This window comes from Blennius ocellaris (genome assembly GCF_963422515.1).
Source record: "Blennius ocellaris genome assembly, chromosome: 10".
NCBI lineage: Eukaryota > Metazoa > Chordata > Actinopteri > Blenniiformes > Blenniidae > Blennius > Blennius ocellaris.
This window is the reverse complement of record NC_137659.1, coordinates 8,707,211-8,838,539: the sequence shown is the minus strand read 5'-3', so window position 1 is coordinate 8,838,539 and position 131,329 is coordinate 8,707,211. Positions and strand designations below refer to the sequence as shown.

The 131,329-nt window shown below is 41.4% G+C and overlaps 3 protein-coding genes across 5 annotated transcripts; 2 read left to right on the top strand and 1 right to left on the bottom strand.

The window, feature by feature from the left end:
- The first annotated feature begins 12,483 nt into the window (after positions 1-12,483).
- egfra (epidermal growth factor receptor a (erythroblastic leukemia viral (v-erb-b) oncogene homolog, avian)) lies at positions 12,484-67,186 on the top strand. Its single transcript, XM_080503357.1, has 28 exons — positions 12,484-12,640; positions 41,337-41,488; positions 42,125-42,311; positions 42,384-42,515; positions 42,606-42,674; positions 42,790-42,908; positions 44,527-44,668; positions 45,661-45,777; positions 45,870-45,996; positions 46,712-46,785; positions 46,874-46,961; positions 47,088-47,287; positions 47,609-47,741; positions 48,038-48,128; positions 49,504-49,661; positions 51,057-51,095; positions 51,202-51,346; positions 51,614-51,736; positions 52,247-52,345; positions 54,021-54,206; positions 55,000-55,155; positions 55,765-55,840; positions 57,434-57,580; positions 58,553-58,650; positions 58,744-58,905; positions 63,528-63,575; positions 63,683-63,776; positions 64,507-67,186. Exons 1-28 carry the CDS (start codon positions 12,562-12,564, stop codon positions 64,842-64,844), a joined length of 3,579 nt encoding a protein of 1,192 aa, XP_080359483.1. The 5' UTR covers positions 12,484-12,561; the 3' UTR covers positions 64,845-67,186.
- A 1,265-nt stretch (positions 67,187-68,451) lies between these two features.
- On the top strand, positions 68,452-87,525 carry npc1 (Niemann-Pick disease, type C1). 2 transcript variants are annotated; one of them, XM_080503356.1, is made up of 26 exons: positions 68,452-68,591; positions 72,432-72,560; positions 72,644-72,750; positions 73,202-73,347; positions 73,914-74,081; positions 75,166-75,415; positions 75,502-75,584; positions 75,677-76,047; positions 76,683-76,909; positions 77,488-77,588; positions 78,409-78,511; positions 78,594-78,783; positions 78,888-79,070; positions 79,833-79,947; positions 80,107-80,234; positions 80,949-81,083; positions 81,162-81,251; positions 81,906-82,096; positions 82,187-82,302; positions 82,383-82,512; positions 82,623-82,808; positions 84,455-84,686; positions 84,791-84,904; positions 85,653-85,815; positions 85,917-86,005; positions 86,107-87,525. In XM_080503356.1, the coding sequence occupies exons 1-25, from the start codon at positions 68,514-68,516 to the stop codon at positions 85,997-85,999; spliced, it is 3,819 nt and encodes a 1,272-aa protein (XP_080359482.1). In that variant the 5' UTR covers positions 68,452-68,513; the 3' UTR covers positions 86,000-86,005; positions 86,107-87,525. The 2 variants fall into 2 exon arrangements, with proteins under 2 accessions (XP_080359482.1, XP_080359481.1); XM_080503355.1 differs by having other exon boundaries at positions 85,917-87,525.
- Positions 87,526-91,484: 3,959 nt separating this feature from the next.
- cables1 (Cdk5 and Abl enzyme substrate 1) lies at positions 91,485-118,285 on the bottom strand (the record flags this gene model as incomplete). 2 transcript variants are annotated; one of them, XM_080503358.1, is made up of 10 exons in its annotated part: positions 91,485-93,907; positions 94,911-95,118; positions 95,211-95,317; positions 98,788-98,891; positions 99,222-99,378; positions 100,098-100,203; positions 105,231-105,308; positions 107,049-107,141; positions 107,261-107,332; positions 117,699-118,285. In XM_080503358.1, the coding sequence occupies 10 exons, from the start codon at positions 118,283-118,285 to the stop codon at positions 93,767-93,769; spliced, it is 1,653 nt and encodes a 550-aa protein (XP_080359484.1). In that variant the 3' UTR covers positions 91,485-93,766. The 2 variants fall into 2 exon arrangements, with proteins under 2 accessions (XP_080359484.1, XP_080359485.1); XM_080503359.1 differs by lacking the exon at positions 105,231-105,308.
- Between the last annotated feature and the right edge of the window lie 13,044 nt (positions 118,286-131,329).

The following is a 131,329-nucleotide window of genomic DNA, read 5'->3' as shown; positions in this document are numbered from 1 at the left end:
AGAGAGAGAGAGAGAGAGAGAGAGAGAGAGAGAGAGAGAGAGAGCGCACACTCCGCAATACTTCACCCACACTGCCCGGACAGCTGTTTTTTATAGCGCAAAAAGATTTCCTGCCGCTTTCTGCTATTTCAGTCGCGCATGTATAGACCGACGGTTTAAGATTTGAATACTATTTGGACAAATGATGCATTAAACTGGAATAAAACTGTTCTCTGATCTAAATTTAAAGAGAGAAAAAAAATGAATCATTATAATTTGATGGGACTCAGTTCGTTACAGTCTGTTCTTGGTCTGAATATTAAAAATTGGGCAATTGTTGTAGTTGATTCCACACTGATTCTGCAGTTTTTGTTTTGTTTTTTCAAATTGAGGAACCTCAGATAGTGGTGAAGGCATTTTTTTGTGTAAGATCAGACATTTAAACATTAAAACCTTATGGAAAGCAGATCGATTTGAAGGTTTGGCAAATTTGATCATGAATGCCTCTGCTGCTCATCCCACAAATGCACATTCCTTACCAATGTGGCTCATATTAAAAGGAGGATTATTTTAACAGACGAGTGCTTCTGCTCTGTTCCCTTGAAATCATAAATAATAAACAAGCATTCAAGGGGAAATTAAATTTAAGGAATCTAATTTAAAAAAATACAGAAAAACACAGCCACATTCAACTTTTTACGTAAAAGAATACTTAAAAATGCTTGATACTGTTGGAAAAAGGAACACTTCTGAAGCATGAGAACAAAACCTGACAGGCTGTGTAACAAATCCAGATTTGGAGTTTTTACAGACTGAAGCACTTGAAGCTCACTTAAACAATAGTCGAGTTATGTTTATAATAAATCTTTTTTTCTGTTCCCATGTGGTTATAGTTCCTTTCCTTCTCATCTGTGCCAAACCATTGCCAAAAGCTTCATTCTCGAGTACATTTTTACACAGATTTCTCTTTTATTCTCCTCCTGGAATGACTCATCCTGCACTTTGAGGCTTTAAATAATTTTCCAGTCATAAAGGCTGTTTCAATCAGTCTCTTGCATTCACACACTTACATGAAATTTAATAGCGGTTAGATGAGTGAATGAAATAAAACACAAAACAGTATCACTATTGCAACAACACATCATCAGTAGGATAAAAAATAACCTGTCTCACAATGGTCTAATACAGTGCTATAAAATAAAATAAAATAAAATAAAATAAAATAAAATAAAATAAAAATTCTATTTTACCTCCTAACTGCAGTGTTTGTTGAACTCAAACTAATTCCTTATATGTGCAAACGTGATTCTGTAAAGAGACAAAAGTCCCTATTTCTGGTATTTTCCACCTAAACTATTAACTACTATTTATTATTTTTTTACTGTTGTGATAGTGTTGTAGTACTCAAGACAAGTCGCCAGACCACAATTTCAGGATCTTGGTTGTGAGTCAGTCTTGGGATGCTCTGGTCTTGGCCTTGACTCAGTCTCGGTCCGTTAAAGTCATGTTCATGTCTTTGTCTTGGCTTGATATGGTCTAGGAACCTTCAAGTCTTGGTTTTGTCTTGGATTTGGATTGTTTTGGTCGCTGTCTTGACTTGGTCTTGGCCCCTTATTGTCGTGTTCTTGGTGTCGACTTGGTCTTGAAACCTTAAAGTCTTTGGTCTTTGGATGCCCTCGTCTTGGTCTGACTCACTCTTCGCCTCGTAAAGTCTTGGTCTTGGGATGCTCTGGTCTTGGTTTTGACTCAGTCGTGGTCTTGATAATTTGCCATATTTCGACTCCTATCACAATATTTCACCTCGAAACTGTGTGGCCCGAAGACCCATGAGGCAGAGCAGCTCCCTGAGACATTTATAGAGGCTTGAACAGTGATCAACAACCCGCCCGCAGCCGAGGCAGGACGTGACACACCACGGCCACACGGGGGGAGTGTTTCACTGAAGAACGGCTTCTCCAGCTCCAGTAAACTGAGGACAAACCGGAACCTGAATCCACCCTGCTTTAATGAGCTGATGGATTCATTCATGGCACTGTTCTGATGTGACAGTGAAGAAAGCGCTCAGGGCTATTTATACACACAGAGAGAGGGTGATTGGAACATAAAGGGTAATGAAACGCTTTGAAAAAATAAAAAGTCATATTTTCACTGTCAATTTAAGAAAAACTAATGATTCTAGTCAATATTTAAAGGCTTCGGTGTATTAGATGTACAGCCTGTTATGAAACTTTGAGCTTTCTCATTTACTAAGCACCAACATTTTTAAGTAATTTCATTTTTAAGTTATATCTGCCAAAAATCCTCATTAAGACTTAACCCTGTGAGCTAACTTGCAAACTTCAATCGATTTTACAACGAAGACATCTTAAAATAAACATTTTGTTGATTACTTCAGGTCTCTTTCTGTTGTATATTGGAATGGAAAGATCAATCAAAGTTTTTTTTTTGCATGCAATCATGAACTGGAAATACTGTATATTTAAGAAAAGTGACATCAATCTCACCAATTAGGTGCTGGAGCTTCGGGGTACATAGAAGAGAATCCGGTGGTCATGTGGATGCCCTTTTTAGTGGATAATGAAACTTTTAACTTGATTATTAAAACTGTCAATTCTGTCAAAAACTGTCTTTTCATCTGAACTCATCAAAAGTGCTATGGACACAAATTATGTCAATAAAATAAGCTTCCACCCTTTATAAAGCACTCATTTAAATATTCAGAAATTGGAAATTTCCTGTTGAAGGATACTTCAACTGATTTTTGTATGAGTCAGATATTGACTAAAATTACATAATATTCTAGTCAAAAGGAGTCTAAATAGACAAAAAAAATCAATAGTAGTCTGGCAAAACAAGTGTTTTTAAGTTGATAATGGTTATATTAGCTTTGGAGTTTTAAAGAAAGTAAAGTACATATTCTTGTTTTATACAGTTAACATGTACCTTCAGCCTGGTGGGACACATCTGTAAATTGACTATAAGTAGATAAATATGTCTTTCAAAAAAATTCAATGAAATATTAAAAAACATATATATCCATGCTGATATTAAGTGTGTGCGGGGCCTTTCTTTGTGCAGTATGAATCCCCTCGTACAGCTCAAGGGTGACTCAGTGTTTCCTGTAGTTAGGTAACTGAACCACTGATTGGAACCTAAGTTACGTGAGGGAAACAACAGATTTACTGGAAGAGAGGCTCAAGAAAAAAACCAAAAAAAAAACCCTCTACCCGAACCAGCTGATGTCTCCTGTCACAACATTATTTTCAACGAGGAGAAATGTGCAATACTTATCACGAATTCATCTTTTTTAACACTGTAATTTATCTCACTGTGGGTGAAAACAACTGCACATATACGTACATTCAATCACAATGAAACTGTAGGAAATTGATGAATGCACAGGGAGAACATGCAGACTGCACCGCTGTGTGAGGCCCCGTCGACACAACAATGTTTTCTCATGAAAACGCCAAACGTAGCATTTTGGAATCTGTTTGCCACTGCCTCGGAACACTTTTTCAAAATAACTCCTGAGATGGGAACTTTTTCAAACAGTTCAACCTCTGTTGTGGTATAAACAGAAGAAAACATAACTTTCTCAGTGCAGACGTCAGAAACACTACGACTGCACATGATCATCATGGGCATAGTAAATGATTCTACTGCACATATGCAGAAGTAAATGACAGTAACAACAATGGTGGCCTCCAAAGTGTTATGACTGCTAGTCTATAGCCTCCTGGGACTTGTAGTTATATATTTGACAACACAACTTCATTGTCTGTTTATACCAGGGATTTGCAACCCGTGTTTACTCACACATTGTTATTTTCAAATGGACTTTTAAAGAAGGCAAAACAATATTGGTTCAAACTGGGAAGAATATAGCTAAAACTGTAAGAAGTGGGGGGGGGGGGACTGGTAAAACAGCAATAAAACAAACAAAAAGGACTAGAATTTTTCAAAGAGAAAAAGATTAAAAATGGGGAGAAAAATGCACAAACCTGCATCAAAAAAGACCTTAACTGGTTAAAACAGCTAAAATGCAAAAAAGAAGGTTGAAACCTTTAAAAGCACGTACAGAAACAGTTGAAAATGTCCTGAAATATTTACCATCCTGAATTGTAATTGAAAGTTCATGAACTTTATTGTAGTTGAAAGTTCGTGAATGCAATTGACACAGTTTATGTTCATATATATGAACTGTATCCCGGGTATATAACTTTATAAGCTGTGTTAGCCTCTTTTTAAAGGTTCATCATGTTTTGCAGCGCCAGTCAAATTTGATTTGGTGGAAATAAACAACAGAATCCACGAGGAGCCCTACAGGAAAACATCATTTTCAGAACAAATCTTCTCTAAAATGAAAATGCAACAAATGATGCATTTACACTTGAAACGTTTGCCAAGTGAAAATGGCCCGAATAATGCCGGATTAAAAGCTAAAACTAAAAGCTGTTGTAGGCATGATAGACACAGTGGTTTTCAAACTCCTGTATAATCCACAATGGTGTCCATATCTATAGGCTTTGCTGCTTGAGCAGCATGAGAAAGAACAGAGGCTCACTGAAGCGTGAGCAGACAATGAAGCTACAGGAGATCATTGACGCTCCCCTGAAGTGTGAACGAGGTGTGCGGAGCGTGGAAACAGGATGTGACTGGTGGAGGATGTTGTGAAAACGATTCCTATTGGATTCATTTATTCATTGACTCGGAGGTGTTTACTGGGTAACTCAGCGGGACGCCATAGAGACGGCGTGCTCCGACAAGTCAACGTGGCCCAGATCCGGATCCAGAGGCGGTGGGATCGGGCCGCACAGACTTCATGATGGATGTGTGAAACCCCAATTACAAAACAAGCTAATCCCACATTCAATTTCAAATATTTTCCTTCACTTTTGTGCTTATACGAAGGAAAACTGCCCGGGGGGGATTGGGGCAGATGGTGCAATATGAATTAAACCTCATTAATTGGTACTTTACAGTATGTTCCCAATGCCTCGGGCTTTTGCAGCCACATCACTAAAGAAAAGGGAAAAAAAAACAACAACAAAAAACAGCGTTCGGGATGCTATTAATACAACTTTCATGGATTCATTCAAGTCTTATCTCACATGGCAGAGATGTGGCATAAATGTCAAGAGCCTCAAATAGTGCAGAGATTCACAGAGAGCAGTGAGAGGGGTGAAATGACTAATTAAATCTGTACCTTTTTGTTGGAGATTTCTGCCCAATTCATTCAAGCATGAAGATGAAATCATTCCAAACTTCCAGTTAAAGCATATTGTGAGTCACATTAAGCTCAGTTTTAGTGATTCCTGATGCTAATAATTCATCTTCGGAAGATGAACATGAGACACTCAACACTGGAAATATGAGTGAATTGGTTGAATGTTTGGAGACAAAACAGCTCCCATAGAGCTGAGGTTTTCAAAGCCCTGTCAAAACGCTCATGCACTCAGTAAGAACGTGCAAACTCCACAGAGAAAAGGCCTCAAACGAAAATCCTCTCACTTAAAAGCTCGAGCCATTACGGTTCTATGCGGCTCCACGCGAGACATGAAACCATTAAAAACCTTTCAGTTTGACAGCAAGACAAGACGAAACAACACATATAACAACGCTAATCTGTTTTCATATCAGTAAATCCGATTTTTTTTTTATGCACATTTTTGTGTGTAATAGAAGTTAAATGAAGCAAAACTATACATATAAAAGGTGTGCTGGGATGTTTATGGATAATTAGACTTAAGACAACCAAAGCCTTTAATGATGTCAATTAATCTAATCATTTGAATTATTTGTTTTGACAAATACAAACACGTATTTCACACTAAAGGTGTGACAGTTGGCAACCCTGCCAAGAGCAACAAATTAAAGTTTCCTCTCCAGTGTGTCTCACAAAAACTGCAATGTTGTGCTTACCTGTCTGTTATTGTAACACCAGAAGTTTAGTAGTAAGTAACTTACTATTCAGTAGTAAGCAATTACTATTACCATTGTTTTGTGTTTTCATTTCAGAAGCAACCAACAGCTCATGGCCTGGCATGCTTTTCTGCCATTTCTGTGGAAACGGACATCATTTTCAAAACGTTGCTGTGTAAACTTTTCTGAAAGGAAAATGCAAAGATTATGTATTTTTACCTTAAACGTTGTGTAAAAGGGGCCAAAAACGTGTAGCATTATTGGATGCTGAAGTGTCGCTTTGAATACCATACTTTTTGGACTATACGTCATAATTCAGGAATATACGGATACGCCGGAAAACCTGGTGCAAACCACTGAAATCCCAGGATTGTATTGTCGTCATGTGGGTTTGATCGGTATCAAATAAAGTCACGCCATGAGAGACAACAGAAGTTAAAAGATATTCATAAGACTGTAAAATCTGCATGGTCAATGCATTTCTGCAACTGCAGTATATTGCAGGTCTGACAAAGAGATATAGACACACACACAACAAACCTACATGTAATTTACAGACGAGCTCCTTTGCATTGTGGGAAACTTGTAGAGTACTTGCATAGAAGTGTAATCGTAATGGGAGATGACTGTAGTGAGACAAGGGTGTTTAACCACTGATCCACAACACTGTTATATATGAAACTTAAAGCCGAAAAAAAAGTTTGTAGAAGGATGGATCTGGAAATAAAGCCTCCAATCAGCCCTCGACCCATCATGCACCTGTTCCCCACGTCCTCCTGAAACCGTGTGCATCTTGCAGCATGTAGCATGCGGTGCCTTCAGGTGACAGCGGGTCCTATAGGATCCCATATGTTCTTTCATTCAGCTCAAGTTCATCTCCGCCTCATGTACCAGGAAAAGATAATGATAACAGCAGGAGGGGGGGTGCTGAAGGAGTTGTTACATTCCTGCATCTATTTTCAAAAACACGGAGACATTGCTGGTCCATCTGGGCCCTGTCATGCACGCCAGACATCAGACCTGCAGGATAACAAGTCATCTCCCCTCACAGAGCTGCTCTGCCTCACCGAACCGCTTTAATAAGCCTCCCTATGTAAACAGGAGTTACACGGATGTAAATAGCGGTTAGATCTCATGACTGTTTCTTTTATTGTACTTAATAATGGCTCGTTAATCAATTCATTTATAACTTAAAGCATAAAACTAGCAGCTGATTGAACATAAAAGATGGAAAATGTGTGTTGCTCATTTGGGTTTGTATTCAGAGAGCCGTCATCATGGTCTGTTTAGTGTATCTGAAAGTACAAAACCTCCAAACAGCAATGAACGGAGAAACAAAGCGGCACAACAAACGCTTTCTTTCCCGCTGGCGGCGAAACGGTATTATAATCAAGGAGTTGGCTTGCGACGCAGACAAGGTGATTTCTTTTCCCGCTCCTTCTTGGCTTTGTCTCTTATAACAAGTCTCCACTGTGGCATCATGTGTCAAGAAGCTTAGTATTAAAACATACCTCAGACTAAAATACAACCCCGAAGGGAAGCAGTGATTTGAATTCTTAAAAACCCCCAAAACAAAACAGTAGTTTAAAAAACAAACAAAGCTTTTGGAGACGGTATATAACACCTTGAACTGACTTCCCAAAACCTCTTCCGTTGTGGCTCACCAGGGTCTGTAGTTTGTGAGAAAACAAGACGGTGGTCCTGAACTCCAATATGGAGTGTACAATATGGTGGATAGTCCTCTTCCTTCCTGCATCACTGTGTGGAGTTTTGTTTGCACAAAGCCAAAGATGAATCAATCTTAGGGCTTGTTAACACGACAATGGTTTCAAGTGAAAACATGAAACGTACGTTACATTTTGGGTGTCCGTTTCTGTGACAACGGTGCTCGTAAGCCTCTGAAAACACAACTTTGTGATGACGGCTCCCAAGGTGGAACTTTTTGGAAAAAGTCTGTGGAAACAGGGGGAAATGTTCTGACTCCGTCTCCATGGAAACGGGGGAAACAATTACACCAGTTTACAACCAAGATCAGACAACTGTATTCAGATTTGGTCACGTTTGCATGGCAGGTGCGACAATAACACTGGACCTCATTCTGATCGTTGACTTCCCACTTCATGTTGGTGGGTAAAAGTCTGAGACTTCCTTATCAGGGCTGTATGGCGGACGAGGTACGATAGATCACTCGGGGCTGAAATGAGGACTTGGTGGTTTTCGCATTATCATGATGGAGTAGAAAAGGATGAATGTCTTCATCTCTCTGATTGCCTCAGGAAGACTTCAAGCTATTAAGGAAATATCAAACCAAATGAGTTTTTTTTTTTTTTTTTTTTTTTTTTTTTTTAATCCCCTGAACAACAAAACTGAAAGCCATTCCATGTGATCATTTGAGAGGGCTAAAACACACTTTCAGTAGATTAGTTTTAACGTTTCACACTGTCACGCCGACTGTGACGTCCCAGAAAACAGCCTCATGTGAAACGTTAGCTCCGCATTATGTATTTCCTCCTGGAGGAGAAGGCTCATAATTTTTTCCCAGCACAATAACGTCTTCCTCCACCAGAACCACCGAAGACGATTTGCTGAGCCATTAGGCCGTGATAATGAAATAAACACCGGCGTGACAAATGATTTCTATCACTCCCACCCCCATGGAGTCGGATATGAGCACAACAACAAACACATTTAGGCAGCTCGACGTCCAATTAGACTCGCCGCCCATAAGACACGCGATCCCTCAACCGTCTAGACATTTTGGGCCATTCAACCCCTGTTTGACAGTGATACTGATGACTGTCTCTCATACCGCCGTAGCAGCGGCTGATGAATAAGGGTGAAATGGTGAAGAGATGTCAGAGCTTGACGGTTGGCCTTGTTCTTATGAGCTAAATTCAGTTATGGCTGTAAATTACCTGTGATATCCCGGATGAGGTGGGGAAATGGCGCACCCCCCCCCCCCCCAACCTGTCAGAGACGTCAAAGAACAACAAGGGATGTCTGAATAAAACCATCAAATGATTTTAGTGCTGTGAACTCAAAATATTTAAATTAAAGTCGTCTGAATGGAAGTTCTGAAAATTCAGAAAATATTTAAGAATGTCTTCATTGTATTAACTACATTGTACAGAGCACCACCTGACAATGGAAATAAAACTTTCAATTGGGAATTCATGTCCATGAAACTAATTTGCCATTATTGTTATTGTCCATTTACTTGTACATGTGCAGAAGAACTATTTACTATGGCCGTGGTGCGCAGGGGCGGTAGCAGCGTTTCAAAAAGTTAAGTCTCGATGGAGTCTGAGTGTTTTCTTTTTTTTTTTTACAAAAACGTGCGTTTTTTTAATTTCACTATGGAGATGGAGCATTTTCAAAAAGTTCCACCTTAGGAGTGGATTTCAAAAAGTGTCCTTCGGGTGAAACCCCTCACTGCCCATGTGTGTGTGTGTGTGTGATTGTGTGTGTGACCTTTCATGACAGCTCGCGCCATTAAGACACCTCAAGCTGTAAAATCAATTGCAGGTAATTTACCTTAGTTTGTTCTCGTTTGCTAATCTCCTGTATCTAGCTGCTGATATGGCACTGCTCCTCTCCCCATGTGCCGATTACACCTGCTGCACTTCCTGATGCTGCATCTATGTGGCTTTACCAAAAGTGGTTCATGCTAAAATATCCACTGTCAATGAAAAAAAAAAAAAAAAAATTGGTTTTGTATTTACGATTGTTTTTATCGTTTATGGTTATTGCACTTTTTTTGCTGTTTGGACAAAGGGATAAAATACAATTCTCCAAAGACACACAGCACTTCTAGCTATTATTGACTTTCATCCGGCAGGGAGGAAAACTCATCACATCATGCGAAAAACGTATTTTTGAAAACATTAGAGCTCACTGACTGTATATAGCAGCTGTAAATCAATCAGGTTTTGGTCGGTGAGCACACCTGAGGAGTGACTGTAGTGATGAATACCAGAGTAAAACAATGCTACAACTCATTCAGTATATGTTCCAATGCTGGTTTGTCAATATTTAATGAAGAATAAAGATTGCATATTTATGTAAAATGCATTATTTTTTTCAATTTCTTCCCAGCACAAAGCTCTAATACTGGAGCTGTAAAACAAATGGCTTGGCTTTTGTAAGGAAGCAGTATGTTGTTGGTCTTATTTTATCTTATCTTCATTGTTCTTCACTTCCTTTGCCCACCTCAGGAAACAGACCATAAAAGCCTGCTTTTCTGCTGCCACCCTTTAAGTGCATAAATGGACACTTTTTTCCCCACACTGAATTCTGCAGATAAAATGTATGCTGAATTAGTTTATAGAGTAGCAAACAGGTCAAGGTTGCAGCTATAAAAAATGTTTTGAAGGTTGTTTTTTTTTAATAACTATAATGTTGCTAATTGAGCACTCCAACCTTATTATTGAGCTCAATGTTAAATTAGTGAAGCTACCTTATTCAGAAATCTGATTTAGTTCATCAATGTATCCAAAAATCTATCCCGAACAATGATAAACACGGGTTGTGTGTCTGTTCCGATTGAATGCTTGCTTTTCTAAATTGTCTCTCGTCACAAAAAGGTTTGTTGGCCTTTCAGTGTGACGGCGCTGGATGAAATGGCAAAGGGGCTAAAGTGTAACTTCTCTTTAGTTAAAGAGTCTGCCAACTGTGTGCCAGTCTTGAAACAGCAGGTAAAGATGGATGAGCGGACGGACGGACAGATGGATTGAGGGATTACACATTACCAATCCAAGTCTCACATTTACATTAAATCACTATAAATCAAACCTACACCAGCAGGTTGATCAGGTTAATAGAACATGAATGGAAGTCGTCAAAAAAATTTTTTTTTTAACATTCTTTTCGTTTCCTAAACCAAATGATCTCATCACAAGCGTCGCCCTTTGACTCACAGACCCCCTCCTGCTGCTCTCTGGCATCCACCCACACTTTGGGAACTCCTGCATTAGTATCAGCACTACTTGAATGGAGAATGTGAGCCCTTCCAGCACCTCTGTTGAAACCGCAGAGCCCTACTGCAGTGTTACTCAGTGTTATGAAAGCTGTACAGTGAAGGACACGCTGTGAAGATCAGAAGCCTGCCAGTCAACACTGAGGGCAAAAAGACAATTACAGCTTTCTGAGGCAAGGAGGGGAGCAGCTTCTACTTCTAAGAAGAAGAAAAAGCTGACTGAGACATTTACAGGCTCTTCTAAGTCTGCACAAAAGGCAGTTTGCACCAAAGGTATTGCACATGCACAATGTCTGCACTGCACCACCCTTGTGTTTGACACCCTCGCTGTATTGGCTTACACTCAGTGGTTGAAGTCCAGGTTGCTGGTTTGATTTGTGATGACAAAGTTGTGTGTTTTTGATAAGGTTTCCACCAGCTGTTAAGGTGTGTGTGTGTGTGTGTGTGTGTGTGTGTGTGTGTGTGTGTGTGTGTGTGTGTGTGTGTGTGTGTGTGTGTGTGTGTGTGTGTGTGTGTGTGTGTGTGTGTGTGTGTGTGTGTGTGTGTGTGTGTGTGTGTTTAGACCAGAGCTCTGCAACCTCTATGTCCAAAAGAGACATTTTTGTGATTTTCTACCAAAAACAAAACCATTTAGCATAACATGTTTAACCTCTAAAATGATGCTAATACAGCTTGTAACGTTTCATATATGACGAAGGCACAAAAACTGCATCTTTATGTTGTATTTATGACATTTCAGTTATGTTTTAGGATTTGAGTGTCAGCTGTTTGTATATCTGATTTTAGCAGGTTCATCCTTTCTTTTTCAGCATTTTTTAAAGATAATTTTGACATTACAGACCACCCCCCCTCCCTTTTTAAAGCATGCTTTGTTTAAGAATTCTCTGCATTTTAGCTTTTTAAGTTGTTTTTGCACCCCCCCCCCCCCCCCCCCCCCACCATTTTCAACAGTTTTAGCTATTTTTTCCCCCATTCCGGGTGTTGTGCCTTCTTTCAAAGGCTTTATCGGAGAGATAAGAGTCCTTTTGAAAATGCCACTAATGTGTGAATAGAATAAAAAGGGCACATTTATTTACATGTAGAGTGAAATCTTCAGGGAGCCACCACAAAAGGGGCAAGTGCTCTGGAGCCACAGGCTGTGCCGTGTGCATGCTTTGTCTGCCTCTCCTGGGATAAAGGGGTATAGACGACGTATGGATGAGTTAAAGAAGGGGTTCTCAATACAGAGCCTTGGAGATCCTCCGCCCTGCAGGTTTTAGACGCCTTCCTGCTTTCACACCCCCTGAGTCACCTCTGAAAACGCTTTGGCTCAATCAGTGTTGCTGCGCAGTGAAGGAATGCTCTGACACATACATGTTGTGTGTGTTTCCATGCTGCAATCCAGAACTCTGTGCGTGTGTGTGCGTGTGTGTGTGTCCCGGTGCAGCCTGTACCTGTGCAACTCGAGGGGCGCATCCCTCCTCCCTCCTGCTGACGTCAGAGCAGATTCCGGAGCTGGAGGACGAGGAAGAGGAGGAGGAGGAGGAGGAGGAGGAGGAGCTGTCAAAGTTTGACTTTCCCTGCAGGAGAAAAAAAAAGTCTTCTTCTCAGCGAGGGGGCAAGAAGGCACTTTTTCAGCTCAGACTTAGCGGAATACCGCGTCTCCTTGGCATGGAATGACACACTGAGCGTCCAAACCCGCGATGGCAGCCCGTTTTCTCCGGTGGATGATCCTCAACTCGCTGTTCTGGTTCGGCTCGTGCGCGCTGGCGGAAAAGAAAGGTACGTTACGCACGGAGGCGCACGCGCCGGTGCCGCTCCGGCGTCGAGTCCCGACGAGCGCCGAGCAGGCTCCTTCATTTCCAGAAAGTCCCCAGGAAAAAAAGAAAAGAAAAGAAAAATCGTGAGGGGAAAGTTTTCTCACAGTCTGTCCGTGTGACCTGCTCCGAGCTCCCAGGAAACTTTCGCCCTATGTGTTTTTTACGGTGCGATTAAAGTGCGTAAAAGCGCATGTTTTTTTTTTTTTCTTCTAAAATGACGAGTTTGAAAATGTGCACCATGGTGATGATGATGATGATGATGCTGGGATGGGATGAGGATTGAGCAATATACAAGTTTTTTCCTTCAGTCAGAATACTTGCAGTTTCTCATGCTTTATGTATTTTTCATTTAAAGTGATCTCTTTATGTTGTGATTGTCTAACAACAGAAATCACTTCCTCCGTTCACGTCCTTTGTCTGACACACAATCTTCTGGAACATTGTACATTTTTACTTTCCTCTCTGTGGATTGTGGTCGTTACAAAAGTATATTTTCACATAAAAGAGAGCAAAACAAAGCCAAACAAAATATTAGTGCAGTGCAATACAATGCAGAGAGTGTGGAAAGTGTAAAGAACGGTGGGTTTTCTTCTCTTTTAGTCAGTTTATGTGATTTCTTTTGGCCCTGAAGTAAAGGTCGTGCAGACGGTATCTTTTTAAAGACATGGCAGTGTTTTGACTGCTGTCCCAGGATTTCTGATGAGCATTATCGTGTCTTTCTGCTTCAGTACATGCAATTGTTCACTTTTGACATAACTTTGTAGCACAAAATAATAATGTTGCATTGCAAAGATTGGGAGAGAGGGATGCAGCTTCTGGGCAGGAGGGGGCAGTCGTGAGCACCTGCAGCAACTAATCTGCAGTTTTCTGGCTGGTGGCTGTGTAGATCTTTGGCCATAGTTGCAGAACAGACTCGATGCCAAAGTGACTAATTTATATGAGATAATGCAATGAGAGGATGGGCTGTGGGTTGTTGATTAGCTTGCTAACGTAAGGTAGCATGATTCACAGATATTTTTGAGGTGATGTCATAAACATTCACTGATGGAAAAAAAACGTTGTACTCTTACAATAGATTCAAAGATGTCTCAATACACCATCTTGTGGTAGACATTGGTATTGCAAAACTTAGTATTTTTCTATCATATAACTATATCCCATGACTTTCTGCCACAATAGATAAATATCATCAGAATATTAAGCCCATTTGTAATTTCAGGTATTTTTGGAATGTTTTAAACAAAGTATATTATCCATGGTACGTGTAATTTAGTTTGTACATTATAGGAAAATAAATACAAATTGTTGCTATATTTACAGTTTTCTTGACTAGACAGACTGAGTCACCTTTGTTCTTGTGCAAATGTTAACTTCGTATTCAGTTTATTTAAGCTGCTTTTAGCTAAGTGATATAATTGATTGTAATTTTGTTTGTCTGTTTGGATTCTTTTAGGGTATTTTTAAGTTGTTCAAACAAAGACACATCTTATATTTCTCAGTATATAAAGATGAAAGGTAAATGTAAACATTAACATTTATAAATAAGTCGTTGAATTACATGTAACATTCTAGCTTGTGCACATTTCTGCACGTTGCTAAGCAACCAGAGCTATTTTTAGCCAGCTAATAACTTTGATTGTAAATTTTGAATTGAAGAGATTGCTCTGTAATTGTTTCGTGGTTTTATCACTTTCAAATGCTGATTTCTTGTTGATTTCGGAGGCTTTAAACGAAAAGCCATCACCTGACGTACCTTTAAATCCAAGGTGAGCGTTATTCTATGATTGCATCACACTGATCTGAGTGACTCAGGCCTCATAAAAGCCAGATGTCAGGAAAGAAAGTGACCACGAGTGTCCTTTTACTCCCTGATGGCTCAAGACTTCCTGATCTCGTGAATCATAATTATCTGCAATCGTTGCAGCATTGTTCCTCCCTCGCGGGAAGACTAACGGGAACGCCGAAAGCCAAGCGGCGCTCGCGTCGCCTCCATCTTTCCTGCGCGACCCATTCCCGGGTAACAGCGAGCGCCGCTTTTTGGGAGAACCATAACAAATCAAAAGTGTTTGTGGGACAAAAAAGACAGCGTCTCTAAATATTTCTAGGCTTCCAAACAAACTAGACAGTGCAGATTTCATGCAGCAGCAGGTCTCCCAGAGATTTTTATTAAGACCGGAGATTACTAATGAGCAGCTGTGATGATAGGTGAGGTATGAGGTATTATTTGGTTTAACCACTCTCCTTCTTTTTATAACCTCTCTTCAGATTTCCTTTCCCAGGGAAACATGAGCTCCACCATATGGCTTGACATTTTTACTTGTTGATGTTATTGTTGTTGTTGTTGTTTTTTTTAACTTTGCCCAGAGGCTGAGACAGATGTTTCAATGAGGTTCACATGATTTTCTTGTTCACAATGTCCGTCATAGTCCAATTTTATTTGAGACAAGATGTTATGTTCCTCTGTGTCAAAGTCCTTCGACTTTGAAAATAAAAGCTTGAATGCGACTATTGTTGCACATCAACCAACATGTGAATTAATTATTGTTACATGTTAAAGTAAAACTTAGGGGGGGAACCGCAATGTGTTCATTAAGTTCTGCCCGAGCTGAGCTATTAACTCCAAACAGAAAACCAGACATCGAAAACATCTTAGGTTTGAGTTATGTAACTTTTATGTGTCACTCTCCAACTGTTTTTTGTCCTTTAAATAAAATGAGTCTGGAGCAGCAAAACATATTTAACATTTAATATGAGGAAAACAAAGTCATTGTGTCGAATACAATTTTGCTAGACAATAAAGAAAACCAGACTTATGTTGGATTTAAGAAGCTTCATAATAATAATTATATTTTGTTAGCCACCTTAGCAGTTTATATGTAATTTTGTAGTTTTTTTTTTTATTATTTTATTTTTTAGTTAGGTTTTTCATATAGTAGTTTTTATCGTTTCACCTGTTTTCTTAGTCATTATTAGTTTTTTCCCCACATTTAATTTTTTCTAGTGGCATTAGATTGTAATTTTTAGTATATTTTGCTGCAGTATCTGTAGTTTTAGTTTTAGTGTTTTTGTGGGGGGGTTTTGGGAGACATTTTTTGTCATAGAAGTGTTTTTTTTCCATTTTACCCTTACTAGTGGGGGAAAAAACGTATTTGAACTTTTGTTAGCCATTATAGTGGATTCAACCACTTTAGAAATTTTAGCAGCATTTAGCATTTTTAGCTAATCTTATAGCTTTTGCAGTTTTAGCTGTTTTCTTAACCATCTACATCTACTTTTTTTTCCATTTCACCCTTTTTATTGATTTTGCCTCATTTAGCTTTTTGACTTTCCTGAACCATGATTATGGATTCAGCCATTTTTGTTTTGTTAATTATTTAAAAAAAATAATTGTACTTTTTTTTTTGTTCTAGCAGTTTTCTTGGTAATTGTTTTTTTTTTTTTTTAACCATTTGACTATTTGACTATTTTTAAGTTTTCATCTTCATTATAGTGCTTTTATTCACATATAAAAGCTTAAATATTGACTGAAATCATTGTTTTATTATTGGTGGCCTTCAAAAATGATTCACGTTCAGAAAGAAATCAAGATAAAAGTGTTTGAGAAATAAAACCCACCTCTAATCTGTTTGGATTAAATCTTCAGTCTCATCCTGCCTGGGAGTAGCAAGTTGTACAAATGTGTTTCCTTTTAGATTTTAAGTTGCATAATGAAACTGTTCCTGGAAGAAAAAAAGCCAGTGTTGCCAACTGGAAAAATATTTAAAAAAAAAATCCTGCCCAAACTTTAGAGGCAATGCAATTCTGAGATAATCACTGGGATTTAAAATGAATTCTACGACTTAAGACAGCGGATGACTTTATTAGTTCATAAAGGAGCGTGTAATCCTTTTGTTATTCAAAATCACTTAAGGAGAAGCCGTCTCTTCTTCACGCACGGTCGGCGGCGCCGTCTTAATTCACTCGTTTCTGTTTGACCTGTTTAAGAGTGTTTGTGTTGCCAGGAAGCTGGTGAACATCTGCTCACTGTTTACACGTGGCAGGAGCAGAAGATCTCAAAGAAAAGCCATAAATTTGATGATCATGAACGAAACACAAACATTTAATGGAAATTAGTCTGGTTTTTTTTTCTTTTTTTAACCAATGATGAAGATGACCTATTTTCTTTATGAAGTGAGTCGTCATCTGTTGTGTTGTGGTCGAACCTCTTAACTCGAGACCGAATGAAGACGAAGATCTTTAAATTGTTTCTTTTTTATTTTGTGTTGTTATTTTGTGTCTAATTTAAACAACACTCGTCATCTGCGGGAAGAGTGTGTCCAACATCATCGCCTGTCCAAATGAATGTCTGTACTCGCCATTGTTAATGTTTATAGTTTTTTGTGCTCTGCGCATGCGTGTGTGTGGTTTCATTACAAAAACACAACAGCACCCACTAGTGGCCCAACTTGAAAACTACATAATTTTCAGTGTTTGTGCCATTTCTGTGTAAATGGACATTGTTTTTAGAACTTTGTCAGTTTTGTCAACGGCGATGCATTGTCACTCGAAACACTGTGAAAACAGTGTCTGACAAGCTAAGTACATCTGAGTCCAGCATCATGTAGTGACTCACTTTAATGTCTAGTTTGTGTTCAGCCCACCAGCCAGAGAGGAAGAAGCAGCCGGTGATAAATGATGATGGATGACTGGATGCTAAAGTAACTTGAATGCAGCTCAACAACTTGTCTGGTTGAATTTAAAGAATGAAATCACATCTTTTACTCCCCCGGTCAGCCTGTCGTGGACTAAACATCACTGCGGTTGGAAGTGAATGTGAGATTTGATAATACACCTGGCAGCTAGTGTGGTCTCTCACAGGAAGGCGCCCCCCCCCCCCCCCCCATATGCCAGGGGTCCACCTGATTCTGTGCAAGTGTGACAAGATTCACTGAATAATAGAGAAGCCCTCCGTCGTGTGTGCCGGCACGCTGGCTTTATTAGCTGTCATCGTCTGTGGGGAGGCTGCAAATAATGCCCACAGCTTCACCCAGCAGCCAGCCACAAGTAATAACCAGGCTGATTTATTTCCCTGATGTAATGCTAAATGGTCGCAGGAATGAGTCCCGCGCTTCGTGCTCGGAGTTGTAGTTGAGAGGTGATTAGATTTTCCGCTGTAGGGAAAGTTTTAACCATATAATGCACCTGGTCTGACTGATCAAACTAATCACAGGCGCATGTCAAACAGCTCAAACCTTAATCCGCACTTCAAGGCTTCGCAGCGTGTTTTGGCCATATGTTGACTAGATTACGTCAATAGGATTTTCTTTTTTCTTTTTTCTTTTTTTTAATTACTAACCTGGGACTCTAGGTTGTTTTCTGAATGAGATTGAAAGATAATCCTTATAACAGAGGTCAGTCTGCATCGGTGCCTTCAAATTCACTTGCACACCTGCAAAAGTTGAGCGAGATCCTGATGAGATTTCAGCACCGGCAGTGAATCCTGACATCCCGAGTAAGTGCTTTTCCCCGAGCGTGGAGTGGGAATCTAATGAGCTAACCTCCCTCATCAGTCCAACCCACCCTCCCCCCATCACATTCAGATAAACATGCCTTTTCTTTTCATTAAAGCCCACTCTCCTGGACTGGAAGTGAAACGAACGCTGCGATCCAGTGTAACCCTAGAACCAGGAGTCTGCCTTTTCGGGGTGCAAAGTGGTCATGGTTCTACAACAACAGTCGCCACCGCCGGTCCTCTGATGACCCTAACAGACGTACATCTGCTGCAGGCATTGTTGGGAATGAGCGATGGGAGTCTGGTTCCTGGTCGCCGTTTCTGCTTGCTTTTGATAAACTGAATCTTCAGAGAGCGACGCTGACGAGGTGCCAGACTTTGGTTTCTCTCGGAGACAATGGCGCCTCTGTTGAGGGCAGGTTATCGGCGAGAAGAAACCGAGCTGCGCTCCGCCGGGGAGACGCAACCCAAGGCGAGACGCATATGTCATCGACCGAGAGACCCCAGAAGTGAAGCAGCTTTTGTTCTCCTCCTCACTTTTAACTGTACATACATTTCTTAGGACAGTCAAACGTTTGTGTGGCACAAAATGAAAAAAAAAAAAGTTAATTACTTGTCTGAGCTCACTTCAACCACAAGCACTAAACCGTTTATGAATTGTTGTTTAATGGGTATACGATACTATGTAAACCAGATTTTATTGTTTAATAACAGTAGCTGCTTGTATACATTCCGTGATGAATTAGTGAGTCGACGTGTGGTTACTCATTGAACGCATGTGCGTCCCTTTCTGGTTGCAACAAAGTCATTTATGGCCTTTCCATGATTCGCTGATCATGTGTGGAAGTGTCCAATGGAAAGACACGTGGGAATCTGGCCTGGAAAAAAAAAAAAAGGAAAATGTCTTGGTGCTATCTGCCCTCTCATCAGGTGCTGTGTTAAAAGAGAAACGAGGCCACGGCTGAGGGAGGAAGGGAGCGAGAGAAATGTCAGCTTTTTATATAATAGATAGAAATAATTATTTAGAGCAAGCCAGGGGATCATGAAAAATCTTACCGTGTTTCTATATTTGTATCCTTCTGTGCCATCTGTTTTCTGACAGTAAAGGGACTTCTGTAGTAACTACAGTTTAGGTTTAAGCACACGTTTTTTTTTTCCCCCTTCCCAAATTAATGCCAGAATTGAGGACTATTTTCAGGACGGTATTTAAGTAGGGAAGGTTCACCTAAATCAGACTGTCCCCAAAGATCAGGAACGTCTTGTCTGGTCTCGTGCGCATCCCCAATTCAAAAAACTTTGAGAGGATCTCTATAATGTCAAGTTAATGGGACCTCATAGACGTTTTAATAATTTCAAAACGGGGATTTCAAACATTTGATAATTTTCTGCCAATGGGGTAACCATTCAAAGTATAAAAATCACAAAGGATTTTTTTGCATTAAAGATATCTGCTGTCGAGACTTGAGATTTGAACAATGAAGTCATTTATCCTACAGTTACTTTTGTGCCAACTTATCAGCATTAGTGTGTAAGCAATACTGTGCAAGAGTTCAGCAGAGTAGTTAGTCAAACCACAAATGGATTGTTTTTGGACGTTTAAAACGTGTTAAAATTAGCATAATGTTGAAAATTTTACTTTTTCTTTAAAAACAGAGAAATCGTACCTGTTATACAAAAGGAAGCCGTTGGAGTTGTTGCCATGCTATTATTTTACTTGTCCAGCCTACTTAATAATGACCAAGTTTAAGTGATTCAAACTAATTCATAGGCGAATGATGAAGATTAAAACCTGAAATTTGATGACCTTTATTTTCTTCTCTCTGATGGTAGCCACACAAGGCAGTGCTGCAGCACAGGGAATGAAGTTTAATTAAATGAGAAGAGAGTGGAAGAACAAGCAGCGTTATTACCATCGCCATTGTCAGTGTGCAGGATTAGAGCGGTAAGAAGCAGCCAGGTATTATACATGCATGAGAAGCTTTCACTGAGGCCCAGATTCAATATCCACACGGTCCAAACCGCTACCTCGGGCCAGAGAAGCCAGCAGTCAGAGGCTTCACCGGTCCAAGAACTCGGAAGTAGAATAACAGGCATCGCCCAGGCATTAAAGGCAGATTCTGGGGGAACAGGACAAGAACCGTCATTCACTGGTTTCTAACAAGTCTGGAAGTGTTTGAGAACTGGAGACAAATTACCGTGGCTTCATTTAGGCCTCAGTTACACAATGATTTCAAGCCAAAACGTAAACCTTTTGTTGCGCTTTGGGTGCCTGGTTGCACAACAAGCGGTTCTCTGAGCCACTGAAAAGTTTTGAAAATGGCTCCCAAGGTAGATCTTTTTGATAATGCACCAACTCTGTCTCCATGGGAATGTAGGGAAGCAGCTCGTCTCTGTGTAATTTGGGGAAAACACAACTTTTTGAGAAAAAAAAACAAAAACAGGGGAAAAAAGCTTTTTTTTTAAAAACAAACAAACAAAACAAATACACTCCGACTCCATCTCTGTAAACAAGGAAGACAACTTTTTTGAAAATGCTGTCATTGTATATGTACACCATGGCTGTAGTAAATAGTTCTTCTGCCTATATGGTTTCATTACACACACACAAAAAAACCCCAAAAAACAGCAGCCACTAGTGGCCCAACATGAAATCTACATCGTTTTAGCTTTTTGGTCATTTCATGTAAACTGACATCGTAATAAAAAAAAAAAGTGATGCGTTTTCACTTGAAACATTGTGTGAACGGAGCCTTTGTCAGCAGTTTTGAGTCTGTTTGTCTCACTATGTATCAGCTCTTTTTATGAGTGGCGGTTATGGTCTGTAAGAACAATGTGGTTTAGCATAATCTTACTGAAATAAATAAAAAGCTTCCCTGAAACATGGACCATATCTTGCTCCAGCACCTGAAAATATAGTTCAGCAGCATCTGAAAGTTTTTTAAATGGTTTAAAAATTGTCTCCAGATGAATAATGTTTTAATGCCGCAATATTCTCAGTTCCCAGATGCCATATTTCGTCTTTGTCATGGTTTAAAATTAGTTCCACATCGTTGTTTCTCTCAACGTCCCATCTTCCCGTGCTTCTTCAGGTTGTGTCTAGTTTTCTTTTGGTGTCATTGAGCGAACGCTGCAAACTTCTAGAATATTGCAATTGGAGTAGCCTGGGAGAATGCTGGGCTTTGCATATCCCCTTGACTCCTTTCAGCTTTTTGAAACGTTAGCCTGAACTGCGGGTTGACTTCACAGTGAGGTTGTTCCCGCTCCACCAATGCCCGTGTGCATGCAACTCCTTCCAGGTAGTCTGAATCAATGGTGTATGATTTCTGTCGAAAATAAAGTTGCTATTCCAGCTTTGGCAGCAACAGAACTGCACACCTCCCTGCAGAGAAGTCAGGAACCCGGAGGCGCTCGTGAGGGGAGGTGGGGGTGCATTTTCTAAATAATGCGTGAACCGAGACGAACGTCTGGAAAACCTCAGCTATGTGACGGACAGTCATTTAAAGCAACAATAAAAAGAAAATCTTGGATGGTTTTGCAAGCCTCTTACCAGTTAATTTGTGCTTTCAGATTATTGAGCGTGCATTAAATCTGCTGACTCCACAGCTTTGAGGCTAAAGTGTGAAAGTGGGCACGGAACGCGTTTTCTTCAGTTTGCATTGAAGTCGAGGCTCTCGCACATTTTGTGGCCAGCTCTCGAAGATAGTTTGCAGACTTTGAAAGTTTTAGCCTGACAAGCAAATAGCCGGCTGTATTTGTATTCAGTAGCACGCTGTAAGGATCTTCATGTCAAATGCAAATGAATGAAACGTCGATGAGACAGACAGGGGTGGTGCGTGGATCAGAAGATCGGCTTTAGCGAAGAAAAACAGGATATGTCTGGCTACACAAACAAACCATCAGAAAGACGGTTTCGAGATCTTTTGACTGGGGATTTCGTGCCCTCGCTTACGTGTTGATCAAAGAGGCCTGGGTTAGGTTTTTGTTTCAGCTGCCCCTGCTTCTTTTTAGCATTCAAACTGCAGACAAACGCCTTCCCAGCCAATATCCTGCGTAGCTCCTGTTGGCGTGTCCGCTCCTCTGTGACCCGCAGGTCAGCCCGAGGAGCACTTCTTCAAACGGCGCTCACCCCACAAAAAGGAATCCCCTGCGCGGAGGAGAACAATAGCCTTGGCGAAAAACACGTCTTGATCCCACAATATTTCAGAGTGAAAAAGCATTGTTTGATGGGTGGTGGCTGACCTTCTTCCACTAAAGCATTTAGCCTCTTCCTGTGTGGTCTGTGTATCTATTACACTAAATGTGCACATTCAAAGCTGGGACTCGAGACTTCGAGACATCATGGTTTATTTTCTGTGCGTTTATTCCTCCATTTGTCACAAACTATTCAGGTAGATATCCAGGATGTCTCAGTGATAATCCCTGGTGTGAAGAAGGAGGGGGGGGGACTTTCCTGCTCCAACATCCTGAGTATCAGGAACCAACTTCATACTAAAGCACCAGGCATTTTCCCTGAGTTAGCATTGGCTCTGGTGTGGTCTCTTTCCGTAATCCTTGTATTTTCCACCTACAATGATTTATCGCTGTTCTGCTTGATTTCGTTTGACATGTGCGGACAGCAAACATCAAATCTTTATTGTCTCCGCTCAGTTTATAGAAAACACTTCAAGCATTCAAAGGAATCCTGAACAGACTTGTCAAGTCACCAAAATGTCATCACTCAGCGACCTATGAAAACTGTGTTTTCTTTGCAAGTGTTATTAAGGCATTACACGCTTCATTGCTGGGGTGTGGTGGGGTATCCGTCAGAGCCAACATGCACCATGTGACCTCCCTGCATCTACTGAAAAAGAAGCAGTGATGAGTGTTAACTAGTCAAACAGAAGGGGTTTTTTTTTACTCGCTGCAGATTGTCACACAGTAAAAAGTCAATAGGTGCCCTTGGAAGAATTGATTTTCTCGTCAGTGGATTTGCCTCACTGCAGCTCAAGTATTTGATGATGTTTAGTTGGTATTAAAGCTTGTGGTGTGTGAATATCGAGATCTTTTGAACTCTCAAATACCTTTCATGACTTTCATTAGGTTCAGGAAACTGAAATGCATTTCGAGAATTATGGCTGTAAAACGGTAAATTGGCAAAGAAGTGTTCCTGTCTCTGTTTTTAACACATATAATTTCCTAATTATTGCACTGTGTTTTTGGCTGTAATGACAAAATATATGATATACTGGTTATTTATTTATTTTTTTCTATGACTGGATAATCATGTTGTAAAAATACTGGGGATAATAATTGGGTGCAAATCTCTAAGTCTCTGCTTTCTGGTGGTTAGTTAATTTTCTATATCAGAGATGCCAAACACATTTTAGTTCAGGAGTCACATGCAGCCCAATGTCATCTTGAGTTGGTCAGACCGGGAAAATAGTGCTACAATGACCTTTTAAATGTAAACTTTTAAAGATATTGTTTGTTGTGGTGCGGAGTATACAGGATGAAAATATCTATATTTTTACAAAAAAAACCTAATCATTTCTACTGAAAATGCATACAAGTTCAACATAAACCCAATTTTAATGAAACCTTTCGGTGCTCGACACAGTGAAACATCCCACAAATAACTTTTCCTATGGCTGTGGCATTATCCATACATTTACAAACTTACCCTGACAGCATGGCTTATGTTTGACATCCCCGCTCTAGATATTCTCAAGGGTCTCTGACTTGTTTTGGGACACATGCCACATCCTGTCATCTCAAAATAGTTGAATCAGGCCATTGGACTTGGTCAAGTGTCCAAGAAGATGTTTTGGCAACTATCCAAGTGGCTTCATCGGTCACTAACCTAGCTGGTTCAGTTGACGGGATTCAACTGATGTATATGCATTCTACTTTATTGAATGAGAACGTATAATATAGTAATTAAAAATGTATACCTTTTGGATGTTCTGTCGATTCCTTACAGCTACTTACAATTCCAAAGAAAAGAAGGTTGGATGCAAAAAGTCTAAGGTTGGGAGTCTGCAAGACCTTGATCAGTACATATAAGGTGAAATCATTCATCTTTAAGGAGTTTAAGGAGTTCTTGTAGCTTCATGTCGGTGCATGTGTCTGAAAAAAAAAAGATTCTTTATCTTGCATTTGAGCCACGTTCTGGATGTCGTCCAACAAAGTGAATGATTGATGAAGTGTTCAGCACCTCTATGGTACAATAACAACAAAGATGGTTGCATTACAGATTGTGGTGTTTGGTTCAGGAATTTCTGTAGAAAAAAATTGGAAAACGTCAGCTTGGATTTGACATCTTTGTTAACATTCACTTATTCTAATGCCATGATCACAGAAGAAGAATACACAGTACTCTTCAGTAATACACATAAACCATAAATCAGTCACTTTGAACCATGATACTATAATTGGTCCTATTTTATAATTTCCTGTTTTTGAGTCGGTGAGAATTGACGAGCTTGCCAATGTCTGGCTTCACTGACATATTTTGGCAAATCAGAATCTCTCACAGTCAAACCATGGGGCCTCAGGGGGGAAAAAAACAGTTGTAGCCATACAAAGTGTTTTACACAAAAGATTTTCCCATAAAGTCAATGAAAACCTGCAGACTTGCAGAATCGACTGATCACATGTCATGTTCTGGCTTTTGCAAGTCGAGACGACGTCATGCCATTGTTGTAGAGTTGAAACAATTTTTGAACTATGCGTGCTTGTTGTGGTGAGCTGCACTTGTGCAAGACTCTCCCACAGCAAAGGTTCAAGCTTCAAATGAGCTGATGTACTCGGTGGGTTTGTGGCTGGTTTCCAAGTCAGATAATGAGAGATCATGAATGAATGAGAAAAAAAACCATAAAGACGTGGAAAAGTGAGCGAGACAAATCTGAATGTAGAAAGCCAGAGTCTCCAAAGAAAAGGTTCTTTGTTGTCTTCTTTGACACAGGCTTATCTGTCTTCCTTGACCTTAGCTTGCCATGTAGACATGACTTTACAACCCTGTGTCAACAGAAAGCAGAAAGACTTCCCTGTTGGCTGCAAGTTACAAGGAAGCGAGGGCAACTGAATCCCTTCAGCTGCTTTTAAATCGGGGCAATCATCCATTTGACATGGAAGGTATTAGAAGACAAACAATTAACGCCTTGAAATAGAAACAAAATTCAAAGATCTGAGAGTTTGTATCCATGCGGAGCAGAGAAACTCCGGAATTGGAAAGTTCAATGAGGCTGATGCGTCATTATGTTTGAGGGCAATTAGTCACAAACCTCATGGAGTTATATAAAACGTGAATAATTATCACAGTTTATAAACCCAGTAAGCTTTATGGGAGCGCTGTGCCAAAAGCTCCTGAGACCTTTTCCTCAACACAGCAGATCTCAGTTCATAGGGAGAGTCACTGGGTGGACAGTAATGGACCAGTATGTTGGAGGCAGCCAGCAAACCAATGCACTGGCTTTACCACCAGCAGAGTGGCACTGCTGCAGAAGTTAAAATAGTGGTTAATGTTTGATTATGTCATTGTGGACATGCCCGAAGGTTTCTCCTTAAAAGCTACTCCATCAACAACTTGTGTCCTTGTGGACATAAGCACTTCTTTTGAAGACCAAAGCTGTTGTCTGAATTATGACGGCAGTGATGGTCGCGCTGCTGGCAGCAGATTGTGGCAGGGTGTGTTTGAGAACAAAGAAGAAGACATCAGCTCCTCTCCTGCATTTGTTCCAGTATTTTACACGACAAGCATGGCCTCCCAGGGATTTTGTCAGCATCGTTTAAAAAAAAAAAAAAAAAAGTCATTTTGGACGTTTACAGACAAGCTGACAGCAATGCTCATAATTTTATACTGACAGTGTGGCTCGGGCGCAGGGGTGATCTGCGATTTGTTTAACTCCCGCGGCACTAAAGCATAATAGGCTCCACACCCCTTTGTGTCGTACCTTTTTTTTTTCTAATTGCCTTGTAAGCTTCAACAGCACTTGTGTTTTACTTGGGCTGAGAATTAATTTCCTGGTGGGACTTTGAGCGGAACATCTTCATTACTGCATGTTTTCATAATTTAAGCCAGAGGCTTGTAAAAAAAAAAAAAATGTATTGCTGCGGCGTTTCCTTCCATAAAACTACTGGAGTTGACCCGGTTATAGCGAGTTTCGTCCACTACGCTATTAGGGAGGGCCACATATTTTAAACATGTACCTCTGAACTGCAACATTTTACAGCTTTGTGGTACTTAAAGCTCCGGTGATCAATATCCAGTGCTCTTCTTTCATTTCTATAACAAAACTAAGGCAGTCTGCTGGCTGTGGTGCAGAGCGGGGAGGGTGGAAATGATCGGGAGTGCCTGGCTGGACCGGTGCCAGGAGGTAAGGATTAGCTCCCAGGACCTGCGGTGTAGCTGCTACATAAACAACCTCTTTCTAAGGTGATTAGGTGGCCCGTCTGAAAATTCCTAATATGAATCTACTTACTTGGTTTTTAATCTGAGTATTGTTGGGATAAACTGGCACCGAGACGATTTAGAGCATATTGAAAACACTGAAACCTAATTGGGTTTCTAGGTCAAAGGGATATGTCAACATCTAAATTAAATTCCATCCAAATAACAGCATGTTCAGTTTAAAGGTTGTTTGATTTGAAAGAACTTAAAATAATAACCCAAGAGAAGCCTGGCTGTTCAGTGGTTTAGCACTGGCAGGGCACAACAAAAGGATCTGGGTTAAATTCTAGGCTTGGACTTCGCATGTTCCATGTACAGTATGTCCTCCACCTCGTTACCTAAATCCAATGACATGCTTATTAGGGTTAGTTGGCGACTCCCACATGTCTGTATATGTTGCTTTGTCTGTGTGTTTCCAAAGTGACTGGCACCCTGTCCTGATGTAGCCTGCCTTTCACGGCTCCCAGTGTTGGCCTGGTATTGGCTTACACCCTAGAGGCTACTTCTGAGAAGAACAGAAGGGGGGGGGGGGTTACTTTAGTTGAAAAGAAGTGAGGTAAAATGGCAAATAAATAATTTAACTCTAGAAAAGGAAATACTTTACTGTTATTTTATGAGATTTTCAAAGTTCACTTGAAAGCGTTGGAGACGGGGCCCGAGATATCCACCATAGACAAACGAGTTTGCCTGAACTAATTTGATCTTACAATACCCATTTGCACCTCAAGGTGGCATCATGAGTCACTCCAGCATTTGGTTTGTTCTTAGAACTCCAAAAAAAAAAAAAGACTACGAAAATTCGTGGCAACCACAGTGTCAATGAAAATCTTTGATGATGATTCACCACAGCTCCTCAACATGCCTTTGACTTCGATTGCTTTCTTGTTTTGAGCTTAATATGCAGCATTTTATACTTCCTTGTCTCCCACATTTCCAGCAAGTGAAGTGATCTGTCCAACATTCATCCGGGGTAACAAATGGTTGGCACCTGTTTGTTGAAACTGTCAAAGAAACATGCCAGATGAGATCCAGGGTTGGAAGCTGGAAACATCATTACATTGGCCGTTTTGCTGTTTAAATCAGGTTTCCAGTCGAGATGACGATATCTCTCTCCACGCAGTCAACTGAAGGAACTGTACTGGAGCTTTTCATCACTTTTCACTATCTTTAAAGATTAATAATGATGGATGTTGCGGAATGTATTTGTTTTAAGCCATATCTCATTTAGTATGAGCCAATATTGGCTTTTAAAGTAGCATATCTGGTTGCATTTATAGATACTGTAAGTCTTTCTGAGTAAATGTGGTCATGTTGGAACATATAAAAAACAGGCTTGTAACAAAGTATGAGGAGGATTATGATATTACATTTAAAAAAGAGAGATTTTCTGCCATCTGTACAGATGTAGATCTAATAGTGACTATTATTATACATTCCTACAAGCACAACACTGACAAAAAGAAACCAATGTTTATTATATAAGAATTCTTGAGACTTCAGATTATATCAATAACTCTTGTCATTTACGGTTTCAATGCAAGGTTTCAAAGCCTAACATTAATTTATAATACTAGAAGCTGCAAAATCTATAAATACAGGAAGACTGACTGATGTAGCCAAGAAAAAATTCTGACTGTGCAATGTAGCGGTGTTCTGTGGAATTTCCCCCTGGGATTAATGATGTATTTCTATTTCAATATCTTTTGAAGTATCCCAGACCTCTATGTTGTATGTCAAAGCAGAAAGACATAATTCCCTTTAGTGTATGTATCACAAATTATATTTCAATACTTAACAAGATCACATGTTCACTCAATATCATGTGGCACGATTGAGCAACAGTACTTGTTGCTCAATAGTATTGCATGGCAATTCACACTGTGCATTTGAGCGATGAAAGCTGTCAATTCAGTGGTGTGCAATAAATGTAAAAGTATTACATTACATTAAATATGCTTGAATACGTCAAGCTGTTATATAGAAAGCCATTGCATTAAAGTTGGCTGTGTTATTCTGTCTAGAATGTAATGAGCTTGACGAAAGACAGCCAGTGATCAGAACAGGAACGTCTGTGTTGAAAAAGGTTTCTGTATCCTGGCTTGTGCTCTGTTTGTCCACTCTGAGGAGTCGTCATGGGAGTACGTACGGTATCACACAAAGCGTTCAGCAGTGTAGCAGATAATGAGAAAAGAGTCTCGTCTGCCAAGTCTCATGCCTTTGATGAGTGACGCAAAGCAGCCAGGCCTTTCGGTCGTGTTCAAGCCCCTGTGTTTCTGCGGAGTGAGGGGGTGGCCTTCAAACTACCATCCTCAGCCATAATCTTTTTTTAAGCAAGCGTCGGACACATTGTGGAGCTGTGCAAAGTGTGTGCATACGTGTGTGCTTTGTCAGGAACAGGATAACACCTCGCACATTAACAATGGATGAAATCTGAGCCGTGGGGCTTCGGGGAGAGGCGTCTGATGAGAGGCGAACGCCATTTTCTGTCAGTCCTCGCTATTCACACCACTATTATCGAGTCAGGCTTGTTTTGAAAGTACTCCCAAAGATCATAACCAAGTACTGTGAGTGTTTCGCAGTGACACATTCGGCATATTTTGCTTTTATGGGTCTAAAGTTCTCCAAACGAATTAACCTATTCATGCTTTTTGCATTAAGTGTCTGTACTTCTTTACGTCTTGATGGTTTGTAGCTATAGTGTTTAGTCTGTCCTCTGTCCAGCTCTGAGATTTGTTTGTTTTTGAGTTGTTGGTTTCCAAATACACCATCCTTAAATGTGCTACTGCTTACTCTCCTCTTGTTTGGTATGGACATGGATGGGCTTGTTCGGAAAATACTCAAGAGATTTCTCTATGTCAGGGGTGTCCAAGCTCGGTGCTGGAGGGCCGGCATCCTGCAGGGTTTAACTCTCTCCTAGTTGCAGCACACCTGATTGCAATGAAGGGCTTGTTATTGGGCTTTTTCACGACCTTAGTGATGACATCATCATTAAGTTCAGGTACGCTGAAGCAGGAAGAGAACTAAAACATGTGGGACACTGGCCCCCCAGGACCGAGTTTGGACATCCCCGCTCTTTGTAAATGGGGGGAAACCGCAACTTTACTGAAACGTTGCCACTGTGCATGTGCATCACAACTATAGTAAATAGGAATAGATGGACAATAACAACAATGTTTGCCTCCAGAGTGTCATGACTCTGAGGCCATATTCTGTTGGGACTTGGTAGTTTTATAGTTGAGAGTCACGGTAATAACAATCCAACCTGGTCTTCTATCCATACAAATGTCTGTGTACTCGCCCTTGTTGATTGATGTTTATAGCATATTGTTCTCTGCACGCATGTGTGCGCGATTTCATTACATAAACAAATGACAGAACCCACTCAGCATTTCTTTCATCTGTGTAAACATTGTTGTCTAAACACGAAACCTATCAGAGGTGAAAATGCGAAAATGATGCGTTTTCACTTGAAATGTTTCCGTGTAAATGGGGCCTTAAACTAGGGCCATGCAAAATATTGCAAAATCAACAATTAATGTAAAACAAAAGACTAAGTGAAATCCAATGGCGAGAAAAGTGCATTCAATTCACAAAAACGTGTGATTAAGTCATTGAAACATTTGGCATGTGACCACTACACTGCCAACTTCTTGGCAGCCTTTTGCATTTCGAACATTTCAGATGGAGGGGTCATCAGGAAGACACGGCTAAATCCCTCTGAGCTCTCCTGTGCAAATGAAATTGGTCATGCTTTTCGCGAGTACAACACAACACGTAACGTGACACCCTCTCACTGCGTTCAAGCTGATGAGAGTTCCTGTGCTTTGCAAACCTAATTCCGAGCTCTCCCTTCATCCCTGACTCCTCCTGCACGTACATATGAGGAAGAAACTAGTCATCGTCGGTGGGTTTAGGGGCCCCACTGATGTGTAAGAGCTGAGGTCGCAATGGTGAGTAAGGGCTGAGCAACCAAGTGAGCACAAACCCCAGGGCTTTCAGTCGAATATTCCTTTTATGGGGTCACTGTGTGTGAAGACTGCAGCGGGGAAGAGTTGCTGGAGCTGTGACTAAGGCGGCAACGGAGCTGTTGGCAGGCAACGCTGCGAAACAGCGGTTAGACCTGCACAAAAAGGAGTCCGTCAGCAGCTGGGCTAAAAATAAGAAGTCCGCAGGCACAAAGGGCGGCCTCAAAGAGCGCCTATCTCCTTTTGTCTGCATGAAGCGAGGACCTCAGTCAATGAGAGTTATCTGTCCTCTCTCTGTGTGTGTGTGTGTGTGTGTGTGTGTGTGTGTGTGTGTGTGTGTAGGAAGGTGCTCCGACCTGGGGCCGAACCATCTCCCCTCACCGGGAAAGCTTAAACCAACAGGGGATTCCCGTATCGCAGCTGCTGTCCTCTCGCTGGAATGATGTGTGAAATGTGTGGGTTTTATTGCTCGTGGTGGTTGTTGGTTTGTTTTCCTTGTTTGTTTGTTTGTTTCTTTCTTTCTTTCTCTCACTTCCCCTCTTCTGCTCTTCCAGGCATGGTTCAGTGATGGCTGGTGGGAAGAAGGGAGGGTTGGAGAAGGGTTTGGAGGAGGTTTGGGGGGGGGGGGGTTGAGCATTGAGTTAGCAGCAACGTGTTCACCGCCCACTCCCTCTCCCAGCCTTCCTCTCAGGCTTCCTGTGGGATTGAAGAGGAGTATGACTTTAACAGGGAAGGAGAAAGAGGGGGTGGGGGGTTGGGGGGGGTGGGGGGGTTGTCTTGGCTCTAAAAGGCTTCAATAAGGAGAATGTCTGGATGTTAAAGAGGAAGTGGGTTGAGTGTGGAACAGTCCAGAGGAATGGTGGGTACATTATTGGAATTTAAATGGGAATTGGGGGGGGTGGGGGGGGGGGGGGGGGGTAGTGTTGTGGGGTTATTTGGTGACTTTACAGAGCAGTAATGGACTTTGCAACAGTTCACGGAGGGGAATTTTTCTGATTAAAATTGTTGCTCGATTATTCTCTTGGACTCGTCACATGCATGTGCACACTGTGGCTCAGGAGTGAAAAGGAGCGCAGCTGTGTTTGACTAACTCCTCCTCTAGGTGCCCAGAATTTTATGGCCCTTTCAGTGCATCCTCTGTTTTTTTTTTCTCTTGTGTATTGCACATGCATAAAAGAGGGGAAAATGCTTGAATGGTTACTAACATGGATGAAGTGAAAGAGCTTCCTGTGAGTCAGTAACCACATCATGAAAGAATACTTTCTTATTAATGGATGTTCACTTTATCCTGCAGAATAAAATATGCAAGTACTGCAAGCTGTTCATCACAGATTGCCTTTTCAAACTATGATTTTTGTGAATTAATTGCACTTTTCTTTAATCTTTAAAGCTCATTTGAAATTTTCAAAGCATGAAAGCACGGCGCATGAAATGGCAATTCATCACAGTTTAGTCAGTTTCTTACAATCTGTGTAACGTGCAAAGTGATATTACGATATGATATTTATGATAATATATTTCTGATCCATAATGTTCCAAACTATATCAATATTTTAATCAACTGATGCATCCATCCAGTCTTGAAAAGCAACATTGTGCCTTCTTAACATCAGTTCAAGAAGAGAGTTGAAATCACAATGTCGACAGCGAGAGAGGATAGTGTAAACAGTGGCCCAGATTTTTGCAACTACTACTTTAGTGAGCTGCTAAACATTTGACAGAGCTGGATATACATGCCAATCCGTCGTATGTTAAATATTATGTAATTGATCCCCTTAAAGCTCATGGGAATTGATTAGATGAGCTGATCTTAATAATTTTTCTGTTTGACATGCAACTGCTCACAGCCCATTTTATTTATTATAGATGGTGGCTTAGTACATATTATTAAAATTACTGACTTTTGTAACTGTGTTTTAAGGAAGGGAGCAGGGTTTGTTTTTTTCCCTCTCTCCTTGATTCTGTTTCCATCGTCTGTATGGGTGTCAGCTTTTTAAAGCCTTCACAGCCCCTAAATGAGGCGTTATAGTGAACTGCCATACCGTCCGAGGGCTGCTGATCACAGTATGCAGCAGTGTGAGTATACATGCTGTTTTCCTGTGTTTGTACAGAACCTAAATCCACGGTTTCCTCACGCCGAGGTGCAGAGTAAACACCACGCTGGGTCCGGCTGCAGGTATCTGAAGTGTCTCACTGACTACTGGAGAGCACTCATCAGGAGCACAGAATAAACATCAGCCTGCTTTGGTCTTTTTTGGTCACTTTGACTCGATTTTCAACGGCCCGGACTCCAGAAAGTGTGCTGAGATTGGGGCAGGGCCTGCGAGTTAGTCACTCAGCTGCTGGTCGTGTAATGTGTTCAATCAGATGCTTCTGTATGGTTTTTTTTGGGTTGCGTTCCATGTTTTGTCCTTTTTGTTTGCCTCAAAATAAAGGTCATCCATGATCATTCGTCAAGCGCGAGGCTTTACACCCCCCCTTTTCCACAGTTTGACCCGTCGCCGACTGCTCTGTCATCTACTTCTTGCTCGGCTAAACCACAAACCACTTTTGGCTCCTTTTTTTTTTCAGTTTTTTTTTCTCGCTTTCTCATTTCAATTCCAGCATGTTTTCTTCTCCAATAGTACATTAAGTTTGATTTAGGTCTTGTGTCCTCCTCCTCCTCCTCCTCCTCCTCCTTCTATGGAGGTGACATCTGGTCCGGCATCGCAGGGAGGCGATCTGAATCGACCCTGTGCACAGATCGACTTCCTGACATGTCAGAGGGGCTTGTGCTGTTGCATTCACTAGGGACAAGGAGGAAAAATGTGTGAGTGTGTATGCCCCGATATGTAGTGGTGGTGGTGGTGGTGGGGAGTATCCTCCAGTCCTCAAAGGCCCCTCTTTTTTTTTTTTTTTTTTTTTTTTGAGGCCCCAAGATATTTTCCCAAAGGGATTGATGCATCTCCCACGCAAAGGAAGATTGCACTTCCCCTGAACAGAGAGCAGGATATAGGGATTTGTTTTTTCTCCTGAAGCTGTGGCTATGAAATGTGGCTGTGTTTTACAAACTGAAGATTAAGCCACTATTAGTACTAGGTAGTTTTGTGGCGTTTTCATGGTGTCATGTGGATGCAGCGATTTCCTGCATCAATGCCATGTGATTGGGAAAGTGTTTAAGAACAACGGGGAGGAAAACAAAGATCCTTTTGGCTGGTGTGGACACGGCTTTAAATTCAATACATGGTAAAGGGAGAACCTCTGGTCAGCGAACACACAGGGCGCTCCACAAGTGCGGTTAACGTCCCACTATGAAGAGCAGTACTTGGGTGCAGCTCTGTTTGCTTGTGCAGGAGCACAACAGCAAGGGTAAATGGCTTAAATCAATACACTGAGTAGACTCTGGATTTCACTTATTTCTTTGATGAATAAAGGGAAAACAAACTATGTGAGAGTTGTGGGTACATGTGCTTCTCTAATCGAGTAACTTCATTGTCATAGTAGTAAATGATTAACATACCTCACCTGTTTGGAGCATTTTCACCACATCTTCTATTCACAGAGCTGCCTTGCAACATCTTCGCTTGGATGAGTTTGGAGTTTAATTCGATTTTATTTTATTTTATTTTATTTTATTTTATTTATTTATTTTTTTAAATACTTTACAGTCATTCCAATTTGCTGTTATAGAGAAAATAGAAAAGCCCAACATATCCACATGAGCAAGCAGGTGTGTTTGCGACTGTGGAAAGGAAATATTTTATTTCTAAGGCGCCAAATGCAACACAGTCATTTCAAGGCTCTTTTACAGAAAACAACCAACATTTCCACACAAGTAAGCAGGGGAGGCTATGAAAAGGAAAAACCCTTAACAGGAAGAAACCTGCAAAACCTCTCAGATATGGAGACTTTCTGCAGAACCGGACTCAGATGGAGAGTTTTATGTGGTCCCGGTTGGGGTAAGGAGATAAAAGGACGAAAGCAGAAAGGACAGAAGTTCATATTATTGACAAGGATTCAAACCCTGGGTCAGGTAAGGGGTAGGGATTCTCATCCAAAGATTGTGTATTGAACATGTCTACCAACCATCTCAACTAGACGTTGTATTGATATTAAATTAATTTAAAGCTCTTCCTTGTGAGGCATTTCGGTGTTTTCACAATGCTGCTGCGGAAACATGAACATTTTCTAATACGAAAACTCAAAAAACAATGCATTTTAACTTAAAATGTGAAGTGAGGCCTTACTCACCCTGTATTATCAGTTTTCGCCACGTTCGATGACACACACGCACGCACACACACACACACACTGTTGTTGCACTTCTTATCGTAAAAGATGCTGCATGCAGTTTGTGCTATCAAATGCAGCCATTGTTTCTCTAAACTGGGCCCACCACCACGGGATTATTTTTCCTCCTGATTTCTTCTTGATGACATTTGCTCTCTCGTCTTCCAGAATCTCTGCCAGCTATAAGATATGAAGATAATATATGAGCTAAATGTACTGAAATAATCACGGAAGTGGGCCTCCACCCCCACACCCCCATTCATTCATCCATTCATTCAGAGCTGGATGATTTATGCTTCCTTGAAAACTGAAGGTTGGGAACTTGAAACTCCCTGACGTTAAGTCCAGGCCAATAAAAGCAGATTGTTTTATCTCATATCACCACCCTCCCTTTATATACAAAGACTTTAAGGGGTTTAAACATGATTGAAGTCTGAATAAACACATTCATTTCTTCATTGATTTGTGATTGGGAGTTTTCCATAATGCTGTTGTCTTAGCAGAGAGAAATAAACAAGGTCTGTTGTTGTGTGTTACTCGTTCACACGAGTCAAGTATTGGTTTTCACGTAATGTGATTATAAGACTGTGGACACGGCGTAATTGAATTGCAGGTAGTGAATGAGAGGAAGGAAATGTGGCTGTTTTCTGTAGAAATTTATGGAAAGATGATGGATTTTAATGTATGACATAAAGCTCGCTGTGCCAAAGGAAACCATTAGACGAGGCTCGAGGAGTTATTGTCCCTGGGAAGTTTGCTTTCCGTTTTATGAACTTCTTCTACTTCCCAAAGACTGAAAAAGTTTCATCCAAATGGCCAAATGAGACCTCAGAATGTGGATTTATGGCAGGCTTGGACTTTTTTCCCTTTAGCGAGCAGCGGTACCTTATTGTGCATTTCATCTGGCCACGTTTAACGGATGCGTTTCAAATATTTACTGACTTTAGTTTCATGCCGTGCAGGTTTTCTTTTTCATAAACTGTTACTAATGTTCAGAGGTTCTTGCCGGTCACAGCATGATAATAGAAAAGATGGACATGCCAACAGATTGGCAGGAATTGAAGCCAGTACAACACACAAGAAAATTCCACATTTGGAAACGTTTACAAGGGAATTTAAAGGTTTTTTTTAACTTACAGTATACATAAATCATTCATTCTATTAACAGATTCAGTGATAAAATAGAGTGATAAAACACTTGAATTGAGCTCCAAAAGTCTTTTGTATTTATTTCCACTCAGATCCCAGTCAACAGTTATTAAAGAAGGCTGATTTATCATTTATGAAGAAAGCTTTTTTGGTGGAAATTTTAAGTTGCGTGTTTGAATTGGCTCTATAAGAGATTATTGGGGCAAAAAAGGAAAAGAAAGAGAAAATTGATTCAAGAAGCAGCATTTTCATGCCAATTTTTCATTTTATTTTATATTTTTGAAGGAATGCCAGGGAGAGCTCATATTCATTTCAATCAATTAAAACCGTTTGCAAGAAATTTCAAGTGAAAATGCATCTTTTTGCATTTTGGGTTCAGAAAAAAATTCTGTTTCCATGGCAACGTTTTTGAAAACGATGTCCATCTATACAAAAATGGCAGAAATGCTGAAATCGATGGAGTTAATGTGCCAGGCCATGAGGTGGCTTTTTTTGGTCGTTTGTATAATGAAACCACACACAAATGCACGAAGAGAACAATCCTCTCGAAACATTAACAATGGCGAGTACATGGACATTCGAATGGACAGACGTTGAAATTAGATTATTACAGATGACTGTCGACTGTAAGACTACAAAGTCCCAGGAGAACATGCACTGGGAGTCATGACACTATGAAGGCTGCTGTTATTGTTATTGTAACTGAGCGTGTGCATAAATGCACAGGGGGGAAAAAATTACCAAATATTGTCACTTTCCCATTAAATGGTTAATGGTGGTGTTAGAATATTAAAATTCCCTACTAGCCATAAGGAATAAATTTGATACAGTACATGTATTGTGAGTAAATCCAACTTGGATCGGACTGGAAGGAAGAGCAGGTTGTATTTCTGAACCAGATCTCATAGCCTTAAGAAACGAATATCCAATTCCAGCTCTCGTCCCCAAATAAACACCAGGTAAACACCAAGCTTAGCTGGTTTACCGTGTCGTGTGTGTGGAGCGCCGGTCTTCCCGGGTTGGCAGTGTCACACGCCCCGTGCTCAGCGGTGGCGAGATACAGCAGACCTGCCACTCCCCGCTGCCAGTTACTTCCAGGACGCGTCGTGACGACAATACAGCTGGAGCCGGTGAAGCAATCAGCAATTAGTCTTTGTCACAGCATGGGTTGCGTCACTGAAAACCTCGCCCCCGACAGTAGCTTTCAGATTTGACTCAGGTTGTATGGGCAGACAGGGTTTCCAGTAATTTGCCCGTCTCGTAGCTCCAGTTTACCAGTTGTGGAAACCTCAGTGAGACATCTAGAGGGGGGGGGGACTTTTATGGGTTTGTGTGTTTTTACTCTCTGCTCTGACCTCTTTTCTCTTCGGCTGCAGCCTGAGGAGGAAGTGTCCATAAAGCCGGAGAATATCAGGTCATTTTACCACCTGCAGCAGAATTACGAAACCAACAACTGGACGGTGTTTAGTTTACTGTGGCTGCTTGAGCAATCAACAGCTTTTTTTTTTTTCTCAGTTTTTTTTTTTCTTTCCCCCTAAGCTTGGCAGTCAAAGTCTTCATTTAAAGGAAGTTTGAGTCACCTGCCTTGTTCGACCTTTTATTGCTCCTTACAACGATCGACCGACCAATCAGGCAGGATGGAGGCTTCATGTGTGCGTGGAGCAGATGCACATATTGGTGGGGATCGGGCGTTTTGTGCATGTGACTTATGATGTAATGATGAAATAATGAAGTGAAATATGAGCCGCCGTCAACAGGATCTGAGGCAGTAGGGCTCCATCTGATGGGCCAAATACGCTGATATAATACATGGAAACAAAATTCATTCGAGTTCAGTCAGTCTTTCGCTTTATATTGCAGATGTTGACATCACAAGAACAATAACATTTGTAATAACCACTGGTTTTCATTTTTGCCCCCAAATAACATGAATAACCTACCATGAGCTCATAGGTTCTGAGCATCTGATGTTCATTTGTGTGTGTATGCATATATGTATATGTATATGTATATGTATATGTATAATTGAATACTTGTTTTGAAAACAGATTATAATAATGATTTCCATGCTTCTGCCCCCCTGATCACTTTCTATAGCATTTCTCACCTTTCTTTACAAATCTACAACAACAATTAAATTAACCGCAACAATAATGCGTATTACCAAACCGTCACGCAGCGTACACAAGTCAGGCTCATTAACACTCACAGCTGCATGAAGCCACAACAACCTTTTGTTTGCTTTCGCAGTCTGAGTAATAATTCAGGAGGCTAATTGCGTCTCACGTGGCTCCTCTAATTAAAAGTGTCGGCTCGCCCGTGCCAGGCGGCATGACGCCGCCGGACGGCAGGGTTCATGTCGGGGAGATCCCTTCAGGGACGGACTAATGAGGAGGATCAGGAAGAGGAGGGGAGGGCTGCAGACAGCTGTTTGGGCCCGATTCTCCCTGATTGGGTTCCTCTCGCTGCTGGTGTAAGCGTGTGAAGTCAACGGGAGTGGAAGAGAGGGGGGAAAAAAACTGTCATCTGATGCAAGTGTGACCGACGGCCTTCGAACGAGACAGAGTCCTCATCACAGTCCATCCCTCTTCAATAATGATGCGAGACCGAGCACCTCCAGGGCTGAAAATAAATCGTTCCGCTATCTTCCTTTTGTGAGCTGACTTCATTTGTTTTTCTTCTTTTTCATTTCCAACACCAACATTAGGTTAAATACGTCCCCTTTATTACTTTGTTCTTTTCAACATCTGCGTGTTCAGTGCTGTGATTTTTAGCGATTCAGCAGAATTGCGAGCCGCTTCAAAGGTGGAATAACAAGAAGAGCAACATTTACAATAAACGAAAAAAACAACGATATGCAACAATACAGATGCAGCTTCTTTTTTTTTTTTTATTCCATTAATTTTTTTAAGCTGTTTTCCTGTAAGTAATCAGTAAAACTTATAGATATCTTGGATTTACTTCACAGTTACTGTAAGTGCCTGTTAACATGACAACTGTAGTCAAAAGTTTTTAAAAGAAAAACTGCACCCAAGGAGGAACTTTTCAAAAGTGCTCTGTCTCCATGGAAACGGGGGGGGGGGACTTTTCTAAAATGCTGCTGCATCCATAGCAAATAATTCTTCTGCACATATGCGTGTAGATGTACAATAACAATAATGACAGCCTCCAGAGTGGCATGACTCCCGGTCCATGTTCTACCGGGTCTTGGTAGTTTAATAGTTGAGTCATCCGGAGAAGTTATCCGAGTTCTTCACCCATACGACCATTTGATTGGCCATGTACTTGCCATTGTTAATGTTTCTCCCTGCCAAATGTTGCCCTGGCATGCTAATTAGATCGTTTTCAGTGTTTCTGCCATTTCCGTGAAAATAGACATTGGTATCAAAACGTAGTTTCTATTTCTTTAACTTGAAATTAATTTAATTGTTAAAAAAAACAAACTGCTTGAAACTCATGAAAGTAACTTTTCTATCATATTCTGATTTCATGAGCTGCACTTGTGAGTGTCGTCCTTCACTTCCTGTTCAAATAAAACTTTTTGTTTTACTTTATTTTATAACCCTTCACACAATGATTCATCACTCGTGGTGGACAATCAGATTACTTTAGTGGGACGCGGGCTTCCTTTGCAACCATGAAAGTGTGTGTGTGTGTGTGTGTGTGTGTGTGTGTGTGTGTGTGTGTGTGTGTGTGTGTGTGTGTGTGTGTGTGTGTGTGTGTGTGTGTGTGTGTGTGTGTGTGTGTGTGTGTGTGTGTGTGTGTGTGTGTGTGTGTGTGTGTGTGTGTGTGTGTGTGTGTGTGTGTGTGTGTGTGTGTGTGTGTGTACGCGCGCATGTGGAGGTGTGTCAACTTCGGCTTTCCGTCCAGTCAAGAGCAGACTTGTAGTGGAATTCGTCGCGACGGCTTCTCACAAGAAAAGGTGTTGATTTTCTGGAGTTGGAGCTCAAAAATGTGAAATAGGTTTGAGTGGTTCACAAAGCTGTCCTCCTCTTTCATTCCAGTCAGAACCTGTCAGACCAGGTTGGAACAAATGAACACATAAGAAAAGAGACCCTGTTTTTTTGCTTTGTTTTGGTTTTGTTTTGCAATGCATTCATGAGAAAAAGCTTCCTGTGTCTTTGACGGTGTTTCTCTTATGATGTTGTGTAACACGAAACATCCGCTCATAATCGTAGTGCTGTGAATCTCTTGATCTAGTCTCTCCAGGTTGTTTGTTTTGGGAACAGCAGCAACTTGTGATTTATGAGTTAAAAAAAATAACATAGAAATCCACACAATGTCCTCATAAGTGTCTTCTGTAGATATGGCATATCCACAAAAGTTGTAAAAGAAATAACAAGCCTTAGCCTGTCCAGGCTTGTAATACCACTTTCTATCACAAGATGGTGCATTTAGTCACTGATGTCTAGTTTACGCAACAACATTTCAAGTTAAAAGTACAAGTGCTGGCCGAGGAGGCAGAAAAAGGCAGCCTTTGGCTCTGGCTTAGGAGAAAATAACAACTCACCCCAACATCAGCCACACGGGTAACATTCATGAGCTGCAGGCAGTGACAGGAAGATGTCCCTGTCACAGTCTATTCCTTTTTAAATTGCTGTTTGTGGACTTTAATGTGGGAAATGGGGGAACATTTTCACCAAAAATCGGCTTTAGCCCGAGAACACAGACAGCTGGTGAGGAAGGTGAAGAAGTGGTGGTTTTAACTTGTGTGAGATTACACAAATAATTAAAATGATGCCTCAAGGGAACCTCGAGATATCTTTAAACCATATGCTGGATTTTAACATGCTGATTATTTGGCGTCGAGATAGAAAAAATAGACATGAAACTGCAGAGACCCGATAAACACATTCGATGTGGTAAAAAAAACTGCTCTGATTAAAGTTATTGTTACTGTCACTGGGAGATTTTTCGGACCTGGATGTTCACCAACAACAGCACTCATATTTGTCATTGAATCTGTGACAAACCACATTTTTCTCTGCGAAGCGTCACTTGGTCGCTGGGGTTGTTTTAACTTGCACACACAGCAGTGGAAAGACTGAGGCTTTTGCCAGTGTAAATACAGCCAGCATAGTTTGACTCATGAGCTCCGAGCTTTTGATTTCTATTGTTCGTGCAGCCCGGATCGGTTATATTTGCTTGAAAGGCGGCCAAGTCATGACTGCGCGCGGCGAATTCACGAAGAGAAGCAGACAAATAGTCATAAATGGAGACGCTGTAGGTTACATAAGCTGTGGATGTCTCTGTGTGATGGCGCTGCAGGCCTTTGGGTGAACACACTGCAACTGATCTGTAGCTTGTACATCATGCGTGAATCAAACTCAGATTGTTGGTTTTGTGTTTTTTACAGTATGCCAGGGCATCACCAACCACTTAAACCTTCTGGGGACCAGGGATGAACACTACCTGACCATGGTCAAGTCCTACAGCAACTGCACCATCGTGTTGGAGAACCTGGAGGTCACCTACATGGAGGAGCACCGGGACCTGTCCTTCCTCAAGGTAAACATGCAATCGGACTGCACACATACACAATCGCATAAAAGTGTGCAAAATACACAGTCGCCAGGAATTTTACGGTCTGGTAGAACTATTAATCTTCTTACAGCTAACTCGTGATTACAACTTTATGAAGAAATCTTGAATAATACACCAGCTGAAAGTTTGCAAGTGTTGACTCTTGTGTGACAAATGCATGTTGAAAGCTGTGAAATGCCACCAAGTTAAATCTTACCTAATTCTTATGTTGTGCTTCTCATTGGTTTTTATATTTTGATTTTGTAAATGTCATAAAATTTGAAGAAATGCATCACACATATAACCACAGTAACCGTGGACACATTGTGGATGTGTTTATCAACATTTGTAATTGCCTCATAAAATAGTGAGTAACTGTTTATAAGCTCTACGTAGTAAGGAGTAGTCCCGATTTTGAGCTGCAAATCAAGAAAATGGTGAAATATTGGTCAGTTTTTTTCTCCTCTTAATGTATTTATGAGATTTAAATGGCACATCATTATGTTAAATACTAAAACATTTGACCATTGAAATTCCTTCATAAAGCCATGAAACTGACATTGTATTCATAAGTAATGTCTTTTTATCTGTTTTTTTTTTTTTTTTTTCTCCCACCGACAGTCGATTGAAGAAGTGGGCGGCTACGTTCTCATCGCTCTCAACACGGCGTCGAGGATCTCTCTGGACAACCTGCGCATCATTCGGGGTCATTCCCTTATCGATGGGAAGTTTGCGCTTCATGTCATGGGCAATCACAACAAGAGCATCGGTCTGAGCACCAGGGAGGTTCTGCTGCCCAGCCTGACGGGTCAGTTGAACACCATCACGTACAAAAATGTGGATTTTGTGCAGTTTTATTGAAGTCGCCTCCTGTTTTCAGAGATTCTCAAAGGAGGCGTCAAGTTTGCAAACAACCAGTTGTGCAACGTCGAGACGATACAGTGGTACGACATCGTCAATGGCAACAGTAAGCCCAGCATGGAGCTTCCTATGGCGAGCAAGAACCGGCTGTGTGAGTGCTGCAGGGGGCGAAGAATGCCAAACCTCAGTGTTGAGCCTTTTTTTTTTTTATTTCAATGTTTCCTGTGACGTGTCCCAACAGGTAGAAAATGTGACTCGAGCTGCTTCAACGGCTCCTGCTGGGGACCGGGTCCTCAGAACTGTCAGACATGTGAGCTTTGATCACGGAACAATGGAAAACATTCCAAACGGTTGGGTGTTCTTTTAGCAGTTGAAATGAAAGTGAAGCTTTTTTTCTTTTTTTCTTTCTTCGTTGTTCTCTCCAGTAACGAAGCTGAACTGTGCACAGCAGTGCTCCAAGAGATGTAAAGGACCGTCACCCAGTGACTGCTGCAACGAGCACTGTGCTGCAGGCTGCACGGGACCCCGACCCACCGACTGCCTGGTGAGAGAGAGGCTGGCGGGGCACATTTTTCACAGATTCCCTGTGCTGTCTTGTTTTGGGGTTTTTTTTGGTTCAAAGCTTTTGAAAGTAACCTTAAATAATCACCTGGCTGTCATGAAATAACATATTTCATGCTGCAGAGCTGCATGCCAATTTCTGCCTGCCTGTATAGCTTTGTAATACCACAAGGGGTTGTGTAGTCAATGTGGCCTCACTGTAACACTATAGTCTTTGTACACTGAGATACATTTAAATTACTATCCATCTCAAAGGCTGCATTTGCACCGTCAGTGTAATGTGACCATTTCTGATTATTTGTTCTTCTGTGGCACAGATAAATGTGCTTTTGAACAACATAAGCAGGAAAAAGATGCATTCATTCTGATATTTTGAGATTGGATAGAGGCGTCAGTCATATGTGGAAATAAATCCATGATATGATATCAGATGTGAGCCCATGTGACCGTCCTTCAACCAGACTGATTGGACTGCCTTAACATTGAGTCTCTAACGTCATCAAATCCAGCACAGTGATCAGTTTAAGACGTCACATGACTTCTCAGTCTTTGAAGAGAGCAGGAAATATATGCGTCATCTGCATAAGATGCAATATGGCCCCCCTTTCTCCTTCTCTGCCTAAAAATCCTGGCAGTGTTTGCCGAACCTGCCAGGCGCGGCGACATCAGCATCTGACATGTGTCATCGTCCAGCGCTTACTTCAGAAGTATGGTGAACACTACAAGTGCGCATGCGTGATGTTTGTGACGTTCTCGGCAAGTCTTATCACATGAATCTCGATATGATGTATGATAACATACATGTAACCGCACGGTCAAAACTAGAGCGGGCACTTGGTAGAGCGCATGTCTTCGCCAGCAGGCGGCCAATGACAGCTGCAGCCCTCCAGTGCATCTCCATGGCAACAGATCAGCGATTCATTCTGAAACGATTGATGACAAATGATCCCTAAAGATTTCATGCAATTTGCGCAAAAATCAGATTCAGGCAGCAAATTTGATCTGTGCAGCAAGACCTGGAGTGTAAATGTGACCAAAAAGACTCACAGTTGAGTCTTTTTGGTTCAGATTAGATTAGACTAGATCAGATGAGATTAGATCTAATATTTGTTAATCCCATATGGGGAAATTCCTTATCAGAGCAGTAGTTTGACATTGCAAAAAATAGTTAGACAGTGTATTTGCACACAGAAACCTCATATTGAGCCATCCAAGCCGTGCTAAACTCAACATATCTTCAAGAAGACTTCTGTACAGTATTCTTTATTCTCAGAACAGCTCGCTGCATAACTTACTGCATTTTATACCCTTCGCCTTTTTTTATCAAATCTGCATGAGAACCCTTCAGTAAGAAAAACAAAGCCGTCACTCAGCAGCATCTGTTTTTCCCGTCACAAATCTTGTTGTTGCTTTCAGTCCCGGAGACGTGTGGCTTATGATTGATTGTTCGCCATCAGCATCTGCTCCTCCCCTCCCTCCCTCTCCGCGCAGCTCGGGAGGACCGAGGCCGCGGCCAGAGACGGAGGAATGCAGTGTTATCGTTAGCGCCGGGCTCTGTTTTGGTGGCGGTGTGCCTGATGACTGCTGTTTGTGCTTTGCAGGCCTGCCGGGACTTCCAGGATGACGGGGTGTGTAAGGACTCCTGCCCGGGCCTCATGCGCTACGACCCCAACCTGCACCAGCTGGTCACTAACCCGCACGGGAAGTACAACTTCGGGGCCACGTGTGTGAAAAGCTGCCCACGTAAGAGCAGACAAACTTATTTTTTTGAACTTGAAACCCATCAGATTGTGACTCTGAACACGTGCCCCGAGTGTCCTTGGAGGCCGTTACATATCCAGTGGTTACACTTTGTCCGAGTTTAATGATAAACTGTATAAACTGGGGGAGAAAATGATTGAGTTTCAGGGTGGGTTAATGCGAAAACTGTTCTGCCGACACTGTTTAGTCTGAACTGTGTGGCCTACTTCTGTATGTCGAAATCTGACCGAGCTGAAGGAGACAATTACTTAGACCAGGTGTGTCAAACTCATTTTGGTTTCACACAAAATGACAATTTCATCTTGAGTGGTCCAGACTGGTAAACCATAATAGCCTTTGAATTTAAACTTTAAAGTTTTTCTTTGTTGTGACACAGGTGATGAAAATGTCAGTATTCTTCTCAAGCAATTGCAAACAGAAATGACTTCAATCTCACCATAAAACCAAAATACAATGAAACGTCCATAAAAACTTCTTCTATAGTTGTTTATATGATATTTTTACAGTCACCTCGCTAGTTTGATAGCAAGGTACGTACAGTAGCTGTCATGGCAGTATCAGTGATATCTCTCCTCTGGTCTCAGTGTTGTGTTGTGTTGCTCTGAGGAATCTTTTTTTGTTTTTAAGTCAATGATTTCTTTGAAATGTCTATATTTTTCTTAGTGGTTTGGCTGGATGGCAGCCTGTTGCTGGCCTTTTTTAACCCACAAGCCTGAAGTCTGACACCCTGGCTTACTCTTAAGTAGCCGTGAATAGAATAGAATAGAATAGAATCTGTGTAGCCTAGTCTATCTTAATCTAATCTGATCTATATGTCCAGCACTGCTGGAATTCACTTATTTGTGAGTTTTAAAGTGACCAAATACATCCAAAGAGTTAAAACCATGCAGGTGAACATTTAGAGTGTTTTCTCTCTTTGGTATTTTTTGTGTTTTCACATGATGACAACACGGCATGCTTTGTTGGTATCCCAGATAATTATGTGGTGACCGATCACGGAGCGTGCGTCCGGACGTGCAGTGGGGACACTTACGAAGTGGACGAAGGGGGAATCAGGAAGTGTGCCAAGTGTGACGGACTGTGTCCAAAAGGTGGGAGGTTCAAAACCGTGCATTCATGATGCATTTCACACCATTACCTTTCCTATAATCGTTCTTTCCTTTTTAAATCTGTAATTTTGCAGTGTGTAGCGGGCTTGGAACTGGACACCTGACTCACACCTTGTCCATCAATGCCACAAACATCGACTCCTTTAAAAACTGCACCGTAATCAATGGCAACATTGCCATTATTCACACATCCATTCATGGGTGAGTATAACTCATTGATTCTTGTTAAAGTTGATTTTGGTGGAGCTTTGTATTCATCCACAAACAGCACAAAGAGCACATGTTGAACTTATTCCAGAAGATTAGTAAATAAACATTTTTATCTCTTCTTGGATCAGATTTTAACCAGACATCACTGAGCGCCATTTGTTTTCCTCTTATCACACGAGTGTCTGCAGTTTCCACCAGCAGCACTGTTGATTCAGCTTTTCATTCATCAATGTTTCTTTGACTTTTGTTTGTTTAATCGTGAAATAATGAAGCTGAATAACATCCATTGTCGACACAGTCTTCATGCTTCATGTATTCATATTAATGCAGAGTGTACGGAATTGGGGCAGTTTAGTCAGTCTTTTGCAACATGTATATTGCAAATTGTGATCCTGCTGTGACGATGAATTTGGGATGTATAATGCAATGATGTGGTGTGCTTCCCTTCGTCGTAACTCTTTTTTGCACACTTTGTTTATTGGGTTTTTTTTCCCAAGAGATACAATGACACATAATGTATAATCTAATCCACTATCATACACTAAATTGCATAAATGGAATATTTATGCATTAATGATATTCTCATTAATGATATTAACTCTTCTGTTAACTCCCATGCTGAATCTTCCCAACTTTTTTGAAATCTGATGCAAACATCATATTCTAAATAGTGCAATTACTTAATTGGGTACTTTATTACTTGTAGGGATCCCTTCACCCAAACACCCAAGATGGATCCGGCCCAGCTTGACGTGTTCAAGACGGTGAAGGAAATTTCTGGTAAGTGCTGAGTTAAACCTGAGTAATGCATGACACATTAATCGCACACCGAAGGATTTCACAATTAAGAAAGCGGTCGTTGCTGCAGGATACCTGTTGATCCAGACGTGGCCGGAGAGCATGAGCTCACTCAGCCCCTTTGAGAATCTGGAGATCATTCGAGGCCGGACCAAGCGGTACGCTCCTCGTAAAGACCCCCTGAAGTTTCATAGCAACTCCAACATGAGGAACAAATCTGTTTTCTTAATAGCTTCATGCTTTTCAAGGGCCTTGTTAAAAATCCTTCTCTTGTCTCCCCGTAGGGGAAGCCGCAGCGTGGCCATCGCCCAGCTGGATATCAACTTCCTCGGCCTTCGTTCGCTCCAAGAAATCAGCGACGGAGATGTGATCCTCCTGAACAACCATAACCTCTGTTACACCAGCGGAAGCAGCTGGAAGAGGGTCTTTAGGTCGGAGAGCCAAAGTGCCACTTTAAGTGACAACGCCAATGCTGCTGCGTGCGGTAAATTCAGGACACACGACAAAGTGACCAAAGCGTTGTTTGACAAAGGTTTTGCGTTTACACAGTAATGCAAAAACAACAGCAAATGTTTTGAAAACCATGTCTGTTTACATGGAAATGAAAGAAACGCTGAGAACTCTGTGGTTGGCATGTAGAGCCACGACTTGGCGCTGCTTGTCACACACATGCGCTCATAGAGCAATACAATTAAAACATTAACAATAGCGATTGCACTGACATTCATATTTATGAACAGTATAAAACAATATACCATTATACAATGTCATATTTGTGATCTGTGTGTGTCGTTTTGGGTTCCAGCTCTGAGGAACAACACCTGTGACAGGAAGTGCACGGCGGACGGCTGCTGGGGCCCGGGTCCGGACATGTGCTTGGCCTGCCGTGACTTCAGCCGTGACGGGAACTGCGTTGACTCCTGCAACATCCTGGAGGGGTGAGGGAGGAGCGCCAGATCTCTGCTCGCTACACTTCACTCCATCTTTATTTTGCACAAGTGTTTCTTGTGAGCCAAAGACCACAGTGTCGAAGGCACATTCTCTCCTATTTGTTTATCTTTGGAGATCTCTGTCAAACATTGCACCTCCACATGCTTACAATTTAACTCCCGGCATCAAGGCTTTCGCTTCAAATGTAACTGTTTGATTTGAGGCATGCCAGCAGTGAGTGCCTGCCAGCTTAGTTATTGTGGCTTTTCTATTTATTTATCTATTTTTTTTTTTTGTCTTGCAGAGATCCGCGGGAGACGGTCATGAATAAAACCTGCGTGGAGTGTCACCCCGAGTGTCAGCGGATCAACGGCACGGCGACCTGCAGCGCGCCCGTACGTCTGTCACAAACGAAACACTGAAAGACGTGTTGAACTTTTAGTAATGCCAATTTCTCGGCGTTGGGTGGCAGTGGCGAGTCACTGTTGCATCCAGTCTGTCCTGAATCACTGAAGCAAGGCAGAAGAAACCAAAAGTTTCACCTGAAATACATTTTAGAGGCGCAGTGTCGGATCACAACAAAATCCAAATAACTGACACATAAGGCTCGTTTACACAACATTTTCGAGTGAAAACGGGAGACTTTTGTTCCGTTTTGGGTGTTTGTTTGCGCAGCAATGGTGCTTAACTTTGTGAAAACGCTCTGACTCCGTCTCCATGGAAACGGGGAATAACGTAGCTTTTCTGACACACTGCTCTTGCACATGCAGGATTCAATTGAAGTAAATAGTTCTTCTGCACAATCGCAAAAAGTATGCATTTTCACTTGAAACATTGTCGTGTAAATGACAAAATTGCTAGTTTTTAGTGGGGGTTTTTTGGACTGAATATTGAAAAAAGTGTTATTTTATGTTACTATTGGTACATTTCACACTTTCATGAAACTTGAGGTTTAAATTTTTGTTCTCAACTGTATTTCAAATAGTTCCTTATACGACTACATCTGTTTTATGATGTGCAAAAGTAGACTTTTTTTTTTGTAATAGTGACATCAATACATGAATATTTGTCAACCACAGCCTTTATTTCATTCATCAAGCAAAATGTAGCTCAAAGTGCAATGATGCTCACAAAATCCAATCATTACAATGCAATAAGTCACGACAAAGGCTTTCGGAAGCTTTAGCAACATTGAAAAAACTTTTAGCATATTCTGTGTCTTTATCCGAGTCTCACTCGTGGAGATTATTCTGTTTAATCTCCAACTGAAAGCAGCACACTTACATTCACCGAGTCCTTCCACCTGAGGCTCACGCCAGATTTTAAACTCCCCAAAAACAAGCACGGTACCCTGTAAATAGAATATTATTCATGAATGCTAATCCTATTTTCGTGTGTCAGTCAGCCACAATCAATGAGCAACGCGGGTAAACATTGACACAGCATGTAATTAGCTCCAGAAGTGCAGGAGCTGCTGATTTCTCCATCCACAGCAATGCTAATAAACCTTAATGCCGCGGAGCCGCCAGGCGTGCTGAGCTTCGAATGAAGGGTGTGACTGCACAGCCCGGTTGTATAACTGTCTTCTTGTCATCAGCTCCTCTATGATGGGAAACATGGGACACTGTTATTGAAAAGAGAAGCAGAGTTTGAGAAAAATGCTGATTTATTTGAGATGATAAATCACCGGTTATGGAAGCAAAAAGGTTCACAGAAGTATGGAGCATTATTATTTTTGAGGATCTCTTTTTTTTTTTTTTTCACGTTCAGGGTTCTGGAAACTGTACCAAGTGCGCCAACTTCCAAGACGGACTGTTCTGCGTGTCCCGCTGTCCACAAGGCGTGCCAGGAGAGGGCGACACACTGGTGTGGAAATACGCAGATGACAAGAGAGTGTGCCAGCTCTGCCACAGAAACTGCACTCAGGGGTAAGACTTTGATCACACACATTTTTATATATTAAAGAAAGAAGTAATTGCAACATCCCAGTATAGATCCAAAGACACCACAAAAGCCACTTGCAGCTAAAGAAAGGCAAAATCTTTTCTGCTTTTCTCTTATTTTCTTCTGTTCATTCGTAACATCAATATTTCCTCTTCGATAGACTCATTTTTTATTTTCCTTCCTTTTGCGTAATGCTGACGGAGTGTGTTGATCATGACATGCACAGTTCTGTAGTAATTAATTACAACCAGGAAATACTGCATACAACCAAATAAACCTGACTGACAACATGAAGCAGTTGTGTAGCACGTCAGGAAGCCGAAAAACAGAGAGCTACGATCTTTAGACTCTTACTCAACCCTGGATTACTTATATTTTGTACTGAACCACTGCGAAACCCGTCGTCTGTGAACGCAGTTTATCTCTGCATGCAAAAATACTACAAAGTATTAAAAGCACTCAGAAACAAGATGCAGAAATGCTGTCGAGCTCTGAACATGAAGGTCAAGTAGGAATATGTCCTTTTCTGCGGTCCAGATCACATCTGTTCCAGGGAAACGCGTATTTAGACGTCAAACCCCATTTTGCTTGTATTACTGCAGAGTCCAGGTGTTAAACAGGCCCGTCTGCCATCCATACTTGAAACCTACTAACAGCAACCAACACAATATGAATGTAATGCTGAGGTACAGTTCGGTGATAGACGGGTCCTGGCCTGTCTTTTTTGAACCGTGATGCTTTGCATCAAAATCTCCACCCCAACATCTGGTATCGGTCTGAACCATAGGTGTCAAACACGTCTTCGTTCAGAGGCAAAATTCGGCCCGGTTTTCATCTCGAGTGGGCCAAACCGGTGAAATAGTGCCATGATGAGAGCAATCAGAGATTTCTGACATCCGCCAAGAAAATGACACAGATTCCAACATCCATGTCAACCGCCTTTATTCGTTTATGTGGTTTCGTGATCACGGGATTTTATTTCACAATCTGAAAGAACAGACCATAAGACAATATATTGTGAAATTAAAATGTTCTCTTATTCTGATCGGGATCACCACCAAAATTTAACAGGTTCTCGATGAAGATGCATGAGTACCAATTTTCACGGAGATCCACACATTACTGTTTGAAATATCTTGGTAACAGACAGACAGACAAATAAACGCAGGTGATTATGTAACCTCATTGGCGGAGGTAATAACCTTTTTAATTTAAACTGTAAAGTTTTTGTTGAATCGGCCGGATTGGAGCCTATTGCTGGCCTGGTTTTGGCCCACGGGCCTGATGTTTGACACCCCCGGTCTAAACAATCCCATGCTGTTATTCACTTTCTGCTCCGCGTCTCATCTTTTGTTGACTCTGCTTCTTCGTGCTTCCAGGTGTGTTGGACCTGGCCTCGGAGGCTGCCACATTAAAGCGTGAGTTACCGACAATGACCACTGCGGAGTTTCTCAAATATCTCCTTGCTGATCTGAGTCAGGAAGTCTGTTTTCTCCATTCCGTTTGCTCTGTGTGTTTTTTCAGGCCGCCAGGTCTCTCCATGATCGCGGCCGGCGTTGTGGGCGGGCTTCTGGCTGTTCTCATCACGGGCCTGTCCGTCTTCGTGCTGCTGCGCAGGCGACACATCAAGAGGAAGAGGACCATGAGGCGCCTGCTGCAGGAGAAAGAGGTGAGCTGGGGTTGGCTCCAGCGTCCTGCGACCCTGAACAGGATTAAGCATTATAAAAGATGGATGGAACAAATCTGTATCTGTAGGAGCAGCAACACTTTACTGTTTACCCACATTTGCAATTCAGACTTAAGTGATTTGTCACTTTCTGTATTTAAGCAAACTATAATTCTGTCATCAACCTCCACATGATATGTTGGGGGGGGGGGGGGGGGAGGACAGACCATCCTTGCATGTGTTGTAAGAAGACTTTGCTTCCTTTCACAGTTGGTTGAGCCTCTCACTCCCAGCGGAGAGGCGCCAAACCAGGCTCTGCTGCGCATCCTCAAAGAGCCCGAATTCAAGAAAATCAAGGTGCTCGGCTCGGGAGCCTTCGGCACAGTTTACAAGGTAATGGAGTTTGTGTCATGGAGTTAAAAATCCCTTTTCCAGCCGCAGAGCTGAAGCTTTGCAGCTCCACCCGGCTCTGGTCTCACTCATCTGCATCTGTTGTTCATTTTCCAATTAAAAGTGACTTTTTTTTTAAAACTTAACACTCATGCATGACTGACTCCACTCTCACTTTCACTGCTCTGTGGGGATTTCTGTTTTGACTTTGTGCATCTTTCATATGAGCAAAAAAATTAAAAAATCCTACCTCCTCAAGGTTGACTGTTTATTTTAGGGTAATTTTTCGATTCAGGAAGAAGTCCCTCGAGAGAAGAGCTTAATGTTCTTCTGCACATAGAATCATTCAAAAGCACTTTGATCATGAGCGCTAATTACAAACAAAGCTTTCATGCACTGTGTGTTTGAGGATAGAATTCAATGTAGAGGTGAACACTTATCGAGTTATATAACTGCTCTGTATAATTGCTCCCGGTGTAATCGTAATCTCTGCATCGACGTGTGTCTGTACAGGGTCAGTGGGTCCCGGAGGGAGAAGACGTGAAGATCCCTGTGGCCATCAAGGTTTTGAGAGAGGCCACGTCACCGAAAGCCAATAAAGAGATCTTGGATGTAAGTTCCCTGGTTCAGGTGGTTTATCCTCAACTTTGAGTTACTGTTACTCGATTATGGAAAAGAAATCATAATCGCGATTATTTTGGGGAACATTGAAATCACAATTATTTACACGAATATGCCTATGAATTTAGAACAGCATTTATATAAATATATAAAAATATCTTGTAATGTAGTAAAAAAAACTGTTGTACTGCACTCAATCTCTTGAAAACAAGAAATGAATAAAATACAATAAGAGATGGGTATACTTCAATAAATAAGTCCAACATAAATACTTTGATAAATTGGTCCAAAATAAAATTGAGGTGGAGTAGAGCCGATGAACGGGAGTCGGAGACGCCGTGTTCGGTAAGGTACTCCAACCTTTATTTTGATTCAAACACACTTCTCAGAAATGCTTTTCTTTTCTCTCATTTTTACTCTCATCTCTCCAACACACTGTGTAACAACAAAACTACTTCCGCTTGGAAACCCTGCCTCTCTACAAAATAAAGTAGTACCTGTAATACAAACGAAGCGATTTGAAATGGTAATTCTTTACGGTAGAGAAGTATCAAAGAAAGGAACAAAAAAAGACGACATTATATGGAAAACAGCAGAAATAAGGATACGAGTAAATCGATGACGTTTCCTCACCTGGACTCTTCAGAGAACTGGAGTGAACAGTTAAATGTTCTTATGAACAAAGTTGATCGAGCAATGAATCATCCCTGTACAGCTAAGTTTGAATACATGCCATGTTTACGTGACGTTTTCAAGTAAAAATGGCAAACTTTCGTTTGTGTTACTTTTTGAAAATGGCCCCCAAGATGGAACTTTTCAAAAATGCTAATCTGTGTCTGTGGAAACGGATGAAAATGCATCACAAAAACAACCAACATTACATTGTTTCAGCGATTCTGCCATTTCTGTGTAACCGGACATCATTTTCAAAACGTTACTGTGTAAATGTGAAACCTTTCTGAAACAAGGTTTTGTTTTTTGTTTTGTTTTGTTTTTTTGAACCGGTGATGTAACCGGGTCATTTCTATCACATTTGAAGCTGCTCCTTGTTTTCATTGTAATGGAGAGTATGTCGTGCTCCATGCTGACCGTCTCATCGCCCTGAAGGAAATGGGATTAACTCAGTGGAGGGGAATGTGTAGGCGTTGGTTTGTAATCCAAGGCTGAGGTTCTCTGCGAAGGAGTCCGGTTCCTGAAAATGCTCCATGGAAGCAGAGAGACCACGCCAGACGCTCCCAACGCTCGACCCAGATCCTGTGTTGTTTTCATGTTGCTCGGTCACTGCCTCACGCTGTATTTACCTGAGGGCGGCAATTTAACGATTAGGTGCTCTGACTCTTTCTTATCAAACTGGCAGAATTACAGAGCACTGTGGAGATAAGCATCTGTTTCTCAGCAATTTTTATACTGTATTACGCATACACTGAACATTCAGCGTTCACATGGTTTGTTGTTTTGTATGCACTTGGAGGAACAAAGCCATTTTTTTGTTTTGCTGGTTTATCTCAATTCTGTTTTTTTGTTCTGGGTTAATTTAGTCTTTAGTTCACTCAGTGATTTGGTTATCTACCAAACCTCGGCATCTGAAGCGTTTGCCGTTAGTCTCCTCCCACTATCAAAAGAAGTGTTTTTTTTTTTTTTTTTTACACGCGTGTGTGTTTTACAGGAGGCCTATGTCATGGCCAGCGTTGAGCACCCCCACGTGTGCCGTCTGCTGGGGATCTGCCTGACCTCCACTGTGCAGCTCATCACGCAGCTCATGCCGTACGGCTGCCTGCTGGACTACGTGAAGGAGAACAAGGACAACATCGGCTCGCAGCACCTGCTCAACTGGTGTGTGCAGATCGCAAAGGTACGACACCCACGGAAACACCACACACGACTCGTATAACACAATGTAGGCAGGTGTTTTCAGTCAGTGTTTTTCTTTCTTTCTTTTTTTTATTTTACTGTACGGTTTTGACTATAAGATTTGAGAAATGCCATTTTTGTGCAGCAGGGAGCAGCACACTTTACTTTACTTTATTATTTCTGATACTTTCTATAAGCTTTGGCACTTCCTGCTTCGAGAAAGAGTAGCGTGACTCAGTGCACTGCCTTGTGGTACAAAGTGGTATTACTCTCTCTCGCACACACACAGACAGTCATTTTTTTGTTCTTTTTAACATGACTCTTTAAATTCAAATATGTGCAGATTTCAAGAGATTATGGTACATTGTAACCTCCACTCTGTCCTTTGTTCAGCTCTCACAGTTTCAACTTTCGAGTGTTGAGAAAACCTTTTTTTGGTGTTCAAATGGCCACACACTAGCTACTCTAGTTGTTTAATACACCATTTTGTAAATAATAATCTGAGATTTTACATCATTTCATGTCCTTAATTTCCTCTCAAACTACTGCAGGCTATTTTTGAATGTCTTAACTTTAAAATATTAAATGATAGAATTTTCACAGAGCCATTTTTCTTTTTATCGCTAATATCAAGCTAAATAATCATGTAGCAGAGAATATTAGAATATGACAGATTTCTCTACTTTTAAATCTTTTTGTCTGATCAAACGACGTTTGAAGTAATTCAGAAATCTTTTGCTCTTGTGCAACAAATTGCACTAATCTTTGTTTTTTTTTGGTTTTCTGCACTGAAGGGGATGTGCTACCTGGAGGAGCGCCACCTGGTGCATCGTGACTTGGCAGCCAGGAACGTCCTGGTGAAGACTCCTCAACATGTGAAGATCACCGACTTCGGTCTGGCCAAGCTGCTGAACGCGGACGAGAAGGAGTACCACGCAGATGGTGGAAAGGTTGGATCACTCATCCGTGGCCCAATCAGAATAAAAAGAGCAGCTGATAATAGAAAATGGCATTTCTCTGCTCCAGACTGTATCTTATGTAAGAGCTGTGCTTTATAAATAGTCTCGAACAGTAAGATAAAGGTCTAAAAGAACTAACAGATAAGTTTCTTTGTGGATGTTTTGCTCACTGGATAACATTGAGTGGTTTACCAGTTTCACCTACAGTTTGTCTCAGGACAGTTATGTTGGTTTAAATCAATAGATTTATTGAGGATATTTCTGTTCCATGAATAGAAAAATATATTAGTCTTTTTAAATGCCAGCAATCTTATGATCAAGGGTGTGAAACACATTTTAGTTCAGTGACCAGGAGTTTGTTATGACGTAGTGCAAGAGATGAAAATATCAATATTTACTATGTAAAATGATCACAATCTCAACATAGATCGTAAAATTCTTCTGTAGCTTGTTGGATTATGCAACTTTTTACAAATTCACTGTAACCACATTACTTTGAGGCTGATTAGTAGTTTTTCACTCTTCCAGATCAGCGTCTCACCAGTTCCAAACCATTTTCCTCCCTTTTTATTCTAAATCTTATCATTTTTTGTTCTGCAGGTGCCGATAAAATGGATGGCTCTTGAATCTATCCTGAACAGAACGTACACACACCAGAGTGACGTGTGGAGCTACGGTGAGTTTAATAAATGTGTAAAATAAATTAATGAATTACTCTTTCATGAATTTTTTTTAATCAGAATACAGACCAAAGACCAATGTTATCACATATAAAGTAGATTTCTTCAAACCTTTTTTATTTCAATCCTCATGAATTTAGATTAAAGAAAATCAAACGCACTAAGTGAGTTTGATACATTTTGTGTGAAATAGAAATTGTTTTGCACTCAACCTCATTATATAATGTTAGCTCACCTGAATCACACATAAAATGTTTTCATCGAGTAAATCACAGTTGTGCCATGCACTTTTTTGTTTTTATCATAATTTATATTTAAAATTCAAAAAGAGGAAGAAAAACAACATGCTGCTTCACAGCATATTTTTTTCCATCAGGCATCCCTCCTGACTACGTGGAGGTCCGCCCCACACCACTTTCTAACTCGGGGGTGTCAAACATGAGGCCTCCGGGCCAAAGCTGGCCTGCAAGAGGAAACTGGCAAACTAACATCAGCCTCAAGGCCATGCTGTCAGGGGGAGTTTGTAAAAACATGCATAATGCAACAACTGTAGGGGAAGGCTTTTGGATATTTCACTGTGTTTTGCACCGGAAAGTGTCATTAAAATTTGCTATACGTTGAGTTCGGAGTCATTTTCAATGTACTTTCGAGAAAACCAAATAATTACCAGTCATATTCATCACATATACTCTGTGCCACAAAAATACCAGTTTAAAGTTAAAGGTTACGATGGAACTATTTTATGTGGCCCCTGAACTAAAATGTGTTGGACACCCCGGTTCTAACGCAAATGAAATAATTGTCCCATCCTGCATGCTGTCTGAGCCCAGATCGTCGTGTCACTGCAGATCTGTAAAACAGCTGGGCGTCTGTACTTGTGAGTATTGGTGACAGTCTCTGCGGGGAAATATTTATTCATCGCTAAATAAAAGCCTTCTAGCAGAAAGAGTGAGAGAGAGAGAAAGGGAACGAGAGGGACGGCGGCTCCCAAAAGCTTCAGACTTGTTGTTCTTGGACTCGGATGAAGCTTCATATTAAAGCGTGAAATGAAAAGGGAGAACATGGCGAACAGGTAGAGAACACCTACACACTGCCCGTCTCAAATGGACACTTTCCCATCAGGAGGAGATTGTTGCCTCGGCCCACGTAAACACACACACACACACACACACACACACACACACACACACACACACACACACACACACACACACACACACACACACACACACACACACACACACACACAAAGCTTCCAGATCTTCTCCCCCTCGAGGGGGTTTGATCTTCCGCTCAATATGGCAGAAGCATCAGCAGCAGCAGACCCTGGCAGAAGTGACGGCTTCCTCTCCTCCTCCTTTTATTTTTTTCTTCTTTCACTCCCACTCCCGCAGGCTCAGCCAGCTCGTCAACATGCTCTGTTTTGATAGCGTGTGATATTTGCGGGGAGTACATCCTGTCACTCTCCGGTTTATTTATTTATTTGTTTATTTATTTTTGTTTTTCTTGTTGTCGGGGAATGAGACAAAGTGAATGGCGGCGGTAATCACAGTGACATTTACCAGCTGTCCTCCATCTCCGCACCGTAGGTGTCACCGTCTGGGAGCTGATGACATTCGGGACCAAACCCTACGACGGGATTCCAGCCAGCGAGATAGCCAGCGTGCTGGAGAAGGGAGAGCGCCTGCCTCAGCCGCCCATCTGCACCATAGACGTCTACATGATCATGGTCAAATGTAAGAGTGGCGTTATTCTAACAAAACATCCAGAAATGTGCTCAAAAAAAAAACCCAAAACATTAATTATGGAAAATGTTTATATATTTAAGTTTATGCACTATTTATATTCAATTATAGTCACGAGTGACAGTAAAATTTGAATTTTTTTATGTTAAAGTGCAGAAATGGGATGATCCTGTAGATATTATTTGCTTCATATCAAAAACCAATGAGCACTTTTTGTTTTATGACTGTTGGCCAGGTAAAAAAAAAAAAAAAAAAAAAAAGACATAAGAAGTGATTTCTGACTTCACTTCCAAAAAAAGTTGCATTTAAAAACAAAAGAAAAAAAGGTGAAGATGATTCAAATTGTAGCACAAAGACGATGTGCATGTGCATGTGCATCTCAAGAAATGTGAATATCAATGAAAATATTTAAAATGGTGTCTTTTTCCACATTAGTCACAGTAAATTAAAATGTTCTTAGATTTCGAAGTGTTTAATTGATCCACTATCCTATAATAAAAAAAATTAAAACACTCTTCAAATAAAAAAAAAAAACTGACCACTTTTAAGGTAAAATCAAGAATAGAAAGCAAGAAATTGTTGAGACACTTCTGTACATAATACTAAAAATGAAGCTTGAAGCTTACAGGCTGTTCCAAAATGTTATTCCAGCAACATGTTTCAAAAAAAGTTGGAAAAACTGTGTAATATTGAACTGAATAGCAATGAGGTAACCAGATTGGGTCAAGAGGAAGTACTTCTTCCTCCTCCCAAGATGGGCATGTGTGGGTGGAGCCAGTCCAGCTCATATGATCCAATAATCAAATGGCTGAAAATGGAGGAAAAGCTGGATTTGGGGCAATAAACTTTGAATACAACACTTTTAGACCAACGAGATGTTTCAGGTTTGGCCCACGGGCCTTATGCTCGACACAACTGCTGTAGCTGATTGTGTTTCACGTGGTACCCTTGTTTTCTGCACAGGTTGGATGATCGACGCCGACAGTCGGCCTCGTTTCCGAGAGCTCATCGCCGAGTTTACGAAGATGGCCCGCGACCCGTCACGTTACCTCGTCATTCAGGTACGAAGTCACTCACAACATCAATCATTCTAGTCCGCCGAGGTGTGACACCAACCAAGAAAAAACATAAAATATACATGCTCCCTGCTCCAGGGTGACGACCGCATGCACCTCCCGAGTCCGACGGACACCAGGTTCTACCGCAGCCTGGTCAGCGGCGAGGGCATGGAGGACGCCGTGGACGCAGATGAATACCTGGTGCCGCAGCACAGCTTCTTCAGCAGCATCTCGCAGACGCCGCTGCTGCACTCCATGGTAAGACCTGGCTACGTGTGAGGGATTGTGTGGAGGCGGAGCTTCTGGAGGCCGTCACTCCCTCCATCGTAACAAGACTTATTTAATTTACGTATAAATCCAATCTGAATGTTTTCAGACATGGCGAGTATAGAAATGGCCTCTTCCTGAACTCAAGCAGATTTTTCAGGCATTCCAAAAACCACATTTTGGGAAGTATGTTCACTTTACCTCCCTTATATGTAAAGACAAACCTGCATGAACAGTTAGACATTCTCAGTAGTGATCAATTATCAATAATGATTGCATGCCACGACTTCCTATTTCCCACATAATTCCAAAACTCACAGTATTTCATGAAACGTCCAGTCTGGGATTACATTATTTTAATTTACATTTTGCTTTGTATTACATCATCAACCGTATTAACATGTGAGCACATGGACCTGCATGAATGTGCATTACAAGAACAAATCATCATGCCTGAAAAGAATTCAAAATTACTTTTAAATTTGAATATATTTCAGAAAGTGAGCTGAAGTAGACAAGTTGAATATGTGCTGTTAAGTTATTGGTACTTCAGGATTAAATGATTACAGTTATATAAATCATTGATTTAACTCTTGAATTTGAAAACTATTACCATGTAGCTCTGATTCATCCTTGTGAAGGTCAAACCAAAGAACGAGAACAGGAATTAAGAACGAGTAAATACAGATATTAGTCTTTCGAGTTAAATGTAAGGCCCCGTTTATAAGACGTTTTCCCGTGAAAACTGAAAACCTTCGATGCATTTTGGAGTTCTGTTTACATGACAACAGTTCTAAATGCAAGTGGAAACAAGTTTTTGAAAACAACTCCCAAGGTAAAACTTTTTGAAAACTTTCTAACTCTGTGGAGATGGGAGAAAACGCAACTGTTTTGAAAACGCTCCGTCTCTCTGGAAATAGGGGAAAACGTAGTTGTTAAAATAATTCTTCTGCACATGAGTAGATGAACAATAACAACAATGTCGTTGTAGTTTTATAGTTGACAGTCACCAGAATAACAATCCAACTTCGTCTGTCCATACAAATGTCATATTGTTCTCTGCACGCATGTGTGTGTTTGTTTTTTTAATGATAAAATAATAAACATTACCAACTCGTGGCCTGGCATGCTAACTACATAATTTTTAGTGTTTCTGTTGTTTGTTTTGTTCTTTTTTGAAACGAAAACACAAAAATTATGCTTTTTTTTTTAACTTGAAACATAAACTGGGTCTTGAAACTCACGTAAAGTACAAATACATGAAAAATCCACTTTTAGTACAGTTTCAGAGTTCCGATACTCCAGACTCCTGCAGCAGCCGGCAAGAAAAGCCGACAAGAAAAATAAAGACAAAACAACATTGTTGATGCTTCTCCTTCACATTCTGCTGCAGATGTTTCAGAAACAAACATACAGAGGTGACTCATTTCCTCATTGCGGTCACAGTTCTAGTTTAAACAGCGTTTCTAACTTTAACATAAAAACCCCGATGCGGCTGCAGCCCGAATGAAAGAATGCCAACGTTGCCTTTGTGACATAATTACAGTGATCAAAAACTGGAATGATTCATGGACGCAGGCAGGTTCAGTGGCAACGCGTTCTCTTGAAAACTGGCCTGTCTGCATTACTCAACAATATATTTTAATACAAATTATAGTCATTACACTAACGACGTGCCAGAGGCAAAGGCCTGAATATAAAGGCAAATTTATAGTACAACAGAGAGATTAAAGTAAGACAGACTGTAGAATAATGCTTAAACTCCTGATACCAAAAAACTTGGGACACATGGTAAAAAAGTTAGTAAGAAATTGTGTTTTAATGCTCGTATTTGATTGTGTTCAACATGCTGAATTCAGAAAGTGAGAAATGTATTATTCTCATTCTGTATGTAGTATTAAGAAAAGTTGGGACACTCCACTCCATTTAAATGTTATTTCATGAGTGTCAAACATTTTATTTCAGGGCTCACATTCAGCATAATTTTATCTCGACTGGGCCGGACCGGCGAAACAGTGGCAAAAAACCCAGCAACCTTTAAATTAAAGTCTGTCTTTGTTGTGGTGCTGAGTATACGTAATGAAAATGTCTACATTTTCACAAAAAAACAATTACTATAGAAAATGACTACAATATCAACATAAAGCCATTTTTAATGAAAACCTCTGATGCAAAATACAGTGAAAAGTCATTTGTTCTGAACGTCAAACTAGAATTATGAAGAATTATGAGCAGAGAAATGTCCCCAAAAACCATTCGTTCAATGAAAACATCCAGCATTGTTTCAAAAAATACATCAAATTTAAAATTAACCTGCTTGATAGAGGGTCAAATATGCTTTCTGTTTAAATAATATCCCAACTTGAGGTGAACTGAGGTTGAATCTGTGCTGAAAGGACTTCACTGTCGTGCATTTTACTGAATCAGCAAGTCGTCCACCCATTTCCACAGATATGCTGATCTGCAGGAATGTGTACTTAAATTCATATTTCTGATGGTTTCACACTGATTCCTCCTCCTGTGCGAGAAAAAAACAAAATGGCATGAAATGTGCCAGAAAATCGAGCAGCATGAATTTGAATTTTATAATAAAAAAAAACAAAAAGAAGCACCACATGCTTTAATAGCTTTACCAACATGGAGCCGGCTGAGAGTTTAATTGTGCTATTTTAACAGTGTTCTGGGAAAAGGGAATTCTGAATAAATCATTACCCCACGAGCCAGAATGGAAATCAACATATTTTTTTTTTTTTTTTGAGGGGGGGGGGTCTGAGAACACTTAGATTTCCGTTCAGTCAGCTGGGATTGAACTCAATCTGAGGAGATGAACCCGGTCACTCCCACACTCCCTCCCAGATGCCCCCCTCTGACTGATGGGAACTGAAAGTTCTCCTTTACCTGGATCCTCGCTGGCCACCGGCGGCTTGATCATCTTTACAGGCGCTCCTTTTAAAATCTCAGGACTGCGTTTATAGTATCTCACCCACGCAGGGTCACTTTTTTTTCTTTTTTTTTTTTGCTGGTTGCTACTGCAGCGCGATTTATTTTCTTTTCTTGTTGAAAGTAATTGCCTTGTCACAGGCCGTCTCTCCAACTCAAACATACACGGGGAAGTTTCATTCAATCTCAAAATACAAGAAATAAAGCGATGATCAAGAAAGTGAGCAAGTTTACACAACGGTTCAAGAAAAAAAGTAATTTTGTTTCAGAAATGCTGAAAATTATGAGTGACTCAACTATAAAATGACCAAGTCTCAGGAGAATATGGGAGTCATGACACTCTGGAGGCAAACTTTGTTGTTATTGCTCGTCTACTGAGCATGCGCAGAGGAACTATTTACCCCAGCGCATATGCAGGAGAGCAGCGTTTTCCAAAAATGTGCATTTTCTTCCTTTCCATGGAGATGGAGTTGAACAGTTTTCAAAAAGTTGCCTTTTTCTCTTGCTTCCATGAACACAGTGCATTTTCAAAAAGCTCCACCTTGAGAGCCGTTTCCAAAAAGTTTCGTTTTCGGTGGTTTCCGAGCACCGCCGTCGTGTAAATGGGCGCACAAAACTGAATGGAAGTTTTCTCTTGAAAACATTGTACTGACAACACAGACATACTGAATGTCTGTGTTGTAAAATGTATGATAAGTGTTTTAATGACACTTTAACCTTCGTCTCGCAGTGCTTTATGTTCAAAGGTACGACATGTAATGTCACAGTCAAAGTTCAGGATTTTCATTGGTCACATACACAATCACGCCCGGTACAGTGTGGGATATTTTCTGCCTGCACCTTGAAGAAAAACATTTGCACACATACATGCATGTTTATTAAAACAAAAGGAGACGACATAAAGATAGAATCTAAAGGATTCCCAGTAAAGGAAATAAACATGTCTATTTGTCACAACATAGTGTAAATTCACAATGTATTAAATGGAAACATTCAAGAATGTGAGAAAACTAGTCATTGTGTTTTCATTTGTGTACTGTTGGAGGTTAATAAGGTTAATAGTAACAACACTTTACACCACAAGATGGTGTAGCGAGCCAAGTATTGAGTTGTTTAATTGTACATTTCAGAGCAGCAGCAGGTCAGATTGAACACCACAGTCACTCATTACCATTTAAATTCTTCTCACTGTACCTTTAAACCTGCAGTAGACATGATAAACTCCTGCCTCCAATAATATTAGGACGATAGTCACTTTAAACACATTTGATCCACTTACTTGTATTCCTGAGTTCATTTCATGACATCAAATCCTTTGACGCTCAACATAAAGCCAATTTTAATGAAACTTTCGGGTGCAAAATACAATGAAAAATTGTGCAAAGGAGAACCGATCAATCAGTATTTGGTACCTGGTGGTCAGAGAGCAGAAGTCAAGAGGAAACAAACACAAACAGCTGCTGGTGGAAACGACAACAAATCTTAAAGAACAGAAACCGTGACTTCCTCCAAGTGTTTGTCTTTAATACAAATTGTATCATTTGGGCAACAATCACATGTTCACCTGATGATTATTTGTGTTGTTACAGGAAACTGTTTGTTTTCCCATAACATTGTACCTTCTGTGGCGTCAACATGAGACATTAACTCGGGTTATGCTGCCTGCTTTTCAGAGCGTCAACAGTAGCAATGGGACGTGCCACAGCAAAAATGGCTTAGCGGTAAGAGCAAACAGAAAAAGAACTTGGCCCTTGGTGTTTTTATCAGCTGTGCTTTAACAGGAAGTGAGACGGCCCTGACGGAGTCTCGTCTTGTCCTTCTGTTGCAGAACGGCTTGCCGAGCAGAGACGGGAGCCTGGTTCTCCGGTACATCCCCGACCCCACGGACAGCGCCCTGAACCAGGCCTTCCAACCGGCTCCAGGTGAGTCACACTTTAGATTTTTAAATCTGCTCTGATGAGATTTCAGTCAGACCCTCAGTCTCGTGCTATTTGGGGATCAAGAAGGACATCTAGTGGACAGGAAGCAAACTGCATCTGTCCTCGGGAGGTTGTGAAGTGTTGTTGAAAACATTTTCTGAACTCGGGCTCAAGGCATCAAATGTATTTCTTTTCAATTTTTTAGATGTTTGATTTTGTGTAAACTCGCTAAAACACATGGCTTAATGGTTTAAAGAAACATACTAAATCCTTTTTTTTGTTGTTGTTGTTTTTTTTCCATAATTCACAAGTGAAGCCAAGAATGACCCTCAAAGCAGATTAAATACAGACAAATTAAATAATGGGAAAGAAGGAAACTCCAGACTAACTGGTGAAGAGTCCATCTGTTTACAGGACCAGCCATTTTTATATGAACAAGGTTATATTAACGTCATGTATATTCATTTTAACTTTCAAATTCAATTCATTTGAATTAGTTTTGAGAGTAGATTTACTTCTTCTTCTTGTTTTATTTATATTTTTTTTCTCAAATGCTTGATTTTAGTTTTGCAGTCATTCGTTTTAATTTCTACAAAATGTATTGGACGATGATAACTCAAGAAAACTTTGTGTAAATGATCCCTTTGAGAGAATTCAATGTTCCACGAGGTGCACTTAGTCGTAGACGTTCCTCTGCTGCGTCTTGCTAATTTAATTGTTCCTTTTCTTCCAGATTACATGAATCAAAACGGCGTCTCCGACATGGCGAACCCCATCTACCAGCACCCCCGCCCCCCTCGCAGCCTCCTGCCCACCATCTCGTCAGACGACACGGAGATGGAGTACCTGAACTGCTTCAGGCCCAACGGCCCCGAGTACCTGAACGAGGTGCCGCCGCCGGCCGGCCTCCCGCTCGCCTCCAACGGCACGCCGCACGGCTTCCACAAGTACCACCCCCAGACCAGCATGGACAACCCGGACTACCAGCAGGACTTCACTCCCACCTTCAAGAGCCACGCCAACGGACACATACCGGCCGCGGAGAACGCCGAGTACCTGGGCCCGGACTGAGGAGGATCCCGGAGCCTGTTTTATTGTTTCATTATCGAGGCATTCGCTGACAAAGCACAGACATGTGGTACCACAGACTTATCTAGAACCCGGTACCCTCTCCTCTGAAGTCGGACTCTTCGACGTGACTTCCTGCATTGTTTTTCTGCTTCCACATTGTACCGGTCTCACGCCAACCCCCCCCCCCCCCAAAAAAAAACAACAGACTTTATTTTCTTGATGTGAGAGCTGCTGGATCAGATACTCGCTGGAATCCCATTACATCCACAAGTAGAACATCTCTACACATCACACACGAAACCCACTGAAATGATCCAGATGTGTCGGTGGAGGAGCGCTTTAAAAAGCGCATGAATCGCCTCCGCCTCTTTCTGGAGGCCCTGTTGCGTAACGCCGGCACGCTCCGTGCAGAACACATGTTGCCGTTTCACACTCGGGAACATTTCCATGTGGTGACGAGTAACAGGAGAGTTTGCGAGGCGGCTGGTTCAGATTCCTCAGACTTCGACGACACTCCTCCCGGAGGAGGGGTCAGTGAGGATCCTGCAAAGGAAAGAATGTATCCTGGATGTAAATTGGGAAAAGTGGTGAATTATATCATTTGAATATGTTACTTTTATGCTCTCATGCTACAGAGGACCCTGATGGTCGCGGCGAGATTCTTTTGAGGACGACGGATTATTGCGCGATTGGAAGTATCACAAAGTTTTGCTGGGAAAAGCTTTAAAAGTGATGTGACACGGCCGTGAAGCAAAAACACCTCTGCAGGGAAACATGTACGTCCTGTTAGAGATTTTAAGGGGAACAAAGATGTAAATGTACTGGCATTAAAACACAAAAAGATAATGGCATGAGGTACTGCAACCATTGCATGAGAATGCAAATGTAAAAAGTATTATCGGTGAGTTAAAAAAAAAAAAAAACTGTACAAAATAACTCTAAAGTGTGGTTGAGCTAAGCAGAACTGGTGCACGAAGAGTAACTAAAAAGTACCTTGTGGGGCTGGAAAAGGAAGTTTATGTAAAAGTAACAAAAAAGTACTTTGCAAAGGAAGTTTATTTGGTAATATATTTTTTATGTAGTAGAGAACCTAAATGGGAATGCAAAAAAAAAAAAATGCTAACGAACACAACATAACATGCATATCAACTATTGTAAGGGACCACGTGTGCTTGGGAGAAAAAAATATTGCAAACGAATGGGAACGCTACACCAATACCTCATGCAAGGTAGCAATATATTTTTTGCATTTGCGGGAAGAGAAACTCAATGCATTGGTAGGAGTGTATCAAAGCCTTCAATCACATCCAGATTTCTGCAGGACTTGTGCAAAAATAAGGTAAATATATTGTTAAGCAACGTAAAGCTGATGCAATGTTAATGCAAGTAGTGGAAAAGCAGATGAGATGCTAAAGGAATGCTATCCTTTATGCGAATACAAAATCATTTGCAAAAGCACAGAATAACGATCCTCATGCAAGAATTGCTGAAAAAAAGAACAAAGCAATTTAACACCATTTGATCTGGGTGGAAAAAAACAACCCCAAAGTTATTGGACTGCATGTTGAAATCATCGTCGTCCTCTAAAAGAAGCCGTGGCCTGAAGCAGCTCCGTCGAAACCCGTTTTGAGTGCTTTCGAAGAACTTGCGGCCGTAGCTCGGAACCTTGAAGCCGAGTTTCTCGTTTCACCCGCCCCGAGAGTGTCGTATCACACAAACCACGTGGAGAATGTGACGGCAAACACAGCCAATGCCATTGTGTTGTTTGCTTTGTAGTGTTAGAACCTGCAGCACTTTTGTAACGTGAAGCGTATTTGTGGAGAGTAGAAATGTCTTCGTACGCAGGAACCTTCGAACTTCTCGAAAAGCTGAACCGATACGTCATTGGCTCAAGTCCTAGGTTTGTTTTTATCGTTTGAAAAATGCTGGTTGAGTCCCCCTTTTTTTTGTTTTTATAGTAGCAACATGTGAGAATTCCCTACATTGTTGATTGATTTTTTCTTTTTTCTTTGTGTCTGTTTGACACAGGGCGTTGACACCATAGCTTGGATTCTCTAGCTTTAAACCTCTTTTTAGTCTCGCAAGAGCATTAACCTTGCAAACCGTATTCCTAGTTTTAAAGGGATATACTATTGTAGCAGCCTGTAAGCCTTCTTTTTTTGCAGATTTGACACAGGTACATGTACAGAAAAAAGACATTTTTACTGTGATATACCCCCAAAAAATAACCTCCTATAATTTATACTCAATACACAGTTCAGTTTTGTCATATTTTACCTGAATATGCACTTATTCCCAATTTGTGATTATGTCAAAGTGAAAATTAATAAATCGTTTTTTTCTATGGAGCCACGTGTTGTTTTTTCATTGTCGCTGCAAGGAGAATAATCAAATCTATGCTGCACCTCCGGAATATCAGGTAAACCTCACCACATAGTGTATAACCAATGAAATAAGACATTTCCAAAAATATAACAAAATAATTGAGCCTTTATCATGATAATCTTTCCCACCAATTTAATTGAATTTTTATTAATGTATCCCATACATGTGAAAGGATATGCCAAATACAGATGCATACAAAGGAAAAAAAAATTTATACTAATATCTATCTATCTACACATGCACACATTGTATATACTTACAAATACACATGCACAAATATACCCACACATATGTAAACCCCTTGTAAATAATCTTTATAAATATATTTTATGAAAATATATACACTATACACAAAATGAATCATCTACAACCGAGTATCAACACACACACACACACATATATGTATATGTATATATATATGTGTGTGTGTGTGTATACTCGGTTATAGATGATATATATATATATATATATATATATATATGTGTGTGTGTGTGTGTACATACAGACGTATATTTAATATCCAACATGTCTGAAAAGGGGTAGCAAGGATTTATTGAGAACCGATCTCTTACATGACAGCACTAATAACACATTGACCTCATATGGGATGGTCAGCTGGATTTGGTTGGCTGATGAAGGTTATTGTGCATGAAGCCATCAGTTTGTTTTTCTTTCTCTATATATAGCATACTAACTGGCATTGGGGTAGGAGTGTTTTTTTTCTTGTTTGTATGTCAATGCATATAAACTCAGAGAGAAGGATCGAGGACAAACTGACGTCCATCTTAAACAATGGCTCTCACCCCCACCACGATGTCCTGGTCAACAGCAGGAGCACCTTCAGTAACGAACATCTACTACCAAAGTGCACTACAGAACACCACAGGAAATCCTACATTCCTGTAGCCATTAGACTCCCGCTTGTAAATAGCGTTTGCTGTGTTTTGTGTTAATTGAATCTTCACTGTGTATTTATATTAGTCAATGGAAAGCCTCAACATATTGATATTTAATATGACTAATTTCTGTTTATCCTGTCAAATTTTATTCTATTTTAAAAATCTATAAATACAGTTCTCTAAAAAAAATTAAATAAACAATCCATACAAACTGGTACATTATAAAGTGTTATTGGCGTTTGAATGCAGTCCCCGCCAGTGGCCTCTTGGTGGCAGCAGCGCCGGAGCAGCACGTCTCCGCCCCTCTCGCAGACGCAGAGAGGAAGAGGAGTGTGTTTAAAGTGGAGTTCTGGGCTCACTCGGTTCGGACCTCGGACAAGGAGGCATGGCGCTCTCGGTGGGGAGCGGCTTCTCAGCCACACTTTTCCTCCTTATCTGCCTCACGGAAGGACTTCTTTCAGGGGTAAGTGACGCACGGAGCGTGTTGACTGTGACTCAGCTCCGGCTGCCGTCTCCGCGGTGACGTGCGTCAGCTCCAGCTAGCGAAACCCCGGTCCGCTTCCATCCCGCAGGACGGCGTCATTCCCGGGGATTTAGCGGCGACTTTCCCGCAGCGTCGGTGCTCAGAACCGTGGCTCGTTAGCTCAAACATTCCCCTGGTTCCACCTGGCTCAGCCGGTTGTTTGTTTGTATCCCGCAGTGGGAACAAGTTTCGGGTCGTGACGGAAGTGAAATAGCCGAGCTAACTGAAACCAGTTCATCCCAGTGGAACCTGACAGTTTAAATCTGTAGGGAAAATATCCTGGTGCTTTTAGGAACAAAGTGTACAACAGACACAACCTTGCTTTGATTATATAGTGGCATTAAATGTACTGGATGTGAGAGCTAAAGCTGTCAAACATAACGTCCACGGGTCAAGCCTGGCCATTACAACATTAACTTTATGAATACTTGTTTCTTATTTTAACACTTCAGTGAAAGCCAGCATTACCATCACATCTTCAATCCGGTTCCTTACGTGAGAAACAAAGGGAAGTTTGTGCGTGCAACAGCATAAATATGAGCCACAAGTGGGGGAAAAACTGCAGTTGAACTTTGTGGGGAAACCTTACAATAACTGTAGAGGTTTCGATTTCCATCTTATTGAGCTTTATGTGGTCCCTCCAATGAAAATGAGACAAACAAACCTGATCTAAATAATCCTGTTGGTGTTCATTGGGTGATTCCTATAGTATCCAGTCTCCAGTATCCAAAAAAAAAGTAAATTTCTCCACTGTGAGATTAATAAAGGCGATCTTATCTTATCTTCTCACCCACCTTGGCACCACTTCATTCTTTCTCTCTTGTTTATCCGAGTACAAACCAGAAAGATGAGTGATTCAGGATCCCCATCAGCTGCGACAGTGGTGATGGCTATTGTCTCGGAGTTCCACAAAGTCATGCATCCGTTGCATGACACTCATAAGGTCCATGAATCCATCAATGCACATAAAGTTATCCATAGAGATGCTACTTCACATACAAATCAATAAAAGGGTCTCTTACAATGGCTTGTAAACCACCTGTTGTAGCCTAATTTCAAGGTTGCAATATGTAACATTCAAGTAAAGTTGCTTGTAATAAAGTCTTTTTTTTTTAATTGGCGTTTCATGCCTGAGTGTTTTTGTAGGAGTATTACTTGTTTTCCCTTCATACATTTTCTTGTGGTTTTTGCCATTTTACAAGTTTCCAGGCATCATAGGCCCTCTACAGGCTGGTCTGTGTTGTGATCTCTGCTTCATCAATTACCATTGATTCGATCAGAAGATAACTTTAATTTCCAAGCTTCTCATGCTACGCTTTTTTTAAATTATTATTATTCCTTGAGATCTCTGGGTCAGTGGGCTGCTGTGTGTAGCGGTTTTGCTTTCAAAATCTCTTAAACACCTGAATACAGTTAACCATTACTGCTTTGAGATAAGAAACGCACGACCACTCCACTCAAGAAAAACATTGATTGTTTGGGGGCCGCCGTGTCCGCAGAAAGGATTTCACAGAAATCTGTGATTGTGTGTTTTGTGGTGGTCCAGTTTCATATAGGTGTTGACTTTAACCTCCATTGTCTTTTTAATTTTTAGAAGTGTTGAATAGTGACACAGTTGTATTGGTAGACCAGTCTGCAGCTTCATAAGCCTGCAACTGAGGACATGGTCAGATCTGTGAACCTGAAGAATCTAGGACAAAGTGTAACACTGATCTCTCATTCAACAGTTTGTGGAGTAAGTGAATTAACTTCCTGAAGTCGGCCCCTTCCAGTGAGACCACGTGAAGGCCCCGCTGCTGAATAGACAAATAAAAACACTCCTGACTGTAGTGGAAATGTAATTGTTCTGCTAAACTCGCATTATATAAGGCTATATTCCTTTTTTTCAGTTTGTATATCTTGGGATGTCATGCGAGTTGGTGACAGATTTGACTTTATTTTCCTGTAAAACTTATAATGAATTTCAAGCATGCATGAGGTTTGTCATTTAAATATGCCATGACAATGACACCATCTAACTCTATTTACAAACTGTACACTGCTATATCCCATGCCATCTCATATATTAAAGGTAAATGGGAAAGGCGAGCAGGGGCTGAGGTTTCTGAAGAATATTATTAGATAGTTCAAGAGTAGTATAAAGGTGTAAATATGCCATGCTGGATACAATGTGTTTGACTGTGGCTAACCACAACCATATCTTCTTTATATATCCCAAATTACAAGTATTCTGAAAGGACATCAACAGCCTGACACATAGTTCGTATTTCTTTTTACCAAATGCAGAGGAGTGATGGAGCTGCTGCAAATAACAGTGGGGGCAAGTTTAAAAAAAATAAATAAATAAATACCATTAGATGGTTGTCTGATTCCACATACTCTAGATGACTGGATTGGAATTATTCTAGAGATATTGAAGTTGGGGAAAAGTGACTCAGAACCAAACAAGATAATTACTACAAAAGTGTAGTCGACCAAATTTTATTTATAGCCCCAATGAGAGCAGAATTTGATTTCACTGCTGCTTTTGTTTTGTAACCCCCCCCCCCCCCCCCCCCCAATAGTGCATCATCCACACTGATTGCAAGAGATGCACATTTTCTGGACTCAAAACTGGAAATGGTTTTATTTTAATTTCTTTTAATATTTCTACCTGTTGCACTGCGATGGCTCAGACCAACCATGACTGAAGTGTTGAGAACTCCTTTATTAAATCTTTATATTGATCATCTTGAAATGATAAACTTGCAAACAAAGTCTGCTACTGCTTTTATTAATGCAGGCAGAGAAACATTATCAGGAGCACAAACTGTGAGCACATTTATTTACAACAGAAAATACTGTGGGTAAACTACTCTGCACCATGCATAGTCGTCGGGTAAACCAATTACTGTTTTATTTATGTGCAAAGCTGCTTAGCTGCCACCAGCCCTTAGTCATAGGTGGTTTGAGTCATCCAGCATGGGATTAGCCCAGTTTGACTAAAACTGGGATGTCATGATGATATAATTATCTATATTTCTGGCCCAATGGCCTGATATCTAGAAGATAATAACGGAAGAAAACATGCATCCGAATTCCTTTATTGTCCTTGTCGTTGGAGCACAACAAAATAAAATAAAAAATGGCAGCTCTCATAGCAAACAGTACAAACAATGGAAAGTACATGATAATTGGTGCAAAGGCGTGAAAACAACAAAGATCTATAAAACTGCAAAAATAAATGGAATGGTGCATAGATAAAACACTGTACAGTCCCCAGGTGGTATTTACAGAAAAGAGGGGATAAAGGCAGCAGTTCAGGGTTTATTGGTGTTTGTGTATGGCAGATCATGATACGTTTCCACTTAACTTGGAAGCATAAGCCTTCCAGAGGTTAATAGAGTCTGAACACACTGCAAGATTTTGACTGATTTGACTGAAAAAGAACTTTGAAGAGACAAACTGGGTGTTTACTTGCAATGCGTCATCGATGTCCTGCAGCAAAGTCTGAAAGGCCTCAGTTCTTTGTGTTTTGATGCTTTTCTTCAAATGCTACAGCGCCTGGAAACACTTTTGCAGAAGTGAAATTCTTTATTTTCAGACACGCGACTCACAGGATGTGAAACACAATGCGAGGGCTAACCTGGTACATTACAAAAAAGAACAGTTGAGTTCCTTGAAGTGAGGAGTCTGATTTGAATGCTTGTGGTTGATGTATTCGATAGCTGGATGTTCTGGACGACTCAATTCAGAGAAGGTTTATGTCTGTTTGAATTGATGACCGTTGTCTCCCTTTAGGTCGGAGCCCAGCACTGCGTGTGGCATGGCGAGTGCGGGGAGTCAATAAAGGTGCCTGGAAAAAAGTACAACTGCAACTACACTGGCCCTCCCATCCCCTTGGAGCCTGATGGTTATCCGCTCCTCAAGGTACGCTGCGTCCTGCCCACACTTTGCATCCTTATTTTTGTCTGTGAATGCTCCAATACGTTTTGTTTTTTGTGTGTGTGCAGGAGCTCTGTCCCGGATACGACTACGGTAACCGGAGTGTCTGCTGCGATGTGAACCAGCTGCGAACCCTCAAAGGGAGTCTGCAGCTGCCCCTCCAGTTCCTGTCTCGGTACGCAGGTTTAAATCAATTGCCATCATCATCCTCCTTCAGTGCATCAGCAGCAGAAGGGCCATTTGTGGGTCGGGGCGGGCGGGCATGTCGATACCTTCAATTAGCTCCCCTAAAATACTAAATGTATAGAAGACATGATATGGAAGTGGTCTAAGGTGAAATGAGCCGAGCCAATTGGCAACGTTTTGAAACCCACGTTAAAGGAACACTGTGTTAGGCTCCTGCTTATAAACTGGGAGCCTGATGGCTGAAACCTTTTGCCTCTTGATCTACTTTAAGAAGTAACTCCAGGGTCGTTCAGATGGGACACGGCGCCACCAGCTCATTTACCCCGTCACGTTGGTCATTGCCCTGCTTTTTCTTGTTAACTTGCTTTTAACAGCTTTTTACACAGGATTTTATTATTCTGTGACGCGTGGATCCTCCTAACACTCTCGCCTGCTCTCAGGTGCCCCGCCTGCTTCTTCAACCTGATGAACCTCTTCTGCGAGCTGACCTGCAGCCCCCACCAGAGCCTCTTCGTCAACGCCACCAAGTTCAACGTCTCCAACGTGGTGGAGGTGCAGTACTACATCGGGCAGACGTTCACCAACGGTGAGCCTCACTGGCGAAATGTGATCGAGTGCAGCAAGAGCAGGCTTTTATTTGTCTTTGCTGAGCAAACTCTTCTCAGTCGCCTACGTAAACATGAAGTCACGCTGGGTGTTGTGTAATTCTGCAGGTCAGCGATGGTCATAGCTGTTAAATCTTTGGATCAAATATTCACTCCTACTCAAGAGGAACACAAAAGAACAAAACTCTGGAATTCTTTAGACGGATCACTTAAAATCCTGCCTTCTCAAGCTGTCTTGAAAGCTAAATTATTTGATCTGATGTCGTTGAAATAAGATCCAACTGACTGTTGCTATGCTGTGACTATTCTTATGGGGTTTCTTTTTCATTCACTCCTTTGTTTGTTCCTTGAGCCTTCATTTTTATTTCCATTACAGTAATGTTTATTGAGGGAAAGGAGTTCATTTCCTCTCCTGCACAGTTTGCTTTTATTTCTTGTAATTCTCCATTTTAGTCCTAAATTGTGCAAATCAAGAGAAAGGAAAAGGGACTGTGTCTTAAACTGATGACATGACTGATGTTAATTCTGTCTTTTTGACTTCTCTCAGCCATGTACAACGCCTGTAAAGATGTCCAGGCGCCTTCGAGTAACGTGCTGGCCTTATCTCTGCTCTGTGGCACGGAAGCGAAAGACTGCAACGCTACCATCTGGATCCAGTACATGTTCAATATCGAGAACGGACAGACCCCGTTTCCCATCATCCCCATCTTCTCAGGTGGGTTTTTATTCAGAGTGCAACCTCACATCGGGAAGTCTGGGTAAAATGGGACTCAGAATGTATAAAAGTCTGACTTTCTCCAAGTAAATATTTGGCAACTGCACCATATCACAGATTAAAACTTGTTTTTTGGGGGTTTTTTTTGGTTTTGTTTTGGTTTTTTTTCCCTAATTCTATTTTCACATTTTTTTCATCGTTGGTGAGAAATTACGAATCATTAGTGACTTCTGGACTACTCTGGGTTTTAATTTATCACAAATGCGCGAGCCAGAAAATTGCATCAACACCTCTAATGAACGCAATGCAATCCAGCACATAGACAATCTTGGATGTAAGGGCAGCACTGCAACAAAGCTCATAAAAATATGAAAAGATAAGATTTGTGAATGGCATTTCCTCCATTCTACCAAAAAACCTGCTTTAATCATAATTGCAAAGAACATTTAATATATGCAAGTCTCCAAATCAAACACTGAAGATATAGGTATTGCACGCCTTATTTGTAACGTAGCGCACTGTAAATCTGCCCCCGATTACACATTGGTTTTGGTTCAGAACATCTGAAAATGCAGTAATATACGTGTCAAAGCTTCTCAAAGCTGGCACAGAACAATGGTGGTGATTGCACAGAAGTTACTATGCTGCTTAGATAAAAATAATGCTTGTACCGGGTGGTACGGAGCATCCATCGACACACCGCCCTGGAAACTGAGCTTGCTGTGTGCAGCCACGCGCTCTCGCTCACTGTTAATGAGTACATCAGTCCTACTTTAATCATGTCTAGCATATAGCATTGCTAGTGTGTGAGAACTGAAAACAAGGAGCATGTAGCACGGCTTGGAGTGCTATATCTCATTTCACATGTTCTGAAGCAAAAAATACAAAGGTTTAGATGATGAGCTGCTCAAATGTTCTTTATACAATATGACTGAAACTCTTTCAGATCACCAGGTGTGTTTTTATTGAACTGTTACTGGTGACCGACTAAAGCTGGATTTATAGAAAATAGGACTTGTAAAATTTAGCATGGCCATTAATGGTCGGGTGATGACTTTTACATTTTCCACATCTGTTCCCCCAGATGCCCCAGTGTCGGGTTTCACTCCCATGAACAACCAGACGTTCGCCTGCACCGAGGGCCTGGAGGACGGCTCGGGTTCCTGCTCCTGTCAGGACTGCGCCGAGGCGTGCGGCCCCAAACCGGTGCCGCCTCCTCGCCCTCCGCCCTGGACCATCCTCGGTATGGACGCCATGGTGGTCATCATGTGGGTCGTCTACGTGGCCTTCCTGTTCGTCTTCATTGGCGCCCTGATGGTAGTTTGGTGTTACAGGTGATGACAAGATTGCGTTCAAGTCAAAGCCACATTGTTGTCGTATGGGGATGCATTCTGTTAATTTGTTTGTTCTTTGTGTGCAGGAAGAGGACCATCATGTCTGAGTATGGACCCATTCTGGATAGCAATAACCCGCTGTCCCTCAACAGTGACGATCCCAGCCAAGGTACGTTGCCCATGATACAACTCACTCATTTGACCATTGATTTAATTACAAACTAAAAAAAAAAACCCGACTACTCACTATTTTGCCTCCAGTGAACGCTTCATGCTGTGAAACACTGGGCGAACGCTTCGAGAACGCCCTGCGCATCCTCTTCAGCTCCTGGGGTTCCTTCTGCGTGCGCCGCCCCTTCCTGGTCATCCTGAGCAGCTTCGTCCTGGTGGCGGCCGCGTCCGGTGGCCTGGCCTTCATGCGCATCACCACCAACCCCGTGGACCTGTGGTCGTCCCCCAGCAGCCAGGCTCGCCAGGAGAAGGACTACTTCGACAGCCACTTCGGGCCCTTCTTCAGAACAGCCCAGCTCATCATCACCACGCCGCGCACCGACAATTTCACCTACTCGCCGTACCTCGGCGGGTCAGACGTCCCATTCAAAGCCATCCTAGGCAAGGAGCTGCTTCATCAGGTGGGTATACCCGGATCTCGCCGTAGTGGTAATTTGCTGCTCGTTAACTAGTCAATATCGGGGTTTTCTCCAAGTCGATGAATTTCAAAGGCAACAGGGAAGTTCAGAGCAGTGCAATATTGTGTAAAATAACAAATTTCAAAACGAGAACACACGGGTTGGGAATATGACAGAATAATTTATTTAAGTCTTGAACTCGAGTCGAGGGGCTCCAGGTTCCAATCCTGCTTGTAGCAGAAAGTTTTTCAGAATGCATATTGAAGCCAATTAAAAAATGATGACCTCAAGATGATATTGATTCTTTTAAAATCAAGACTCTGGTTGACAATTAAACACAATTCTGATTTTTGGGGTTCAGTTAAAGGTGGAGTATTTTAATAAGGACCATCTATATGGCTTGAAAATCTGAACTGAAATGATGACCTGTTTGTATACATTTATATTATGAGAAAAAAACAATCAAGTCAGTTCTTATTTATGAGTTGCTTGATGTAAAAAAAAAAAAAAGTTGTACACTTGGGGAACCTGTAAGGAAATAAACAAATTGTAAACCTTGCATGTAAAGATCGGCTGTTGATTTAAAAACTCCATTAGACCTTTCTTTTTTTTTTATATATTCCATCGTCTCTGTTCAGGTGCTGGACCTGCAGCTCGCCATCGAAGGCCTTGTGGCCACATACGAGGGTGAAAACGTCACCCTGAAGGACGTCTGCCTGGCTCCGTTGGCCCCGTACAACAACAACTGCACCATCCTCAGCATCCTCAACTACTTCCAGAACAGCCACGCCGTGCTGGATCATGAAATCGGGGACGAGTTCTATGTCTACGTGGACTTTCACAGCCACTTCCTCTACTGCGTCAGGTGAATTTTAGTTTGCTCCGTTATTTGTGTGCCGATGACTAAAACGCACGTCGTCGAGAGACTTTTCTCTCCAGAGGTTTTTATTGTCTATTTAAAAAGTGATCAGTCTCTTTAAATAGAGCACTCCTCTCCTCCTACTTTCTTATCTGTTGGGTGTAGAATTGTTTTGGTTTCTCTTCAGGGTCAAACTATTTCTATAGCAACTTCATGTCAGTGCAGTTTAAATGGCCTCAATGATCATCAAACAGATCAAAGATCAGCTGGATGGAATGATGAATTTAAAACTTTGTTTACTTTTTGAACACTTGCTGTTTATTTTAAAGGCTCAAAGCATAAATTAACGCAGAAAAAAATCTGTTTTTGACACTGCTTAAAAAGTATTCAAAATGCCACATGCACACTTTAATATAATTTTTTTTTGTTTTGATTAGGCATTTTATTCTCAAATCTTTTTATGTAGCATGTGAAATGGCGGCACTTGCATTTATGACAATAAAGATTATTCTGATATAAGTCGCAGCTTGTTTTTGCAGTTGATACTGGAGACCCAACACTGTTTTTCCCCATTTCCCCCGCAGTGCACCAGCTTCTCTCAACGACACCACGCTCCTCCACGACCCCTGCTTAGGGACCTTTGGAGGGCCGGTGTTTCCCTGGCTGGCCCTCGGAGGTTACGATGGTACGTTCTGTTTTTGTTTCATCTGAGAATGGGGCTTTTCGATGCATTTCAATTGTGTTCAGCTTTTGAGTGAATCAATATTTCATAACCGCTCAGCTGTTATGGACATGCACACTGAATGTTCAAAATGGTTTCATGAATCAAATTCTTACTGGAGCTGTGAATTTTATGTGTGCGTATATGTATGTAAATATATAATTTGCGCTTATAAAAATAAGGGAATGCTCTACCACAATGAAGTGTAAGTCACAAAACCGTCAGAAATTTTAGTGATGGAATCTTAACGTCACCAATCTGTTTGCATACTTTGCTTCCCTCCGACAGTCCAAAGAAAAAAAGAGGGATTACCTGCAAACTCTTTAGAGCCAAGTGTCCTTCTCTGGACTCGGATCAGTTGTATTCTCGTGTGTGTGTAACACTGCAGCACTGTGAAGCTCCCAGCCTGTCCACTGTCGTTGCTTTAGAAATGTCGTGTCAAACACATTTTAAATGAGCACAATTTTATCGTGAGGAGGCTGGACTGGTAAAATGAACTATAAATTTAAACTTTCAAGTTTTTTTTTTGTTCGGGTGCAGATGGAAATGAAAATGTCCATTTTCACGAATGACTCCTAAAAATGACTACAATCTCAATATAAAGCTGAGTTTCTGAGTCATATCAGACACCAGTGAGATGGTCGGCAAGAAATGTTCTCAATGTCTACATTTCTCCAGGAACGAAAGGCGGTTTGCAGTCAAAATGAATGCATTCACTTCTCTGTTGTGGGTGGAGGAGGTTTTCAGTTCCTATGTTGAGTGAAAGTAATTTTGAATTTTTCAGAGACCAACTACAACAATGCTACGGCTCTGGTGATCACCTTCCCCCTCAACAACTACCTGAACGACTCGGTCAGGGAGGGAAAAGCTCTTGCCTGGGAGAAAGAGTGAGGCCACAGTCGCCGTCTGCAGAAATAACCGTTCCCGTGGGGGTGTAGGTGTATAAACCCGTTTGTGTTTGTATTTCAGGTTCATCAGTTTCATGAAGAACTTCGATAACGCCAACCTGACGATCGCCTTCACTTCAGAGCGGAGCGTGGAGGACGAGATCGACCGGGAGAGCGCCAGCGACATCCGCACCATAGTCATCAGCTACGCCATCATGTTCATCTACATCTCGCTGGCTCTGGGTCACATCCACAGCTTCAGGAGAATATTGGTAAGACCCCACCACCACCACCTCCATTTTCCACTTGGATTCCTCCCCCAGCTGCTTTGTCCTGAGAGATTGGGTCCCCCCCCCCCCCCCTTCTCCTTGTACAGGTGGACTCTAAGATCTCTCTGGGCATCGCCGGGATCCTGATCGTGCTCACCTCCGTGTCTTCCTCACTGGGGATCTTCAGTTACGCCGGCATCCCGCTCACGCTCATCGTGATCGAGGTCATACCTTTCCTCGTCCTGGCCGTCGGCGTGGACAACATCTTTATTATCGTGCAAACATACCAGGTAAAAGTCTTCTGACCTCTGATCAATAGACTGCCGCATGGTCACACTGATCAGGTCACGACGAACTACGCTGCATATTGATTGTCATCGTCCCTTCCGCCAGACAGCCTAAAGTTAATTAAACTTGTCAGTGACATTAAAGATTCATAAGTTTGATAAACTGTCTTTTTAAACAAGCACTCATACTGAATGTTTGTTCATTCATTCACTCACCTCCTATTGCACCATAGCTACTTTCGAGTGGTTGAGGCCATTCACATGGCAAACGCAGTTCAAAGCGGTGGTGCCCAACACATTTTAGTTCAGAAGCCACATCCAGCCCAATTTCATCTTGAGTGGGACGGACTGGTCAAGTAATTCCTTAATAACCTTTAAATGTAATCGGCTTTTTTTTTTCTTTACTTGAGTTTTGTGAAAATAGACCTTTTAATCCTGTGTTCTCTACACCACACTTGCAAAACAAAAAGACTACGATCTTGACATGAAGCACATTATTTAAAGATTGTTTAAAATATTATGGTTGTACCTAAATCCTTCATTTGTATTCCTTTTGATAGGCAATCATCCATATTTTGTCAGAACTATCAGGAATATATTAAATGGTTATAGCAGCAGGGATAGGATTAAGTTTATTTTCACCACAGCTTTTTTTAGGTTGCATAATGCATGAAATTGTGTCTATTTGTGCATGTGAATTTGTTTAAAAAAAAAAAAAAAGCTTATTTAATTCTCTGAAAACTTGTGATTTTTCGTTTTGAACAGAGAGACGAGCGGATGCCGCAGGAAGAACTTCACCAACAAATTGGACGAATCCTCGGAGACATCGCCCCGAGTTTGTTCCTGTCCTCCTTCTCGGAGACTGTGGCGTTCTTCCTGGGTAAAATCGGCTCCTGAACACGACCCCGAGCGGTGTTGTCTGCACTTCCTGCAGACGTCTGCCGTCTCGTCGTTTTGGGCGACTGAACTGACAGGCTTGTTTGCAACGCGTCTCGGTGAACGTCGCGCTGAATCTACTCTTCTCTTTTCGGAACCCCAGGAGCCCTGTCCAACATGCCTGCAGTGAGGACCTTCTCTTTGTTCGCCGGCCTGGCCGTTTTCATCGATTTCCTGTTGCAGATCAGCTGCTTTGTCAGCCTGCTGGGCTTGGATGCCAAAAGACAGGAGGTGAGAGGCTGAAAGAGTTTGGGGGGGCAGCTGACAAGGAGTAGGATTCAAAAAGTGTCAAGTTAAACTTCTGATATGTGCATTCACGAACTATACAGGAAACCTTTTAAGCTGTGTTCGCCTCATTTTAAAAGTAATACACGTTTTGTGGCTCCGTGTAAGTTTGATCTCGTGGAAAGTGACAAACATCTTTCGAGCTTGAATGTTGTAGACCTCTGGTCCAGGGTGACCTGAGCCTCGAGAAACGTCTCTTATTCTGATCTTAAAGGTAGAAACGGTCTTAACTTCCCCAATTTAAACTGGAAGCAGAATCTATTTCTAATCCGTTTTAAAACAATTGGAGCCTGATCTCATCTGGATTTATTTTGTTACATTCAAACTTCTCTGATATGCAGTAATAAACGGGGGTTTGAAGAACATCCAGCATTAACGGTTCATGTGAAGTTCAAGTTATGTTTTTTTAACAAACCACAGGAACTGAGGTACAATATGTAAAAAAAAAAGACAAACTACAACTCTGGGTACTAGTTTTCACTTCCTGACTTCTGTTAGAATAAAATGTTGGCGTGGAATCAGCCGCTTCCTCCCACATGTTGACTTTGCAAACTGTTTCCGCTGCGGTGATTAATAAGGCGTGCTCTGAATGATTCATCCTCCACATGCACGCTTCATCTGCTGTGTCGTGTGTGTTTTTTTTTTTTTTTTTTTTTAAAGGGGAATCGGCTGGACATCTTCTGCTGCGTCAAGCTGCCAGAGAGCCAGGAGACGCAGACGGAGGGCCTCCTCTTCCGCTTCTTCAAGAAGATCTACGCCCCCTTCATTCTCAAAGAGTGGGTGCGGCCCGTCGTAGTAAGTGTGCCTCCGCCCACCAGTGACACGTGTTTATCATCTGCACATAGAGACTACTGTTGTTTGTTTTGTTTATAGGTGGCAGTGTTTGTGGGAATGCTGTCCTTCAGTATTGCCACAGTGAATAAAGTGGAGGTCGGACTGGACCAGAAGTTATCCATGCCTGATGTAAGTTTTCTCTTCCCAGAAACCTGCAGACTCGTATTGCCAAGAGTGTAGAAGCTTGACGAGTTTGTCACTTCAGTAGTTCTACCCGATTGGAGCCTCTTGGTTTTGGCCCACGGGCCTTATGTTTGGCACCCCTGATCAAGATGGTTTAAAATAAGCAGCCAGAAGCCCGACTGATCGTCGTCTATAGTGGGGAAATGCAGTCTGAGGCTCGCAAGCAAACACTCACATTCTACTTCCAAAGAATGAAAGAAGTTTGAGGTAAACCAAAGAATATTAAAAAAGATGCCAACATCTCATAGGCTGACGTTTGATGCAATTGTTGGTCTAGAGCAGGGCCGTCAAACATGAAGAGGCTCCAATCCAGCATCAAACACTGAAAACATTGACCCAAATTAGCATTAACCTCAAATCCAATGTGGTAAAGGCTGCAAAGTAGATGATTAAACTTCCTCAAGTAGATGATTTTTGGACATTTCACTGCATTTCATAGGTTTGATTAAAATCTATGTTGAGATTGTGGTTGTCTTCAATACAATTATTTAAAAAAACAAAAGATAGCATTTTTCTCAGCCCAGCCCACTCCAGATGAAATTGAGCTGTATGTAACCACTGGTACGGATGAATCTCGGTCATACGTGTTGTTCCATTCAGGATTCCTATGTTCTGGAGTACTTCAAGAACTTGAGCGAGTATCTCCACACCGGTGCGCCGGTCTACTTCGTGGTGGAGGACGGTCTGAACTACAGCAGCCCCGAGGGCCAGAACGCCGTGTGCGGCGGTGTGGGCTGCAACAACGACTCCCTGGTGCAGCAGATCTACACCGCCTCGCTCATCAGCAACTAGTGAGTCGGCAGCGTGAGCAGGAACTGTGAGGAGGAGAAAGAATGATTACTCAAACTGTTTTGTCTTCTTTTCTTTCTTTCTCTCTCCAGCACGACCATCGCCTACACGCCGTCCTCCTGGCTGGACGACTACTTCGACTGGGTGAAGCCTCAGTCCACCTGCTGCCGCTTTTACAACACCTCCGGGGAATTCTGCAATGCGTCTGGTGAGATCCCACCCCCCAGCCCTTCATTTCTCCCTCAAGAAAGCTGGACTTTTAAGTGAATATCCTGACGTGTTTTCCAGTGGTGAACCCGTCCTGCGTCTCCTGCCGTCCTCTGACTCCCAGTGGGAAGCAGCGACCTCAAGGCGAGGACTTCATGCACTTCCTGCCCATGTTCCTCTCGGACAACCCCAACGCCAAGTGTGGAAAAGGGTGACTTCTTTCACTTCCACATCCTCGTTCCTGGCGTTTGGCCTCGCCGCCGCCGGCTTTCAGTTTTGTCGTGGCTCGCCGAGGTTAAAAGGTTCCCCCTTCTCTTGCAGCGGTCACGCAGCCTACGCCACCGCGGTGGATCTGTATCCCGGCAACACGGGCGTCGGCGCCACGTACTTCATGACCTACCACACCATCCTGAAGGATTCCCCCGACTTCATCGACGCTCTGAAAATGGCTCGGGTCCTGGCGGGAAACGTCAGTCAGACCATGGGGCACAAAGTGTTTGCTTATAGGTAAGTCTTGCAGGGGCCCCCGTTTCCACGACAACGTTTTCAGATGGAAAAACATCTGGTTAATTAATTAAAAAAAAAAAGTTTTCAGGAGCATCATCTGTTTAGCCAACTATCTCTAGAAAATAATTTCAGTCAAACTCACAAGGCTGAACGTCTCTTTAAAGTTGCAAGGAAGCGGCCTTTCTCGGTTTCATCCAATCTGCAGCTCAGATCTTCGGTGCTTTCAGCTTGTGGCCGCGAGTTACCTTTTTTTTTCTTTTTTCTACTAGTTTTAGCAAGTTCTGCTTCCTTTTTTCCATTTGAACTAAAATTAGATCCAGTAACTCGATCTACTCTGTTATGGAGATAAAACATGAAAAGATGCTTGTCTGTTTGTTTGTTTTTTTCTTTTTTAGGGACGAAGACTGACTGTAGAAGTATTTAAAAGAAAATGGCATTAAAAGTAGTTTAAGTTTCTGCGCAATGTGATATAAAATTTAATGCAAGGCCACTGCTTGTATCTGAAGCTTTGTTTTGAACTGAAGGTTGAAGGTCACCAGAGAAGGAAAGTGGGCCACAGATAAGCAGAGAAAACTTGGCTAATGTTTAACACTGAAGAGCCGTCGATGTCCTCTAGCCTAAAGAACAAAATGTAAAACTGTTCACTACAGTGAAGTTTTATAAGTTGGCATTGTCTATTGGCTTCACCTCAAAAAAAGTAATTGTAACATAGCAAAGATTAAGGTGCAGATTTTCCAGAAAGACGGTCGTTGCATTTTGTGGTCCGTTTACGTCAAGGGTGTCAAACTCATTCCAGTTGAGGGGCCACATCCACCCTAATCTGACCTCTGGGGGGCCCAACAAGTCAAACATCACATATTAAACTGCAGATACGGACAAATGCAAAGTCTTTCCTTCTTTTGATTCTTCTGTAACTGCAAGGATTTATATTCTGAAATATACATATTAAAGGAAATCAGATATTATTATATTTGCAAAAAAAAACCTCAGTCATCTGTATCGGGATTAAAACAATTCGTCATCATCTGGAAATTGTTTTGAGTTTACGTGTCTAAAGTATCACTTCACATAAGTTGGACTCATTGTTTTATTGTGAAAGGCGTTGCGTTATGTGACCTCCGCAGATGCATTAATGTCGGGGGTCAAATTCTGACCAAGGGTGGTTTTGAATGTCATTTTTGCCAATCGAGTGTTTTTAGATCAGCCTCTGTCAGTTTTCATTTTTATACTTCACACTTCAAAAATCACATGGCGGGCCGGATTAGATGGTCTGGTGGGCCGGTTCTGGCCCCCGGGCCGCATGTTTGACACCCCTGGTTTACGTCAAAACTGCTCCGAGCCACTGAAAACACAACTTTTTGAAAATGGCTCCCAAAATATTCACCCTACTTGGAAACCGTGTGGTTTTGAGCATTTCTGTGTACGTCTTCAAAACGTTGCAGTCTCGATGCGAAACTTTTCTAAAACGAAAGCACAAAACAAAAATGTTCTCAATCTGGCATTTTGTTTTTTTGTTTTGTGTAAATATGCATTTTCCACTGTCAGCTTTGGACTTTGGATTAGATTTAGAAAACTCGAGAAGTTTCTCGAGTATTGAGTGACTAAAGTGTGACCATCTGCCCCCCCCCCCCCCCCCCTTCCTGCAGCGTCTTCTACGTCTTCTACGAGCAGTACCTCACCATCGCCTACGACACGGCCTTGAACCTGAGCGCCTCGCTGGCGGCCATCTTCGTTGTGACGGCGGTGCTGCTGGGCTTCGAGCTGTGGTCGGCCCTGCTGGTCAGCGTCACCATCGCCATGATCCTGGTCAACATGTTCGGCGTCATGTGGCTGTGGGACATCAGCCTGAACGCCGTGTCGCTGGTCAACCTCGTCATGGTGGGGGGGAACTCGCCGTACCTCTCCGGAGGAGTGTCCCGACTGGGGGGGGGTCGTGTCGTCCAGCGTGGTGACCGCTCGGGTTGTTTGTGCTTCTCCTGCAGAGCTGCGGCATCTCGGTGGAGTTCTGCAGTCACATCGTCCGAGCGTTTTCCGTCAGCGTGAAGAAGAGCCGAGTGGAGCGCGCCGAGGAGGCCCTGGCACACATGGGCAGCTCGGTAATTTCTACTCCGAACACAAAGGATGCCGCCAACCGCCTCTACGTAGCCCCACACACACCAACAACAACAAGGCAGATTTGAGGACTGTGCCATTTTGAACCAAAGGCCTAAAAGCTAGAACTTGATTTTCATCAGTTTATTGTTTGATCTTTAAAATGGGGAACAGATTTTCATCTAATGGACAATTTACTTTATCAATCTTGTTTCAAACTGTCTCAATAGTTCTTTGGATGATTTAAGTCATAGTCATGACTAAATGGATGCATTATTATACAACGTTTCCTTAAAGATAGTGTATAAAGCTGGTTTATCGGCTTTCATATCTATGGTTTCATTAAAAATTTCAAAGAACTTTTTAACAAATTTGTAACTGATACAACACTGACATCTGAGTTGAATGATGGCATTAGCATCAAAACAGCTATGATTATTTTTATTAAACATTTCAATGCATTTCACACCAGAAAGTTTCATTAAAATTGGATTCATGTTGAGAATGTAGTCATTTTCAGTTGTAATTGTTAGTTTTTCATGAAAAACTGTCATCACATATACTCTGTGCTACAACAAAGAGAAACATGAAATTTAAAGGTTATGACACCATTTTAGACTGAAAGTGAAACCGGTCTGATCACTTCAAGATATCTTTCAATTCTCCAAAGCAGAAATGTTTGTTTTGAATCCTTCCTTAAATATGACTTTCGTTCTCAATGTGCTGTTTGTTTTTTTGTTTTTTTGTCTGCAGGTTTTCAGTGGAATCACCCTCACCAAGTTCGGGGGCATCTTGATCCTGGCGCTGTCCAAGTCCCAGATCTTCCAGGTGTTCTACTTCAGGATGTACCTGGCCATCGTGCTGCTGGGGGCGGCTCACGGCCTCATCTTCCTCCCCGTGCTGCTCAGCTACGTCGGTCAGGAAACTCTCCAGGAGTGTCGATTTTAAAGACAAGATTGTGAAAGTAGAGACTGAATGTGGTTCTCCTCTCTCTCTCTCTCTCTCTCTCTCTCTCAGGTCCATCAATGAACAAAGCCAAGGTGTTTGCTGCGAACCAGCGATACTCCGGCACAGAAAGAGAGCGACTCCTCAACTACTAACAGGAGGTTTGAGACGCAAAGGACGATATCGGTGTGTGTATGGGGGGGGGGGGAGACTGTCTCTAACACTCATCATCATGGCTCCTACTATGCATGGATTAACTCAGGAAAACACTGGAGGTGATCAGACTGTTCCCCCAGAGGACGCTTCCTCCTCCTCCTCCTCCTCCTCCTCCTCCTCTTCCTCACACTACAGGATGACTGAGACCTCTGAAGTCAAAGTGGGAGTGATCGCCTCCAGACCAGCCTCTCCTCACATCTTCACTCTGTTCACATTGGGGAAAACTCGCAAGTTTTTTTTTTTAATATAAATGTAAATGTGTATAATATATACCAGGAAAAAAATTTCTTAGAAAAAAAAAAACATCTTTTTGAAAAGTGGGACTTTTGTATAACTTTATTATGGGTGGAACGTTGATAGGGTTTGCACTGGAGCTGATGTTGGGGAAACGACAAAACGCACACACACACAAAAAAGCTAGTAAACGACAAAATATTTCCATTCTCACTGTGAGCGCAGGTTGATAGTTTTCCGCTCGTTTGATTGCGAATATCTAACAACGTCAGATTTTATTGCTCCCGTTTGCTGATCGCGGCAACTGGTGTTGAATAGCATGAAGCCTCGGAATCTCCAGCTTTGAACAAGTTCCATTTACCAGTAGGCAGGTGTCCAATATCTCATCGTCCCAGGAAGATTTTCCAAAGCTTTAGCTGCATATTTTGTTTGGGGGGGGGGGGAGCAGGTGAAGTTTGACTTGGTTTGTTTTTGTGAGTCGTCTCAAACATGTGGTTGAGTCGCTTGAATAGTTCAAAAACATCGACTTCCTACCCGAGAAGAAGCAAAACTCAATGCTACAATCAAGTATTATTGCTCGTGTAACTTTTCAAAGCTGTCATATTGTATTATATTGTGCCTAAATAGACCCGGAGAGCTCCTTGCATCCATTTCCAAGTTGTTGTTTTTTTGCCTCAAGTGTCCTTTTTCATCTCCTTAGCAGGACTGGTAATAAATATTAAAGGTACAGTATGTAATCGATAGAGGATTGAAGAATATGCTAAAATAATCCAGAATATCTTCTTTTCTAATACACACTGGATTTCTGGGTGACTCTCCACTCCCACATAGTGGACAAAGGGGGAATTGCTCCGTACCTTTTTAAAATTGGTGAATTATTGATGGTGCTAACATTCACTTTACGACTGCAGTTACTGAATAAAACCAGGTGAAGACACAGGAAGTAGCTTTCCTCGTCACTAACATCTCTGAATTGTGGACTCCAAGACGTAAGGGTACAGTGTCCAGTTTATCCTTTCTAATTTATTTTGTTAACGTTGTGTTTTTTTTTTTTTTTTTCGTTGTGTATTTTTCCTGTTGAATCAAAGCTCGGCTTTGTCTCTCTGGGGTTTAATGTCGGCGTGACGCTGCAGCTCGACTAGTTTCATCACAAGAGTGTATAAAGTGAATAAAAAGTTTGAATTCTTTCATTCTTAATTTTAACCCTAATAAAAAGGTTATTCAAAAACTACATGGTGCCTGCCTTCGTTCTTTTAGTGTTTTGGGTCTCGTGGATTGGAGCTGATCAGACAAATTAACTGCTACGGACAATTTATAGTATTGGTTAACTTCTAATGAATGTATTTGGACTGTGAGAGGGAAACTCCAGTAGCAACCACTAATGTAATAATGACTGAGGTGACGCCTGCATAAATCTGCCCATTTTTTTTTTACCGTCTTTTCTTTATTTAAATTTGTCCCTTTTCTTCTGTTCCCCCCTTTTTCTTTAATTTTTTTCCATTTTCTTTTTTGCCTCTTCATCCCCCCACGTTCATTCAGTTTTTCACATTTTCTTCTTTTCCCTTTTTATCTCCCAATTTCTTTACTTTTGGTTTCTCTATCACAAAAGTCAAGGGCCTGTTCCTGTTTGCAGCTTTTAAGTTCCTTTCTTTTCATTTTCCCCATTTCAGAATTGTTTTTCCTCACTGAAGGAATGCGAAAACTACCACCTATTAAACTTGTTTGTATATATTGCACAAACTGGAATGAAATGTATTTTTAATAAAGGCAGACTTGCATAATGGATTATTAGGTGGACAGGATTTTCTTTCATCCTACTTTAATGAAATAAGCAGCAAGTAGTCGTTAATGTCATTACATTATTTATATTTAAACTGGTTAAACCTGCTACATGTTCGTGCTGCACCTCGAAAACTGAACTTCAAACATTTTGAAACCTGCTTCATCGGGGTGCAGTTACTCGGTCTCACCACTGTGTGGCGCCTGGATCCAGCATTTTCTCGTCTGCAGTACAATTTCTGCACTGTACCAGCAGTGACCTCATTTTCCCCTTCTTTTTTTTTTCTTTTTCTTTTTTTTTTCTTTTTAAAGATTTGAAGAGCAAGAGCAGTGACTCTGTTTCCCTGCAGGTTTCCAGTCTTCCTCCACATCAGCTGAGACTCTCAGCAGAGCTGCTCGCTCTCTTTCGGCAGCTTCCTGGCTGTTTTCCACATTTCAGAGGCCGCCAGTCACTGACATCCTCTCTCTGTGTGTGTGTGTGTGTGTGTGTGTGTGTGTGTGCGAGACCCTGAGCAGAGTGTTTCCCTCCTGGTGTCTGTTGTTGTGGCTATGCTCCCGGCCCCTGTTGTCACACAAACCTCCAGGCTCATGACTTATTTATCCACTGCCGCGCCGGAGCGAGGTCTGCTACCATGAATCTGCCTCACAGATTAAAATATTAATTTCCTCATGCAGGTTGACTCGGGGATGCTGACCTGTCCGCCTCTCCGGACACGACACACCAATGGGAAGAAAACGGCCTCGATGGAGAAAACGTTTCTGGAGGTATTTGCCAACAGTTGTACGAACAAATTTAGCTGAAAATCAAACACGGAAAGGAGAGTTCTCGTTTATCTTGAGGAAGAAACGATGTTTCCGTCATAAATGTTGTCCCGTAATTCCAGTTTGTACCACAAGATGGTGTAATGAGTCCAAATCTGTCCAAACGTTTCTTCAACACATCTAAGGCCACCTTTACTTCACCTTTTCGGATAAAAAAAAAAAAGAACTGAAAACGCTTGGGCTTGTAATAAGTGACTCATGACATTTCTACATTGAGCCTAAAAGATATTTTGAAAAAGATTCTGTGCACATAAAATTAAGAGGACTAAATGTTTTTTTAACTATAATTTGGTGTCAGGAAGACGCCAAAGGACTTAATTGCAAGTTGTCAAATTTAGAATCTTAATGCATTCCATTGCTATACGAGTTATTGATTATTGATATTTGACATATTGAAATGACTCCTGGTTTGTTTACAGTGACAGTTTATGGTAATGGTTTATTGGTTTACTTTTGTTTTTCCCTTTCTAAATTGAGTAGTGACGTCTGATTTCAGTCTATTTGGGCTTTGGATTACATTCTCTCCCAGCCCTTTTTTGGAAACCAGTCGTCAGTATAATATTATATATGGTGTTTAATATCAAATATAAAACATTTGGAACATATAAGCTTTTAGTGAAATTGGTGAGTTTAACTTTTTACAACTGAACCCAGAAAAAATGGAGGAAATGGTTTTTAGCACCAAAGAATAAAGGTTAAAGGTCGACGCTCATCTGAACTCCATGATGTCAGTGAAGACAAGTTGAGGCAGAAATAATTAAATAATTATAAAACTTTGGTCATGAGAATAAATATCTCTTGCTTGTTGATGTAAAACAGCAAAACTTAGATTTTTGTTATATTGGCAGACTTGAATCTCATTTCCTCATCGTGGATGTTAGTTTGTCTCATTCTCGCTTTACAAAAAAAAAAAGTTGGTGCGTGTTCCTTAAAGAACCATGAATAAATCAGTGTGAGCAGTGTGTTTACCGTCCGGCTCTGCGTCACTGGTTTTCTGTTACTGTGGCTCCGTTGTCTCTGAAATACACTCTTGGGCTGGAACAAAGGGGATTAGGTAGCCTTGTCAAACATGGACGGAGGATCAGATTTGCAGGCCTGCAGAGTTTTCTCCTGCTGACCACAGACTTTCAAGAGGAAAATAAAAAAAAAAAAAAAAAAAAAACACACATTTGGACCCACAATCTTCATTCAGTTTTTGGTCTGTTTTGTGTTTAGATGGACGTTTGACGGTTTCCCTTCAACAGTTTCCTGTGAATCCTGGAGTCGAGCAGGTCAGTACAGTTAGACGAGAGTCAAACGTGCTGGGCCCAGAGTGGATCCCTGGGGAACGCCACAGTTCATATCATTCATAAAATGACGTTTCCACATTACACGTCTGGTTACAGAAACGCACAAACTCTCTGCCACGACACTTTGTTTACAAGCTGGAATCGGGGCAAAATCCCTGAGTCACGGTATCATGACAGGGAAAAAAAAGGGGGGAAATGCCGTTTCAGCCAAATGTTGTTATTTTAAAGGGAAGGGCGAATAGGCTGCAGCTTGCCCCAAACGGTGGTACACATATTTTCACAATGAGGGTCACTTATGGGCTCAGGAAGGCCGCTCAATAGAGCCCTTTATGAGACGCTGCGGGGGGTATTAGGCCTTCAATGGGGGGCACTAAGCCGGGCATTGCCGTGCGGCCACACTCGGGCCCGGGGGGGCTGTTTGTTTTGATGGCAGCACGAGACTGGCGTGACCGCGGGCCTTGTTTACAGTGGATGTGAGTCAGGCGGAGGACGGCGTGATGACAAAGTGACCTCTGGGAGGGCGACAGGTGCTCCAGCTCCCAGCGGAGGGATGGAGCAACATGTGGGGAAGAGATCCTCCCATCAAAAGCCCCTAAAAGATAGTGAAGGGTGGGAACATTTTCAAAAAGGAGGTAAAAGTGAAAGAAGGTGGTAAACGATGGGAAAGGGAGGAGAGGGAGAACCCTGCAAAGTTGTGTAACAACACAAAGAAGTCGGATAAAACAGGATATAATAATCTGATTAACTCGGCGACTGAAACTCGGATGAGAAAGATAAAAGTTTGAAAACTGGGGAAACATGGTTGTAATTCTGAAAACAAAAGCGTTTTGTAATAAATAGGAGCACTAGAACAATTGTGACAGACGTTTTAATCAAAATGGAAACAGGAGAGGCCGTTTTCTGTTTAGGATACAAAGAAATGAAGAGTTGATAAATAAATGCTTATTTGTAATTATAAAGTTTTTACTCATGCTGCCTAAAACTTTTATATAGCTCATCATGTTTGTTTATTTTAAATAAAAAAAATTTCCTTTTGCTGATCCTAAATGCCCCAAAAATGCATATTTAACATTAAATTAACTGCAAATGAAAAAAATAAATGTCCTAATTACTTTAATTAAATACATTTTAGAACTAATGTATTGTGGGTGTAATAGACTAATTAAGAGAATAAATGAGCTTTTAAAGCACCAGAGAGCTGCAGACCTTATATACGAGCCACACAGTGAGAAAGAAAACAAAAACTAGTCGCATTTTGATTGAACAAGCAAAGCAATTTATTTACAGTCATACACGGGTAATAAGTGTCGCCAATGAGTCTCTCCTTCGTGTGCATCGAACAGCAAAAATCTTTGGGCTTGCCAACAGAAAGAAGCTCAGTAATTTATCTTTTTCTTCTTCTTCTACTTTCAACACAATATTGCTCATTTTTGTAATCATCAACTCAAATACCATCAGTTGATTTTGTGGCCTTTTAATGCAATCTTTAATAATAAAAAAAAATAAAGAAATCAGGTTGGAATACATGCCATTTTTGTCAACATTACAGATTTATAATTCAAGTTCTCTGCAGATGTTTGATCCGTGGTTCATCCCTGCTGGGACCTGCTGGAGATCTGGACCCCCGGGGATCAGGTCTTGAAACGTGGACTGGAGTTACCGGCAGAACGTTTTCAAAAAGGTAAGAGAACATTTCTCTTGAAAATGTTGGGAGAAATGAGCCGATGTGGCCAACAGAGTGTGAGATGTATTTTGTGACGTTAGCAACCATCTTGTATTTCAACTTCTTACCAAAAGATGCGTCTAAACTATCTTTCCCGTTATATATCTTTTTTTTAACTTCAATTTATCTTCTAAAATGTTGTTTTGATTTGCTTTTTGTCTATTTCCCCCTGAAATGCTATGAAAATAAAGCTACCGTTATGTTAAAGCTAATTGTTTATTAGTAATCACTTGTATTACCACATTATGCCACAAGGTGGTGTTATGAGTCAATTTGGTGATTATTAAACCATATTTCCTGTTTAATACTTCAATTTAAAATCTAACATTTTCTGGATCTCGCTTCCTTTTTGTTTTGTTAATCTCAAGCATGTCTGTGTTTTGTCGCCGAGGTAGCTCCGACAGTGAAAAATAAAAATCATTCACTTTAACTTGGCCAGTCTTTTTCACATTATTATATTGTGTTTTGTTTTGCGTAAAACTGCAGTAATTTCCCACCATCTGTTGTGTTAAAAAGCCACTTCAACACACTGTAAATGACCTCATGTTTTTACATTCTGGTCATGCCATGGAGGTCTAAACTTGTTTGAGAGATTTGTGAAGAACAAATATGCAAAAATAGGAATTTGTAAAGTTCAAAGTGCAGTTTTTGTCCTGAATGACTTGGAAAAGCTTGATGGCATTTCACTGTAGCACAGAGCCTGTTCTCAATATCTTGCCGTCTTTAAATTGACGATTACCACTACCAATGTTTTCAACATTTTGAATGTCTCACTACACCACCTTGTGGCAAAAAATAGTAATACAAGACAGAACAAGATGAGTCTCATCTCCCTACTCAAACAGATACAAGCTAATTATACTCAGTCGAGTATTAACCAAAAAAAACAACAAAAAACCTTCTAAGACTCAATTGTTTGCCATTGTTTTCTTGCTTTTTTTTTTTTTTTTTTGTTCAAATATTTAAGTGTACCTGCTGCCACCCCCCCGCCAACACTCGTGAGCGACCGCCCCGACCCCATTGAAGCACGGTAAATGTGCCAGGAATTTACTCTAACATAGAGCACAGGAAAATCAACACTGATAAAAGTGGGTTTCCAGAAGTTCGTAGCAAGCAAGTCGAGCCGGTAGAAAAATGAATGGAATACTTCAGTGAAAATACAAAGTCACGTCATCTTCTGCAAGTACCCGTGTACAAATGATCCTCATGCAGGCAAGTCAGTGGCTAGAAAAGTGTGAACAAATCATGAGAGAGGGAGAGAGAGAGAAAAAGAAAAAAAAGCTAGAAAAGGTTCATTCAAATGTGTGTGGTGCTCGTGAACACAGCTTATTGTTTCCAGGGTTCGTTCCCAACCTCGTGGAATGCACTCAAAAAGTGCACTTTTTAAGACGACAACTTGCAAAAAGATGAGTCACACTAAGTAATAACAGTCCAGCCTAAACCCAGCCAACGAAAAAGGCTTTTCAAAAATCGTACGCAGGCAACCGATTATGTCCAAGTTCACGGGGAGGAGGTTAATGAAATGAAAACAAAAGAAAAAAAGGAATGGTACAATCACTGGTTGTTCAAACATTCGGTATCTGATTCAAATGGGGGAGAAAAAAAAAAAAAGTTCTCTTAATCAACAAGAGAGGACTAAAATATACAAAGAGATGAAAGAGATGACGCCGAGGAAACATGCAAATCGGAGAAACGACCCACAGTCCTGAACGCTTCGTCCGCTAGTCGGTGTCGTGAGGATGAATGTGGAGGAAGTCCATGTGTCTGGAATGAAGACGGTAGCAGTTGGGGGGGGGGGGGGGGGGTCACACGATCAGGAGGGGAGACCTGGTGGCGGTCCTCCTGACGGGTCACTAATGCTAGGAGGCCTGCAGCAGGCGTCTGTAGTGGGGCATGATCTCGTGCTCGGGCAGGTGCAGGTTGAACTCCAGCGCCACCAGGACCGGGAACTCGAAGGCGATCAGCTCCCGGCGGTTCACTCGGAACCTCTCCTCGAGTTTCTGACGAGAAAATTAAAAAGGAGAACGAGGTAAGACGATACTTCGTCAAGCCTTTTATCCCCGGTTAGCAAGTCAGGCGCCACATTCTCTGGACACATCGTCGTCGCGTTTATTTGAACATCCCCCAAATCTAACTGCACCGTCGACGAACCAAAGCTAACAAACCTGCCCATATTGCAACACTGCTTTCTACCACAAGGTGGTGTGATGAGACGATTTGGAACAAACTGATGGACGGGAAGCCACAGCCAACAAGATAACATGAACTACATGCAACGCCATTAACTTCAATGTCTTTTTTTTGTTTGTTTTGTTTTATTTTACCGCCCTGATACGGAGCACAGACGGACTTCAAGTCCCGTCACGTCCTGCAAACAAACCACATTTCTGACCACGCCCAGAGGCGAGTGAGGACAGAAGAAAAAAAAAGAAAAAAACTCATGTGACTTCAAGACAAACTCATTATACAGTTTAAACACTTGCATTTGTGTCTGACCTTGAGAGGAACTCAGCTTTGACTCAACCAACAACACCAGCCTGTTGTTTGGTAAACAGCTGATCTGCCTCCTGAGATCAGCTTTTACATTTACATTTAAATCCTAATTCTTTTGAATCATCTAATCATGTTGACTATTTTGTTTAAAAAGACACGTTTGTAAGAAAACGTTGTGCCTCTATAGTTCTGACTCAAAACAAACAGAATGCACCACCTAGTGTCCAGAAGCGGTATTGCATGTTCAAACACACCAGAGCGATATTCTTCACTGTTGCTCAACTTGAAACTGGAGAATATTTTCCCCAAAAATAAACAGTAAAATAGACGTGTGTACTTTAATATTTGAAATACATCTTGATATTTGGAATCGCGAATGCAAGTGGCAATAAAACCAACCTCTGTCTAAAGCAGTGACAAGACACTTTAACCTGCTGTAATGGGACACGTCATGAAACTTTCAAGACGGCGGAGCTCTGATTGCTGTTGTGTGGGCGAGGGTGAACGTACGTCTATCAGGAGCTTGACCTCGTGCTTCTTCAGGTCTCCTCCGATCTTGGCGGCCAGCAGGACGCAGGCTCCGGTGCACAGCTTTCGATTCTGCTTGTTCAGTTTGCCCTGAAGAACCAGTTTTTCAAAGTAGACGAAGGCCATGGCCACCGTCGGCTCCTCGTAGCCACACTCGTCCTGGGCCAGTTTTCTGATCTCCCTCTTCAAGCTGAGCAAAGAACGAGGAAGAGGAAGAGGAGGATTTAGAGAGAACGAGCAGAACGAGTCCGGTGGAGGCAAAACTGTTTTTTTTTTTTTTACCTCCGGATCTTGCTGAGAGTGAGCCGGATGTGGGGGAATTTCTCCTTGAAGGTTTCGTTCATGTCTTTCTTGAGATCGGAGGGTTTGACGTATTCGATGACGGTGGTCTGGAGAGAGAAACCAGAGGTGTTGTTGGAGCGAGTGGCCGTTCAGGCCTCGCGCCACAGTGTTGGATTCCAGTGTCACACAATGAAGCGGCCCGTGACCCGAGTCGCGGCTCGTGTGTACCGGACAAACCTGATGAGGCTCAAGGATGCTGGACTGGTTTAGGTTTACAGAGTACGGATCCAAAACAAGGTCAAATAGAAAAAGAATGACATGATCGGAAACTAGTTTAAAATTAACATGCATGAAAAACTGTAAATATGTAATAATGTTGTTGAGTAATGTATCGACATATGACCTGCAGTAAGACTAATAATAATATTTTGCAGAGTAAAAGAAGCGCTGAGAGATTCACAATTTAAAACGAAGAAAAAAAATATATATATATATATATAACATCAGTTCAATATTGAGAAGCTCTAAATATGGACTAAAACTACTAAATCGAGAAAAAGAAACCCTATCGCTCTCTATATATCTATATAGATATAGATATAGATACAGTACTCACTTAAGCCTGAATGATCAAATGTAAATAATGGGTTGAATAATCAAACTAATTTAAAAATTGGAATCTATTATGAAGAGACAAGTAGATGATGTGATGCTCAATCAGCTAAAATGGAAGTTAAATAACACTAACTTAAATAGTTATTTGTCAATTACCTCGATTGTAGTTTGAGGTAATGAATTAAATAAAGGATCTCAATAGTCAAGTTTTTCAACATCTCTCTGGTTCAGAAAAAGTTCTTGATCTAATTTTAATGTTTTACTGCCTTGGATTCATATTTAAAATATGTTTTTCTCTTCTGTCTTTTAGGAGCTGCAGGGCTTCATGTGACTGCAAAATATGCATGAATAGACTGCATCATTTATTGCAATCTTTTGAAATATGTATATTGTCCTGGTTGATGTGATCTACCAGCCTGACGTTAAAAACTTTATTTCGATTCAAAAAAAAAAAAAAAAAGAGTTTAAGATTTCCATTATGAGCACATATTAAATGTCAACATGCCTAAAAAAAAATACTGAAGTGGGACAACAAATACTTAAAAATGTCTCAGGTTCTACCTTTTTCTTAATTTGAATACATTTTTTTAATGTTTGAGTGATTTTTCCACAAAGGAAAATCTTTTTGGATCCAGAATTACTGGATATGTTGTCCACATGCGCTGTGTTGTACGCCTCAGGATGGAGATTCCCATTCGGACAGTTTCATGTAAAAAAACAACTGTGCAGTTCACTGAAATAAACTGTTGTTGCAGTAATACGATGAACGCTATATTTGTTAAGCGCTGATACCAAATGTACAGTAAAGGCCCTTTTCATGGCGTGCCCCGTCACTGCAAGCTGTTGGTAGGAACACAAGAACATGCAGTGCTGCTAAAAATACAAGGACGACCCTCAATGGCGCCGCCTGCACCGCACGGGGTGTGAATAATGCATCCGCCCCAAAGAACACACAACTCATTCTCAGAACACACAAATCAACACCCATTTAAATCTGAAAAACAAAAACAAACAAAACGCTATTTAGCATGCTTGTTTATCATTTTGTAATAAGGTACAATATGTGCACTTTTGTTTTTTAAAGCCCGAAAAAAAACCCAACAACAAAAGAGCCACATAATATATGGAAACTATTATTTCAACATGTTATTGTCATAAAGATGGCTGCAAATGATTGAAATCAGCAAGCTTACGAGCAGAAACATTTCTAGTTTTAGCGTCAAAACATTTAATAAAATAGCAGCTTATGAACTTATAGTTCTGCAGTAAAGACCAAAACAGTAGTTAACAGTGCATTAATGAAATTAATAAGTGCAATTTGTCTTTCGTCGTCGTTGCAGTTTTTTTCAGCCATTTTTCCTTTCAACTGTATTTTGAATTTCGAAGCCATTTTTGCTTATTTCAAATCGTTTAACAGTTTCAGTCAGTTGTGATCATTTGGCCTTGTTGGGCATGAAAGAACATGTCAGTCAATACTGAAGGAAACTTTCTATGTTTCGCCATGATTTTCCTTTATTCATTCATACTTCATTCATTCACAGTGAGCTTGTTTAAAAATGCAACACATTAATCATCGATGTTTGGATGTGACACATATTTAGGTGACGCTTTCTGATTACAATTGTCATGTTGAACTACAAAAGATTAATAATACCAGCAACGTTATGTGCATCTGCACATTTAAACATTATTTCTTTACAACACTATCCCCAACATAAATTCAATATGAGCCGGCACTGGTTAAATTCGCTCCCACACAAGAAACAGGCTGTGAGTCGTTCCTCAGCTTCAGCTGTCATTTTCAATACTGCCGAGCAAATCTGGTTTGGCTGTTTTTACGGGGAAACATTTTGAAAACGTTCCAGAAAAAAGTTGGGGTTTCCCCTCGTTTCCTTGGGGGAGGAGTGTTTTCAAAAACTTCCACCTTGGCAGCCGCTTTCACAAACTTGCATTGTACTTGTGTAAACTGACCACCAAAACATGCTAAATTGCTGTTCAGCTCCATTCTAAAGCAATGTTTCTAAAAACTATGAACTTGTAAACTTGAGCACTTTGGATCATTTGTGTCCGTTTGTGCTATAATTCGGCTGAATGCTAACGGCGTGGCTTAAGCTAAGCTAGGCTAGCTCTGTTGTTTCCTGCAAGAACTCTTGTTACTGGACCTGCATTAGCTTTGGGTGATTAAAATGTCAATCTAATAGCTATTTTTTCCGCGAGGTTTTTCTTTTCGGGACGGGGGACAATGTTTATCTGCTTTGAAGTGCATCCTCTGGTTGAACTGGAAAGTTCAGCTTCAGGGGCACGCCTCCCCAGTTAACCCGCATCCAACTTTGTAAATGCTGAGAATTTTGCTGGTTCAATTCCTGCAGTAAACACAATGGCTATTGTTGTCAGACTGTAGGTTTTGTAATTTGAGGAAGAGGGGAGAAAAAAAAAAAAAACATCCAAAAAAACAAAAAAAAGGGCTTGACCTTCACTAGCATTTCAGCTATGTCAGTCTTTGTTGTCAACTCTCAGTCATGCAGCAAAAACAGTCCAGCGAAGAATGTGGTGGGAGGCGCAACGTTTTTTTTTTGTTTTTTTTTGTTAACAATAAAAATATCAGCTCTTGCCTGGAAAAGTGTGAGAATGATAGGTGGCGAGGTACAAACTGTGCCAGAAGGGGCTGTTTATTAGTGTGTGTCATTCACGGAAGATTGGAAAAGTGGAAAGTGGTCCGTCGACCTTGCTGATTTAAACTGTCCCGATACGTCTCGCTAAAAAAAACAAAAAAACATCCCACTAACTTCAGGAGGTTTTAATAACGTAACAAAGAGCAGACGTGTTGCTGTGGGAAAATTCCAGGACAAAAAAAAGAAAACGGTCTCCAAGGATAAAAATAACCTCAGGAATTAAGAGCGAGACACTGCGAGGCACTGAAGACAAAACAGCCCATGTGCTCGTTTCAGGAGTGTTTTCTCACCATGTACGAGGGGAAGATCAGGACTCTCTTGTGTTTCCCACAGGGCCACTGGGGGTCATCCAGCAGATTGGGGTCGTACTCTCGAAGGTCCACCAGATCGTTTCCTGCAGGGGTGGGGGGGCACAATCATGAGTACTTTTTCCATTAAATCACACCGAAGCCGGGTTACGTGACGTCTCAAGTGGGAAAACACATCGTTTTTGCATTTTCGTTTGAGAAAAGTTTTGCGTCGACACGGCGGCATTTTGACAACAACGTCCGTTTACACGGAAACGACAGACATACTGAAAACGGTGTCGTTTTTACGTAGGACCACTAGTTGGTGTCACTGGTTGTTTTTGGAATGAAACCACACGCAGATGCACGGCCACTTGAGAAACGGGGCACAGGAAACCTCAGGAGTAAAAACCACACAATGCTGGCGGGAGACTCACCTGTATCTAAGCTGCTCTGGTTGCTATTGGCTCGGCCCAGGCTGAGGCTGCGGTGGCTCGCGTTGCGAGACTGAGAGAAGGAAGAGGTGGAGTCGATGGTGTTCCTCCGACCACCCAGGACGTTGGTGGGATACAGGAACTGGGTGTAGGACACGGTCTGCAAACACAGGTTAGGCGACGATGAGGCACAACTAACCGACTGGCCCCGTCACGTACAGTCTTGTTCAGTCAAACTTCCATGTTTGGTTGTAAATGTTGATCACATTGACGTCCAGGTTTATGTTTACCAAGGATTTCAGTCGGTAAATCAATCCCATGATGCTTTGTGAGACCGTGACATTATCCATTTGTGACGTGATGAACTTGCTTTAATTTAATCAAGCGTCATGTAGTGAATTATTTGGACATGTGGACAAAGGTCGTACAGTGAGAAGAAATCGGACATGTTCACATGAACTCTGATCAGATCGTAAACAATCGGATCAGCGTTTAATCTTATCTTACGTGTCACCAGACACTGATAAATGGAAAAACAAACGGCAGAGTTTAAATGTTTAAAATTAATCATTAATTAAAAAAAACAAAAACCAATATTGTGGCTCACTACTGCCACCCAATGGACAAAAATGGTATTCATGTACTTTTAAAATTTTAAAACCTTTTTACAAGTGTATATTAACCACTATATATTTTTTGTTTTGATTTCTCGTTTGTTTGTTTTTTTACACGTCTTCACATTGCACACTAAAGACCAAAAGGTGGGCACATTTAAATACACACGTATAATGATAAATGGTGAACCAACAGTTTTGAGATTTAAATATGAAAGTACGCGTCAATCTTTATTCACATGTCGACGTCTGTGAGTCTTCTCACCTTTCCGTCGGCTCCCAGCTCCACCCCCTCCAGGCCGATCACCATCTCCTTGGCGCTGACGCCTCCCGACGGGTGGCGCTGGCGTCCTCCTTCCAGCTTGACATCCCTAACAAGCACAGGCCTCTTAGAGCTCCATTCAACACATCAGGCTGCAGCTTCTTTCTTTCTTTCTTTCTTTTTTTTTTCCTGTCTGTCTTGCTGAGGCCTGTTCTGGCTCTCCTCTCTGCATTGATCTCATCGGCTGGCCTCGGAAAGCAAAGCGTGCCTTTAAAGGGGATGGAGGGACGGTGGAGTTTCATTCTTAGGCCTTATTTCTGGAGCAGACGCAGCCGGCTGGGGAGGGGCAAAGTGTGTCAGTGGAGCAAAGCAGTGGATAAATATCCATATATCTAATGTCTGCAGCTCAGAACATGCAGCTGACTGGGTCCAAAAGAAGAAAAACTTAATCTGTCTGCTCGTTAAATGTGACTGGATCGTTTGTTTGTGCTGGTATTGTTTGAAATTGTTAGACATCTGAAGACAGTTGGAAATGTAGCCACTTTAACTCTAACAATAACATCCAATATTAATTACTGCATTATGTCATTCATGTAATTTATTATTCCATTATTTCACATGCACAAGTTGCACTGGTTCATATTTGTACAATTTTTTCGTTGTACTTTTAGCCAACGATTATCCTCATTGGTTTACTTCGTCGTGACAATTTCTCTGATTCTCTCCAGTCCCTCCCAAGTTTCTCAAAATGGTCTGAACTCTTTCTGATGCACATTTGATCATTTTTACTTTAAATTCTGCTGTGGCTTTTTCTTTCTGGTGACAGTTTTCTTGCTTTGTCAGTAAAACATTAAAACAGTGGTTTTTGTAGTACTGCAGCGGCATTCTGCTGTAATAGTGCAGACAATACAGTACTTTTTAGGCTAATTCAGACCACATTTATTGTGCAACTTGGGAATTTTGCTTGCATTATCAGTCAAACAGAGTAGCAATGGAGGCTCAGAAAATACGATAATCTGCGAGTTTTTGCATTAGAGGCCAATTTAGAATGCCTACACTGACAGAGGAGATTTCCTTGGATGTAAACTCTAAAAATTAGACCGTCTAAAAGGGAAAATGATCACGCTGGTATTTTGACAGCTGAGGTTGAACTCTCAACAGTGTGGTTTTTTTTGTTTTTTTCCCCCGCTCCCGGTCGATCCCCACATGACTCCACCTGTGTTTTGACGACTCCTGAGGCCAATGTGTTGTATTGAAAACAGTGTTATCTGACAGAAGGGGGCACGTCAGGACACAGTGTTGACAGAGATCCCCAGGCAGAGGATGCCTTACCACACAATTAAATAAAAGAGAAAAGGAAGAGAAAACAGACGAGCTTTTTCTATGAAGCAATCCAGAAAAAAGAAAAAAAAAAAATAGAAGAAGCGTGGGGAAATGAGAAGAAAATGAGAGAAAGAGCTGGTATTGTTTAGTCACATGCATGAATCGGGATCACTGACTGAAAATAAAAGAAAAAAAAGAAAGAAATCTGAATGTTAGTAGTGCTACAATCCGTGCAAAATGCTAATCATGCCCATCCATGTTTCTATATCGAGCAGCAGGAACAGAAACGATAAATATAAACATGCCTGAAAGAACCTGGACCCCTGCTGGTTGCTTTACGAGCAAATACTTTAAACAGCTCAGCGCTGGAATTTAATTCTCCCCCACTGCTCAGACGTCTCCCACCTCCATCCAAAACACTAAACTTTTTACTTTATTAATCCCTGTGAGGGAATTCTGTCCTCTGCATTTGACCCATGTAATTTGTCCAACCAGATCTGGTCTCCTGTGCCAGGAGTGTTACCCAACGTGAAGGAGGCTCATGCCAGCAGAGAGACAAACATGCAGAGTTCACAGGCAAAAGCTGCAGGACGTTCGTACCGCGGTCCGATACAACCACAACGCGACACCACGTTCCTTTAAACTGGACTGAAGAGTGGAATCGATGGTGTTAAAGTGCCGATTGGATCACTGTTTCTCAGTTTTTAGCAAACACGTGACCATCCTAAAACTATATAACAAACTCTATTTTAAGTTTTCATCAATATGCTAAACTGACCACTTCCTGGCGAGCGTGCTACAAGAAATAAAAACTCCAAAATAAGTTCTTATCATAGCAAATTAGGCATTGGGCAAAAGAAGCATACAGTTAACAGATCCTTAGAATATTTTTAAACTATAGGTAATTTAAACAATTTGTCAAAAACAAACTCAACTAAGCTTTTTTTTTTTTTTTTTAACTATTCATAATAAAAGAAGAAGCTAACTAGCAAAACGCTAGGTGAAACTATAGAGGCTAAAGAAATGGTAAATAGTACCCTTCAATCGGTTTGTATTTGCAAACTAAGTTTTAGTTAAAAACTGAGTTCAAGCTGTGTTTATCTCTGGTTACTGTTAATATGCTTAATAAACTAACTTCCATAAATTCTAGAAATAAAAAAAAAAACAAATACAAAAAGTTTCTATCACAGCAAATTAGGCTTCAAGTAAAATGTTAAAAACTAAAAATTAGGTTTACACAACCTCATTTTAAAATTGTGTTGCAATGGAAACAAGTTGTCAAATAGCCGTCACTTGGCATTATAGGTTTAGCGCTCATGCTAAAACAGATTGACCACGTTTCCACGGATACATGCTTTCTGAAAAATCGGACCAAATGCTTGCGTTAGAAAAGAGTTGTAAAAAGGCGTATTTCTAAATTCTAGTGAAACTTTCTAAGATTTAACAGTTCAAGCCAATTTGTTCTAACAATACATTTGTTGCTAGCCTCGCAGCAACTCCAAAAAAAGTACAAATACAAATTTCACTGAAATTGTATTCCTACTGTAACACTTAACATATTGTATTCATATAATGACACAAATTTAAAAATGTCCAGCTTTGTTATTTTTTTAATATTGGCATATAAAAATGTTTAATGTTTTAACCATTTATATAAAATATTTAAGTGGAAATTTTTGTTGCATTTTGGGCATCTGCTTCTACAACAATAGTGCTATATGCAACTATACATAATTTAAGCTATATACACTTACATGAACCAATTTAACCAAAAAACCTGGATAATGAGATAAGATAGGAAAGCACCCTGCTCTCACAAATGTCACCTATATTGGGTTGTAGTAATATTTGAGTTTCCCAATAAAAGGCTTCTTGCAGCTCCCTGCTCATGGTTTCTGGAAATTTTTAACAGTAATTTTTCAAGATTCCTAAAGTACTTTCATAATTGGCAGATTCTTATTAAATTCTATTTTCTTTGTGCTGCTCAATATGAGCTATTTCACACTTTGCAAGTTACCGAATGTCTTTAAATGCATGTATTTGTGAAGATATTCTGAATACCGTAAATATAATCATCATGTCTAAGCTGCATTGCAGTTTGTTATTGCAGCAGCAGAGTAAATTCAGAGAAAGAAGCAAGAGGAGGACAGGTAGAAGCAAAACTCCATGCAGTCAAACCTTGAAAACTAACTGTAAACCGAGTGAGCAGGAGTCAGATGTGCTTATTGGATCTCCGTGGGGGGTGTATTAACCCTTCACATGCCACGGATTGGCCGCTTTAGGGGATTCCAGCAGAATGAGCCTGTTATGCTGCGGGTTAAGCCCCGGCATGGAGCGCTTTGTGTTCTCGCGTGTTTATTTGACCCCTTTCTCTTTCACTTCCTCCAAAACACACACTGCATGTGACTGAGGCAGGCGGAGGTCAGAGCAGAGTCCAGGGGCGGCGACCCCAACACAGCCAGGGCCTCTGCACATCCACATTAAGGATTTTTTTTAAAAAGAGGAAGGGAAGGAAGCTACAGAATATTGTGAGAATACATGAAGCCCATGTTCACACAAAAATGACTTCACATGAGTTTCTTTCCAGTATCTCGGGATGCAGCTATACTAGAATCGAGTATCGTGCCGATACTGCGAGGCTCCAACCCGGTCCACAGGAAAACGTTGACTTGGAAAAATATTAAAAGTAAGACATGAAATATAATTTTTCTATAAGTATATCAGCAAAAACATACTGTATGCTGTAAAGTGGGTACATTTCAAGATATTTTGCAACAGGATTGCATATTGTTAAAAATAGAATAATGTTGGAACTTGCAACTTTTTACAGTTTTATAAAATAGTGTTTCATGAAATTCAAAGTAATTGATGAGACGTTACTAAATAAACACAGGAAACCGATGTAAGTGATCCAAGAATGTGGATTTGATGGTTATTATGCCGTTATCCTATTGGTCAGATCGGGCTGGGCTAACAAAGCTTATTTCATAATTCCATTTGAGTCCATGCAATTAAAATGACTGAATGCTAAAAATGTGTCCTAATAAAATCAAATCAAAAAGGTATCCCCCTTGAACCACAGATTTTTCCCTCCTTAAAACTTCTTGGCACCCCCCAGAGGAGGCAGGCCAAAATATTAAGGACAACTGATGTATATCATTTAACAACTGTACATTGTCATTCACACCAATCAACAATACATCACCAAGTAGGGCTGCACGATATCAGTTAAACATGCAAACTGTAATAATCTTATCCTGTATTGAGACACTGGTACTACAAGCAATCTTGCATTAATGCACAGTGCATTGAAACACAATTAATCTTGGAATTTGCACTATATCGTACAGCCCTACCACCAAAAAAGTCTTTTTCACCAGCATATCACCACCACAATATCAATCATCACAGTATCTTAAAAAGCATTTCCAATTGTGAGAAGAACCCGTAACCCAAAGAAAAAGCGTTCGCTAATTGCCAAATAGCAAAGCAACACATAAAAATGAAGTAGAATTGGGAGGGAAAAAAAAAAAAAGATGAGTACCTAAAAGCCACCGCAGCCATCATGGAAAAAGCAACACAAGCAACAAGCATTGCATTAGGCTACAATCTAGTCTCTCAAGCCCTTTTTTTTTTTTAAGCACACGGTTTGTGTAATTTCTTAAGCATTTCCAGAAAAAAATGCATCCACTAAAAACCAAACCTTCAAGGGAGAGCGTGCCCACAGAAAAAGAGGGATGAGAGGACAAAAAGGAAAAGAGGGAACACAGGTTGGACGGAGTTACAAAGTTCGGCATGCTGTAGGATACATACCCTGCTTGGCTACAATCTCGATAGGGCAGGACAGAAAATACACTATAGAAGGATCTTCTGCCACTGATAAGGACTATCCTATAAAAACAAGAATGATAGACAAGCTAATCAGCATCTCTCTGACATGATCCACATTTCAAATTAGAGAGCGCTTTCAGTTAAAAAAAAGAAAAAGAAGAATGAACTGAAACTTGAGCAAAGTGGTGCAGCACACAAAGTCAGTGGTTTACGGATGAAAGTGATGAATAGTTCAAATCATACAAAACTTTTAAGTATGTGATATATTTATGTAACACCCCCAAGCATAGCCTAAAAAAAGGAGTTGTGTTGGCAGTTTCTCAAATTTGTAATTCCAGTTTTTTTTTTTACCACAAGGTGGTGTATTGAGTCACTTAAGCATCCAGTTTTAATTCAGCCCATCAAAACGAATAGAAAAAATATTAATCAGAACTGCACCCCTTAGTAAAAGTAACTACTACCGACAAAGCAAATGGTCAACCTGAACTCTACAGTCACTCACATACAGCTTGTTATACATTCAAGTATTTTTCTACTTAAACCTATCTAAGACAATTGATTTACTTAAGATTGTTGCAATAAGTCTAACACCAAGAAAAAGACGGTATAGTGAGTCACACCAGCACCTCGTTCTTCCCTCTGAATGAAGCGATGCGCTCAACAAAGTTGAACTAACTGATCACTATCATCAAAAACTCAGATTACTGCAAACTGGATGCGACAGTGACACAAAAGTGGAATTTCAAAAATAATGTAAATTTTTGTAGTGTAGATGAAAGCCGATACACAAAAAGAGGAATTACTTTGACCATATTAGTGTATATTATAAACTAGTGTTGAGTAAAACAAAAGTATTTTAAGATGGCCTTGAAAACTTAAAACGGACACGAACTCTGAAGAGTTGTACTACATCCTAGATCCTGTATCTGAAAGAAATATAAACCTAATCCGACTCCTTTTAAGGCTCGAGTTATTTGACAAAATGACAATGGTGTTACGAGTTTCCGAAAACAGTTTTTCCTGCACGCGTTGGTACATTTAGCATCAAACAGGTCGAAATAAAACAATACTGCATCCATACTATGAAGAACAGCTAAAAGGAGCCTGAACGTTTCCATCATAATTGCTGGGTCTATATTACACAACTGCAACACTTAGCGATCAGCCTTGCACGAACACTACATTGTTTTCTGCGTACAGTAACCGTCAATAAACTTCTCCAGTCTATTACTCTCACGTAAAAAGGGGCTGACAGCTGTACCTGACAGATACGCCACTGCTTCGCCAGCAACACAAACACGACCTAAAACGCTACTTGGTTCAGAATCCAACTGGGAAAACTATAGAACCAAGCAGCTGCAGTATCGAGGTCTACCCGTATTTCCACAATATCATCCTTTCAAGACGTAAATATGCAATTAATTATAAAGACACTGAATCTGGAAAAAAAGAAAAAAAGGTTGGCAGAACTTCTTTGGTTGATGAGATCGGCGTCATTAATGCTCACATAAACAACTGCGCCACAGATTTGGGGTTATGTGTACTTCATTCGCTGTGATCTGACATTCAACACTGAGAGTGATTGGAGGTGGAGTTGTAAAAAAATCTTTTAACAGCGATCAAAAAAAAAAAAAAAGATTTGTCTCAGAGGATCGTGGGCTCTGAGTTGGAGTGGCGTTCTGTGAATGGGCCTGGTAATGTGAGAAACATCCAAGCTGCACTTCATTGACTGGGGCAGCCTGCCACCCGCTCAGCCAGCACTCGTATCGACTGCCGCCACGGCGCTGTTTGCCTTCGTACCTTCCATTGCGCATATCGTGTTGCCTCATGTTCTTTATGAAGTGGACCTTCTTGAAGCTCTTTGGTCGGGGTGAACCCGATAGGGTTCGGCATCTTGCATGCAAAACAAACACGGAGAATTAAACAGGGAAACGGTGCCAATGGAGATGCATTACGCCAACATTTTATTCTATGAATGGGTGTGTGTGTGTGTGTTCGGTGTGGTCTGCTACCTGCGCAGAGGAGCGTTTTCCTCAATGTCCTCAAGAGTTTCAAGCGAAGAGCGTTGAGAGATGAGTCTTCGTCTGGAGAGGCAAAAACGGAAACGGCAAGTTAAAGTCAAAACCCTACAACTGAGAAAAAGCACACGCACACGCACACGCACACAGAGCTTCAAAGCAATTTAGTTAAAAGGCGCCACTGAATAAATGTCACTTGCACAGTAATACCTAAAATGGTGTGTGTGTGTGTGTGTGAAGTGTGCTGTAACAATCAACAGAAGGTCATGTTCCACTCAGATTGAGGTCAGACTGGCTTGATGAAGGGAATAAAAGGATTCGGTATTCATGTAATCTAGCAATTTAATGCAGATCAAACAGTCGACACAACTTCAATATTACAGCGTTTCAAGCAAGGTGGATATTTTCTACAGGAAATGACACCATCCATCTTTAACCACGTCTGATAGCTCAAAGGACATTGATGCACTTCCTTGTTTAGCTGCTAGATGGCAGTGTTGTAATCGATCCACACATCAGTCTTCCGAAAACACTTAAATGTGCATTTAAATACAATAATTATAAATAAATATAGATTTCTTTCGGGATGTGATCACAAATATTTTAATTGCATCCCTACTGCTAACGTTGTGTTACTTTTGCATACGACACAGATTGTCCACAGCGTTCTCAAGTGAAAATGCAAAACTCTTGTAGTATTTGAGGTGTCCGTTCACACTAAAATGATGGTCGGAGCCACTGAAAAGGCAACTTTTTAACTTGCGTTAGAATCTGCAGAACCACCAATCTTCAGAACCACTCAAGACTGCAAATTGTTTTTGTAGATTGTTCAAGTTAGTGTTACAGCTCACAAAATTACAAGAATATCTGCAAGTTTAATTGCATGTGACATATTGCACTCTAATTTTACAATAAGCTCTCAGGTAATTAAGCATAAAACACCGGCCACCGCTGGCCATAGTTTGGACACTTCTAGTTCAAGAGGACATTTAGAATGAAAACAGAGTTACCTTGGTAGAAAGTCAGTAAAAATAATGAGGTATAAATAAATAAATGATGCTATACCACAATCGGCACGCATTTCAACAACATATTCAGTCTTTACCTGGTTTGGCGTTGTATAAATAAGATTAAATCCATGATTTATCCACAGGGGTTAAAAGTAAAGTATTATCTATTGGGACAATGATTAAATAATGACTCACTGACTTCAAATATCTGCAGGAACTTCTCTCTTACAGTCATACTTTGCTTTAGTACTCTGCGCCAAGGCTCAAGATCCAGCACAAAGCATGTGTATGCACTCCTTCCGCCTTGAAAATATAGTCTAAAAACGGCGTCCAGCTCTCTCTCTCTCTGGACGCTGTTCTGTGATTAATTCATAAAATCCAGTTTCGGATAGCCGAGTTATGGCCGCCGTCAATCAACAGCCCCCTTGTTGAGCCTGCGTGGCTAATGATCACAGAGAATTTTCCAGGATCGCGGCCACTAAGAGGATAACAAGTCGGGCCTGAAAGCACTTTGTATAACACATTTGGTCACAGATGGCCTTTATTTCACACTTTCAGTCACCCGATGCAGCAGACTAATTCTGGCTGGACCTCTTTTTATGAGATCAGCTGCCAGTTTTCAAACACAAACCCACATGTGACGGCTGAGTAAGCCCGAGCCCTTCCAAAATTAGCTTCTAATAGCATGTTGAGTGTCATAATAGCAACATAATCCCGCTCATTAGTCAGCCTTAATAAGTGGGCACATTGAAACTTGTAGAAATTAACACATTAGTGGTGAAATGACGGTAAGCAGACACTAGTCTCCGGTCTGTCGTGATAAAACGCTCGGTAACGTTGAAGATCCTGTTGCTTTAAGATAAGATGAGGACACAAACTGACCCACCCCGGGGGGGGGGGGGGATTAGGGGGGGGCGATGACGTTAATAAAAGGCAATGTGGAAAAATGAACTGAAGAGAACTGCTTTTCTTTAAATATAAATTTTAAACCAACTCAAACAGAGGAAACTGGCTGACGTCCTGGAGAGTGCCCCAATAATCCAGATTATAGGCTAAAATGATGGTGCGAAAGGCAACATTGAGGAACGATGCCGACGCATCAGCTTGAACTTTTTTTATTATTATTTCTAATTGTACTGATGAGGAAAATGAGCTGAGGCACGGAAGGCGGACTGTAAATCTTTTCTCGCAGTCCACCTTTGCACCCCGTGAGTTTGCACATCCTCCAATCAGTAACAGGACGTGAAGAAAGTTTAACTCTGCGGAGACATTTCTCTCTATTCCGTGCGTCATTTTTCCGATCCACATTCCGGGCTGCTTCAAATAACCGTTCACCAATTAGCGGAGGATGATGTTTCCACTCCACGACTGAGCGGTGAGGACTTTGATCAGCTGGATGTGCTTTTAACACCGAACCATGTTTTCCAGACTGGTACAAATCTCGGAAACAATAACACACACTAAGACACTTATTCTCCCGCACGCCACACACACGCGCGCACACGTTTTCCAGCTGCAGTTCACAGTGGTGCGTTTCAGTGCAGTCTGACATTATCTGAGATCAGTCGGAAGCGTCAAAGCAGCAACAAGCAGCTCTGTGTCCTCAAAACAAGCGCCGTTATTGTCTCCAGTCATTTCGCTTAAGCGTGTTTTATCAACGCGATTTGGGCAGAACCAGCCACATGCAATAAAAAAAATATATTTTTTAAAGATATCAGAAAAGATATGGTTTAGTGGCGTCAAGCAATGAAGCCATAAATCTCAAGTACTGTTCAGACGTGGCGATTGAACAGTCAAACACATACAATGACAGAGACAATTGGCCATAAAGTGTGATAACTTCTATATTTAGGTTACAAATACAGACGACCGAAAAGTGCTTAACCTAACAACAAACTAGTCACGTGTTCACTGGGTTTCATGACGCCCTGGTTTGAGTTTGACAATAACATACGGCTTGTGATAAAAACAAACGCTTAATACAGATGATGTTTGATGTGCTTTGAGATTTAATTTTCCACATAGCACTGCTCTTTCACGTGCTCCAATTTCAACCAGCTGAGACTGAATGATCAATTGCAATAAAGTCACACAAATCTTCAGTCATTTTTTTTTTTTTTTTTTTTTTTAATAATTCTACCATTTTGAATTTGCGGCAAATGAAACCAGTGAGCGTGGAAACAATAGTCGGTCTTTTGCAACACAACTACCATGATCATGACACATTTGCAAAACACCTTGATGCTGCCTCCTCCATGCTTCTAGAAGTTCACAAACATTATGACCCAAGGTTCTTCATCAACAGTCGATCTTGCATCATTGCGTAAAACGTTTTCCCAGAAGCATTGTTAAGTGTCAAGGCCAAGGGGGCTTTAATGCCTGTCCAATGTCTGGAGTACAGTATTCATGAATGGACATGTTCAGCAGCTCTGCTGATTTCTCAGAGTACAAGTGCAGTACCTGAAAAAAAAAAGAACTCTCACGTAATCAAAGTCCCTAATCATTCCCTTCTGGAGACAATTTGTCCAACGGTGGGCTGGTAAATGTGTAACGTCTTTTAGATTGCTTTGCAACCTCGTCAGCGCAGCAATTCGTGACTGGAGGATTTCAGAGATCCTGTTCCAGGCTCACGTCAGCAGAACCTTGTTGCGAATAGTAAATCCAAGATGTTTTGATGTTTTTAAATCGGTCACTGTGGCTCTAAACTCAAGGTTTGAGACTCGTGCCTCCAATTATCTTTTTTTGAGTCAATAACCAGTTCTATGGATACCGACTAGATATATTCGATTAACTCATGAAATATCATAAATATCTGTGCTGAATTGGCTAAAGCACAATGTGTTTGTCTGTACTCAAGATGGGATTGCATTATACTGCCAACTGATGTCGAAACCTTGGAAATTCCCATGTTTCATCCTCTTTTTTTTTTTTTTTTTTTAGCAATATGAGACCAACTGGCTGCTCTCCAGGGAACATGGTCTTCAAAGTGGCTTGACTGAAGATAAATGTCATGGTATGTGCTTGTTAACACGACGAGAGCGGCGGAGCAAACACAAATCATTTTTACTGAAAACATAGAGACAGAAGTCCACCAAGGCTTTGTTTGGCTGCTGTAAGATGATCAAAATCAACTTCCCTTTAAAAAAAAAAAAAAAAGATCTTCGAAGATCTCGTACCCCCGTCGAGAGCTGCTCATTGGTTTTCTTCTTGTCGGCCCCTTTGGTTTGTTAATGTCAAACATTTGTTTGGCTTCACTGTAAGGTTTTGGTAAATCAGAGACTGTGGGGTCAAGAGCACAGCCTTTCTATGAGAAAATGTGGGAAACAGCTCTGAAAACACCAAGAGTACAAATGGGCTCGACCAGCATATCTTTTATTCATTCGTAAAAAGAAAAAGACTGAATCCCAATCCAAGGGTCAATTTAAAGTGTCGTGTAAAAACAATAACCAAATTGTTGGAAATTAAATGAATTAGATGCTTTTGATTTAAACACCGCGTTCCCCACAAGTTGAACCTGTTCACATTTGAACCTTCACTTTTACCAACTGAGCGTGTGAAGGCTGTTGGACGTTTTGATAAAGGAAACGCGTTAAAATAAAACAATCTTACTTAATGAGGGCTTTTTCTGCCCAACAGTTTTTGTCCTCTTGTTCCCGGATTTCAGATATCAAATTTAGTCCACAGGTCGTTGCTCCAGTTTTAACATCTGGATGGACAAAATGCGAGTCGACATCGTCTTGTTAAAGTAAACAAGAATGTCCTTGAAACTGATGTGGCCTAGTTGGCAGCATAACCTGCTGTAAAATCTGCAAATTATGTTCAGTATTAATGAACCTTTCAGACAGAGGCTGCACGGCGGTGGTTTGCGGTGAAGCATGGCCTTTGTGTATCGTTTACATATGGAAGATAAATTAAGACTTTACACAAACACCAACATAAAGCAAGTGCCAACTTAGGGTTCACATTTAGACGGGAATATTTGGAAAAACTGGTTGCTGTTGTTTTTATTGGTTTTTTTTTCTGTTTTCAGTGACTCTTATTGCCAAAACATGTCAAAACTTTGCTGCTCTCACTTTGTTGTGTAAACTCAGTTACAGTCCAGACTGTTGCTACAGGCACAAAAGAGCCATAACACTACAACATAGTAAAGAGAGTGACCACATGCTCCAGTCCAGGGGTGAGCACCACAGTGCCCATGGGCACCTGGCAGCCCACAGGGACCAGAAACAACACGATATGAAAGTAATTATTCAAACTTTCAGTTTACTCAGGCGGTCATGGGAGAGATTAAGAAGCGGATTTTGCCAATAGATGGAACGATAATCTGAGCAAAGACCGAAGCGAGGACACGACGCGTAAAGTCGCTCCGGGCCTCAGAAAGTCGACTCTGGCGGAACATCAGAGGCTCTGCGACTTCCTGAGTGGGAGCAGGACCGAAGGCCAACAAGTCTGAGGGGAAAGCGTGTCTCCGACGCGCCTGGGAGAGGAAGCGGTGGACAGAAAACACAGAGCCAGGAGGCAGGCTGCTTCTCAGAAAAGCCCGGGCATCCTGCCTCTCCCCAGCCAGAGACCTCTGGACACGTTTCCACCAGCTGCCCTCCCAAAACAAGCCGGGCACTGTGCGAGAGCGCTCGTCTGTCCGCGCGCCGGGCGAATGTGGCGGCGCTCCATCAGCACCATGCTCATTCCTCGTTAGAATTCACTTTATGAGAACATCCACCGGGCAAATAGGAGAATAACACAGGAAGGGTTTGACTGCACTGTACTTGAACTGACTGAGTCACCGCGGCTGTGAAATATTGAGAACTGAAGACTCTTCCAGGCCGACAAGCGTTCGATGCCCATTTTGATCTAAAGTGCATTTCACGTTCCAGAAAAATTGAGAGGCTTGCATACAAGTCAAATTCAAACTGAATGCGACCGCGTACAAAAGCCAGGTTTATGAAATTTACACCTTGTTTTTTTTCATTTAATGTGTTTTCACACTGGCAAAAATACCAAGTACAAAGGTAGATTGTTGATCTGTCACTTGGATATAAAATTCAAATTAAAATATATATTTAATCTTTTTCCAATTCCTTTGTGTTCAGGAAGCGAACTATTTGGGTTTGTATCCAGGTCAGTTAAGCCTCCAGACTCTTCCACTATGAGAATTTAACTTTATTAATCCCCTTGGGGAGATTCCTTTTTTACAATTTTTCCCAAATTAACTATTTCTAGGATGCAGCGGTGCAGCCACATTGCGGCGCTCCAGGGAGCTGATGGGGTTCAGTGTCTTGCTCAAGGACACTTCTACATGTGGAACATGCAACAATCTACCTTTGTACTTGGTATTTCTGCCAGTGTGTAAACGCATTAAATGACACTCTGAATTGTGGAAGGCATAAAATCCTAATTCAAGAAAGACTTGCGATAACTCTGTTTCAAAACACTTCTCGACAGAATAACTGAGCCAACGTGTCTGATTTCTTTTGAACGTGTTACTTAGTATCAAGTCTAAACTTGTACATGTCAAATCCGACCATATTTCTCAATGTGACAGGGTGTGAACCACATTGTGCCTCGAAAGCCGTCTGAACTCACATCACTTGCTTTTTTTTTTTTTCCCCCTTGTTTTTTTTATTTGACGGCTCTTTGCCAACAAAAATTGGGGCGAAGATTGTGTTTTTGTCTGTATGTATGTTAACGACGTTTTTGCAAAAACTATTAACCCGAACAGCATGAAATCCTCAGGGATGATTTGTCGTCATCCAAGGACCAACCGATTCGATTTTTGGACCTATATGGGTAAACGTTCCGGAATAAATCGCAAAACAACTATGAGCTAACGGCTAACATGCTCGTGGCTGTTATTGTGTTATTAATGCTCACTGCAGTTGGGCTCTGTAAGGCAATAAAATGCCAAACACTTCCCGTGCTAGTCAAATTCTGTTTATATCTGAAGGTTTTATATAAAGTCGACAACCATTTTAACAAGTTCTGCCTTCAAGTTTGTTATTTTTTTTAAAGTTTGCGTCCATTACACTCTATAAAGTCTACAGACTTCTCTCAAATCCAGGTCTTTTGTCTTGAACTGAAGTGGCTGTAATGAGCGCTTGTATCTATGACTTAAAACATTTGCCATGCGACGATCGCTCTGAGGGGAGTCAAAATGTAATTTGGTGTCATAAGTTTCACTGCTCTCATTCATCGGCGTGTGTTTCATCAGTCGGGCAAACAAACTGAAAAAGCAACGCGATTAAAACCCATCTTGAGTGTTGCATAACCGTGTTCATGAAGTCAATTCACCATTCAAGAAAGATTCAAGCATTTTCCTCAAGATGAGGGGTTGAACGGCTAAATCGGAAACGGCCCACTTGACCAACTGAGCAACAAATTAGAAGCCGGCAGCTCAGTTGTGTGATTTTATTTATTTATTTATTTATTTTAACGAGTGCAGTGAGAACTGAAAGCTTATTGAGTGCGAAGCGCAACTTCCTGAGTCATCTGGCAGCGGACCCTAAGGGAGAGCAGGATTTGGGTGAGGGCTTTGAATGGTTTAGAGGGTTTGACAGCAGGTTCTGACAGTGAGATGACTGGTAGTGACAGCCGTCCCGCCCGCTGAGGCGTCGGACCCTTCGAGCCCACTGCTTTTTAATCGCGGAGATGGGGGGGGGGGAAACAAATAAATTAATACGGAGGACGTTGAGGTTGCAGAGCAGAGACGGAGGTGTAGGATTACAGGATGCCGACGTCACAGTGAGGAGGAGAGGGAGGCAGCAGGTGTGGGGTTTGTTTGTTTCTCTCTTTTTTTTTTTTAAAGACATTTACTAAATATAATGCGAGGTGAGAGCAGGTATGCAAGGAGGGAGAACAGAAATAAAGCAAACAGGTGGGAGGAACCAGACTGCAACTCCTCAGCTGTTTCACACGTGATGGTATTTATTATTCCAGCACGGACCTGGGAATCCTAAGGTTACAGCCACCTGCATTGCACAAATATATAAACAGCTGAGCTTTCGGTGCCTGCTGTTTGCTCTGGTATGAAAGACCAGTTCTTTTTTTTCGTCCAAATATGGAGAGATGACTACATTTCCAAGCAGGGAATCGTGCAACACTTAAGTGAGCAGGCTAACCATTGTCCTACATTACTGCGTTGTACCGCGAGGTGGCGTGGTGAGATATTGTGCAAAAAAAAAGCATTCATTCTGCCCTTGAAGTAAAAACCTCGAAGGGCAATGCTACAGTGATTCAATCCCTCACCAACCGAGTGTATCATTACCCACGCTGATGCAAACTCGTGCAAATCATCTACCTCAAATCTTCATTTCTTTCTGAGCTCGGGGCTCAATATGAGGTCACATGGACCACATTGGACCTGCAACACAGGTTCTGAAGCTAAATCTGGCTCTTATTATGAATTGTGAAACTTGAATTGCCTTCATTATGTTGTTGAATTCTAAACTATGCAACAAAGTATGCTCATTCCTTCAAATAGAATTCGACTACTAGTACTACCACGCGTGCTGAATTGTAGAGTGAAAATACCAATTAAATTCTTTGAAAAGGCAGCGTGTGATCTATTAAATGAATGGTGCACTGTTGTATGTATTTGTTTGAAGGTCAAATATATCACAGAAGATGGGGCTAGAGCACAGAAAAGAACCTAAAAGACGAAAAGGATGAATGTAGTTGATTCAGAAAAGTCCCTCTATGTAGGCAGACACTGGTCTCGGTTTGTCACAGACAATGCATCTTCATCTAATTCAGGGTTCTTGGGAGGCTGGAAGGCAGGGTACACACACACACACACACACACACACACACACACACACACACACACACACACACACACACACACACACACACACACACACACACACACACACACACACACACACACACACACACACACACACACACACACACACACACACACACACACACACACACCTCAGAGCAATTACATTGAGTGGCCTCTTCACCTGTCTGTAATTGGCTGGTACACATTCCCTTCATGGGTGTAGTAGACATGTCGTACATAGTTCCTATTAAAGCACAAAATATAGCTCACCTTTAAAACAGGTGATCTTTTTTAATTTATTATCAGTCTCTTTGTTGTCTAGTGACAAAGATCCATGGAGGGGGTGTGGGGGTTTGGTTGATTTTGAGGGGGTTAAACTCATTTTGAACGTTTCAAAAATAGGCGAGTCTGCATTTAATCTGTTTATTTCACAAAACTAATAAGGTTAAGTGTTATAGAGCCATGGGGGGGGGGGGGGGGGGGGGGGGGGGGGGGGATTGTGCAGTGTCAGGCTAAAGAGAAACATTAATCAGTCAAAAAGAGTATACCAAGAGAGTTACCAATAAAAAGGAAGAGGAGGAGAGTCATGGCTCAGAGAGAGAGAGAGAGAGAGAGAGAGAGAGGGCAACTTGGGGTGCTGATTTTGCAAAGGGAGCTTGAAGTAGGTACTTGTTAGCATTTACTGTTAATGGCTTTCCTTTTCCAACAAAACACACTATATAAATGTAACAAACGGGTCATAGCAGCAGTCGTGATCACGTCAAATTTCTGACGCCATCGGATTTTGATCGCAGGTCGTCTTTGGTTGCACGGCAGTCCTTGAACCAGTCTCACAGTGCAACGTAGGACCACTGACTTCAAGCATAGACCAAAGACCATGATTCTCTCCCTACTGTTATTGTTCAGCCAAAAATCAGTATGCAGCGGCTTTACGGCTTCATGAACAGAATTAATAATAATAATAATAATAATACATTGGTTTTATAAAGCGCTTTTCTAGACACTCAAAGACGCTTTTACATTGCATTATTCATTTATTCCATACTGGATGGTGGTAAACTACTGTATGTCTGTAGCCACAGTTGCCCTGGGGCAGACGGGAAAGAACTGATGAGTGAAAGTTTGAAACTGCCTACTGTCTACCAAACACCCTGAGATGGTGTGTAAACCCAAAGAGTTTACCCTCAGAGAAAATGGTTGGGAACCACTGATCTCCAGTGCAAATACCGAAGCAGGTGCGAAACGACACTGGCTTGAAACTTTTGGCAACGACTGACTGAAAAGTGTGACCCGTGTAGGTTATATACTAGAGATTCTTCACACTAATCCAGCATGTTCATTGTGTGAAAGTAATATTGACCTGGTGCATCTCTGAGGCTTTTTTTTTTTTTTTTTTTTTAAGTTAAGTATCTTTGCACCCGTTTACAGTAATGTACAGTTGAACGACCTGAACATGGAGATCCTGCAGAGTTGACCCTTGTGTCACCACACACACGCACGCACGCACGCACGCGCACACACACACACACACACACACACACACACACACACACACACACACACACACACACACACACACACACACACACACACACACACACACACACACACACACACACACACTTGTTTGCACAGCTACCTTGACCTCTGCTGCTCGATCTGCCCTCCGTCCAGACAGTAGTTCTGGGAGAATTGCCTGGAATAGGTTGCCGGTATGATTCCCTGAGTGTAGGTCTGCAGCCTGCCTCTGGCCGAGGCTGGCACAGCGGAGAACGGGGAGCTGAATGCGGCGGGGGCGAAAGCGTCGCCCTCCGCCTCCGTGCCGGCCTGACCGGGCGTGAGAGCCGCCCCCGGGCCGGTCCGGTTGCTGGCGAGGAGAGCCTGGTTTGCGAAGGCGAGCGCCTGCGCGGCCGTGGTGGCCGCAGCCGCCGCAGCCGCGGCAGCAGCAGCGGCGGCGGCCGCGTTGGCGGCAGCCGCTCCGTGCGCCGCGCGCTCCGGTGAAACCAGGCTCGGTCTAGTCCTTGCCTCGAGCGCGTTGTCGTCGTCCTCCTCCGCCTGCTGGTCCGCATCGTCCTGCACGGGTCTCCCGTCCAGGGAAATATTGCTGAGGAAGGACAGCGCCGCTTGCCTCCTCCGCGGGTCGATGCGTTTCCGCGTCTGCTCGATGCTGGAGTGCTTGATCTGTAGCGTGGCCGTGGATGCGTTGCTGCTCGTGGCAGCCGCCATGGTCCGCGTCCGGTGGTCCGCGTCCCCCCCTCCCCTCCCCTCCCCCGGACGCCCTCTTCTACCTCGTCGACATGGACCCGGGTCCGGACCGCGGCTCGTTCTCTGGAGGGGTTTGTGGTGCTCGTCTCTGGAGCTACACGCGTTTTAAGTGGGTGAAAACAGGGAGGTCACGTGTCTGCAGTATTGTGGCAGCGCAGGGAAAATGTGGACCAATGAACTGCCAGGAATACGTGCGTTGTTTTTTTTTTAATTCCACATTTTCCTGACTGCTGAAGCCTCCGCGCGCCTCTGTGACAGCGCGTGCCAAAATCACGTAAACCAGACAGGGAGTTGGTACATCTGCTTGAACTCTGCACAGTTCAATAAACTTTTTTATTTTTTTAATTGTTGTTTTTTTAAATCCCTGCCTCATTGGGCTCCAGGAACTCCTTAGAGAAATGCATGACGACGTGCAAACATTTATTTGTGCTCGCTTCTCGGCGGCGCAGAATTTACGCACGGCGGCCGATCCAGTTGTTTTCAGAAGATACAGCAGGGTTTTCTCAATCAGACGCGTCAGCATCTGTAGAACAATTGCGCCATCTGTCTGCTTGACACACACTGCGTAGGCTGACTCCCTTTTCTTTTTTCTTTAAGTGAGAGCTCCTTTAAATCTGCCATCTAGTGGCTTTTATTGGAGCGGGGGGCTGCATTGGATGAGAAAGCTGACGAAAGCAGAGGAAGAGGCAGATCCAGGGATTTATTTCGAATGAGAGAGTCAAACTGATGAGGGCATAGTGAGACTGTGGTCCCCACAAGAACAAACCCACATGAGGCCAATGTTTCAGCCCTTGTTTGATTTATTCAGGATCAATCCTCTATACACTCTTGATAAGTCGCCATCCATCACACAGCAAATTCACTCATGTTCCCTGGTCTTTTATACTGGTAGACATCAGTTAAACCTAATGTGCATGTTACTGGACGAAGCATGCACATAAACATATAGCATTATTGCAGTATTATTGGGTTAGTAATCTCATACATTGTGATTTAAAAGAACATCTCTGGCCTTTTTTGTGTGGAGTTCGCATGTTTCTCCATGTGCAGACGTGTGTGCAATATAGATGGATGGAAAACTATTGATGTCTCCCTGGTGAGATTTCTTTCTTAACCTTCTGCGTCTGCAATGCCGTCAAAGCAATTAAATCTCCAATCTCAAACTCTGTGTTGTTCTGCATGGATACACATGCTGAAGCATTCGTAACGACCCAATATCAACCATTGTTAACCTCTTCCAAAACTATTTGTATTCAAAGAATAAACATTGTTATTGCACTGGGCCAGATTACACCCTCTGGTGTGTCACATTGCCATGACGTGGCTCCTGGGCCACATCATGTTTGACCCATCCTGACCAATGCATTTTGATTTTATACAACACATGATGAAAAACAATAAAGCACATCAGGATCGAGTCCTTTTTCTCTCCATTAAAGAGCCACTTTTCCTCATGGTTGCTTTTTTTTCCAAGCTCTCCATGTGTTGTCATGCTCTGTCGTCATGGAAACGTGATGCTCTGCCAGTTTGATCAAACTCAATGAATAGCGTCATATCAAATGTGCATTTTGGTCCGTGCTAAAATAAGCAAAATGGAACTCATATCAATCAGTTCAGATGATACTGTCCATGTTGTTAGCGTCCACTTCTTTGTTTTGTTCTGGTTTGATTAAGGATAGACTTAGAGATTTAATTTCAGTTTTCCCTGGTTTTTAAGTATCGTTTATACCTTTAGTTTCTCATAATGCCCTTGTATCTTAACTAGGTGTGTTTGGATTTTGGTTGATGTGATTTTAGCATCAGCTTGTCTGTCATTTTTAAGCATTTTTATTCTCACAGCCTTATTTATCACACAAATTTTACCCCTTAAATGTATTGTTTTTTTTACTTATTTTCTCTTTTTTTGTCCTTTTCTTGTTTTATCAATCTGCCCGTGAAGCTCATTAAATTGTACCAACATGCATTACAAATGTGAAAGCAATACAGATTAATTGATACTTTCTCAGTTTTAGCCTTTTTTTTTTTTTTTACTTCAATGAGTACATTTTGTTTGCAATATATCTCAATGTGTTATTATAGAACAATTACAATATTATAGACGAGTTCTAAATGATGGACAGCTTGAGAAAGGGTATTTAGCATGAGGCTAGTGGGCCAAAACTGTCCAGCTTCAATCCAGCCTGAACATTTCTAAGAAAAAAATAGATTTTGTTTTTTTAAACACATTTCTTCAGAGTAACAATAGTAAGTCCTGTGCTGCGATTACTGTGATGTTGCCATTAAAGATAGCAAACTAGCATTATGCTCAAAGACATGCTGTCAAGGTGAGTTTATAAAAACATCCGAGCAAAAAGCCTTCAAAATTCAACGTTCATTAATGTTTTTTGGGGGAGACATTTCACTGTATTTTGAATCAAAATTGGCTTTCTGTTGAGAATGCAGTAATTCTTGGTGCTAACTATTCAACTTAAAGGTAAGGTCAAACAAAAGGTAGCAACATTTTCACATGTACTTTGCCACAACAATGAAAAACTTTAAAGTTTACATTATAGAGTGGCGCAGTGGTTGGTGGTCAAGGCGACCAAAGTGCTTCACTGTAAAAACAGGCAGTAAAATGAGAAAGAAAAGAATGAAAAGAGAACGAGGAAAAAAGGAAAAAAAGAAGGAAAAAAAAAGCACTATAGCGAGAAGATCTGTGACCACTAGAGGTCTCTGTTGTACTTTAAATGTCTTCTCTTTTTTTTTTTTTTTTTTTTTACTTCTCTTCCTTTTTAACATTGGACAACATTGTGGTAGACTGGAGAATATTTATTACACAATCCATCCCGAACTGCAGATTAATAAGACAGGCTGTTTGACATTTGACTCAAATCCTCCTGTTTGGTAATTCTAACATAATTGATGAAGATTGATGCAGTTGAAAGGCAGCCATTCACCTGTGTGAAGTTACTGGAAAAGTTGCCCCAGCTTTCAGGATATCTCCCCCCCTTTTCCACATTGAGCTGCAGATCAGTGTCTCTGACGTGTCTGCAGACAGAGCGGTGCAACAATAAGGAGGTTCCCTGGCCCCTGGTTAATCTGGGAGCCCCATCGCAGCACAGACTCCTGCTCTCTGTGAGAAACACTCAGCTTCCTGTGTTTGTGTGAAGTTTCCTACTCACGGAGCACTTCAGCACCTCATTGTGCAGCTCCGTGCACATGACTCGGCTATTACTTTCACCATGATTAAAGACAAACACGGCCAGCACACACCGAACACTTTCCCCTCCCCGGGGTAACACAATACTGTGGAGTCATAATGCACAGCAGTGGAGTGATTCTGGATGCTGCAGCCAGAGGAGACATCTGAAAGAAAAATGGGATTAAGGTGACAGGACAGAATGTGGAAGGAAGAGAGCAAAGTTCAAATAATACAATGGGGACGTAAAAAAGAACCGAGTCATCCAGATATTTATTGTTCTATTAAAATCATGGAATTTGGCTCCATGTTTTCACGGTAATCCCACTCCTGGAAAAGGTTTCACCCTTTTTCTTATACTTATTGTTTGAAGCGTCGCAGAGTGAAGCAATTAAAATGCCTCCGAAGCTATTTCAGGGCCTCTAATGTCGCGGCTTGCCTTAGTTGGCGCTGCAGGGACACACTCATGTGCCTACGTCATGTTGTGGACATAGGGCAGGAGAGCATACACACACACACACACACACACACACACACACACACACACACACACACACACACACACACACACACACACACACACACACACACACACACACACACACACACACACACACACACACACACACACACACACACACACACACACACACACACACACACACACACACACACACACACACACACACACACACACACACACACACACACACACACACACACACACACACACACACACACACACACACACACACACACACACACACACACACACACACACACACACACACACACACACACACACACACACACACACACACACACACACACACACACACACACACACACACACACACACACACACACACACACACACACACACACACACACACACACACACACACACACACACACACACACACACACACACACACACACACACACACACACACACACACACACACACACACACACACACACACACACACACACACACACACACACACACACACACACACACACACACACACACACACACACACACACACACACACACACACACACACACACACACACACACACACACACACACACACACACACACACACACACACACACACACACACACACACACACACACACACACACACACACACGAGAGGCGACTCCAGTGTGAAATTCTCCCCTGCAGGGTCACACTTCAGGTCACGGTCAGGATCAACCTGCTCCAATCAGACCAGCACACCAAAAGGTTCAGATTGACACAACCTCAAGGAAAACGCTGAGTTGTTTGTCCAAACCATTCAAATAATGCAGAAAACAAATAATGATGTATTGTTGGGTAATGTTGAGACAATGTTTTCTGTTATAATTTAAGGGGAAAAGTGAAAATGATAGATTCATAAAGTACTTTGAAATGTGTCTGTGTCACTGATTGTATCATAAAACTGAGGTAAACAAATATCAAACATAATTCAATAAAAAAAAAAAGAGACATAAAGAATTGATTCTTGTGAGGTAGAGTATTTCATAAACACAATGATGGTTTGTTTTGTGGATAGTGTTGAATTCATAAGTAAACCTACTGTGTCTAATGTTGTAGAGCTGCTGACGTCTGTTTGTATGAATGTGAAGACACTTGGTGCAGAACTCCATTGCTGCATTATCAGGTGCAGGTAGATGTTAAATTAAGAACAAATATTGTTTCACTCATGAACTAAGTCATTGATAAAGATGCATTAGTACCAGAGGAGGTCGGACTAAATAAGTTTATACGTCTTCCTACTCCTTTTCCATGTTCAAGACTGTATTCCCTTCTACATTTGTCTACAGTCTTCTACATTCATTAATTTTTGTTTTTATTTGTTTACATGTTTGAAATAATGAAATAAGTCAATATAAATATCAGTATCAATGTTTCAGACACCATTTAGAGTAACTTGTATTCCATTATGGACAGTTTCTTTCGTCTTTTCCTCAATCAGATGATCAATCAGATTGAGTTATTGTAGGCTGTATGGTGGTGCAGTGGTTAAGCTCCCCTCACAGTCACAATATCCACAGATCAAACCTTCTTGTTCTCTAAGTCTGGTTCTTTCTCATCTTAAAGTTGCCCTCAGGTGTGAGTGTGAGTGTGTGTGTGTGTGTGGCCTGTCTCTGGGTTTCATGGATTATTTGACCTGTAAAATATTTCAAAATGTCTGCAATTTCAATAGATGCAACTTTGAAAAAACAGAGTTTGCACGCTATTGCTAGCCAATGTTATGATGATTCAAATTTCTCGTTAACGCCACAGAAACCAAGACGATGATACCAGATTCAGCGTGATGACAGTCAAAGTTTTCCTGAGAAAAACATCTGACAGTGTCACAGAGTGACTTCTGCTTTGACCGGTGGCTGCCTGCGACTACTTACAACCTTTTCCCTTCCCATCGACAATTGCTTTGTTCATTCATTTGCAGAGATACGTAAATGACGTACAGCTGTTATTCAATCACACAGCCAAAGGGACTCTTGCATAAGTTTATTCCATCGTTACATATCAGGTAGTAAACTCAGAAGACAGTTAAAGTGTTTTTTTTCTTCCTCCGTCTTGATGTGCAGTTGTTTAGTCTCTTCTTCCAGACATACCTTTGGTCCACCTGTGTTACAGATTTATTCTGAGGTGTCTTCTCTTTCACAGTCTCCCATAAAACTTTGACAGGTAAAGAAAACAGGTCAAGATCAAAGATTTTTTTTCCCCATGCACCCCCTCCCCCCTTCAATTGAGTATGAGAAGAATCATAAAAAGAAGTAGGTGAATGGTAAATCTATTAATCATTTTACAGATACACACATTTTGTTGGTGACCGTAACAACCATTAATGTCATAAATTTGGCTTTTATTTCAATGTATTAAGCCCATAATGTATTAACCTTCCAATAGTGTAAAAATATATTTGATCCATTATTGGAATAACTTTTTTCCAATAATGTAATAAGTTATCACATGATGGAAGAAACATTAAAAACTGCAGCCAATGATGTAATAATAATAATACATAAATAAGGCTGCATTTCTTGGGAATGAAAGTTTTTTTGTGGGTTTTAATAAGTGTTCTCATCACTAATAAATATAGTGGATAATATAGTCATCATATTCCCTCATTAAGAATACAGAATTTGTAACCTTGTCTCAATCATGGTTGTAATAAATATTTAACTATTTTTATGACATTATTGACAAGTTAATATGTTATTGGCTTTATTATGTTCAGAATAGCCCAAATTATTATGTTATTGATTGTTAGAGTGACAAAGTTCAAGTTTCAAAGAGGCGTCACTGCAACAAGTGTATTAGCTGGTACTGTCAGTATAGAAAAAGTCTGCATCGAGCAAGAGTTATTTTTGTTTAATCTCTATTAGAATATTAAAAAAAGTGTTTTTTTATTGAGCGTCAGTGAGTATCCATTTGTAATGTCATGTATTTTAATTTTTTTTTTTATTATTCTAACCCTAACCCTCATCAAAAACCAAATTCATTTAATCTTAACTCCATTTATTAAAAGCATTAAAAGTAAAACATCCACAAAGGATGGTGCTTTTTTATAGTGACGTGTGTAGTGGGTGCCCAAGCTAATAAAATGTTCTAATTTTGAATCTGAGCTGCAGATTTTTGACAGTGAATTTGTCCTCATTCCCTGGAGGACAATCAAGTCCATCACCATGAAGCACTGTGATCAGATTAGGTGTGCGCTGATGAGGGATTTAGATAAGAGCAGAGTGTGTGGGGCCTGTCTTAATGGGAGCCGGGGTCTTATCAGCATCATCTGAAGGGCTCCCTGAAGTTCACCTTCATTTTAGAGGTGAAGGATTTTCACTTTCAGAAGAGTGTGAATGGGGAGAAAATGAGATTTGTGACATGAGGATGAAAGAATGAATGAATGAATGCTAATGTACTTTATAGAAATGACATAAAAATGGTACAAAACAGACTGTGTTCTTGCCAAAACACACTCATTAGTTTTCTTAACAACACTCGGGTGAGCAAAGGTTTTGCTAGAAAATGCACTTGTGTGAAACATTGTGACAAACACAAGGCCTGTGGATCTAAACTGGCTCACAGTCAGGCCTGCAGGATGACCCTGCCATCATCAGTCTGATAAGAAACATGCCAGCAGATACTGTTTGGCTTTGAATCTTTAACCAGTGCAATTTACTGTCATTTTGGATACAACAAAATTCCATGAAGGAAAAAAAGCCACAAAGGGGGAAGGGAAGGGGAAGATATTTGGATTTTTAAAATGTTAAAAATTACATAATATGGACATTTTTATTCTTTCCCCCCAAAATATAGAGTAGATAGATAGATTATTTAATTTAAAGCCAATTATAATTTATTTAAAGACTGGAACAACATGATTTAGTTACACACACACACACACACACACGCCATTTTGAATATTATTAAATACGTATGTTAAAAATAATGGAAAAAATGGAAATAAGGAAAGGTTTTTTATATAGACAAGTTTATTATAACAATACTAATAATTACATTTTTAACATTTCCAATCTTATAATATTGCCTCCTTGAACCACCCATCGTAAATTTGCTTTGTTGACGTTAGATTTGATTTCGAGTAATATCTGTCATTCATTTGTATTCTAAAACAGGAATTTCATTCATGTTGCTCTGGGAGTGGTGTCTTCTCCAAATCCTCTGTCTGTAGAAGTTAAGCAGGCAATTTCGGGAATGTTAGAAATATGAAAGTAAAGAAATCTCGGTCCGTGATTTTTCCCAATGAAGGACAGAGTTGAATTGTTGTCTCTGTCTCATCCAGTTGTGGGAGCTTCTTGTTGTCTTCCTCACGTCATGAAATTGAAAGACAACAGTCAAACCCCAGTGTCGCCCTGGCGCTGCTCCTTTAAGCTGTGATTACACAGAAAAGGGAATGTGTGTCTGTATGTCAAGCGCTCGCCGTCTCGCAGTCTGCCTGGACGGGCCCGACGCAGACATACGCTGATCCTGGTGGAGTGTTAATGCTCTGTGGTCAAGAGGGCAGGGCTGGAGGTAGCCGGGTGCGGGGCAGGGGAGAGGCGGCGGCGCGGAGAGGCGGCGGGATCTACGGCCGCGTCGCGGGATTGATGACCCCCGTCATAGATCACAGGGGTGGGGGCTGGATGCCCACCCGCGTGTGCCACAGCCCCGATCCCCCCCCCCCTCCGACTCCCCTCAAACATCAAACATGCTGTATTATGTTGATCTATGGAGATGGCCGGGCAGCACTTTCAACTGAGTCAGGCCAGGCCCATCAAAGGATTTATCTCTTCACAAGATTAAAGGAGGCCGAGGCGTCTGCCAAACAAAGGCTAACTCTGAGGGTCAGCCAGGGTCCTGAACTGGGAGATTTAAGCCCACGCAAGCCTCCCAATGTCACTGGACCCCAGAAGAAGACGACGCAGCTTCAACGCCTTCAATCCTCAAAGTGAGAGATCAGTCCACCTTTGCATGCATGTACACTGCAGCAACATCATCTCACACTATAAACACATTAGTGCATACTTTGTGTCGGACCTCTGGGCAGGCCGGGTTATTCACGACCTCCTTTATATTTCTGACATGTTCCTGGCATCTTTCAGGATTCCTCAGTAATGATGAAATTACTTGTTGGGAACATTAAGTTTTGTTTTGTTTTGGTGTTTTTTTTTGTTTTTTTCCATTTCATGACGGGATCTACACTCAATCACACGTGTGTAAATCCGCCGCGCTCTCGTACAGATCGGAATCACGTCCAGTGACTTGTTCCTGTTGCTTTGACCTTTGAACTCCCTCCGATTAGTCACTCTGTAATGTTTTCGGTCCAGGAATGCGGGCTGGTTTCCCCGCTGCAGCTTCTCCCGAGACGCGTTGGATAAATCAGCCGAAAAACTCCAAGTCCAAACGTGTAGATTTTCATGCGTGAGCGTTTTGTTTACAGGACATCGTGCATTATAAAAGCGGACGTGAGAAACGCGTTTTTCTGGCAGGAATTTCCTTCTTTTTGTTTTCCTTTTACACAAGCGTGCTCCTTTTAAGAGTATTACTCAGTGTTTTCGTTACCATACTTTGCTGTTTTTGGTCTGTCCCGCAATGAAAACCCTCATTTGTATTAATTTGGGATTGAGTGGGTGAGAGACGGAGTGGCCTGGTGGTGAGATACGATCCGGCGCTCGGAGCTGGGGACAGCGCGGCCACTTCTCCTGAATGTTTCCAAACCAGCCAGGCCCTGAACTTGTGCAGGAGGGCCTTAAATCAGAGAAGGGAAGAAAAAAAAAAAAAAAAAAAACATCCTCAGGAATGTTGCTTTGCATACCTTGCGGTTCATTTCACATGGGAATATTTGTCTCACTTATAAAAATCAGAGGTTGCGAGTGTCTGGTGATGGTAATGGAGGGGTGGGATGAAGCCGAGGACGGACTTTTTATGTGAATTCTTCTGAAAATAAGACGCTGTGACGTCAGCGACGCCTCGGCCCGGCGCTCGAGTCGGCCGTCTGCGAGATGCGGAGTGAAAACAAAAAGCACAATTCAGCCACAATCTGAACTTTGCAACTACTTATCCAGTGAGCAAATATCACGCTTCTCATTCTGCGGTCCTGCGTAGGTGTGTGTGTGTTTGTGTTTGTGTCTGTCGGTTGGCCTGAGTGCACACGCCTCTCCGTGTGTGTGTGTGTGTGTGTGTGTGTGTGTGTGTGTGTGTGTGTGTGTGTGTGTGTGTGTGTGTGTGTGTGTGTGTGTGTGCGCGCACCTATCAGTATTAGCACAGTGTTGCTACGTGCTGCACCACCAGGCCGCGCCCAGTTTGTAGGAGGAGAGCACAGGGCAGGGTCAACACTGTGTGAGCCAGAGGAGACGCTGTGCCTGGCACGGCCACGCACACACACACACGCACGCACACACACACACACACACACACACACACACACACACACACACACACACACACACACACACACACACAAGACAGACAACCTTGGGAATCATAGTGAAAGCAGAACAGAATGTACATTAAGGAGGTCATCTCGCCTCCCTTCTTCATTCTGCAAACTCCAATGAAACTACAAAGCCACGCTGGAAAAGTTTCTTAAACTCTCGGTCCTCGTTCATGTAACTTTGTTGCCTCCGGCTCAACACTTTCACCACTAAAAGATTCCCATCCTAAAAAGTGTGGCTCCACCAGTAAATAGGATTGTAGTTCCGCTTTTGTGCAGTAGCCAGCAGTAGTGAGTCGTTATTGTGCAGCAACTGCAGCTTCTTCCTTTAATATTGGAGACTCACTACACCGTCTAGTGGTGCTAAGTGGTAGTACGTTTCGGGACAGGGCTTGTTGTGTTGCCTTCATAAACTTTACTGTATTAAAAAAATTTAACAGTGCTTTTTTACATCTGAAGTTCTGAACATGTCTTAGCCAAAACAAAACAAAAAGATGTTACTTTTCAACTTCAAATACAGATTTATACATGTGAAAAAAAAACCTGTTTATTGATGCACAACAAAAATTGCTCATTAGTTGCATTTTAATTCAAATTAAAACCTTTCACTTGAGTAATGTCAGGCTTCATTTAACAGATTCAATATGACACTGATGTATCCTGAGACGTCGTTAAAAACATTTCTTTAATTCCAAACGGCTTCACTCGCAACATTTTTATTTGATTGCCCTCTCACAGGAAAGTAATTAATTTAGCTCATCAGATCTTGAATCAGTTGTGTTTTTGATTTCTGACATTTTAAATCAGGGCATCTCTTCCCAGCCAATGGGATGATTCAATTCTACATTCTAACACAATATTTAACATTAATATAACTTTTACATGACTCTTGTTTTTAAAATTCCATGCTATGTATGTTGATTAGGCTTTGCTTTTTTGTCTTGTGCATTTCCAATTATAACTAAATTGATTGGCGCAAATATACGACTGGAACAAATGGGTGAATTGATGTGGTGATCATAAGGCCACTGTTACATTATAAAATTGTGGGCGGAATAAATTGTTGTTTTGGGTATTTGTTTGAAAGATGGACAAATTCTTGGTTATTACATAGAATCCATAGGATAAACATAAATAATCCACTGGCTTCGGCATGATCCTTTTCTGCTCATAGAAACCTACATGCAGTTACAGTGATAAACGTGTGTGTTTACTTATGTAGCATCTTCACTGTCGCTTCTCGTCTACTTCCAGTGTAGCAGGACAAAAACAAATTTAAAAAAAATGAAGATGCACAAAAGCGTCATTACCTAGATTCCACAACTGCACTTTTAAAGGTTGACAAGCTCTTCCCTCATCATGTTGCTACTTTCCTCCCTCACTCACGGTCAAACTGTTACAGCCTCGGGAGTAAAGGGCGGGGTCACGTGGCTAAAGTTTACCTTGTAAACACCCACCAGGGGGTTTTACCTTTGTGTTAAAGGTTCAGCTTTAACGGTGCACCCAATGAGTAGCAGATGAGGGGAGCTGTGTGTGGACGGGTCGGAGGTGGGCTCGTGGCTGTGTCAGGTGCGTTTCTGCGTATCACTGGAAGGATCTGTTGCAAGTCTCGGGAGTTGAGGATTGGCGTGGAGGAGGTTCGGTTGTGTTTCACAGCCAAAACGTGAAACATTATCCTTAAAGGTAAACTGACACACAGACCACAGATGACTCTATTCCTAAGACATCCAGAGGAAAAGGTTAGTCTGAGTCTCCCATTACGTACTAGAACCATTTTAAAGTGATCTATCATAACTCTCGAAGTATTTGGTTGCTAAATTTAGGTATAGTCCTGGTTTCTCAGAGATTTTTACTGGTTGTACTCACACATCACCTGGCATAGTCATTGCTCTTTGTGGAATTTAGTCACCTAGCCCGATACATGACAGTAGAGAAAAAGATATAATATTCAAAACGTGTGATCTTTCGTGTAGAGAAGTTTCAAGAACCTATCTGGAAACCTTCAATCCTCAGTAAAACCACTACTCAAACAATGCATTTTAACTTCTTGGTTGAACTTTTATTAATTCTCCCTGCTGAGATTTTCCCACATCAGCAAAATATGGAGTTAAATCAAACTGGAGCTTTTTGTTGCGCACACCTCTGCTTCAGGCCTTTTTCAAGTGAAAACACAAAACTTTCATTGTGTTTTGGATTCCTGTTTTACACAACAACAGTGCTTGTAGCCTCTGAAAACACAACTTTTTCATTTCTGGACATTGTTTTCAAATGTTTGCCATGTCGACGGAATACTTTTATGTACTTTCACCTGAACCTCAACCCACAGCAACATCAAGCCTGTGGGCTCCTTGTGGCATTCTGGTTGTCCGTCACTACGAGTGGTTATTGAGAAATTAGTAATCAAATAAAAATGAGTGTACAAAACATATGCAGAACTGGTTTGTTTTCATTTTCATGATTGTATGCGTGTCTTTCACTACTTTAAAACACTTCAATCGCTATTATCACTCAAAACATGCAAATAAATACAAGAACTCGACCAATGTAGAGCAGCAAAGAAGAATATCAAAACATTGCTACTGTTTTATCTTTCATAAGAATTAATCTGAATTAGTCTGAATCTGATTATTTCATGTCATCCTCAATGGATTATAAAGCAACAAATTCAAAGAAGTTAAAACAATAAGTAATATTTTCATATAAAACCCAATGCAAATGTAAAAATCTTTTAAAAACTTTGTTTTATTTCAGATATAAATGATTACAAAATGGATGCAGAGAATGTTGTATCCAATTCAGAGTCACCTTTTAATCCAACACAATGGAAACTACACAAACTACATTGTTCACTGCAGTCCATCTTAAATGGTATAT

Excerpts from the sequence above, each read along its gene's own strand:
- egfra (XM_080503357.1), top strand. The coding sequence starts at position 12,562 with ATGGCAGCCCGTTTTCTCCGGTGGATGATCCTCAACTCGCTGTTCTGG. Across the intron at positions 41,489-42,124 it reads GGGACCTGTCCTTCCTCAAG|TCGATTGAAGAAGTGGGCGG; the intron begins GTAAACATGCAA and ends TCCCACCGACAG. Across the intron at positions 47,288-47,608 it reads CGCCAATGCTGCTGCGTGCG|CTCTGAGGAACAACACCTGT; the intron begins GTAAATTCAGGA and ends TTTGGGTTCCAG.
- npc1 (XM_080503356.1), top strand. The coding sequence starts at position 68,514 with ATGGCGCTCTCGGTGGGGAGCGGCTTCTCAGCCACACTTTTCCTCCTT. Across the intron at positions 68,592-72,431 it reads CGGAAGGACTTCTTTCAGGG|GTCGGAGCCCAGCACTGCGT; the intron begins GTAAGTGACGCA and ends GTCTCCCTTTAG. Across the intron at positions 77,589-78,408 it reads GGCCCTCGGAGGTTACGATG|AGACCAACTACAACAATGCT; the intron begins GTACGTTCTGTT and ends TGAATTTTTCAG.